The sequence below is a fragment of the Somniosus microcephalus genome, unplaced genomic scaffold, assembly GCF_052327205.1.
Source record: "Somniosus microcephalus isolate GS21.2 unplaced genomic scaffold, FLI_Smic_1.0 unresolved_chr1, whole genome shotgun sequence".
Taxonomy (NCBI): domain Eukaryota; kingdom Metazoa; phylum Chordata; class Chondrichthyes; order Squaliformes; family Somniosidae; genus Somniosus; species Somniosus microcephalus.
This window is the reverse complement of record NW_028225179.1, coordinates 91,562,470-91,671,946: the sequence shown is the minus strand read 5'-3', so window position 1 is coordinate 91,671,946 and position 109,477 is coordinate 91,562,470. Positions and strand designations below refer to the sequence as shown.

Genomic DNA, 109,477 nt, shown 5'->3' with positions numbered 1-109,477 from the left:
CGTATTCCTCTTTTTCAAATATCTATATTACAAATTTAGGTCTGCTGTTAGATATTCTCTCGAGTAAGCTGATCTCTCCTGTAAGCGGTCAGCGCCTTACATTTAGGACTGTGCCCTCACTGCCCGATGTCTAATTATACAATAGAGTAGCCCACAAGTGTAACATTAACACCCCCTTGTGGTCTGAACCAGATATCTGGGTCTTTTGTAGATGCCTCTCCAATCTTTCCACAGAGCTGCCACAAAAACACTTGGGAAAATGTAAATCGATAAACTGCATTAGTTCACAGCGAGTGAACATGCAGAGCAACAGTTCCAATGGGACTCCCTTCAATCAGTACAATGTGCCCACGTATTAACATCGAATAACCAACATGCTATGCTGCCCTACAGCAGTGGGTGTCTTGCGTGAGTTAAACCAAATTACTTAATTCCTAATCCTCTGAGTCTCAGTAAGAGCCCTCATAGTTCATAGAATCATAGAATGTTTGTCCAGGGGTTAGTTCGAGAACAGGAAGCTCACAGCAGCTCAATCAGCTTCGATGGAGAGATCAGAAAAGTTAATGTTTTGGGAGTTCCTGAAATGGCAGCTTTTCCATTCTCTCCACCCCACCGATGCTCAGTGACCTGTTGTGTTTCAACATTTTCTGTTCCTTGTTTGAAGCTTCTAAATCAAGGCTGCTGCTGGGCCACTCTCCATCCCTCCCCATTTGGAAACCAGCTGCATGTAAAGCTCCACAGGAAGGGCCGTTCCAACAAGGCATGGTGGGAATGTTTCTTTGGAGTCCCGAAGTTGAGATCATGGGGGGGATTTTAACTCAGGTGCAGGTTGCTGTCGTGTGATCCGAATTTCGTGTTTCCCACACGAATCTAAATGGATGTGGGAGATTGATGCAATTTTAACTGTGGGAAGCCTTTGCAAATGGGTTTTTCAAGACTGAAAGTCCCCTCTGATGATGTAATCATTGCTGCTGCATTTAAGGTCCACAGCAAGCCTTGCTTCTTCTGCAGGCTGCCAAGCTTCTTGACTGTGCAGTATGAGGGAGCTGCAGCAAATATGACAAGCGGGAGGGCCAGACAAGGGTGGAAGAGGCCTCCCACTCAGACCAAGGCAGTGTGGATGCAGGTGGCTGAGGAGGTCAACTCCTTGGGAGTCAACCGCAGAACCTGATACAGTGCAGGAAAATATTTCATGACCTTCAGCGCACTGGAAAAGTGAGTATGAATTTCCCATCAAACTCAATCTGATCCCCATTGCCTTTCCTCACCAGCACTCCGCTTTAGCAACCTCTTCCTCCACATCCCACTTGACACTGACATCCATGCACCCTTACCCATTCCCTCTCTCTCTATGCTCACATTCACATAACTATTCGACCATGCAGCTCTCACACTCCCTATCTCCCTGATGCTTTGAACACAACTGACAACACACAGGGAGGGCCCTTGGTCTTGCAACCTCACTACATCTTTGTCTCCTTCTAAGTATCTATGCTATGCAATCTCTACATTCATACCTTCATTCTCACTCAACCTCCACTTGTCTCACTCATTGCAGGGAGAGAGAGCTCACAACAAAAGAAAGCATGCCAGGGCACGAGGAGGGACAGCCTCAATAGGCCACCTGACTCCCTGGGAGGAGGCTGTTCTGGAAATTATGGGAATAAAGGATGAATCGCGTGTGTGGGACGGACAGATGGGTGTAACACAGCAAGCAGGTGAGAGAAAAGTTTCCCATCTCTCTCTTTGAAATTGCATGAGTCGCTGATAATGATTGTGAAGCTCTAACAGATGGATTTATGACCATCTGGAAAAAGCTATGTGCATGTAGCCCTAGCATCACCTCTCTGACTCTTTCCTTTACTCCCCCATGGGACCATCACAAGCATCCGTCCCCCCTAGCCAGGAGGAAGAGGCTGAGCAGCCGGACTACTCAGAGGAAGCTGCAACCTCTGAGGGCGCAGCGTCAGCAGAATTCAGTGCACCCAGCACTAGCACAGACACTCACGCCTCAGTGGGACTTTCGGGACATAGAGTGGTGTTGTCACAAGTGAGCATCAGCAGATTGTGAAGAAAGGGACAGCAGTAGTATGTCATAGTCGGAGGGCGCAGCACTCTGCCAGCTCGGATCAGCAGCATGTCGACCCTCTGCCTCTGGGTCCATCCATAAGATCAGAGGTGATGGAACTCCAGGCACAGATGCAGGAGTCTCTGGCAGGTTTTGTCTCTAGGGTCGCTGCGAGTGTGGAGTGAATGGAGGAGTCCATAGCAAACATGAGCAGAGCCTTTGTGAAGTCACTGGCGCATGAACGCAAGCTTTTCTCCTTCCTGTGTTTTGCTTCTATCCTTGTTTCCCTTTCCTCTGTCTCCCTGCCCAGGTATCCAATCCACTGCCATTTTAGTTTAAACCCTCCCCCACAGCACTAGTCATCTGCGAACGTACTGATCATAACTCCTACATTCATATCTAAATTATTAATGTACACTACAAACAGCAAGGGACCGAGCACCGATCCCTGCGGTACACCACTGGACACAGGCTTCCAGCCACAAAAACAACCTTCGACCATCACCCTCTGGCTCCTGCACTAAGCCAATGTTGGATCATATGTGCCAAGTTGCCCTGGATCCCATGAGCTCTTACCTTCTTGACCAGAATCCCATGCGGGACTTTGTCAAAAGCCTTACTGAAGTCCATGTAGGCTACATCAACTACACTACCCTCATCCACACACCTAGTCACCCCTCGAAAAATTCAATCAAATTGGTTAGACTTGATCTCCCCCTGACAAAGCCATGCTTACTATCCTTGATTAATCTTTGCCTCTCCAAGTGGAGACTAATTCTGTCCCTCAGAATGTTTTCCAATAATTTCCCCACACTGATGTTAGGCTCACTGGCTTGTAATTCCCTGGTTTATCCCTACTACCTTTCTTGAATAATGGTACTACGTTAGCTGTCCTCCAGTCCTCTGGCACCTCCCCTGTGGCAAGAGAGGTTCTGAAAATTTGTGTCCGAGCCCCTGCAATCTCCTCCCTTGCCTCACACAGCAGCTTGGGACACATCTCGTCTGGGCCTGGGGATTTATCCACTTTTAAGCCCGCTAAAACCACTAGTACCTCCTCCCTCTCAATGCTAATTAGTTCAAATATATCACAATCCCCCTGCCTGATTTCTAAGCCTACATCATCCTGTAGGCATACAAATCATAGAAATCTAACCTGCCGACCCCACAAAAACAGGCAAAAGAATTCACAGCTGCAACAAAAGTATAAATACACCCAACCAGTAGCTGAACGTCAGATTCAATACTGTTTTATACACACACACGTACTCACACACACTCACACACACATGACCCTTTTCAGCAGTATTTGGAGGCTAAAGAAGTACAAAGGTTTATTGTACTCTCATGAAAGAAGCTTGATTTTAGCAGATACAAGATCATTTACTACAGGGTGAAGTGAGGGCGGGGGACGGAGTGAGGGTTGGAGAGAGGGCCGGGCACTGTTGTCCCCAGACCAAGTCCACTAGTATAAGGTGTTGGGAGACAACTGCACATCATCACACCAAAAGAACCATTTTACAAAGAATCAGCTCCCGGGCAGTTTCCGACCAGCACAGTCTGTCTCTCTCCCCGCCCCCACTTCTCTCCATTCTTCTCCTGAAAGCACCGCTTTCCTGTGGACACCAGGGACACTGGGACCGGTCACCATCAGGGCAGTGGGATAACTTTTAAAATTAGATTGCTTGCCCGAAATCCCTGGGGAATCTGATGGAACAATGCTGGGTGAGGTGGGAGTTATCCTCATATTCCACAGGTCTCCGTTAGCTCCTCATGGAATTCAAATATCAGCGACAGCACCTTTCATCCTCAGAGACCCACTCCAACTTCCTTTTCCTCTCCAAAGTCCTTGAACGTATTGTCACCTCCCGAATCTGTGCCCATCTTTCCCGCAACTCCTTGTTTGAACCTTTCCAATCTGGTTTCCACCCCTGCCACAGATCCGAGACATCCCTAAACAGTGACAATGACATCCTCGGTTGCTGTGACCATAGTACATTATCCCTCCTTGCCCTCTCTGTAGCCTTTGACATGGTCAAGCACACCATCCTTCTTCAACACCTCTCCTCACTGTCCATCTCAGCGGGACAGCCCTCACTTAGTTCCATTCCTACCTGTACAGTCCTGGTGAGAGAGCCTCCTGCAATGGCTTCACTACTGGCCCTCACCATTACCTCAGGAGTTCCCGACTCGGCCTGTCGTCTTCCTCATCTACACGCTGCCCCTCGACAACATCATCCACAGACATGGAGTCAGGTTCCACATGTACGCTGATGACACCCAGCTCTACCTCAGCACCACATCCCTCCGCCACTCCACCATCTCTGAACTGTCAGACTGCTTGTCCCACATCCAGTCCCAGATGACACGCAATTTGTTCCAGTTAAATACAGGGAACATTCCCCCAATTTGTGGCCTAATATACTTCAGGCTCCACCCGCTTTGCCTGAAGTATTTCAGGGTGGGACTTGCTCGGTCCCAAATCCCGGGAACTTGGTCATCATCAGAAGAGGAGTGGGCGCCCGTGCCATTGATGTCACTCTCTGTTTTCCGCTAGTAGTAGGCCTAAATGTCGGAGCAGCATCTTTCTTCCCCTTCATGGGTCGGGGTTGGGGTTGGGGCAGAGGGGGGGGGCAGAGGCTGCCCATTTCGGCTAAATTATTTAACTTAAAACATTTCTGGGATGTCATCTGTGGCCCTTTCCTAACAGCTCTGCCATTGATTGCCGTTCAGAAACCAGAATTAGATCCCCAACTCCATCCTAGTCCATCTTGATCACTGCCCATCCATCACCTCAAACATCCACTCCCTCCACCACCGTGGCTGCAGTGTGTACTATCCACAGGATAAACTGCAGCAAATCGCAAAGGCTTCTTTCACAGCACCTCTCAAACCTGCGACCTCCACCACCAAGAAGGACAGGGCCAGCAGGTGAATGGGAACATCATCACCTCCAAGTTCTCCTCCCAATCACGCACCATCCCGAATTGGACATACATCGCCATTCCTTCATCATCGCTGGGTCAAAATCCTGTAACCCCCGTCCTAATCATATTGTGGGAGCACCTTTACCACATAGACTGCAGCGTTTCAAGAAGGCGGCTCACCACCACAATCTCAATGGCAACTAGCAATGGGCAATAAATGCCAGCCTTGCCAGTGTCGCTCACATCCCGAGAATGATTTTTTAAATATACACCCGCATCTGATAATGATCAACTGTTAGTCAACCTTCTTCCTTCTATGGTTCACAATGACATGCTTCGAATAAGCACGAGACACTTAGTGCTGGATGATACGGAGCAGATTTTTTCATATACAGCACAGGTGATCTTTCTATACTATGGTTAATGGACCCACTGCCTATGTTTATTACACTAGACACTAAAGTTATACTTTAATCACTCATGGTTAATGTCGTTCCCGTCACTTATTTCCTTGCACAAGCATTTCTCGTAGATAACACTCAGACACTAAAAGCACAAGGTAAGCCAGGCTTGTATCTGTCTATCTTGGAACGCCAGCTGTTCCAAGATATAAGGAAGTTTGATTATTAACCCTTAACTCTCCAGGATGTCCAACATACAACTCTCCAGGATGTTCGCCCGCTTCCTGCAGGTGTTGTTGTGTATGTACCTTTAAGGGGGAGAACTACTTTTTACAGCTCCTGTATCCTGCAGTACCGGCAATGACCACACCTGTATATAAACCCTGAGTAGTGCTCTGTACAGTCAGTTGCAGTTTGAACCCTCATTGAGTAAACACCTGTTGATCATTTCCTGCAGTCTTTGTCTGATTATTGAAGGACACCACATTAAGATACCCGGATATAGCTGGTGTACTTTCTCCGGGCCACAGTAAAGGTGGAACTGGTGGGATTTCTGGCAGGGGAGGGGTGGAGATGTCATTCCGCTAGTCTTTGAGGGACATCACCATGGAAGGGCTCTCAGCCCATATTCCAGCCCTCACCCAGACTTACATCCTCAATCCACGCCCCCAGGCCCAAGAATGTTGGTGCCTTTGTGTTTTATAAATTTGACATTGAAAGAAATAAAGATTTGCCAGAAAAAGTTTGCCTGATGACAGTGTCCCTTTAAGAGGACAGATTGTGAAGTGAGTTCACAATAAACTGGGAGAAATGAAACTGAAAGTAAAGTGAGCGACCGAATAAGGAGCAGCAACTGAGATGGCCGTCAGTAAACAGGTCTTCACCCTGACAAAGGATTTAACCTGCCCCATCTGCCTGTCTCTGTTTATTGAACCGGTGCGACTGGACGGTGAGCACAACTTCTGTAAATCCTGTATCCAGAAGTGTTGGGAAAACCAGGAGCAGTCCGTGTCCTGCTTAGAATGTCGGGTGGTTCTTCCCGGGAGAAGCTACACCAGTAATAGCGTGTTGGCCAATCTCTCCAAGAAAGCGCGGCAGCTGGAGCTGAACCAGAAGCTGGAGGAGGGCCGGTCTCATTGTGAGGAACACAGTGAGAAGCTGAACTGGGACACGGAGAAGGAGCGGTCTCACTGTGAGGAACACGGTGAGAAACTGAACCGGGACACGGAGAAGGAGCGGTCTCACTGTGAGGAACATGGTGAGAAGCTGAACCGGGACACGGAGAAGGGCCAGTCTCATGGTGAGGAACACGGTGAGAAGCTAAACCGGGACACGGAGAAGGGCCGGTCTCACGGTGAGAAGCTGAACCGGGAAACGGAGAAGGGCCGGTCTCACGGTGGGGAACACGGTGAGAAGCTGAACCGGGACACGGAGAACGGCCAGTCTCATGGTGAGGAACATGAGGAGAAGCTGAACCGGGACACGGAGAAGGAGCGGTCTCAATGTGAGGAACACGAGGAGAAGCTGAACCGGGATATGGAGAAGGGCTGGTCTCACTGAAAGGAACACGGTGAGAAGCTGAGGCTTTTCTGTGAGGAGGATGAGACTCTGATCTGTGCCAGTTGTGTAGATTCTCCCGCACAATTAAACCACAAGTTCCTGCTGGTCCGGGATGCAGTGAGACGGTACAAGGTAAGGGGACATGGGAGGGGATGTTCCTCAACTCTCACCCTGGAGGCTGTGGTGTGGACCGTGGGATAGAGGGAGTGGAGTGATGGGAATCAGTTTCATTACAATATTTAAATAAAATAACTACAGGGCAAGAGATTAATTACAATATTTACATTAAATAACAATAGGGAATCGGTTTCATTACAGTATTTAGCTTAAATAACTGAAGTTTTATGTCCGTGAATGATTGAGACACGGACCAGCAGGAGTGAAAACAAAACAAGTCTTTACTGGTGGAAGTCAATAGTGAACTAAAAAAACAGAGGCTCTCTAGCGCCTTTTATGCAGGGGTGGTCACTGCCGGTACTGCAGTCTGAGACCAGTTATTCTATTAAAGGTACATACACAACAATTCCTCCCCTTTTAGATAAACAGTACATAACATTCATTTAACAACTAAATTATAACTAATTACAATCACAGTTACTGTTGCTAGATACATTGGTTAAGTTTAAGCAATTATAAGTTCAGTCTTTGAGGAGGCTTCCGGATTCTGTCTGGATAACGCCTCTTTGGGGTATCAGGTTCTTCTGGCAATGTTGAGTCAGGATCAAGGTCGTTGTTTGGTGCATCTACTTCCAATATTACCGGTTCTGCGGTAGCTGCAATTGGAACGTCAATTTCATTAACGGTGTATCAGATCGTGGTGTGGAGTTGACTTTTTCCAGTGAGTCTAGAATCTGGTCAGCTTGGCGTCTTACAATGCTCTCCCCAACGTCCACGGTATACATGAGAGGTCCTTGTCATGTACAAATCGTTCCTGGCTGCCATTTCTCAGTGCGGTAGTCCCGGGCCAAAACTGGTTGACCTATCATAAAACTCCGGGTCGGCCTTTCATTCATGTTCTGAAACTGCCTGTTCTCCACATCTCTTCTGACGTTTGGCTTAACCAAATCCAAGCGGCATCGTAGTCTTCGATTGAAGAGCATCATGGCTGGCGTTTGGTTGGTAACCGCATGTGCCGCATTCTGGTAGGCAAACAAGAAGTTGTCCACCTTGTGTTGTAGGGGTATATCTTCATTACACATTGCCTTGATAGCCTTCTTGAAAGTTTGGACAAACCTCTCGGCCAATCCATTGGTGGCTGGATGATATGGGGCAGATGTGTAATGATTAACACCATTGTTCTTTAAGAACCTCCGGAACTCTTCAGACAAAAACTGTGGTCCATTGTCAGAGCAAATCTGTTCAGGCAGCCCATTCCTGGCGAATATGGCTCGTAAAACTGTGATAGTTTTTTCCGTGGTGGTTGAGGACATTTTAATTACCTCTGGCCACTTTGAATGTGCATCCACCGCAATTAAAAACATCGAGTCCATGAAGGGACCAGCAAAATCAATGTGCACCCTTTGCCATGGAGATGAGGGCCACTCCCATGGATGCAGAGGAGCTTGTGGTGGGGCGTTTTGGACCTTCTGGCATCCTGCACAGCTCTTGGTCATCTCTTCGATTTCTCTATTGATTCCCGGCCACCACACAAATTCTCTGGCTAAGTTCTTCATTTTTACCCCACCCAGATGACCCTCATGAAGCTCATTGAGCACTCTAACCGTCAACTTAGGTGGAATTACTACTCTGGATCCACACATCAAGGTTCCTCTGCACACTGACAGCTGTTCTCTTCTCGGCGAGAATGCTGGCAGCAGCGGTTCGCCATGTGCTGGCCATCCCTTCACCGTTAAATCATAGACCCGTGATAGTGTCGGGTCATTCCGTGTTTCCTTTTCTATGTTTGCATTCGTCACAGGGAGACATTCGACTATGGCCGAGTGGAATAACTCCATTGGATCCACTGCAAAGTCTTCTTCCACCGTCAGCAACGGTAGGCGTGACAATCCATCAGCATTCCCAGGCTGTTTAGTTCCTTTGTACTCGATGTCATATTGCTGTGCCCCTAGGAAAAGGGACCATCTCTGCAGCCGTTGTGCCGTCATTATCAGTACGCCCTTCTGAGGGTTGAAAATGGAGACAAGAGGTTGATGATCGGTTAGTAGAGTAAATTTTTGACCGTGCAGGTAGTGATTGAACTTCTTCACCCCCCACACTAGGCTGAGGGCCTCTCTGTCAATCTGAGTGTAGTTACGCTCGGCAGAAGTTAACGAGCGTGACGCAAAAGCTATCGGCCTCTCTAACCCATCAAGGAATTTATGTGACAGTACCGCCCCAATGCCGTAGGGAGACGCATCACACGCCAGTCTGATCGGCAGTGCTGGCTTGTAGTGAGCCAATACTTCCCTTGAAGTGATTAATTCCTTACTCTTCTGAAAAGCACGCTTACAATCATCACTCCATTTCCATGCTACCCCCGTTCGTAGCAGGGCGTTCAGTGGGTGCAAAACTGTCGACAAATTCGGCAAAAACTTACGATAGTAATTCACCAATCCGAGGAATCACCTCATTTGCGACACATTTTCAGGCGCTGGGGCCTTAACAACCGCTTCAATTTTGTCAGGGGACTTATGTAACCCCTCTTCATCAATCACGTGGCCATAATACGAAATCTGTTTCTTAAAAAATTCGCACTTGGGGCGGTTGGCTCGTAGCCCATGTTCCCGTAGTCTAGTGAGCACCTGTTCTAGGTTGTAAAGGTGTTCACTCTCATCTTCACCTGTCACAAGGATGTCGTCCAAGTAACACTGAGTCCCCGGAATCCCTTGCAGGACTTGTTCCATCGCTCTTTGCCATATTGCTGGAGCCGAAGCTACTCCGAATACCAATCGATGATACTGGTAAAGACCTTTGTGAGTGTTTATCGTGAGATACTTCCTAGAGGACTCTTCAACCTCCTTCTGCAAATATGCTTGTGCTAGGTCAATTTTTGTAAAACGCTTCCCTCCAGACAGTGAGGCGAAGATGTCTTCTATCCTTGGAAGAGGATATTGTACTGTGTGAAGGATTGGGTTCACCGTCACCTTGAAATCCCCACAGATGCAAATCTTCCTTGGCTCCCCGGACTTATTGCTTAACGTTTTTTTCACGACCTTAGACAAAACTCCCGCCTTTTCCAGATTCTCCAGCTCTGCCTCGACGGCTGGGCGAATTGCATATGGTACCGGTCTTGCTTTGAAAAACTTGGGAATTGCATTCTCTTCTATTTTTATCGAAGCGGTTATGCCTTTAAGCGTGCCCAGTTCTTGTTGAAATACTTCTTTGGCGTTAGCTAAGATTGTTGACAATCGTCCAGGAGTGACTTCTTCATCTTTTTTACCATCCACCGTCATTGCATGAATGGAGTGCCAATCTAAGTTTATCTTCCTGATCCATTCCCGTCCCAATAACGGTGGTCCACCATTTGGCAGTATGTAGAGATAGAATTTCCGTATTTTCTTGCCGTTGAATTCGACAGGCACCCTTATTTTTCCTCTGGGGTATACTTTTTGCCCCATATACGTCGTCAAGATGATGGATGTCTCTCTCAAGGGTATGTGTGAAAATAGCCGCTCGTATTCTCGTTGATTCATGACGGTTAGCGCTGATCCTGTATCCAATTCCACTTTTACTTGGGACCCTGCTATCGTGAGAGTGACCCAAATGGTTCGGTGATTCTCTTTTGCGATTACATTGTGAAGCTGGAGACAGCTTAGTCTCCTGTTCCCAGATTCACTTTCGCTCATCTGGTCTTCGGAACTACTGTCTGTCATCTTTTGTACTTTCTTGTACGGTTCCTTTTTGTAGTCGCTGGTCTTCTTCCCAGACTTGCAAACACGTGCAATGTGACCCATCTTCCCGCATTGCCTGCATATTTTGTCTTTGGACCAGCAGTCTTTCTGGTCATTGTTAGTTCTGCCGCAGGGATAACATTTTGCAAATCCCCGTGTCATTTCATTGGTGCCGTATTCCTGTGGTTTTTGTTGAATTTCTGCAGCTCCCCTGGCTGCGGCTTCATACGACACTGCCACGCTGAAAGCCTTATCTAGCGTCAGCTCTTTCTCTGAGAGTAACTTCTTCTGTGTTCCTTCACTCAGGAGTCCACAGACAAATTTGTCCCGTAGGGTATCTGCCAGTCCTGCTCCGAACTGGCAGTGCTTTGATAGCTTGCGTAGTTCCGTAAGATACTCAGCATTGCTCTCATCTTTGTGCTGAGTTCTCCTGTGGAATTTAAATCTTTCTGCTATCAACAGCGGTGCAGGGTTTAGGTGTTCCTGTAGGACAGCAACAATTTCGTTAAAACTCTTCGCTTTCGGTTTGGCTGGAGTAATCAGGTCCCGCAATAGGCCGTACGTTCTAGCGCCCATTAAGTTTAGCAATATCGATGCCTTTTTCCCCTCCACTATTTCGTTTGCCTCGAAATATACCTCGACTCTTTCCACATACGTGGTCCAGTCCTCTATTGTATTATCAAAAGCAGTGATGCAGCCAGTATTCGGTATATTGCAAATCTAAAATGGCGCCTCCCGCGCTTTGCCTTCTTCCCCGATTTAACAAAATGGCACCTCCCACACTTTGCCTTCTTCCCCGCTGTTGTTAGCGCTGCTTTCCACGGTTTCTAGCTCATTTAATATTAGTTTTTATTATTTTCCCGTCATGGAGCGGACCCTTTGGGACACTTCCCTCCCTCTTCTTAGGTCCGAATGCTGGCCGGCTGCGAAGCACCGGCCGCGACCTGTGTGCTCCACCCTCTCTCTCTCTCTCTGCCTCCCGACTCGCTGCCCAGCCCTGTTGCAGAGCCACCCGATCGAGCTCTAGCCCGCCGCAGCCCAGGAAGGATCAGTGCACTACCTGCCAAAAGCCCAATTAGCTGGGAAACCACAGACTGGGGAACTAAGCGTGGCTCTTGACAGTCTCTCCTGCAAGTTTTCAAACCGCTGATTGACGGTCGACGTCCGTTTCTCGAGTTTCTTTGGACTCTATTTTTTTTTTCTGGCTTCGACCTTCAACAACGTCATCTGAGGTGCTGGCGAGTTGCAGGTAAGTTCATTTCTTACTCGTCACCAGTGTAATGCCCGTGAATGATTGAGACACGGACCAGCAGGTGTGAAAACAAAACAAGTCTTTACTGGTGGAAGTCAATAGTGAACTAAAAAAACAGAAGCTCTCTAGCGCCTTTTATGCAGGGGTGATCACTGCCGGTACTGCAGTCTGCGACCAGTTATTCTCTTAAAGGTACATACACAACATGAAGGGAACCAGTTACATTACAATATTTGTTATATATAACTATGTGGGAATCATATTGCTGGCAGGTGCTCACACCATTCCCGGTATTCCCAGTGTCCTCTCACCCTATGGGAGCCAGACATTTTCCTCCCAGCCTCAGGAATCTCAGGGATTCGATCTGTAGTTCACACACTCGCCCTTACACACGCACATTCGTTGTTTAATAAAATACTCAATAAAAACTTCATAAGAACATAAGAAATAGGAGCAGGAGGCCATTTGGCCCTTCGAGCCTGCTCCGCCATTCAATAAGATCATGGCTGATCTTCTACCTCATCTCCACTTTCCTGCACTATCCCCATATCCCTTGATTCCCTTAATATCCAAAAATCTATCTATCGCTGTTTTGAATATACTCAACGACTGAGCCTCCACAGCCCTCTGGGGGAGAGAATTCCAAAGATTCACCTCCCTCTGAGTGAAGAAATTTCTCCACATCTCAGTTCTAAATGGACGACCCCTTATTCTGAGACTGTGACCCCTGGTTCTAGACTCCCCAGCCGGAGGAAACATCCTCCCAGCATCTACTATGTCAAGCCCTGTAAGAATTTTGTATGTTTCAATGAGATCACTTTTCATTCTTCTAAACTCGAGAGAATATAGGCCTAGTCTACTCAATCTGTCCTCATAGGACAATCCCCCCATCCCAGGAACCAGTCTGGTGAACATTCGATGCACTCCCTCTGTGGCAAGTATATCCTTCCTTAGGTAAGGAGACCAAAACTGTGCACCATACTCCAGGTGCAGTCTCACCAGGGCCCCATATAATTGCAGTCAGACTCATTCTCAAATCCTTGTGTAATAAAGGCCAACATACCACAAGCTTTCCTAATTGCTTGCTGTACCTGCATGTTAACTTTCAGTGATTTGTGTACAAATACACCCAAGTCCCTCTAAATACCAACATTTCCGAATCTCTCACCATTTAAAAAATACTCTGCTTTTCTATTATTCGTACCAAAGTGGATAACTTCACAGTTCTCCACATTATATTCCATTTGTCATGTTCTTGCCCACTCACTTAGCCTGTCTATCTCCCCTTGCAGCCTCCTTGCTTTCTGCTCACAACTTACATTCCCACTCAGTTATGTATCATCGGCAGACTTGGATATATTACATTTGGTCCCCTCATCCAAATCATTGATGTAGATTGTGAATAGCTGAGGCCCAACACTGATCCTTATGGTACTGCACTAGTTACAGCCTGTCAATCCGAAAATGACCCATTTATTCCTACTCTCGGTTTTCTGTCTGTTAACCAATTCTCAATCAATGCTAGTATATTACCCCCAATCCCATGAGCCTTAATTTGTTTAATATCCTCCTGTGTGGCATCTTATCGTAAGCCTTCTTAAAATCTAAATACACCACATCTACTGGTTCCTCCTTATCTATTCTGCTAGTTACAACCTCAAAAAACGCTAACAGTTTGCCAAACATGATTTGCCTTTCATAAATCCGTGTTATAAGAACATAAGAACATAAGAAGTACGAGCAGCAGTAGGCCAATCGGCCCCTCGAGCCTGCTCCGCCATTCAATAAGATCATGGCTGATCTGATCCTAACCGCCAATCTACTATCACAGAACCATGTCCTGAATCTAACAGAATTAGACACACGAAATAGGAGCAGGATCAGGCTACATGGCCCCTGGGCCCGCTCCGCTACCCACAGGGCCATGTACGATCTGAACCTAGATTCATGTCCAAATTCCTGCCCGCTCCCTGTAAACCTTAATTCCCTTTACTTCTAGGAAACTGTCTTTTTCTGTTTTAAATTTATGTAATGATGTAGCTTCTACAGCTTTTTGGGGCAGCATATTCCATGGACCTACCACCCTCTGAGTGAAGTAGTTCCTCAACATCTCAGTTTTGAAAGAGCAGCCCCTTATTCTAAGACTATGCCCCCTAGTTCTAGTTTCACCCATCATAGGGAACATCCTCCCTGCATCCACCCGATCCAACCCCTTCACAATATTATATGTTTCAATAAGATTGCCTCTCATTCTTCTGAACTCCAATGAGTAGCGTCCCAATCTACTCAACCTCTCCCCATATGTCCATCCCCTCATCCCCGGGATTATCCGAGTGAACCTTCTTTGTTCTGACTCGAGAGCAAGTATGTATTTTCTTAAGTATGGACACCAAAACTGTATGCAGTATTCCAGGTGCGGTCTCACCAATACCTTGTACAACTGAAGCAATACCTCCCTATTTTTATATTCTATCCCCCTAGCAATGAAAGCCAACATTCCATTGGCCTTCTTAATCACTTGCTGCACCTGCATACTAACCTTTTGAGTTTCGTGCACCAGGACCCCAAGATCCCTTTGTACTTCAGTACTTTAAATTTGTTGCTATTAAGATAATAACTTGCTCTACGATTTTTCCTGCCAAAGTCCATAACCTCACACTTTCCAGTATTGTATTCCATCTGCCAAATGTCTGCCCACTTACTTAGCCTGTCTATGTCCCCTTGCTGGTTTTTTATGTCCTCCTCACTCACTACTTTCCCTCCCATCTTAGTATCATCTGCAAACTTTGATATGTTACACTCGGCCCCCTCCTCCAAATCGTTAATACAGATTGTAAAGAGTTGGGGACCCAGCACTGACCCCTGCAGAACACCACTAGTTACTGATTGCCAGTCTGAGAATGAACCATTTATCCCAACTCTCTGCCTTCTGTTAGATAGCCAAACCTCTATCCATGCCAGAATATTACCCCCAATCCCGTGATTTTTTATCTTAAGCAATAATCTTTTGTGTGGCACCTGGTCAAATGCCTTTTGGAAGTCTAAATACACTACGTCCATTGGTGCCCCTTTATCCACCCTATATGTTACTTCCTCAAAGAACTCCAGCAAATTTGTCAAACATGACTTCCCCTTCATAAAACCACGCTGGCTTTGTCCTATTAAATTATGAATATCCAAATGTCCTGATACTGTCTCCTTAATAATGGACTCCAAAATTTTACCTACCACAGTTGTTAGGCTATAGTTTCCAGCCTTCTGTCCACTGCCCTTTTTAAATAAGGGTGTTACATTAGCAGTTTTCCAGTCTGCCGGGACCTTTGCTGAGTACAGGGAGTTTTGGAAAATTATTACCAATGTATCCACAATCCCTACCGCCACTTCCCTCAAGACCCTAGGATGTAAGCCATCGGGTCCAGGTGATTTATCCACCTTGAGTCCCATTACTTTACCGAGTACCACTTCCTTAGTGATTTTGATCGTGTTTAGCTCCTCCCCCCCTTTGGCCCCCTGTTTGTCCAGTGTTGGGATATTCTTAGTGTCCTCTACTGTAAAGACTGATACAAAATATTCATTCAGTGTTTTTGCCTTCTCCATATTTCCCACCATTAATTTCCCGGTCTCATCCTCTATGGGACCAACATTTACTTTGGCCACCCTTTTTCTTTTTATATATCTATAAAAACTCTTACTATCTGTTTTTATATTTTTTGCTAATTTACTTTCATAATCTATCTTCCCCTTCTTAATCAATCTTTTTGTTATTTTTTGCTGTTTTTTAAAGTTTTCCCAATCCTCTATCCTCCCATTAGGTTTGGCGACCTTATATGCCGTTGTTTTTAGTCGAAAACTATCCTTTATTTCTTTACTTAGCCACGGATGGCTGTCTTTTCTTTTACACCCTTTTCTTCTCAGTGGAATACATTTCTTTTGGAAGTTGTAAAATAACTCCTTAAATGTACACCACTGATCATGTATCGTCTTACCCTGTAATCTATTTTCCCAATCCACTCTACTCAATTCCGCTCTCATACCTTCATAGTCTCCTTTATTCAAGCTTAGCACGCTTGTTTGAGAGCCAACCTTCTCACCCTCTAATTGAATATGGAATTCAACCATGTTATGGTCACTCATTCCAAGGGGTTCCTTTACTGGGACATTTTTAATTACTCCTGTGTCGTTACACAGGACCAGATCTAAGGTTGCTTGCCCCCTGGTCGGTTCAGTTATATACTGCTCAAGAAATGCATCCCTAATGCACTCAATGAACTCATCCTCAAGGCAGCCCTGCCCAATTTGATTTGTCCAATTAATATGATATTTAAAATCCCCCATAATTATAGATGTTCCCTTATTACAAGCCTCAACTATTTCCTGAATGATACTCCATCCAACAGAGTTGCAACTGTTCGGAGGCCTATACACTACGCCCACTAGTGTTTTTTTCCCCTTATTATTCCTTACCTCCTCCCAAACTGTTTCATTATCCTGATCTTTTGACCCAATATCATTTATCTGCATTACAGTGATTCCTTCCTTTATTAACATAGCCACCCCACCTCCCCTTCCTTCCTGCCTGTCCTTCCTGATCGTGAAATAAACTAGTATGTTTAATTCCCGGGCATTGTCACCCTGCAGCCATTTTTCTGTAATGGCCACAAGATCTCACCCATATGTAGTTATTTGTGCCATTAACTCGTCTATTTTGTTACGTATGCTACGTGCATTCAGATAGAGAACTTTCAAATATGTTTTGTGACACTTAGTTCCTGCTTTTGCCCTTTTAATTACTTTACCTTTTACTCCATACCTTCTGCCTCTTCCTGACACGTTCTGGTTTTTAATTTCCCCACTGCTACCTAAGTCTATGACCTTCTCTGTTGTTATTTTTATTATTTGCTCTCTAGGAAACTCCCCCCCACTAGTTAGTTTAAAGCCCTCTCTACAGCCCTAGTTATATGATCCGCCAGGACTCTAGTCCCATCACTGGCAAAGTGAAGCCTGTCCCAATGGAACAGCTCCCTCCTGCCCCAGTACTGGTGCCAGTATCCCAGGAAGCAAAACCCATTTCTCCCACACCATTCTTTGAGCCACGCATTCAACTCTCTAATTTTATTTGTCCTAGCCAAATTCGCTCGTGGCTCAGGTAATAATTCATAGATTATTACCCTTGAGGTTCTGTTTTTTAATTTGACCCCTAGCTGCTCATACTCCTTTAACAGAAACGGCTTCCTAGTCCTATCTACGTTGTTTGTACCAACATGGACCACGACAACTGGATCCACCCCCTCCCACTGCAAGTTTCTTTGCAGCCCAGAGGAGATGTCCTTAACCCTGGCACTGGGTAGGCAACACAGCCTTCGGGACTCTCGCTCTCGGCTGCAGAGAACTCTATCTATCCCCCTAATAATACTATCCCCTACCACTACAACATTTCTATTTACTCCCCCCTCTTGAATGGCCCCCCGTTCCACGGTGCTGTGGACAGGTTGCTCATCCTCCCTGCAGTCCCTGCTCCTGTTCCCACAGGGAGTAAGAACCTCGAACCTGTTGGACAAGAGCAAGGGATGCGGCTTCTCCAGCTCTACCTCCTGGATCCCTGTACCTGCCTCACTCGTAGTCAAACCGTCCTGTCCCTGACCATGGGCTACATCTGAATTACTTAACTTCATAGGTGTGACCACCTCCTGATACACAGAGTCCAGGTACTTCTCCCCCTCCCTGATGTGTCGCAGTGTCTGAAGCTCAGACTCCAGCTCATCAACACAGAGCTGGAGTTCCTGTAGCAGCAGACACTTGTCACAGACGCAATCACTGTGAGCCTCAATGGGGTTCACCGGCTCCCACATGTCGCAACAGTAACACATCACCTGCTCCATTCTATGTAATTAATTAATTTTTTTATTGTTAGTTATGGACACCCTCTGCCCGATTTTAGATACTAGTATCCCCTTTAATTAATTGGATTTATATTAAATCATTCCCTCTAGTTACACCAGTTAAATGGTTTACCAACAGTCACTCTGCACCAGAAAGGCCTTATTAACTACAACCCACAGAGTTAAAGTTTGAAAAGAGCACCTAACACCCCACTTACCCTAACTCGCACTTACCCAAACTCACAGCACTCTTTGATGACTCACACTAGGACTGGTCTTTTTATACTGTTTGTTTGTTTACAGCCAAATGAGTCACCCCTGCTGATTGGTTAAAAAACTGGTTTCCACTGCCTGCTGTGCCAATTTACTCCAATTGACTCTGCTTAATCATATTCTTTTCTAAGTGCCCTGTAACCATTTCCTTAATAATAGATTCTAGCATTGTCCCTGCAACTGATGTCAGGCTAACTGGTCTGTAGTTTCCTCTTTTCTCTCTCCCGCCTTTCTTAAATAGTGGGGTTAAATTTGCTACATGCCAATCCATGGAAACCGTTCCAGAATCTATGGAATTTTGGAAAATGACAACCAATGCATCCACTATCTGTATAGGCACCTCTTTCAAAACCCTAGGATGTAGGCCATCAGGTCCAGGGGATTTTTTGGCTTTCACTCCTAATAATTTCTCCAGGACTATTTTTTTTTACTAATACTAATTTCTTTCAATTCCTCATTCTCGCCAGAGCCTTGGTTCTCCACTATTTCTGGGAAGTTTTTTTGCGTCTTCTTCTGTGAAAACAGACACAAAGTATTTGTTTAATTTCCCAGCCATTTCCTTATTCCCCATTATAATTTCTCCTGTTTCAGCCTGTAAGGGACCCACATTTATTTTTTGCTAACCTATACTTTTTTACATAACTATAGAAACTTTTACAGTCTGTTGTTATATCTCTCGCTAGTTTATTGTCATATTCTATTTTCCCTTTCTTTATCAATTTCTTGGTCCTCCTTTGCTGAATTCTAAAATCCTCCGAATCGTCAGGCATATTACTTTTTTGCAACATTATAAGCCTCTTCCTTTGATCTAATACTATCTTTAACTCCTCTTGTTAGACATGTTTGGACCACTTTTCCTGTGGGGTTATTGTGCCTTAAAGGAATGTATATTTGTTGTAATTTATGTATTAATTCTTTAAATGCTAGCCATTGTTTGTCTATCATCATACCTTTTAATGTAGTTTCCCAATCTACCGTAGCCACCTCGCCCCTCATACCTACATAGTTTGCCTTGCTTAGATTTAAGACGCTAGTTTCAAATTTAACAAAATCACTTTCAAACTCAATGTAAAATTCCATCATATTATAGTCACTCTTCCCTGAAGACCCCTTTAGCACAAGGTTATTAATTAACCCTTTCTCATTGCACAATACTAGATCTAAAATAGCCTGTTCCCTAGTTGGTACCTCAACATACTGATCTAGAAAACTATTTTGCATACATACCATGAATGCATCCTCCACACTATTACTGCAAATTTGGTTTGCCCAGTCTATATGTAGATTAAAGACCCCCATGATAACTGTATTACACTTGTTATATGAGCCTCTAATTTCCATTTTTTAAATTCATTCATGGGATCTGGGCATCGCTGGCAAGGCCAGCTTTTATTGCCCATCCCTAATTGCCCTTGAAGAGGTGGTGGTGAGCCGCCATCTGGAACTGCTGATTTATACTCTGCGCTACATTACAACTAATGTTTGGGGGGCATTAAACAACTCCCATCAATGTTTTCCGCCCCTTGCATTTGCTTAGCTCCAGCCAAACTGATTCTAATTCTTGATTGCCGGAGCTAAAATCCTTTCTCTCTACTTCTTTATCCCATCCTTCATTATCAGGGCTGCCCCTCCTCCTTTTCCATTTTGCCTATCTCTTCTAAAAGTGAAGTGTCTGGACTATTTAATTCCCAACCTTGGCCATTTTGTAACCAGGTCTCCGTTATGGCGATTAGATCAAACCTGTTAATTTCTATCTGCGCTATAAATGTATCTATTATGTTGCAAATGCTTCGCATATTCAGATACAGTGCCTTTAGCTTTGACTTATTTCTATTTTTCCCTGATGCCACCTTAGTCACTGATGCCTTATTACCTTTGTTACTCTCTCTCTCCCTCCCTGACCAACTCTGCTTATTTTTACCCAAAACTCTACTCTGCTCTAGAGCCTTGACATTTCTCTCGCTGCTTTTACATTTACTCTTTCCTAAATCCTCCCAGCACCCCTCCCCCACTTCATTAGTTTAAAGCCCTAGTTTACTGACCTTGATATTCAGTTCGCTAGGACACTGGTCCCAGCCCGGTTTTACTGTAGTCTGTCACATTGGAACAGCTCCCTCTTTCCCCAGTACTGGTGCCAGTGCCCCATCAACTGAAACCCCTTCCTCCCACACCACAGTTTGAGCCACGCATTTAAACGTCTGGTCTGTTTGTCCCTATGCCAATTTGCGCTTGGCTCAGGTAACAATCCAGAGATTATTACCTTTGAGGTTCTGCTTTTTAATCTGGATCCTAGCTCCTCAAACTCCCTCAGCAGAACCTCATTCCTAGTTCTACCTATGTCGTTGGTTCCTACGTGGACCACGACAACTGGATCCTCCCCCTCCCACTCCAAGTTCTTCTCCAGCCACGAGGAGATGTCTTTAACCCTGGCAACGGGCAGGCAACACAACCTCCGGAGCTCTCAGTCACGGCTGCAGAGAACAGTATCTATCCTCCTGACTATGCTGTCCCCTACCACAGCTACATTCCCTTTCACTCACCCCACTTTTCCCCGCACTTGAATGGCCTCCTGCACCGTGGTGCCATGGTGAGCTTGCTCATTTATCCTGCAGGCTATTCCCTCATCCACACAGGCAGCAAGAACCTCATACTTGTTGGACAAGGGCAAAGGCTGAGGCTCCTCCAGCATTGCACCTGGGGTCACCTTACTTGCCTGAGTTGCAGTCACACCCTTCTGTCCCTGACCACTAACCAGAACTGTACCAGTACCTAACATATGGTATGTGACTGAATCAAAGTGTCCAGGTAACTCTCCCCATCCCTGATGCCCCGCAATGTCTGCACCTCAGACTCCAGCTCAAAAATTCTGAGCTGAAGTGCCTCAAGATGCAGGCACTCACTGTAAACCTAGTTGTCCGGGATCAAAATGCTTTCCACACACTCCCACCTGCTGCAGTTGCAGCACACCACCTGCACTGCCATCCCGATATGACCTTGTTTTATTTAATTAAATTTGTAGTTAGATAAATTAGTTTACAGTGTAGTTTCTTTACTACTTACTTGATCCAGATTAAGTTAACTGTACTGAAATTAACTATCTACCTGCATCACATAGCAATACAAGTACTGTAGGCAAAAAGCAGCAACTCCTTCCCCACTCTTCTCCGAATTGCCACTCTTTCCAAATAAAACACTCTGTTCAAGTCCACTTGTTTTAATCCCGCTCTGTGCAGATCTTAATAAAGCCTCTGAAATTTCTCCTCTTGCTGTTCTTCAATTCATTTGGAAACGCAGCTAAGCAGAAACTGCTCGGAGCTGCAGAAAAATATTCCATCCATTGACCTGCCTGAGCGTTAGTGATGCTCGCTGTGAAACTGGGTTCACTGCGCTTGCGCAGACCGCACGATTTGCATTCAGCGAACAGAATCAAAGCTCCAGGCAAAAATATCAACTCCAGGCCCAGGCTTTTGGGAGAGGCTGAGGCCTTCAAATAAAAACGTTAATGAATGCATTTAAAGATTTAATAAAAGAGAAGTCAATGGATACATGTAACTATGTTATTGTGAACTTTTTTTTTTAAATTTGTTTTAAACCTAATTTTGGAAATGAGAAATTTCAGTTACTGAGGGGAATTTTGCAGCTAAACATTTTTTCAGAAAGCATTTTGAGTGAATTGCGGGGAATAAGATTACCAGCATCATGTGGGGCTTTAACATGAAGCCGTGCCAGGCCACTGTTTAGATAAACATTGGAAGTCCTACTAAAGTGTCACTAAGTGGCTTTTTAGAGTCCCGGCAGTAAGTGTGGTCCTTTTAAATATTGGAAATCCCACAGGAATTGTTTCTTTAGCAATTTTCAATGGACTGTGTGAGTCACAAGTAATTTAAAACACTACATAAACAATCGTGTCTGGTTAAATGCCTGAACAGCTGTCCCCACAGTTTGGGAATAAACAGCAGACATTGCAATGGGTTATGGTGAGATCTGGTTCCATTTTTAGGACCAGCTGAAATCGGCCTTGGATTCCATGGAGGAGGAAAAGAAAAGTAAAAGTGAATTAAAACGGCAGCAGGAGGGGAAGATTTCAGAACTGGTTGCGAGTATTACTGCTGTTACCTTTAAACACTGCCACCCTTTAACAACCCGCTGCTTAAATGATCTCTCTCATCATCTTAGCAACTCACAGGATCCTTGGAGCAAGACATCTCCACACAATTTGCCAAAATCCATCAATATCTTGAAGACAAAAAGAAACATTTAATCGAAGAGCTGAAGAGACAAAAGGAGGAAGATCTGCGACAAATGGAGAAAAACTTGGAAAGAATTGAAGAGGAACTGACGTCACTTGAGGAGAACAGACTGAACCTTTGTGTAGACATCGAGCAGTGAGACAGTATCTCTTTTCTCAAGGTGACCCTTTATAACCCATTCCCCAAGCTGTTGGTGTAAGTGTAAACAGCACTTTATAATCGGGCTCAAACCCCATCACAACAATGCACAATGTGCAGTATAGCTGAGGACAAACGGGTATCAGTCAGGATTGAGCTCTGAGTGTCGAGCAGACTGTCCCACACTGTCAGGACTTCACACTGGCTGCAGTGTAACTGGAACCAGAGTGAAGGCAACTTATTAAACCTCTTGCTGGTCCCCATCATGTTTCCAATGTTAGTAAAGAGCTGAGAGGACAGTCCACTCTTCGCGGATATTAAGCACTTCACTGACACTGAGAAGTCGACCAATATCTTTAAATACAGGAACACAGTCCTCGGCTTCCCCCAGCTTGACTGTGGTTTGCAGTCGGCAGTATAACTTAGAGCTGTGTTTACAGCTGTTACCAGGGTTACAGAAGATTACTGCTGAAAATCTCTCTGTGTTTCCCGGCACCAGGTTCTGAGAACCTGAGTGAGGGAGAGAAATTGATCTTCTCCTTGTCCTATCACTCTAACCTTTCACTGTTCACAGAATCACAGAATCACAGAAACCCCACAGTGCAGATAGAGGCCATTTCGGCCCATCGAGCCTGCACCGACACATATCCCACACGAACTCCGTAACCCCTACACCAACACATATCCCACCCTATCCCCGTAACCCCACGTATTTAATCCCCCTAATACTAAGGGTCAATTTGTCATAGCCAATCACATCGAGCAATATATCATCAATCGACTCACCATCCGAATATCTCCAATAGGTTACAGAATTATCTTTGCTCAGGAAAAATGTTCTCTCCTCTCAGATTTCTTCATTTCTCACTTGTGCCTCTATGAGTGACATGTTGGGGTTCAGTCCCATGGGTGCTGGCCCTGAGGGCAGTGACATGTTGGGGTTCAGTCCCATGGGTACTGGCCCTGAGAGCAGGGACATGTTGGGGTTCAGTCCCATGGGTGCTGGCCCTGAGAGCAGGGACATGTTGGGGTTCAGTCCCATGGGTGCTAGCACTGAGAGCAGGGACATGTTGGGGTTCAGTCCCATGGGTGCTGGCCCTGAGAGCAGTGACATGTTGTGGTTCAGTCCCATGGGTGCTGACCCTGAGAGCAGTGACATATTGGGGTTCAGTCCCATGGGTGCTGACCCTGAGAGCAGTGACATGTTGGGGTTCAGTCCTATGGGTGCTGGCCCTGAGAGCAGTGACACTTTGGGGTACAGTCACATGGGCACTGGCCCTGAGAGCTGTGACATGTTGGGGTTCAGTCCCATGGGTGATGGCCTTGAGAGCAGTGACATGTTCGGGTTCAGTCCCATGGTTGCTAGACTTGAGAGCAGTGACATGTTGGGGTTCAGTCCCATGGGTGCTGGCCCTGAGAGCAGTGACATGTTGGAAAGTATCAGTGAACCTTCAAAGTCTTCAGCAGCAGAGGAAACCCTGTCGAGTGTATTTCGGGGGTAACTGATGTGGTTTCACATCACTGGAGCCCGTCAGTGAAACTCCACTGAGATCCCTTCACATTTTACTAAAACCACTGATTATACATCATTAAACTGTACAATCTAAACAGTGCTGTATATTTATTAAAATGTTTCTGATTCTCTGTCCTGCAGGAACTGAAAAGATTGGTAGAAAGGTGAGTATCCAATCGAAACCCACACACCGTCTGACACTGTGACCAAAGTTTGTGTCCTGCACTGAGTGACTGAATCAATCCCATTCAAACAGGTACCTGGACAAAGGTGAGCAAGGTGAAGGTGCAGAGAGAGGTGAAGGTGAAGAGATCCTGGTGTCTGCATGTCTGAAATGCACAGTGTTTCCAGGCCTGTTACTCTACACAGTGTGGAAGGAAATGAAACAGATCATCGCTCCAGGTAAGAAACTCCACAGCTTTGTGTCCACTTTCTATAGTGTCCTGCTCTCTTCCCCCTCTCCTGAAGGTGCTGCCTGTTGCTGGGTACAGATCACTGGGACAGCAGCTCTGGGGCCTCACTCAAGGGGCTATTCTTTATGTGGGATCTTAGATTGAGCGATTCAAGCATGAGGACATCAGAACATCATTTTATTTGACATCCAGACGCTCTCACTTTCCAGTAGAGCTCACTGGACAGTGTTCAGACTGGGACCCCTGGCTGATTGTGTTCCTCTCTGACCCAGGACTCACTGGACAGTGATCAGACTGGGACTCCTGGCTGATTGTGTAGCTCGCTGACGCAGGACTCACTGGACAGTGATCAGACTGGGACCCCTCGCTGATTGTCCAGTGAGTCCTGTTTCAGAGGAACACAATCAGTGAGGGGATCCAGTCTGAACACTGTCCTGTGAGTCCTGGGTCAGAGAGGAACACAATCAGCCAGGAGTCCCAGTCTGATCACTGTCCAGTGAGTGCTAGGTCAGAGAGGAACACAATCAGCCAGGAATCCCAGTCTGATCACTGTCCAGTGAGCACTGGGTCAAAGAGGAACATAGTGATCAGACTGGGAGATCGAGCTGATGGTGTTAGAATCATAGAATGGTTCCAGCACAGTCGACCATTCAGCCTGTCACGCCCAAGCCAGCTCTCTGCAAGAGCACTTCAGCTAGTCCTACTCCCCCGCCCTTTCTCCATAGCCCTGCAACTTTTCCCTTCAGGTACTTATCTAATACCCTTTTGAAAGCCATGATTGAATCTGCCTCCACCACCCTTTCAGGCACTGCATTCCAGATCCTAACCGCTCGCTGCGTAAAAAAGTTTCCCCTCATGTCGCCTTTGGGCCTTCAGCCAGTCACTTTAATTCTGTGTCCTCTGGTTCTCGATCTTCTGCCAACGGGAACAGTATTTTCTATGAGGATTGGGAGAGTTTCAGAAACCAGCAAAGGGTGACCAAAAAACTGATGATAAGGAAAAAAATAGAATGTGAGAAAATTAGCAAGAAATATGAAAGCAGAATGTAAGAGCTTCTACAAGTATGTAAAAAGGAAGAGTGTAAGAAGTCACACGACACCAGGTTATAGTCCAACAGCTTTATTTGAAATCACAAGCTTTCGGAGCGCTGCTCCTTCTTCAGGTGAAGTGGAGAAATGCATAAAGACACAGCTTATATAGTCAGAGAATCATGTCAGATATTTACAGGTAACCTTTCCAACTGCCATTTATCACACCTCGGCAGAGAGATAATCACAGCAGTCAAAAGTGTGAATGGTGTCCAAACAGGTCAGTCAGGGAAACATTACATCAAAGAACAATGAGGTGGGGTCACAAGGGGTCAAATATTGCAGATGCTGCGGTCTGTATGAAAAACAAAAAAACAGTTTTTTTGGCTGGAAATCACAGCAGGTCCAGCCGCATCTGTGTAGAGAGAACAAGCCAATGTCGACTCGAGTCTGGATGACCCTGCATCAGGTGGGGTTACATGTAGCGTGACATGAACCCAAGATCTCGGTTAAGGCCGTCCTCATGGGTGCGGAGCTTGGCTATCAGTTTCTGCTCGACGATTTTGCGTTGTTGTGTGTCTCGAAGGCCACCTTGGAGAATGCTTACACGAAGATCGGAGTCTGAATGTCCTTGACTGCTGAAGTGTTCCCCGACTGGGAGGGAACACTCCTGCCTGGTGATTGTTGCGCTGTGTCCGTTCATCCGTTGTCGCAGTGTCTGCATGGTCTCGCTGATGTACCATGCTCCGGAGCATCCTTTCCTGCAACGTATGAGGTAGACAACGTTGGCCGAGTCACATGAGTATGTACCATGTACCTGGTGGGTGGTGTCCTCACGTGTGATGATGGTATCTGTGTTGATGATCTGGCATGTCTTGCAGAGGTTGCTGTGGCAGGGTTGTGTGGTGTCGTGGTCGCTGTTCTGCTGAAAGCTGGGTAATTTGCTGCGAACGATGGTCTGTTTGAGGTTAGGCGGCTGTTTGAATGCGAGTAGTGGAGGCGTGAGGATGACCTTAACGAGGTGTTCGTCATCATCGATGACATGTTGAAGACTGCGAAGAACATGGCGTAGTTTCTCCGCTCCGGGGAAGTACTGGACGACGAAGGGTACTCTGTTGGTTGTGTCCCGTGTTTGTCTTCTGAGGAGGTCTATGCGATTTTTCGCTGTGGCCCATCGGAACTGTCGATTGACGAGTCGAGCATCATATCCCGTTCTTACAAGGGCATCTTTCAGCGTCTGTAGGTGTCCATCGCGTTCCTCCTCGTCTGAGCAGATCCTGTGTATTCGCAGGGCTTGTCCATAGGGTATGGCTTCTTTAACGTGGTTAGAGTGGAAGCTGGAGAAGTGAAGCATCGTGAGGTTGGCCGTGGGCTTGCGGTAGAGTGAAGTGCTGAGGTGTCCGTCTTTGATGGAGATTCGTGTGTCCAGGAATGAGAATGATTCTGAGGAGTAGTCCATGGTCAGTTTGATGGTGGGATGGAACTTGTTGATGTTATCGTGTAGTCTTTTCAGTGATTCTTCGCCATGGGTCCATAGGAAGAAAATGTCGTCGATGTATCTGGTGTATAGCTTTGGTTGGAGATCCTGTGCAGCGAAGAAGTCTTGCTCGAACTTGTGCATGAAGATGTTTGCGTATTGCGGTGCGAATTTGGTCCCCATAGCTGTTCCGTGTGTTTGGGTAAAGAACTGGTTGTCGAAGGTGGCAACCCCTTATTCTAAGACTATGCCCCCTCGTTCTAGTTTCCCCCATCATCAGGAACATCCTCCCCGCATCCACCCGATCCAAACCCTTCACAATCTTATGTTTCAATAAGATCGCCTCTCATTCTTCTGAACTCCAATGAGTAGAGTCCCAATCTACTCAACCTCTCCTCATATGCCCATCCCCTCATCCCCGGGATTAACCGAGTGAACATTCTTTGTACTGACTCGAGAGCAAGTATGTCCTTTCTTAAGTATGGACACCAAAACTGTGCGCAGTATTCCAGGTGCGGTCTCACCAAACCTTGTACAACTGAAGAAATACCTCCCTATTTTTATATTCTATCCCCCTAGCAATGAAAGCCAACATTCCATTGGCCTTCTTAATCACTTGCTGCACCTGCATACGAACCTTTTGTGTTTCGTGCACCAGTACCCCCAGATCCCTTTGTACTTGAGTACTTTCCAGTTTCTTGCCATTAAGATAATAACTTGCTCTACGATTTTTCCTGCCGAAGTGCATAACCTCACACTTTCCAGTATTGTATTCCATCTGCCAAATCTCTGCCCACTTACTTAGCCTGTCTATGTCCTCTTGCAGGTTTTTTATGTCCTCCTCACTCACTACTTTCCCTCCCATCTTAGTGTCATCTGCAAACTTTGCTCAGTCCAGGGAGTTTTGGAAAATTATTACCAATGCATCCACAATCCCTACCGTCACTTCTCTCAAGACCCTAGGATGTAAGCCATCAGGTCCAGTTGATTTATCCGCCTTGAGACTAAATTGACTCGTTGAAGTGCTCTTGCAGAGAGCTGGCATTGTCTCGACGGGCCGAATGGACTCCTTCTGTGCTGTAACCAATCTTTCATTCTATGATTCTTTAAGGTTGATGGTGTTGTTGTTAGTGCTGTTGGTGTGCCTGGTACTGCTGATCTTGGGGCTCATCGTGGTCAGATTCTGAGGACCAAGGTGAGGCAGTATAAATGGCATCCATGCTGATGGAATAGATGGCAAGTGAAGTAGAGATGACAGAGCAATCTGTCAGTGATGAGAGAGGTTCTTCCAATGAGGTGACTTTACTGGAAAGACTGCAGCCTGCAGAATATGTGCTTGGAATGCAGTGAGAAACAACTTCAGCTGAGGAAAGTGAACATCGCTCAGGTGGGAGCTTTTTATAGTACATTTCATGCTGCCAACTGATCAGCTGGAGCAATGGCCACTGAACTTCTGCCTCAGGTTGACAGACGTGGTTCCTGAGCAGCGTGTTTCCGTGGCCATCCAGTTAAATTTAAAATGTAAGGTTAAAAGCGCTCTTCAGAGTCTGAGAACAATTACTGACACTTTAATCTGGGTCGCCCGCCTCTGTCGGCTGGGTCGGCTCCACGCTGACAGACGCGCCTCGGGGAAAGGCTCTTGGGTGCGGGATGACAGCAGGTTCCCGACCCACTCACAAAAATAACAACTGTTCCACCCGACTCGTCTCTGATTGCACCCGCTACCACCCCAGAAAATTCCGGCCTGCTTTCCCACTCCCATGCAATATTACTCTCCACTGAATTTAATGGAAAATAAAATTGGGCGCGGTGTAAAACCAGCGTTGCCCCCGATCCCATATGTTGTTCGGGCGGGTTGGGTTAAAATTGCCCCATGGAGTAAGAAAGGGTGTAATTGCCATGATATGAACTTCAGTCGTTCATGAATTGAGGTTCAAGAAGCTGAATAGTTTATGACTCGACTCTCTGCGGCAATGAGGGCGTTTCCTGCTAGATTCGGGCAATATATTCATTGTTATCAATTTTACAACATAACCCCGGAGCGATGTTTTAAACATATTTCTAAGCACCTGCCATGTGTTGTCCGTGGCCTCATGGCACAGGCCTTAGACTGTGAGTCAGTTTCGGTGCTTAAGAACAGAGCTTGGAAAATGCAAAAGGAGTGGATCGTAAGCGGAGTAGAACAATTTGGTGAGCGCAGGAATTCAGTGGAGAGGAGGGAGGCAGTGGAGACGCCTGACCGAAAAGGAGGAGTGGAGCCACAGACCCCAAGGTCATTAAGTTAATTGACACAAGAGTGGAACTGCGTGTGAGCGAGAGGAGCGGGTGCAGATAAAATTAGACCCGCGAGCCTGGAGCTCAGAGCCCGGAGGGAGCGCGAACATGAGGGAGCAAGGCAAGTGATATCAGCACAAGGGAAAGAGCTGATTGGTGAGTAGCTTTTTTTTTTGGTAAGCTAATTAATAGTCTATTAAGTAGACGAATGGCAGGGTATCTCAGTCCTGTGAAATGCACATCTTGTGCCACGTGGTCACTCCAGGATGCTTCCCGTGTCCTGGACAACCACATGTGCAGGAAGTGACGTCAGCTAGAGGAGCTCAAGCTCCGTGTTTCAGAGTCTGAGTGGCAGCTGGCGTCACAACGCAAAGCTGAGAGCTTCGTGGACAGCACCTTTCAGGAGCTGGTCACCCCGCAGCGTTAGAGTGTGCAGGCAGAGAGGGAGTGGGTGACCCTAGGTTAACGGGAAAGGGCTGGGGGTGGGGCTAGTTGAAGTGCTCTTGCAGAGAGCCGGCATGGGCTCAATGGGCCAAATGGCCTCCTTCTGTGCTGTAACCATTTTATTGTCTGCCATTCTGTGACTCTGTGCTCACGGTTCAGGGACAGCCTTGGACAATCAGTGATGGATCTTTACTGCGATTGGACGGTGAGATCCCGCACTGCCCACTTGTGAGTGAAGCAGGGCTCGGATCCATTCAAGGTGCTCAGTCTTGGTCTGCCACTAGGAGAGACGGCGGGTGGGCGGACGGACGGGACGGCATCTTTCTGTCACTTGTACTGAGTTTCTCCCGCCTACAAGCGGCCCTGTCTGGTGAACATAGAAGATAGGAGCAGGAGTAGGCCATTCGTCCCCTCGAGCAGCATTCCATCCACTCCCTGCCCCTCCCTCCACACACCCCCTCTCCTCCATGTCGTCTCTTTCCCTCCCCCTCCCCTCCACTCTCTCCACCTCCACCCCACTCCCTTCCCCTCAACTCTGCCCCCTCCCCATCCAGTCACTCTCCCTCCACCATCTCCCTCACCCCACTCTCTCTCTCCCTATCGACTCTCTTCCTCCACCCATTCTCCAACCATCCTCCCCTCCCCTACACTGCACTCTCTTTCCTCACCCTCCACTCTCTCCCTTACCTCGACTCTCCCCTTCCCTATCCCATACCTCCCACCCCTCTCCCATCCCCTCCACTCTCCCACCCCACCTCTCCACTTCTCACTCCATTCCCCACTCTCCCATCCCCTCCACTCTCCCACTCATCCTCTCCACTCTCCCCTCGACTCGCTCGTCCACTTCATTCTCCAATCAATGTCTCTGCTCTCCCCCTCCTCTCCTCTCTCTCCGTCCCCGCCACTCTCCCCCTCGAGTCTCTCCCATCCCTCCACTCTCTCCCTCCCTTCCAATCTCCACGTTGCATTCTGCAATTTCCCCTCCCTCCCTCCACTCTCTCCCAACTTCCACTCTCTTCCCTCCCCCTCCCTCTGCTCTCCATTCTGTCCCTCCCCTACCCTCCACTCTCTCACTCCCCCTCCCCTCCGCTCCCACTCTCCCTCCACTCTCTTCCCTCCCCCTCCCTCCGCTCTCCATTCTGTCCCTCCCCTACCCTCCACTCTCTCACTCACCCTCCCCTCCGCTCCCACTCTCCCTCCACTCTCTTACACCCCCTCCTGTGAGTCTGAAATATTTCAGGATACATTTCAATGAATACTAAATCAGAGAGACAACAGAGAGAGAGAGAGAGATGTGGGTACAAACAGAAAGAGAGAGAGAGGGAGAGCAAAAGATAGAGACAAAGAGAAAGAAAAAGATAGGGACTGGGATAGAAAGAAAGAAAGAAAGAAAGAGGGAAAGAGAGGGGGGTTGAAAGAGACACGGTGATGGAGAGCGAGACATTGACAGAGAGAGAGAGGGAGAGAGAAATAGGGACAGAGAAGGAGAGAGGTTGGTTCAGAGGCAGAGATAGAAAGATAAAATAATAGGGATAGACACAGAGAGAGAAAAGAGGGAGTGACAAAAGGGAACCGAAAAGACAAGGATAGAGACAGAAGGGTAAAGAGAGAGAGATAGAACGAGAAAAAAGGAATAGAGAGTGAGAGAAATAAATGGGGACAGTGAGAAAGAAACTGACAAAGGCGAGAGAAAGGTCAGAGCTTAAGGAGTCAAGGGACAAGTAGCAGAATGGATAACAAACTGGCTACAAAACAGAACACAGTTAATAGTGGTTAAAGGTAGTTAATCAGACTGGTGGAAGGTGGGAAGTGGTGATCCACTGGGATCGGTGCTGGGACCAATGCTGTTCACCATTTACATAAACGATTTGTACAATCTCTAAACTTGCGGATGACACTAAATTTGGGGCATAGTTATTACTGAGGAAGACCACGACATAAAACAAGAAGATGTTCATAAACTTGTAGATTGGGTGTGTAAATGGCAACTGAATTTTGATGTAGATAAGTGTAAGGCGGTCCATGTTGGTAGGAGAATAAGGAGGCGAGATTCTCTTTGGAAAATAAAAATCTAAATGGGTAGAGGAGCAAAGGGACATGGGGTAAACATTCCCAAATCATTAAAAGAGCAATGCAAGTTAATAAGGCCATAAAAATGAAAACAAAGCACTGGAGTTAATTTCTGGAGGAGTAGAATTGGAAAACAGGGAATTTATGTTATACTTGTACAGTACCGTTGGTTTGACCACACACAGAGTACTGTATACACTTCTGGTCTCCATATTACCGAAAGGATATAGAGGCACTGGAGAAGCTGCAAAAAAGATTGACAAGGATGGTACCAGAACTGAGAGGTTAATTCTATCAGGACAGACTGAACAGGCTGGGGATCTTTTCTTCAGAAAAGAGAAGGCTGAGAGGTGACCTGATAGAGGTCTTTAAAATTATGAAGGGGTTTGATGGGGTAGATGTAGAGAATATATTTCCACTTGTAGAGGAGTCCAAAACCAGGGCCCATAAATCTGAGAGAGTCACTAGTAAATCCAGGAAAGCATTCCCTTAAAATGGCGGCGCGCATGGACGCAGCGGCTTTGTCTCTCCCGAGACTGTGCATTTTTACCTTCTTCCTGTATCTCTTCTTGACTCTGCTCATGCGGGAATTGAGGGCAGACCTGCTGTACAGCCGGCAGACGCTCCTCGATATCGGGGTCGATTGCGTGTGGCTCACAATCGGCGCCGTCGATCTGCCTCCCGACATCGCTCGATCCCCGGGACCAGCGTGGTGTCCTTCCCAAGCCAGAAGTCGGCGCAGACCGTGCAAAGAGCGCAAACAGAAGCGGGGCAAGAGGGCCGGAATCCACAACAGAGTAGAGAGCGCCCCACACAAACCCTCCCTCCCAAGTATTTTCCTGGCCAACGTTATGTCACTGGAAAATAAAATGGATGAGATCAAACTTGATCTCTCTTCACAGAAAAGGACAAAGGACTGCTGTGCCATGATCTTCACAGAGACCTGGTTGAACAATGGCACCCCTGACACCACCATCCAGCTAGAAGAACGCACGGTCTTCCGCGCTGACAGAACTGCAGACTATGGTAAGAGCAAGGGAGGCGGTTTGTGCATTTACACTAACAATGCCTGGTGCACTAACATGGACATAATCGATAGATCCTGTTCTGCTGATTTGGAATTCCTCATGGTAAGGTGCAGACCCTTCTACCTGCCTCGGGAATTCACTGCTGTTATCATCACTGCAGTCTACATCCCACCACATGCTAATGCCAAACTAGCACTGAAGGACCTCTACAGGGCCATCAGCGAACAACAAACCGTGCACCCAGACGGAGCCTTCATTGTCGCGGGGGACTTCAATGACATAAACCTAAAGTCTGTACTCCCGAAATTCCACCAGAATGTTTCCTGCCCCACAAGAGGGGAGAACGCACTCGATCGTCTACACTAGCATTGTAGATGCTTATAAGGCCCTTTCCTGCCCCCACCTTGGGAAGTCTGACCACCTCTCCTTGTTTCTAGCCCCGGCATACAAACCACTCATCAAAAGAGTGAAAACATCAGTAAGATCAGTGAAAGTATGGCCAGAGAGGGCAGTCTCAGAGCTTCAGGATTGCTTCGAACGCACTGATTGGAGCACGTTTGCCCATACTGACATTGATGAATATGCATCCACAGTGCTATTCTAAATCAACAGTTGCGTCAAGGTCGTCACGACCCATAAAAATATCAGGACATATCCTAACCAGAAACCCTGGATGAACGGGGAGGTCCGCTCGCTGTTGAAAGCATGCGACGTAGCATTTAAATCTGGCGACGCAGCGGCTTACAGTGCAGCTAGGTCCAGCCTAAAAAGGGTATCAGGACTGCCAAAAGAAAACAGACACTGCGGATTGAGGATCATTTCCACAACATTTCGGACCCCCGGCGCATGTGGCAAGGCATCGAGTCTATCACCGACTATAAGAGTAAAAACGCCAGCCCCCCGGTTAGCGATGCCTCCCTTCCGGAGGAGCTTAACAACTTCTATGCTCGCTTTGACAGGGACAACAGGGAACCGGCTACCAAAGCCTTGCCACCGCTGGAAGACCAGGTGCTCACTCTGTCCACCTCCGACATAAGTGGTGTTCTACGCGGAGTGAACATACGTAAGGCTGCTGGGCCTGACAGCATCCCTGGACGGGTACTCAAAGAATGCACTGATCTAGGATCGTGCAGCACAGAAGACCATTCGGCCCATCCTGCCTGTGCTGGCTCTTTGAAAGAGCTCTCCAATTAGTCCCACTTCCCCCTGCTCTTTCCCCATATTCCTGCAGATTTTTCCCTTCAAGTATTCATCAAATTCCCTTTTGAAAGTTACTATTGAATCTGCTTCCACCGCCCTTTCAGGCAGCGCGTTCCAGATCACATCAACTCCCTGCGTAAAAGAAAATTGCTCCTCATCTTCCCCTGGCTTTTTTTGACAATTATCTTCAATTTGTGTCCTCTGGTTACCATAAGAACTTAAGAAATAGGAGCAGGAGTAGGCTATTCGGCCCTTCGAGCCTGCTCCGCCATTCAATGGGATCATGGCTGATCTTCTGCCTCAACTCCATTCACTGGCCCTATCGCCATATCCCTTGATGCCCTTACTAGTCAGAAATCTATCGACTTCTGTTTTGAATATACCAAATGACTGAGCCTCCACAGCCCTCTGGGGTAGCGAATTCCAAAGATTCACCACCGTCTGTGTGAAGAAATTTCTTCTCATCTCAGCCCTGAATGGCTGACCCTTTATCCTGCGGCTGTGGCCCCTGGTTCTAGACTCCCCAGCCAAGGGAAACATTCTCCCAGCATCCACCCTATCAAGCCCTGTAATAATTTTGTATGCTTCAATGAGATCCCCTCCCATTCTTCTGAATTCAAGAGAATACAGGCCTAGTTTACTCAATCGCTTCTCATATGACAGTCCCGCCATCCCAGGAATCAATCTCGTGAACCAAGCTCCCACATGGCAGCTGTCCTTCATTCTGCCAGGGCCATTCACACTTCATCCAGAGCCATCCTTTGTTCCTTGGATATCTCTTAATATCTCTCTGTCTCTTAATCTCTCCTGCTTTCTATCCTTTCACTGTCCTTCCCTTTTGTTCTTTCATCCCCTCCCCGCTTTTCCCAGCCCTCACTTGCTACAAAATCTATCCCTTTTCCTGCTTTTTTTCCAGTTCTGACAAAGGGTCTTTGACCTGAAACGTTAACTCTGTTTCTCTCTCCACGGATGCTGCCCTGGCCTGCTGAGTTTTCCAGCGTTTTCTGTTGTTACCTCATGAACCTTCGTTGCACTCCCTCTATGGCAAGTATAGCGACCCTCCTGCCAGTGGAAACAGTTTGTCCTTATCTACTCTATCAAAACCCCTCATCATTGTGAACATCTCTATGAAATCTTCCCTTAACCTTCTCTGCTCTAAACTGCAGTTGTTACAACAAGTTCATCCAGAAGTGTGCCACTTAATGGAGACCAATGGAGACCAATTTTGGAGATCAGCTGGCTGATGTCTTCACCGCCATCTTCAATCTCTCACTGGCCCAGGCAGTAGTCCCTACATGCTTCAAGACCGCCACCATTATTCCTGTGCCAAAGCAAACGGCTGTGATGTGTCTGAACGACTATCGACCTGTCACAATCACACCCATCATAATGAAGTTTTTGAGAGACTGATCCTGGCTCACATCAAAGCCAGTGTTCCCGCCTCTCTTGACCAACACCAGTTTGCCTATCGCGCAAACAGATCAACGGAGGATGCAATCACAACTGCTCTACATTCTGCATTGAAACACTTAGACGGTAAAGAGACCTACATCAGAATGCTTTTCATAGGCTACAGCTCAGCATTCAACACCATCGTCCCGAACAAGCTGGCCACCAAACTCCACACTCTTGGCCTGAACACTTCCCTTTGCAACTGAACCCTGGACTTCCTAACTAACAGACCCCAGTCTGTCAAATTAGGTAACCACGCCTCCCCCGCTGACCCTGAACACAGGGGCCCCACAAGGTTGTGTGCTAAGCCCCCTCCTCTACTCCCTCTTCACCCACGACTGTGTGGCTGTTCATGGTTCCAACACCATCATCAAGTTTGCGGATGATACCACAGTGGTAGGTAGATCACCAACAACGATGAGTCAGCCTACAGGGAGGAGGTCCAGTACCTCATGAAGTGGTGCGCCGATAACAACCTGGCCATTAACATCAAGAAAACGAAGGAAATCATTGTGGACTTCAGGAAGTCTAAAGGCGGAAGACACACCCCCGTCCACATCCAAGGGGCTGTGGTGGAAAGAGTGGGCAGCTTTAAGTTCCTCGGAGTCCACATCACGGAAAACATCTCCTGGTCCCTCAATACATCCTCTTTGGTGAAGAAGGCCCAGCAGCGCCTATATTTCCTAAGGAAGCTGAAGGGATGCAACCTGTCACCCCGGATCCTCTCTAACTTTTACTGCTGCACAATAGAGAGCATCCTGATGAACTGTATCACAGTGTGGTATAGCAGCTGTACCTCCTATGACTGGAAAGCCCTGCAGCGGGTAGTCAAAACTGCCCAACGCATTACCGGCACCCGGCTACCGACCATTGAGAACATCTAGCAGAAACGCTGTTTACGGAGGTCACTGACCATCATCAAAGACCCTACCCACCCCAGCCACAGTTTGTTCGCCCCCCTGCCATCTGGGAGATGCTACAGATGCATTCGCACCCGCACGACCAGATTTAGGAACAGCTTCTTTCCCAGGGCTGTCATCCTACTGAACTCTGCTAATAAACTCTAAAGCCTGCACATCTGTCAATGCACTTTATCATGTTTATGTTTATGTTACAAGCCAAATGTATGTTAAATGTCTTAATCAAAATGTACACTCTCGGGAGCCGCAAGCTTACATTTAGTTGTACTGCACTTGTGCACTAACAATGACAATAAAGTTGATTATTATTATTATTATTAGGAGAAACCTTTTTACCCAAAGAGTGGTTAGAATGTCAAACTTGCTGCCACGTGGAGTAGATGAGGCGAATAGATCTAGGGGAAGATAAATAAGCACATAGACGGGAATGGGAGGATATGCTGATGGGGGCAGATGAAGTCGCTATTTCTTTTTTCTAAGCACCTCACTTAATTCTTTATCTGTGAATTTCTGGGCGCAGTGTTCCACATTCTCACAATACTTTGTGTGAAAAAGTTGTTCCTGGATTCAAATGGAACTGGTTTTATCAAATTCTAAACCTGTAAGAATCAGAATGGAAATATAATTTAAATATTAGTTTATTTGGTTAAGCAAATGCAAACAATTCAACGTTTCTCTCAAGGAAATAGCACAGTGAGGTAAAGATTTCTAGGTACAAAGTCCAACTGGTTAATCAGTGACATTATGTGGGTCCTGATAAACAAAACCAATACATTGACTGAGAGCACTGTACCATATAATGTTTAACTGATTCGTGACTGATAAAAGTACTGTCTCCAATTAGATTTTATTGTGTTGTTTTGTAGATTTCCAGATGCCTCCCTGTAGAATCATATGCAGAAAATGGCCATAAATTGCAGTTATGAAATACAAATGTATGTATGCAGGAATAGTGAGTGTTACAATTTCTTTTTATCCCATGGTGCTCAGTTGACATCCAGTCTAAGTTAATGGGATGAAAGTCTCTTTGCTGTTGACTGCAGGAATCCCAATTTGTGTTCGCCCTGTTAAGGCCTTGTTAAACAGCAATTCTGCAAATTCTGCCTGAGCACATTTCTGAATAAAAGCTGGGGAAACTGCGTTTCCTATTCCTGCCCTGCTCAGGGACATAACTGTCCTCATCCTCCAAGAGACATAATCCAGCGTTATCCACAACATCACGCATGACCCTCAGTTCCTTTGGCCTCACCTGGCCATGTTCAGAGAACATTACAATCGGAGATATCATCTGCAACAATGGATTTCAACTGATATAGAAAGACCCTCCTCCACTCATCCAAGGGTACGATGAAGGATTTGCTGGAGTATATGTAGGGTAAGGTCATGGCTCAAAAACACACTGTGGCAAATTACACAAGGCCAAGATGACGTGAGCAGCCACCTTCTGATGAAGAATCTAAGGCTAGCTGGTAGTTCTTGCAGTGAACACCCATTTTTATTCTATAGAATTGCATTTTCAGTGAATATTTTGAAAGCTACGTCCAGGAATTTGTTATTAGGATACAGACTGATTGAGAATTTGGACTAATATGAGCTGATCAGGGAGAGCCAGCTTGGATTTGTAAATGGTAAGTCATATCTAATGAAACTCGTTGAATTTTGTGAGGAGGTAACTAACACGGTTGGTAAGGGATTGTATATGTATGTTATTTATATGGATTCCAGAAGGCATTCGACAAGGTTCCACAAAGGAGATTGGTAACAAAAATGAGAGTGTGCAGAATTGGAGGCAAACTATTGGGTTGATAGAGAATTGATTAGGAGGTAGGAGACGGAGACTAGAGATATTGGGTATGTACTCAGATTGGCAGGATGTGACTAGTGGGGCCTCAGATTTTCATTATAATTATAAATGACTTGGATGAAGGAATAGAGAGCCATATATCCATGCTTGCTGATGACACAGTAAATAGTGAAGATGAGAGCAGAAATTTGCAAAGGGACATTGATAGGTTAAGTTAGTGGAAAAAACTGTGGCAGGAGGACATCAATTTGGGGAAATGTGAGGTCATCCAACTTGGACATAAGTAAGAGAGGTCAGAGATCGAGAAGCTAGGGACTGTGGATGAGCAGAGAGACTTAGGGGTCCAAGAACTGAAATGACTACAAGCTAATGGACAAGTAGAAACAAATATTTTAAAAGCGAATGGAATGTTGGCATTTATCTCAACAGGATGGAATAGAAAGGGGTGGAAGTTATGTTACAGCTGTACAGAACTCTGGTTAGACGCCATCTGGAATATTGCGTTCACTGCTGGGCACCGCACCTCAGAAAGAATACCTTGGCCTTGGTGGGGATGCAATGCAGACTCTCCAGAATGATACCGAAGCAAAAAAGGATTACATTATGAGGACAGGTTGCATAGACTCGGTTTATGTTCCCTTGACTATAAAAGATTAACGGGTGATCTAACTGAGGTGTTTAAGATGATTAAATGATTTGACAGGGTAGATAGAGAGAAACTATTTTACCTGGTGGGAGTCCAGAACAAGGTGGCATAACGTTAAAATTAGAGCTAGACTTTTCAGGGGCGAAGTTCAGAGAGCACTTCTTCACATAAGGGTTAGTGGCAATCTGGAACTCTCGCCACAAAAATGCTGTTGAGGCTAGATCAATTGAAAATGACAAAACTGAGATTGATAGATTTTTGTTAGGCAATGTTATTAATGGTTATGGAACCAAGGCGGGTACGTCACTGAGAGGCTGCAGAACATTTTGAGCAGGGAAGGGGAACAGCCAGATGTAGTGGTCATGTGGGAACCAATGACACCTGAAGGAAAAAGGCTGAGGTCCTGCAGTCCGAGTTTCAGAGCTCAGAAGAAAATTAAAGAGCAGGAACTGAAAGGTAGTTATCTCTGGATTCCTGCAGTGACACAGTGCTAGTGACTATAGGAATAGTAGGATAAGACAGGTTAACACATGGCTTGAGAAATGCTGCTCGAGGGAGGACCTCAGATTTCTGGGGCAATTGAATCAGGTCTGAAGCAGGAGGAGACTATTTAAGGTGGACGGGTTGCATCTCACAGTGCTGGGATCAATGTCCTCGTGGGAAGGATAACTAGTTCTGTGGAAGAGGGTTTAAACTAAGTCGGCAGGAGGATGGGCACCTGGGGGAAACATTAGAGAGGAGAAACAAGGTGCACAGAGGACTGGGAGAGACTAATAACACTAGAGTAAAGGGTAATTCAGAAATAGGGGGTTAAGACAGGGCAAATGCGAAGCAGGCTAAGATGGGTTTGGAATGCATGTGCAAGAATAACCAAGGTGGTAAATAAAGTTGGTGAACTGCAGGCACAAGCCACCACATGGGATTCAGGAAAGATAGGGAAGGAAAAAAAGTAGGGGTGGTAGTATTGATCAAATAAACTATTGTAGCACTGGAGAGGTATGATGTAGTTGAGGGGTCAAAGACAGAATCTGTTGGGTTAGCGTTAAAGAAGATGACCTATTACGCTATTGGGTGTATATTATAGGCCACCAAGTAGTGGTAAGGAGGTTGAGGAGCAAATCTTCAGGCAAATTACAGAAAAATGGAAGAACTATAGAGTAGTGATAAAGGGCGACTTCAATCTTCCTAATACAGATTGGGATAGTAAAAGACAAATGGCAAAGAGGTGGTGGGAATTACTGAAATCAATACAAAGGAACTTTCTTAATCAGTGTGTTTCCAGTCCAACTAGGAAGAAAGCTGGATCTAGTTCTGGGGAATTAAGTGGGGCAAGTGGAGAATGTTTCAGTGGGGGAGTACTTGGGGAACAGTGATCATAATATCATTGGCTTTAGAGCAGTTATGGCAATGGAAAATGAACAATCTAGCATACAAATATTTAACTGGAGGAGGGGTAACTTCAGTGAGTTGAAAAGGAATCTCGCCCAGGTGTATTGGAATCAAAAATTTGCAGGCAAAACAGTAATTAACCATTGGGAGGCCTTCAAGGAGGGGATAGTTCCGGTACAGGTTCGACACATTCCAGAAAGGGAGAAAGAAGGGCATCCAAAGCTCGAGCTCCCTGGATGACTACAGATATAAAGATTAAAATGAGATATCAAAAGCAGCCGATGACAAATGTCAGGTTCATAATGCAGTAGGGAACCAAGCTGAATGCAAATAGTACACAGGAGATTTAAATAAGGAATAAGAAGGGCAAAGGGAGAGCATGAGAATAGATTAGCAGCTAACATAAAATGGAACCCAAAAGTATTTTCTAAAAATATAAAGATTCAAAGGGTAGTCAAAGGAAGGAACAGCAAAGGAGAGATTCTTCTGTAGGCAGTGACATAATTGAGATAATAAATGAATACTTTGCATCTCTCTTCACTAGAGAAGAGGATGCTGCTAATGTAGCAGTGAAGGAGGAGTCAGTAGTACTATTGGAAAAGATAAAACATAGTTAAAGAGGAGGTAAAGAGGAGAAAAAGCGGGGAATTATAGACCGGTAAGCCTGACATCGGTAGTGGGGAAAATGCTAGAGTCCATTATAAAAGATGTAATAGCAGAGCACTTGGAAAACAGTGACAGGATCGGACAAAGTCAACATGGATTTACAAAAGGTAAATCATGCTTGATTAACATACTGGAATATTCTGAAGATGTAACTGGTAGAGTTGATAAGGGAGAACCAGTGGATGTGGTGTATTTGGACTTTGAGAAGGCTTTCGATAAGGTCCCACATAAGAGAATAGCATGCAAAGTTAAAGCACATGGGATTGGGGGTACGATACTGGCTTGGATAGAAAACTGGTTGGCAGACAGGAAGCAAAGAGTTGGAATAAATGGGTATTGCTCCGAGTGGAAGGCAATGACTAGTGGGGTACTGCGGGGATCAGTGCTAGGACCCCAGTTATTCACAATATATATTAATGATGACCTGGACGAGGCAACTAGATGTAATATCTCCAAGCTTGCAGACGACACAAAGTTGGGTGGGCGTATGTGCTGTGAGGAGGATGCAGATAAACTCTAATATGATTTGGACAGGTTGGGCGACTGGGCAGATGCATGACAGATGCAGTATAATGTGGATAAATGCGAGGTTATCCACTTTGGTGGCAAAAACAGGAAGGCAGTTTATTATCTGAACGGCAATAGATTGGGAAATGGAGAAGTGCAACGAGATCTGGGTGTCCTTGTGCACCAGTCGCTGAAGGTAAGCATGCAGGTGCAGCAGGCGGTTAAGATGACAAATGGTCTGCCGGCCTTCATAGGGAGAGGATTTAAGTATAGGAGCAAGGATGTCTTGCTGGACTTGTACAGGGCCTTGGTGAGACCACACCTTGAGTATTGTGTGCAGTTTTGGTCGCCTTATCTGAGGAAGGATGTTCTTGCCATGGCGGGAGTGCAGCGAAGATTCACCAGACTGATACCTGGGATGGCGGGAATGATGTATGAAGAGAGATTGGGTCGATTAGGCTTATATTCACTAGAGTTTAGAAGAATGAGAGGGGATTTCATTGAAACTTATTAAATTCTAACAGGACTAGACAGACTAGATGCAGGGAGGCTGTTCCCGATAGCGGGGGGGTCCAGAACCAGGGGTCACAGTCTAAGGATAAGGGGTAAGCCATTTAGGACTGATATGAGGAGGAATTTCTTCACCCAGAGAGTGGTGAACCTGTGCAATTCTTTACCACAGAAGGCAGTTGAGGCCAATTCATTAAATATATTCAAGAAGGAGTTGGATATATTTCTTAAGGCTGAGGGGATCAAGGGATATGGGGAGAAAGCAGGGATAGGGTACTGAATTTGGATGATCAGCCATTATTGCATTGAATGGCGGAACAGGCTCCAGGGGCCGAATGGCTTACTCCTGCTCCTATCTTCTATGTTTCTATGTTTCTATGTAATGAAAAGGTTGGCAGTGCTTAAAGTAGAAAAGTCACCTGGTCCAGCTGGGATTCATCCTATGTTACTGAGGGAAGTAAGGGTGGAAATTGCGGAGGCCCTGGACACAATCATTAGGTATGGGGGTGGTGCTAGAGCAGTGCAGGATTGCAAATGTTACACCACTGTTGAAAAAGGGGGGGAGGATAAACCTGGCAACTAAAGGCCAGTCAGCCTAACGGTGGTGGGGAAACTTTTAGAGACAATAATCTGGGACACCATTAAATGGGATTTGGAAAAGTATGGGCTAATAAATGTAAGGCAGCACGGATTTTTTAGAGGCAACTCGTGTTTGACTAATTTGATTGAGTTCTTTGAGCAAATATTGGAGAGGGTTAATGAGGGTTGCTGTTGTGTATATGAAGTTTCTAAAGGTGTTTGACAAAATAGCTCATAATAGACTTTTTACCAAATTTAAAGTCCAGCATGGATTAGTCTAAGGGATATGAAGCAGAGTGGTGAATGGTTCCTTTTCAGACTGGAGGAAAGTATACAGTGGTGTCCCCCAGGGGACAGTATTAGGACCACTGTTCTTTTTTATGTATATTAATGAATTGGTTATACAGGGCAGAATTTCAAAGTTTGCAGATGACACGAAACTCGGAAATGTAGTGAACAATGAGGAGGATAGTAACAGATTTCGGGAGGACAGACACAGGCTGGTGAAATGGCCAGACACATGGCAGTTTAAATCTGAAGCACAGAAATGATTCATTTTGGTCGGAAGAATGAGGAGAGGCAATATAAACTAAATGGTACAATTTAAAGGGGCAGCAGAGACAGAGAACATGAGGTGTATGTACACACATCTTTGAAGGTGGCAGGACAAGTTGAGAATGTTGTTAAAAAGATGGGATCATTGGCTTTATTTATCGAGGAACAAAAGCAAGGAAGGTATGTGAAACATTTATAGAACACTGATTGCGCCTCAGCTGGAATATTGTTTTCAATTCTGGGCACCACACTTTAGGAAGAATGTCAGGGCCTTGGAGAGGGGGCAGAATAGCTTTACTAGAATGGTACCAGGGATGAGGGAATTTAGTTATGTTGGGAGACTGGAGAAGCTGGGTTTGTTCTCCTTAGAGCAGAAAAGTTTCAGAGGAGATTTGATAGAAGTGTTCAAAATCATGTACGGTGAATCAGGAGAAACTGTTTCCAGTGGCAGAAGGGTCAGTAACCAGAGGACACAGGTTTAAGGTGATTGGCAAAAGAACCAGTGTGAACATGAGGAAACACTATTTACAGCGAGTTGTTGTGATCTGGAATTCACTGAATGAAAGTGTGGTGGAAGCAGATTTAACAGGAACTTTGAAAATGCAATTGGATAAATACTTAGAGGGAAAACAAAATTACAGGGCTTTGGGGAAATAACAGGTGAGTGAGAATCATTGGCTCGTTCTACCAAACAGCCGACACAGGCACAATGGGCCGAATGGCCTCCGTCTGTGCTGTATCATTCCATGATTGGATGGAGTTAAAATACAGAACAGCCATGATCTAATGGAATGACGGGAAAAGGCTCGAGGGACTGAATGGCCTCCTCCTGTCCCTAAATCAATATTGGTGATGTTGGAGGTGAAATGCTTACCATATGGGTATAACATTCCTTTGCCTGTTATTTTAATGGTGCAGCCTGCTTAAAACAACTGGGATATCACCTGTTTTACAGCAGTGGACAATAACATGTCTCACTAATATTGCCAACAGTAATTTTAGGCAGAAAATGTACAGCAGTACAGCGAGTGATAAGAGTCAATGAACAAGTGTATTTGTAGCTTGGTCTGAAATTCCTCTTTTCACTATTTTAGCAGAGCCTCAATCTGTTCACAGCAGATAGAATAACACCGCCACTGAAAGGGAGGAGGGTTGAATTTTCAGATTGTGTAGCTTGTAAACTTTCTATCACCCAGCAGAAACACGGAAAGTGACCAGCCTGTGATTGGCTTTTCATTGACCTTAACAGGGCGAGGCTGTATTTGCCAGTGAGGTTTGCCCCTGTTCTGATAAGGTGCAAACACAGGATTAGAGATTGCTGCTGCTTTTAACAGCCAGCTCTATAATCGCTACCGATCAGGTTCAGTGGGAAATATTCTCGCTGGTACTTTCAATTTGTGTCCCAGTCTCCCTCCAGTTTCAAGTCTTTGCCATTGACCAGTGTGTTCTTTTCTAATCCAATTCCGCCCGCAGTTCCTAATGCTGGGAATAGAGCCAGAGACTCCCTCCCGAGTGACGGGAGGCGAGTTCTTTCTCATTGGATAGAATGAGTTTTACTGAACGAGATAAACAGAATAATGTGGGAGGAGTTCTGACATCTACAAAACCTTCCCGTCTCGCTGTGCAGTGTTTTAACTGAGCGACTCCCTGAAACATGTTCCTCTTTGCTTTACTGAGCCTTTACTTTTTTCAAAGGGTGGTTCCTGGTAAGTCAAATGACCGGACTTGTGCGGTTATATTCATTATTACACGACATGACCGCCATTGTGAACAACGTTCATTCCGGAATATTAATGACTTCCCCCGTGTTTAGTCCGGGATACACCGACTTCCCTCTTGTTTAGTCCGGGATACACTGACTGTCCCGTGTTTAGTCCGGGTGTACTGTTCTCTTGTATAGTCCGGGTTACACCGATTGCCTCTTGTTTATATCGGTTTACAGCGACTGCCCCGTGTTTAGTCCAGGATACACTGACTGCCCCGTGTTTAGTGCAGGATACACTGACTGCCCGTGTTTAGCCCAGGTTACATTGACTGCTCCTGTGTTTAGTTCGGGATTCACTAACTGTCCCGTGTTTAGTCCGGGATTCACTGACTGCCCCCATGTTTAGTCCGGGATTCACTAACAGCCCCGTGTTTAGTCCGGGATTCACTGACTGCCCTCTTGTTTAGTCCGGGTTACACTGACTGCCTCCGTGGTTAGTCGGGGTTACACTGAATGCCCCCGTGGTTAGTCGGGGTTACACTGAATGCCCCGTGTGTAGTCCGGGTTACACTGACTGCCTCGGACCTTGCGGATGCCCTGGGGGAGCTCCTGGGCTGGATGGAGTGGCAAGGTGACGATAGGGGCTCGTGTGGAGCTACACGCTTAAAAAACTTGCCATTGATTTACTGCAGGACTGAAGTAATGTCCCTCGATCGTAGATGGGGATTTGTGCGGCGAATCAGGCCGACGTGTTGGCAACTCTGGTTGTACCATTCCAGGAGCATTCATCACATAACCTCCAGCCCAGCCAACCCGCCTTTATTCCCCATCTCCAATATATTGTTATATAATTGCGACTTTTTTAATGTTATTGTTATCTTTCTCCCGGGTTTCTTGTAACGGTGTCTAGGAGATTAATCTTTAATTCCTGGAGACTCCAGGATTGTTCTGGTGGGTTGGCAAGCTATGCCCCGCCCATCCGATTGATAATGTTGGTGGGGACTGTATAATTTTCGTGACCCGGCTTCAGACACATGAAAGGAGCGCCAATTCTTTTGATTTAGCCTGCAGTCCTTTAAAGGGAGGGTGCACTTTTCAACGGTGGTTGGTGCAGTGCGACCTTACTGGAGCATCAGGCTGCATGACACGGTCAGGAGTCCTCCGATTCTCTGGGGCAGCCGTGGAAGTGCTTGTAGAGCAAGTTAGCACCGGTATTGAGGTCCTCGTCTCTTCTAATAGGCAATGATAGGCCCGTCAGCTTAGTCAGCAGTAACGGCGGGAGGTGGATGAGCAAGCCAGTGGCAGCAACAATGGCTATAAAGTGCATGGTACCCGAAAGCAGCTGAAGGCTCGCGACAGCCTGTTTTGGTCTATCGTTCAATTTTCTTTCCAATGACTTCAATCCAATAGAAATTCAGAAGGCGGGCAAAGCTGGCTGCTGATTCACTGTCGCCCGTTCTGCGCCGCCGCCCAAGACAAATTTATACTCCATTTTCCCATGAATTTGTCTGCATTGCAGGAAGAAACTTAATGACCTCACCAGGACTGCCATAGTCAGACTCAGCTTCACATCTCTTTCAGTCTGCACAGCCTCGTACCGCCTGAAGTTAGCTGCTGCACTACTAATCCTTTCCTCCCCATTTCCCATGGCTCTCCTCCAATCACAACAGACCCTTCACTACATTCCAGAGTGGAATTACCAGAAGTAGAATTAACAAGTCAAAATATTCAGCAGCCAGTACATGCATTTTAAACAGTCTAAGTAGTGAAATCCCACAACATAATAGAAGAAAAATGTCTCCCAAATATTCCAGGATTTTATTTGAGACCAACTGAGGGTCCCATTAATACCTGCCTTCCAATTGGTTCCACTTTTCGGGCAGGATCAGGAACTAGGGGTAACAATGTGGGCAGAGAGGGAAATGTTGTTGAGGGCCTTGATAACTTCCTTTAACCCCAATTTGCATATATTCAAGCTGCTTTTCCCTTCTTTCGCTCAGCAAATCTGAGGCCAATTTTGTTGTCACTACAAGCAGCGGGCTGGGAACAGATCACTGTACACACACCAGGGATGGATTCTGCATGGCCTAGTACCATAATTCTGGGTGAACTTCCTCACTAATTCACCAAAGAATCCCCAGGTCAGATGTGGGACTAAAATCTTAAATTTACGATTTACAAATGAGATGTAATAATGTAATTTATTCGAAACATAACATTTTTCATTTATTTCGAAATGGGAATATTCTTCTAAATGGATAAGATTTCATATTAAGGCTCATTTTGCCTTCTATGCAATGTTTTAACATGGGAGCGATCGCAAAATATTCAGTGATCTCGCATTTTTCTGAATACATTATTTTTTCCCAATTGTTTAGCAAACTGACATTTCTAATATTTGATATGCCAATTATTTTGTTATTATGTCCTAGAGTCTCACTCTCTGCTATATTACTACACCCTGAACCATGGGAGTACTGATCTGCCGGAGTTTAGTGTTCTGGGGCGTTTGGATGGCTGTGAGATAAACTATTATGACAAAAATATGAAAATAACTGTTCCAAGACAGCAATGGATGGCGGAAGCATTTGGCAAGAGTTACTGGGAAGGATACACAATCACTCAAGCTGGTTTCCACGGACTCATCAAGGGACAGGTTGATAAATGGTTGCAGCAGAACAACCAAACATCAAGTGAGTATATTCGTTTGAATGAATGCAGCGAATGACAGGGGTCATTTTCACTTGGGGGATAGTGTAGCATCAGCGATATTGACCCTTCCATTGACTTCAGTAGAAGGGAACATCAGGCGAGGTATATAATGGGCAACTAATTGGATATCGCCCATTTTATACCGTCTCTGGAAGGTAACATTAACCCAATGAACAATATCGGTGATACTGCGGGTGAAATTCAATATTGGTCGTGTCAAATGGGCAGTAGCAGCGAGGCTGCCGTTTATTCATGTTGCCTGATGTACCTTTCCATACCCTTCACTGTACAATGGGCCGGGGTATATAACAGGCGGCTTTTCTGCTCTCGCCCATTTAGCAACCCTGCTGAAGTTGAATTTGACTTTCATCGCCAGGTAAAATTCGGGCGCCTGTGAATCAGCTGTTGTTTATCACCTCAATCGATTTTCTGAAAATGGAACATGGTGTAAAGTGGGTGGCCGATTCACCATTGGCCACATATCACCTGGTGATAAAAGTTAAACCCCCCACCCCCAAAACCATCAGTGTTTATTGAATGACATTTGTATTATTACATTTAATTAATGGTATTAACAATATTGTATTTATTGAATGATTTTGCTGATTGTTTTACATGTAACGAATCATATTTATTTATTGGAGTAATTTTTAAATCTTCAGTCAAAAATGTAAAACAGTCAATATTGGACCGGCCACCCGTTCTAAACCTCGCTCGGATTCCCTTTCCATTGGGCGAGGTTTATAACCGGCCGCTGACCCGATATTACCCGCTTTACACTATGGTCACAATTTAAAATTACCCAACCAATTCATGGTAATATTACTTTTAGTGTATGATATTAGTAAAATATTTATTGAATGACTTTGGAAATATCACATTTATTGAATCATATTGGAAATATAATGTTTATTGAATTATATTGTCAATATTTAATTTAAGTTTTTATTCATATCATTGCATTTGTTGAATGATATTGGTGAGCACATATATATGTAATGTCGATGTGTAAGTTTGAGGCTCCAATGCCATCTTATATCCAGTAGGTGGTTTATCAGAAAGTCATACAGCCCGACCAGTAGTTTTCTATTCATTTGGAGTAACTTTGGTCCTTGTGCAATAGTGTAAAATGAGCAATATCGAGCTGACTGCCCAATATACACCTTGCCGGATATTGCCTTTCGTTGACCTCAATGGACATGAAAATCAGGCTGGGTGTGTAATGGGCTGCCGGTCCAATATCTCCCATTTTACACTCTCACCCAGAGTCAAAATTACCCGCATGGAGTCAAGTCCATTGTAACAAGGGCGGAGGACAGTGAATTTTAGCCCACACCATGGAAACATTTTTCAGGCCCTAATTGATACGAAAATAAAAACAGAAAATGCTGGAAATACTCAGCAGGTCAGGTAGCATCTGTGGAGAGAGAAACAGAGGTAACGTTTCAGGTCGATGACCCATCGTCAGAACCAGAGTTGTTTTATACATCGGAGTTTTCCGGAAGTACAGGCTGAAGATTGGGCAAATTAAGCTACAGCACCACCACCGGAGGGTGGGTGCAATTACAGGTCATCGACCTGAAACGTTATCTCTGTTTCTCTCTCCACAGATGCTGCCTGACCTGATGAGTATTTCCAGCATTTTCTGTTTTTAATTTAGATTTCAAGCACCCGCAGTATTTTGCTTTTGCCCCAATTTATACTTTTTGGCATGTTATATTATTTATAGCTAAGTAGCAAAGTTGATAGAAAACTGTGAAGGTGCGAAATTGAGTTGTTTTACACATCGGAGTTTTCCAGAAGTACAGGCTGAGGAGTTGGGCAACTTAAGCTGAGGCATTAAAGCGCCAACAACGGAGGGAGGCTGCAATTACAGCCTGCTAACTTTACATCGTCAATTCCCATTTTAAATGTTGGCAATTAGAATCATAAAATTATACAGCACAGAAAGAGGTAATTCGGCCCATCGTGCCTGTGCCAGGTCTTTTAAAGAGCTATCCAATGAGATCAACACCCCTGTCCTTTCCGCATAGCCCTTCAAATTTCACCCTTCAAATATTTATCCAATTCCCTTTTGAAAGTCACTATTGAATCTGCTTCCAGCGACCTTCAGGCAGGGCATTCCGGATCACAAGTTGTTGCATAAAAAAAATTCTCCTCATATCGCCTCTGGTTCTTTTTCCAATTACATTAACTCTTTGTCCTCTGGTTACCGACCTCTCTTCCACTGCAAACGGTTGCTCCTTATTCACTCTATTCAAGCCCTTTATGATTTTGAATATAAAGTCACATAGGGTTTCATAGGATATATGGGACAGAAACAGGTCATTCGGCCCAACCAGCTTATGCTCCATTGGAGCCTCCTCCCATCTTTCTTCATCTAAATCTATCAGCGTAACCCTTTATTCCTTTCTCCCTCATATGCTTGACCAGCCTCCCCTTAAATGCATCTATACTATTCGCTTCAACCACTCCCTGTGGTAGCAAGTTCCAACAATCTCGCCACTCTTTGGGTAAAGAGCTTTCTTCTTTATTCACTACAGGATTTCTTGATGACTATCTTATATTGATGGCCTCTAGTTATGCTCTTCCCCACAAGTGGAAAGATTGTCACTGCATCAATTCTATCATAACTGTTCATAACTTTAAAGACCACTATTAGGTCACCACTCAGCCTTCTTTTTTCAAGAACAAAGAGACCCCGCCTGTTCATCCTCTCCTGATATGTATACCCTCGCATTTCTGGTATCTTCCTTGGAAATCTTCTCTGCACCTTCTCCAGTGTCTCAATATCCTTTTTATGTTATGGCTACCAGAACTGCTCGCAGTACTATAAGTGTGGCGTAACCAAGGTTAACATAACTTCACTACTTTTCAATTCTATACCTCTAGAAAAAAAACCTAGTGTTTAGTTTTTTTTGGCCTTGCTAACCTGTGCCACAACTTATAGCGTTTTGAGTATTTGTACTCTGAGATCCCTTTGATCCTCTACCTCACCTAGACTCACACCTTCTAAGTAATAAGTGACCTCCCTATTCTGCCTACCAAAATGTAATACCTCACATTTATCTGTATTGAGCTACATTTGCCAAATATTTGCCTATTCTGCAACTTTGCTAAAGTCCTCCTGTAATTTGTTGTGGACCTCCTCAGTATTGACTATACCCCCACCCCAATTTGGTATATTCTTCAAATTTAGAAATTATGCTTTTGATTCCACAGTCTAAATCGTTAATGTAAATTGTGAACAGCAGTGGTCCCAGCACTGATCCTTGTGGAACACCACTATCCACCTTCTGTGAAAAGCTGCCCTTTACTCCATTTCTCTGTGTTCTGTATTGAAGCCAGCTATCAATCCATTCTGCTTCTAGTACCCTGACTCCGCATTCTCTGAGTTCAGGAGTTAGGCTCTAATTAAAACCCAGGACCTCGAGGGTAATAATTTCTGGATTATTGCCCGAGCCACATGCAAATTGTCATTGAAGCAGACAGATCCGGAGAATTAACACGGGACTATAGAGCTGGTGTTGGAAAGAGTGGTTCCTTTTCATGGACATTAGCACAAGTTCTGTGGCAGGAAGGAGCTACACCGATGGGATGGGCTCCACCTGAACCGGGATGGGACCAGTGTCCTAGCAGAAAGTGTAATAATGCGGGTGGCAAAGGCTTTAAACAAGTAAGAAGAGAGGAGGGATCTACCAGAAATGTAAACAGCCTAAATATAAACAAAACAGGAAAAGTGAGCATAGGAAAAAAATAAAGTAAGGGAGGACATAAGCGGGAAGGTAATAAATAGAGTTATAGAACAGGAGTCTAAAAAGATGGTTGAGCAAAAAGTGAGAGGAAATCTCATTGAAAATGGGTTAATCTCTCTGTACAGCAATGCACACAGTGTTTGTAATATAACAGGCGATTTGGAGGGACTGATGCGTTGGGATGAACCAGATATAGTAGGGATTACTGAGACATGGCTACAGAAAAATCAGGACTGGGAATTAAACATTGCAGGGTATGACATATTTAGAAAAGATTGAAAGGGAAAAGGGGGAGGTGGAGTTGCTGTACTCATAATGGATAACATAATGTCACTAGAAAAAAAGAGACCTAGCTTTCAGCAAGACAAAAATACAATTCACATTGTTAGAGATAAAAGAAAATAAAGGATCAATCACACTAATAGTCGTAGCCTACAGACCACCTAATAGTGGAAGGGAGGGGGCAGAAGAAATACAGAGACAAATCAGAGAAATGAGTTAAAAACATAGAATAATAACCATAGGGGATTTCAACTACCCCGATATTAATTGGGCATAAGCAGTGGGTAAAGGGGATAAGGGAATGGAGTTCCTACAATGTCTATAGGACTCCTTTCTAACCCAATATGTAAAAAGTCCAACAAGGGATGATTCATTATTGGATCTAGTTATGGGAAATGAGCCAGAGCAGATAAGAGAATTAAATAAGTGAACATATAGGCAATAGTGACCATAATATAATACGCTTTAAGATAATAATAGAGAAGGACATCAGTATGAGAATAAACAGTTCAGAGAAAAGCTGATTTTGAGGGGCTGAGAATAGAACTTGGGAAGAAAAAATGGGCAACAATATTGGCAAACAACAATGTAGAACGACAATGGGAAACATTTAAAATGGTGTTCAACAGAGTGCAGCAAAAATATATTCTGCTAAACGGAAAGAACAAACTAAACACTAATGCGACACCATGGATGAATAAAGACATAAGGAAACAATTGAGGGTAAGGAAAGATGTATATATTAAGTACATAGACAGCAGAGTAGTGCATGGTAAGAGAGAATATGAAGGGATTAGAGGGAAATCCAAAAAAAATTAGGGATGCAAAGAGGAATATAGAATTAAATAATCATGAACATAAAACAAAATAGCAATATATTTTACAGGCACATCAATAAAAAAGGAAAGTTGAGATGGGAATATGGCCATTAAGGGATAGACAGGACAATACCACAGGTAACGATAGGGAGACAGCAGAAATATTAAATAATTATTTCGCTTCGGTATTTAACAGGGAGATAGAAAAGGTGGACACGATATTGGATGATGAGCTGAGTGATGAGGTAAGTACATTTTAAATTAAAAAGGGGCTATATTAAATTAACTAATCAAACTCAAAGAGGATAAAACTCCTGGTCCGGGTGGATTGTATCCATACATTTTAAAAGAATCTAGGGAAGAGATAGCAGAAACATTACTCCACATATTTAATAATTCTTTAGAAAAAGGTATAGTTCCAGGGGGCTGGCGGATAGCGAAATTAATACCTATATTTAAGAACGTGGATAGAACATGTCCAAGGAATTATAGACCAGTCAGCTTAACATGGGTGGTCGGAAAAATAATGAAATCCCTACTAAAGGAGAGAATAGAAGAACATCTAGAAATGGAAAGCATGATAATGAACAGTCAGCATGGATTTCAACAAGGAAAACCTTGCTTGACCAAACTCATTGATTTTTTTGAAAAGGTACCAGAGAGAGTAGACAATGGTAATGCAATAGATGTAACTTTTCAAAAAGCCTTCGATAAGGTACCCCACAATAGACTAATTCATAGAGTCTGAGAATGTGGAGTCAGAGGACAAGTAGCAGAGAGGATCGCTGGCTGGCTTCAAGACAGAAAGCAGAGAGTGACGTAATAAAACTCACTACACACATGGTTTGAGCATAAAGCAAGGCTTTAATCAACTTGTTTCAGAACATGGCGGCCTAGTTGTACTTCACTAGTTCCTTGTCTTAGAAAATGTCCCTGAAGAGCTGGGGCCGACACCCAAGTATTTATACTCATTGGACGGTGCCACCAGCTGGCCGTTCAGCGTTATTTCATGAGTAGTTTCTTGATGAATGATGAGATTTATAACATTCTTCCTGCCTAAAAGATTTGGAAGTCCGACAACTTCCTCGTAACGGATTAGGCGGACCACAAATAGCTGCAGTCTTTTAGATTTTTATTTATGGCTAGAAGGCACGTCTCCGTGGACCATGTCTTGGTCCCTGGGCCAACTGATCTGTACCGGTGGATCAACAGGGCCCATGTTGCTCTGATTGACCTAAAGGGAGGCTGGGGAGATCGTGACTCCGGCTGCGGGTTCCCACAGGCGCAGAACTGACTTTATCCTGTTGGATAGCCGGGGATTGACCAGCGCCCTGGCCTCAAGTGGCCATCCCACAGGGAGCACTCAACTGGAAGCTGAAGAATCTCTCGTGAGTTGTGACATTGGTAGACGTAGAAAGGAGAGACCTGATGGAATGCAACATGTCAGGTAGCATAGTTTCCCACTGCAGGTCTGGTAGGTTGTGTGACCTCAGCGCAAGATGAACAGCATTCCAAATGATAGCATTTTATCTCTCAACCTGTCCGTTACCAATGGTATGGTACGGTGTTGTTAACTCCGTGAATTTTGATGTATGGTGTCCTTCAATCTATCAACAGAGACTGTAGAGGAACAATCAACAGGTGTTTACTGGATGAAGGTTACTCTAAATCTAAAGTACAGATCCCTACTCAGGGTTTATATACAGGTGTGGTCACTGCTGCTACTACAGTATACAGGAGCTGTAAAAGTAGTTCTCCCCTTAAAGGTACATACACTACAATTCCTCCCCTTTTAGATTAACAGTACCATAACATTCATTTAACAATTAACACTTTTAACATGCAACATTAACTGCAAATAGTACATTTATAAATTCAGTCTTCGGGGTGGTTTCCTGATCCTTTCTGGATAGCACCTTTCCTGAGTGTCTTGCTCTTGGTGCGGAGGCGATTCTGGCCCCCTGTCGTCGGTTGGTTCATCAGCTTCCGATGCTACTGTTTCTGGGGTAGATGCCACCTGTATGTCGGGTTCATCACCAGGTACGCAAGACCTGAGGTTGACTCGCTCCTGTGACTCTAAGATGTGGTCAACATGGCGTCTCACAATGTTCTCCCCAACATCCACTGTGTACATTAGTGGCCGCTGACGTGTGCATATCGTTCCTGGTTGCCATTTCTCTGTTCGGTAGTCGCGGGCCAAGACTGGTTGCCCTACATTGAAGCTCCTTTTCGGCTTCTCATTGATGTGCTGGAATTGCTTATTCTCAACATCTCTTCGTACATTTGGTCTGAGCAAATCCAGACGAGATCTCAACCTGCGGTTAAAGAACATCATAGCCGGGGTCTGGTTGGTGACTGCATGTGTCGCATTTCTGTGGGCTAACAGGAAATTGTCCACCTTATGCTGCAGTGGAAGGTCGTCATCGCACATGGCCCTTACTGCTTTTTTAAAGATTTGTACGAACCTCTCAGCCAATCCATTTGTTACTGGATGATACGCGGCGGATGTGTAATGCCTTACCCCATTCCTTTCCATAAATCTTCGAAACTCTTCGGACATAAACTGTGGTGCATTATCAGAGCAAATCTGCTTTGGCAAGCCGTTCCTGGCACATATGGTCCGTAGGACTGCAATAGTTTTCTCCGTGGTGATGGAGGACATTTTGATCACCTCAGGCCATTTCGAGTGCGCATCCACGGCTATTAAAAACATTGAGTCCATGAATGGACCAGCAAAATCAATATGCACCCATTGCCATGGAGATGAGGGCCACTCCCATGGGTGTAGAGGGGCATGTGGTGGTCCATTTTGGACCTTCTGCATCTTGAACAGCTCTTTGACAGGTCCTCGATTTGCTGATCGAACCCCGGCCACCACACATAAGCCCTCGCAAGGCTTTTCATTTTCACCCCTCCCAGATAGCCTTCGTGAAGCTCATTGAGCACTCTCTCCCTTAACTTGGGTGGAATTACCACTCGTGATTCACACATCAAGGTCCCCTGGCACACTGACAGCTGTGCTCTTCTGGATGAGAATGCTGGCAACAGTGAGACGCCATGTGCTGGCCATCCCTTCACCGTCAAATCATATACCCGAGACAGTGTTGGGTCATTTCGGGTCTCCTTCTGTATACCAGCGTTAGTTACTGGCAAGCATGCAATTATAGTCGAGTGAAATATTTCGACAGGATCCACTGCTGGTGCTTCCTCCGCATTAGGCAGTGGCAGGCGTGATAGCCTATCAGCGTTTCCATGCTGTTTCGTGCCCTTATATTCGATATCATATTGGTGCGCCCCTAGAAAAAGGGACCATCTTTGTAGCCATTGCGCAGTCATCATCGGAACACCCTTCTTTGGATTAAAGAGGAAGATAAGTGGTTGGTGGTCAGTCAGGAAGGTGAAATTCTGCCCGTGCAGATAGTGGTTGAACTTTTTCACTCCCCACACTAGGCTGAGGGCCTCCCTGTCAATCTGGGCGTAGTTACGCTCGGCTGAGGTTAGTGACCGAGACGCAAAGGCTATTGGCCTCTCCGAGCTGTCCGGGAATTTGTGCAACAGCACCGCTCCAATGACATAGGGTGATGCATCACACGCCAACCGAATTGATAGTGCTTGGTTGAAATGAGCCAACACCTCTTTTGATATGATCAATTCTTTGCACTTTTGGAAAGCTCGTTTACATTCGCCATTCCACTTCCATGGTACCCCCGTTTGCAGTAGGTTGTTCAGTGGGTGTAGTACTGTAGACAAATTCGGCAAGAACTTATGGTAGTAGTTAACCAACCCGAGGAACGACCTCAGTTGTGCCACATTTTCCGGTGCTGGAGCCTTGACTACTGCCTCAATCTTTTCAGGGGACTTATGTAACCCCTCTTCATCAGTAACATGGCCACAATATGAGATCTGTTTCTGGAAAAACTCACATTTGTCGTGATTAGCTCGGAGCCCATAATCCTTCAATCTAGTGAGCACCGGGTTGGCGAGGTGATCACAGTCATTTTCGCCCGTGACCAGGATGTCGTCCAAATAACACTGGGTCCCTGGAATCCCTTGCAGAACTTGATCCATTGCCCTTTGCCAAATAGCCGGAGCTGATGCTACCCCGAACACCAGCTGGTTGTATTGGTAGAGACTTTTATGAGTGTTGATCGTGAGGTACAGTTTCGAGGCTTCTTCTACCTCCATTTGCAGGTACGCCTGGGCCAGATCAATCTTAGTTAAGCATTTCCCTCCAGATAGTGAGGCAAAAATATCTTCAATCCGCGGAAGCGGATATTGTACAGTGAGAAGGACTGGGTTCACTGTCACCTTAAAGTCCCCACAGATGCGAACCTTCTTTGGTTCCCCAGGTGTATTACTCAATGACCTCTTCATTACAGAAATGATGGGTGCAGCCCACTCGCTCCAGTCCACTTTGGATAGTACTCCAGAACGTTCCAAACCTTCCAGCTCTGCTTTGACAGCTGGGCGGATCACATAAGCTACCGGTCTGGCCTTAAAAAACTTTGGGCTTGCATTTTCCTGTATTTTGATCGTCGCTGTTATGCCATTTAGTGTTCCGAGTCCCTCCTGGAACACTTCTTGTGCATCAGTTAGCATTTTTGACAGTCGTCCAGGTGTGACGTCATCATCCTTTTTGGCATCTGCAGTCAGTGCTTGTATGGAATACCAATCTAGCTGTATCTTCCGGATCCATTCACGCCCTAGTAGTGGTAGTCCTCCATCTGGCAATACATATAGGTCCATTTTTGGTGCTTCCTTGCCATTGTATATCACGTTCACCCTTATTTTTCCTTTGGGATAGGCCTTTTGCCCCGTGTACGTCTTCAAGACAATCTCTGTATCTCTCAAGGATATATGTGAGAATAGCCGCTTGTAGTCCCTTCAGTTTATGACTGTTAGCGCTGATCTTGTGTCCAATTCCATTTTCACTTGAACTCCATCTATCTTGAGCGTGACCCAGATAGTTTGGTGATCCTCCATTTTGATTACATTATGTAGTTTCAGATAACCCAGCTCCTTGCTTCCGGAGTGTGTATCACTTTTCTGTTCGTCTGAACTACTCTCCGTCACCTTATGTACTTTTTTGTACTTCTCCTGTGGAGATTTCTTGCTGCTGGTTTTCTTTCCCGACCTGCAGACACTTGCTATGTGTCCTACTTTTCCACACTGTCTGCACACTTGGTCCTTGAACCAACAATCCTTATGGTTGTGTGTTGTTCTGCCGCAGCGATAACACTTCACTGGTCCATATGACATTTCATTTGTGCCATATTCTTGCGGTCTCCATTGTATCTCTGCAGCGCCCCATGTGGCTGCTTTGTGTGATACTGCCATGCTGAAAGCCTTGTCCAGGTAAGATCCTTTTCTGATAGATGCCGTTTCTGGGTTCCTTCACTTTGAAGCCCACACGCTAACTTGTCCCTTAAAGTATCTGCTAGTCCCGTTCCAAACTGGCAGTGTTTCGATAGTTTGCGCAGTTCCATTAAATACTCAGCATTACTTTCGTCTTTATGCTGGTTCTTTTTGTGAAACGTCAATCTTTCTGCTATCAGCAGCGGTGTGGGATATAAGTGGTCCTGTAGTATTGCCACTATGCTTTCAAAATCCTTTTCCACTGGCTTCTCTGGGGTTACTAGGTTTCGCAGTAAGTCATAAGTTTTTGCACCCATGGAATACAACAATACCAGTGCTTTCCTGGCATCTGGCACTTCATTCGCCTTGCAGTACACTTCTACGTGTTCTATATATGCTGCCCAATCTTCGAATTCATTGTCGAACTCTGTGACACTGCCACTCTTTGGCATCCCTGGGTGTGGTTAGACTGGCTAAAAATGGCGTCTCCCACGCGCTCCCTTCTTCTCCGCTGGCTCAAAATGGCGTCTCCCCGCTTCCTTTCTTCCCCTGCAGATGCAGCTCAGCCCTTGAAACCCTGGCCACGCTCTGCGCTTTTTCCCCTCTCTCATTGACGCCGCTCGGTCTTCAACCCCGGCTGCGCCCTGTGCACTTTACCCTCTCTCTTACCCCATTGATGCTGCTCGGGCTTTTTCTGTGCCTTTGGTCGGCTCCAGCCGCCGCCGTCCGGGAAGGATCTGCACCGTACCTGCTGCCAGCCCGCTGCACTGGATCATCGTGACTGGGGAACCAAGCCCAGCTCTCCACAGCCTCCTCTGCGATGTTCAAGTCCTCTCTGGATGGTCGACGCCCGCACTGGTGGAATCGGCATTCTGCGACAGAGTTGCAGGTAGGTTCGAATCGACTCGTCATCAATGTTAAATCCGTGAATTTTGATGTATGGTGTCCTTCAATAAATTGGCACAGACTGCAGAGGAACAATCAACAGGTGGTTACTGGATGAAGGTTATTCTAAAGCTAAAGTACAGATCCCTACTCAGGGTTTATATACAGTTATGGTCACTGCCGGTACTACAGTGTACAGGAGCTGTAAAAAGTAGTTCTCACCTTAAAGGTACATACACTACAGGTGTCATATTACTTGTGGTGATTCCCCATTGGGAGAGGTAACTTTTGAGTTCACTTGACATGCAGGAGGGACTCCAATCAGTGCGGATGGAATTGGCAAAGGGAAAAGACTTGATCAAGGCATTTGATTACTGTGGAAGTAAGCATATTGGGACAGGGGAAAGCAAAGGGAAAGCGTGAATATTCATCCACCATAGTCAGTAAGTAGGTGTTTCACGTTGAGGAAGGCAACGGCCCTTTAAAGTCAATGCTGAGTCACTGCATAGGCTGCATAGTGTGTATGAGTGAGCAGTGCGATGGACGGAAGAATTGCGGTTTTAATTCCATACAAATTCTACAGGAGGAGCATTTTCTTTTCACATCTTCCGTAGAAAATGGGAGATTTTTAGATCGCACAAAGTGCAACATATGGGTAATGCCAGAATGGCATAAGTCAGTATGATGATCTGCCAGAGTCAAAGTTGACATACAAGAGCAGAATACCCGTGTTAGGGTATCCGGGGCCACATTCTCCTTGCCGGTTCGACAATGTATGGTGTATCCAAAGGCAACCAATCCCATCCTCCAGAGTTGTATTTTGTTATTCTTGATCTTAGTGCGTTTCCGGTTATCCAGCATAAAGGCCACAGAGCGTTGATCAGTTATAATGAGCGAGAAAATGACTTCATTTACGTACTACTTCGATGATGGCCGTAGCCTCCTTCTCGACAGGAGGATAATGGATCTCGCTACCCTGCCAAGTTCTGGACAGAAATGCAACGGGTCGACCACCGTGATTCAAGATAGCAGCGATCATCACATCTGATGCATCGCACTCGACCATGAAAGGAAGATTTTCATCAATGGAACGAAGCGTGGCTTTTTCCAGTTGTCGTTTGAGGAGGTTGAAAGCTGAAATAGCCGTTGCCTCCAATGGAAATGACTTTGTGTGAAGCAGGGGCTGGATCTTGTCGGAGAAGTGGGATATCCATTTCGCATAATAGGTGAACATGCCGAGTGCCCAACGAAGAGAGCCGATATTCTTATGGGGAGGGAGCTCCTGAAGCAGACGAAGTTGCTCCGGATCCAGTTTGATGACAACGTTGCCCACCCAGTAGCCAAGGATGTTGACTGATGGTACTGATTTCACAGGTTTGGACTCATTTAAAGTTAAGTTGTGAAGACGGAGAATGTCAAAACATTTCTGGAGTTTGGCATCATGCTCCTTCTGGTCATCATGCTCCTTCTGGTGATATGGAAAAGTGTCCATTAAGTTCTCCTGTTTGACTAGGCTATCCATTGCCCCTTGAAAGATGGCTACCCCATTGGTGACCCCAAAACAGGTAAAGCCGACCATTGGCCTCAAAGGCCGTATAAATTTTGTCACAGTCCTTCAATGGTACTTGATGATATGCGCTCTTTAAATCAAAAGTTGAAAATACCTTGTAGTTGGCAAGGTTATTGACCATGTCATCGATGCGTGGTAGTGGATAGGCATCCAGGTCGGTATACTGGTTAATAGTTTGCGAGTAATCAATGCAAAACATTTCTTGTGTTGCTTCAGAGGATTTTTAACAATGACGACTTGTGCCCGCCAGGAAGATGAACATGGATCAATGATACCGTCAGCTAGAAGGCCAGAGATTTCTGCCTCGATAAAGGATCGATAATCTTGGCTGAAACGTCGTGATCTAGTGACTATGGGCTTACATCGGGGGGGGAAAGATTGGCAAACAAGGAGGGCTCATTGAGCGAAGCCGCCAAAAGTGCACAAAATGGTACTTTGGAAATAGTAAGCTCCGGCTTTGACCCTCCAAACTCGAAAGTGAATCTTTTGTGTTGTTTCTGGAAATCCTCTCCCAGGAGCACATCACTGCATAGGTTCTTGAGTACCCCGAGCCGGGTGGAGAAATAAGTCCGGGCATTGAGAATAAGGTCGACAAGACAAAAGCTGGAAGAATTGCTGGTCAGTGTCATCAGAGCCATTGCAATTTCCCTGTCTGAGGGGTAAATATGCAGTTTCAACTTACGGACAGCCCGCTCACTAATGAAGCTGTCAGAGCTGCATGAATCAATTAGTGCACTCAAAATGTGTCCATTTACCGAAACCTTCGTGGCTGCATGGGACAGACTTTGGGGAACAACAGCTCTGATGGGAGGAGGGGCAGTTTTATTCTTGACAGCTGTAACCTTAATAGTGGTTCTTGGGGGAGGAGCAGTTTTGTAGATTGCAGCTGTAACCTTCGTAGTGGCTCTTGGGGGAGGAGCAGTTTTATAGATAGCAGCTGCAAAACTAACAGGAGGTTTCGACTGGTATACCTTAGAAAAGTGGCCTTTCCTACAAAAGCGGCTCTTGACTGGCATACCTTAGAAAAGTGACCTTTCTTGCTGCAATGACTGCAGGTTGCGTTACGAGCAGGACAAAATTTCCTATAATGGAACGCACCTCCACAGAAGAAACACTTCCTTCCAGATTGCCAGGAAGCCGCTAGGGTGGGGTCATCATCAGTGTAGGTTTCTAGGGTAGGGTTGTCATCAGCCAGGTTGGAGTCATCATCCGTGAGGGCTTCCGCCCGTGGCCTATCGAAGGAGTCACTAAAAGTGATAGCAGCAGCCCCTGCACGTGGTGAAAGATCGGTATCTGCATTCCTCTTTGCTAAGTCCAGAAAACATGCCTGGTCACAGGCAGCCTGTAACTTGAGGGTTTTATTCTCCAACAGACACTGACATATGAAGGGAGACGCAATCCCATTAATAAAGAATCAAGAATTAACTCCTCCTGGTACTGCTCGGCTGTAACAGCTTTAAGATTACAGTCCTTGCTGAGCCTGCGAAGTTTCTGAAGGAATTCGTCAAGTGATGCCACGGGTTGTTGTTGAGTTGTGGCCAGCAGATGCCGAGCAAACGTTTCATTTGGGGACTAGACATATAGCTGCTGTAGTACTTGGATAGCGGTGTCATAGTCTAAACAGTCTTTGATATAATCAAACACATGAGAGGATACATAATTAGCAAGTATCTCTAATTTATCAGGAACATTCTCACCACATACCCTGAGGAAGTTGCTGAAAGTACGATACCAGTGTTTCCATACCTTAGCGGCTGTAAGTGAATTCGGGTCCGGGTCGAGATGGGCGGATCTGAGTAGTTTCTCCATGACGGATCGATTACTTGTTTGAGTTCTCTTCTACGGTTCAAGTCGTAGCTGACTGTTCCTGAAATCACCCAAAGCGTGGAGTCGATATCAAGTTGATTAAATTGATGTATTAAAACTCACTACGCACTTGGTTTGAGCATAAAGCAAGGCTTTAATCAACTTGTTTCAGAACATGGAGGTCTAGTTGTACTTCACTAGTTCCTTGTCTTACAAAATGTCCCTTCAAGCTGGGCCCACGCCCGAGTATTTAGACTCCTTGGATGGCACCGCCAGCTAGCCATCCAGCATTATTTCATGAGTAGTTTCTTGATGAATGATGAGATTTATAACAGAGAATATAGGTAAAGGGTAGCTATTCATGGTGGCAGAAGGTGGGTAGTGGTGTTCCACAAGGATCAGTGCTGGGACCACAGCTGTTCACAATTTACATTAATAATTTAGAATTTGGAATCAGACAAACAATTTCTAAATTTGCGGATGATACCAAATTGGGGAGGGATAGTCAATACTGAGGAGGACTGCAAAGAATTACTGGAGGAGATTAATAAAGTTGCAGAATGGGCAAATAATTGGCAAATGAAGTTCAACACAGATAAATGTGAGGGATTGCATTTTGGTAGGAAGAATAGGGAGGTCACTTAACACTTGGAGGGTGCGAGTCTAGGTGGGGTAGAGGAACAATGGGATCTCGGAGTACAAATACACAAATCATTAAAAGTTTTGCCATATGCTAGCAAGGCCATTAAAATGCAAACCAAGCACTAGGATTTATTTCTAAAGGGATATAATTGAAAAGTAGGGAAGTTATGCTAAACCTGTATCGAACCATGGTTGGACCACACTTAGAGCACTTAGAATTGATAGGAATTGATAATGGACAAAATTGGTATAAAATGTGACAACAGCATGTAAGGCTGCCTGGACAGGCAATACAATGGCCTTCTAATAGATTTATAGTTAAACAGCAACATTTGTTCAATTTGGGAAGCAGAGCAGTAGAATAGGTTGGAGCACAGCAGTTTCCCTGGGAAATGCAAAGCTAAGTCGCACAGTGCCACCACCGGTGGGAGGGTGTAATTACAGCATGACCAGCTTGCGGTGGCAGCTTCCATTATAAAGGTGGTCACAGGAATTTATGAAGGGAAATGTTAGCAGAAATGTAACAGAAATATGACAACAGGAAGTATACTTTTGTGGACAGGAATTGCACACACATCTAACTTTGTTTAATTTTATACTCAATTTGCTGTGGGGTTGCATAGGTGAGGGTTATTTAACTTTTTGTGACAGTGTAAAATGAGCAATATTGCATCCGTCACCCATTACACATCCCTCCCAATCTTCCCTTCCATTGGGGCCATAGTAAATTGGCAGTCCATTTTACATCATTGCACCCATTTTTCTCTATTGACTTCAGTGTAAACCGGGCTGCTGACTCGCTCTGAGCCCCTTTATAGGGGCATTGTATGTAATATCACGGACTTGATGTTGATTTACAGACGACATTGGTTAGGACACTGTTGGAATTTTACAGGCAGTTCTGAGCAAATATTATAGCAAGAATATTAAAACCATGGAAAAGTGCTTCACTAGAACGAATGATTGTAATTATAAAGAAAGACTTGAAAATGGTGTATTTTCACAGAAATAGACAAGATTAGTGGTGGATGTGAGAGGTTTTCGCAGTTACGTAGGTATTTGAGAGAGTGAACAATGAATGATTGATCCCCTGGCTGGTGAATTGTTAATAAGGGGCTCACAGTCACTAGAAGAACAACGGTAAAAATTAGTATTTTCGCCATTAGAATATGCAATGTTACTGAGGCAGCTACAATAACATAATTAAAAGGGAACTCGATAAATATATGAAAAGGAGGATTATGGAAGGAAATGGGCATCGGCAGGGAAATGGGTTTAAAGCTAACAGCTACCGTTTAACTTTGGAGCCAACTGTTCTCTTTCTGTGCTGTGAATTCTATGTCCCTGTGTGATGATGCTTGTTTTAGACACTGAACTCCATTTCTACCCTTAGTAATGGAAAGAGTGACTGGATGTGAAGGGACTAAAAAATAACTGAAATTCTCAGACTTTGTGTGAATCGATGCGATAATTATGTAACTATTGATCGATTCAATTACTGTTCTAGGTACTCACTACATTCAAGGACTGTTTGGCTGTGAGCTGAATGATGCCAATCCTAGTGTCAGGGTTTTGAAGTTGGCTTTTGATGGAAGATACGCATTTAGTTTTGATAAAGACAAATTGGTTTGGACTGTACATGATCCAATAGCTCAGACCTTCAAAGTGAAATGGGATAAGGAAACAAAGATGAACCTTTATTTCAAGAGCTTGTTAGAAAAGGACTGTGTGGATTTATGGAGGACATACTATTCACTTGGAAACGCATCACTAACCAGAAAAGGTAAGTTCAGAACTACCATTGGGTAATTTTAAAGTTTGGCGACTGGTGATATTGGATCAGTTTCCGTTATACACTGTCCCCATTCTCCTTTCCAGGTGGCTGATCCGATATCACCTGTTTTACACTAGTGGCAAAAGTTAAAATGACTTCATTCATTCTATTGTGAAATGTGCGCCTTTTATTGAAGTTGAAAATAACTGTCATTCTATCATGTAGTTCCCCCTGAGGTCTCAGTTATTGCCAGGGCTGCTGATCGTTGGTTTCTCCACTGCATTGTGACTGGATTTTACCCGCAGTCCATCAGCGTGACCTGTTTGAAGAATGGGGAACATGCCCCCGAGACCAAATCTACTGGGTTATTACCCAATGAAGATGGGACGTATCAACAGACGACAACCCTTGAATTTGATCCGTATGATGGGAAACAATACTCCTGTCATATTGAACACAGCAGCTTGCCGGGTGGGAAGACTATCTCCTGGGGTAAGGACATGAGCAGTGATACTGAACAATCCATCTACAATAGCAACACTCACCCATACAGAGATAGAGAGCAGAAAGAGATCAATGAAATGAATGACTGAACCAAATTGCACATTACCCCCTGCTTTTCTATTCTATTCCACTAGAAATTAACCAGATACTCTGTCTTCCAGTAATGTGTGTTGGTTACTATTGGGTCTTCTGTGCTGTTGGTAATGGACAAGAACAGGAAAATTGAAATCGTTCACTCCCAGTAACTGTCTTTTCTTGGCCATCACTTTTCTCTGTCTTGCTCTTTCTCTCTGTTACTTTATACATCAGACCACACTTTTGTTATCTCTGTACTTCAGACTGTCTGTGACTGTTCCTCATTCTTTCGCTCTTTTAGTCCATTTCTATTATTTTCTGACTCTTCCATATTCTTCACCCCCACCCCTTGTGTGCTTCTCATACACTTGCTTTCTGTATATATCTTTCCCATTGCTCCTTGCTGTCTATCTCCACTCTGTACCCACACACCGCACAGTCTCAGAGTTAGATAGCCAATTAATCGCTGTTCACAGTCTATCTGGGTTAGAGAATGGATTAATCTACATTCACCACCCACTCTCGGACATCAGACTCTTAATTTGCGCGACTTGCTGTTGCTTCACTCTTTCTTTCTGCTTTCTCATTGTTGTTCCCTTTCACTGTGGTGATGGAGCTGCTCGATTTCTGAGCTTGAACCTTTGCTCTGTGCTGAGCTATTTCCCTCTCAGCTTCAGTGTGTTTTTTGCTTCACTTGTCTCTTTGCTCTGGTGGGGAATGTGGGGACGGGTCACTTTGGGATAACAGAGGAGGAGAGGGGAAGTGTTGTGAGGAAAGGTCATTTAAATGTAGGGCAGTGGGTGGAGGGGTGATAAAATAATGCGGCCTGGCGGCAAGGGTGAGTCTGAGGCTGGGCTCCCGAGGCGGGGATGGGCTAAAGGGCACTGGGAGCTGCAGGTTGGGAAGGTGGGGGGCGGTGGGCTTTGCCCAGAAAGCAAGAATCTGCAGCAAGAATGGAGGTTGGGACAGCTGGGGGGGCACCCCAGGAAATCAGACTAGAAATTGCTGTTGGTAATTAACAGGTTCACCAAATGTCTCCAGGGGAACCTCCTGCTATTGGTTTAGACACAGCGGGGTGCATTTCCAACCAGCTGTCCGTGTTTAAAACCGGAGTAGCCTCCAATGGGAATGAAAAGCGGGCAGTTTCTGTGACAGGCGGCTGATCCACAGCGGCAGGTTCACACCAGAGCGGCACGGTGAAAATCTACCACAAATTGTTTAATAGATAACGGTGCTGCTCATTCAGGTCTCTCTATGTAAAAGTGCCCCCCTCAGGGGAACAGGTCGGATGATCCTGATGATCTGGAAATGTATTTAACGGTATGTTTTATTGACTGCTTATACACAGCTTCATATAATCAGGTCTGTCTGTCTGAATGTTCGTTGAGGGCGGTCATGATTTCAAAGCTGCTGCACCAGCGATGAGCGTTGTCAACATAACGTAACATTACGTGACAGGTTGAAAATGATAGGGTGCTGCTTATTGTTAAACGACAGCTGCCCTTGCAGTGCACTGAGAATTAGCATTAAAGAAACGGCGTCTGAGTGCAGTTACAGACTCTGACCACTGAGTGTCATTGTGGAGCAGTCTGGGTTATGGAGACAGCAGCCATGTTGTTATCGATAATGAAAAGAAAGTAAACATCTAATTATCTGAATTAAATGTAAACGTTTATTTATATCGTTTATTTATTTACAATTCTCACGAGCTGCAACATTGAGCTCCGACCCAAGGACCTCCCATCACACGGAGCTGTGGGGACGGTCAGAAGCTCGATTCCCCAGCACTGGGAGCTGGCATTGTGACATCTTCTATTTAACTGCCATTACTTAGCCCTCATATTGGCCCATTCACCAGGCCCGCAGACAGAGGCCTCTGCCACTTTCCTACCTGGCTCCCCTCACCCAGCGATCCATGGGGCTAGCTTTCCCCCTGCCTCGCTGGGCACCACGACCAAAACTCTTTTCCATTGGCCTCCCAGCAGCACATTCTTATCGCTGGCCCAGCCCCGATCTGTCTAGAAAACGTGCTTCACTCTTCACAGCCATTGCTTCTACCCCCACCACCCCAGTCACCTTTACAGCCTGCCCACCTCTCGTTTACCAGAACCTGTGTTTATTCACAAAAAATGAACGTTGCAGCTTTAAAGAAACATGGTTCCACCTCAGTGAAATAATACGTTGTGCATTATATGGTGTGGGGATACTGTCCATATAAAACAGCACATCACCCTACTTTCCAGGAGCAGGGCCATAGGTTTCCACTGATTATATATATATAACCGTCAATCCGCACATACAATCCTTGCTCATATTTTTCAGATGGAAAAGTAGAGAAAGACAAGCATGTGGGGCTGATTGCCGTGTGTGTGCTGGTATCGCTGGCTATCGTTATAGTTTTAATCTATATGTGGAGGAGAAAACGGAAAGGTAAGGAGAGGGAATAATGTTACACTCCTGTTTGTAAAGGAATAACACAGCGGCTTTGCAGAAAATCCTTTGTCCTGCTCCAGGATTATATTTGAATTTTAAATATCTGTTATAAAGAAAGTAGAAGAAAAACTTGCGTTTATATCGCGCCTATCCCGACCTCAGGACATCCCAAAGCGCTTCACAGCCAATGAAGTAATTTCTTCAGAAGTGTAGTCACTGTTGTAATGTAGGAAATGCAGCAGCCAATTTGTGCACAGCAAGCTGCCACAAAGAGCCGTGTGATAATGACCAGATAATGTGATTTTAATTATGTTCAATGAGGGATAATTATTGGCCAGGAAACTGGAGAGATCTCCCCTGCTCTTCTTCGAGATAGTGTCATGGCATCTTTTACATCCACCTGAGAGGGCAGATGGGGCCTCGATTTAACATCTCATCTGAAAGACGGCACCTCCGACAGTGCGTCACTCCCTCAGTACTGCACTGGAGTGTCAATCTAGATTTTTGTGCTCAAGTCTCTGGAGTGGGATTAAATTGATTCATTTATTGACTTGTGTAAGAACAACTGGGGTTTTATAGAGGGAAAGTTTACGAATGGAATTCTAGGTTTAATCACAAGAGGTACAGAACATAAGAGCCAATAAGTAACTATGAGCCTCTATAAAACCTTAAAATGCCCTGAGTTAGAGCACTGTGGGCAGTATTGAATTTCACACAATATGGGGGATCTTGAGCTTTCGGGAAGCTACAAGGTGGATTCACTAGGATGCTGCTCGATAGAAGAAAACACAGATACAAGGAAAGACTTGGAAAACGCACATTTTTATTAGAAGAATGCATATTACGGGTGATATAATAGAAGTGTTTAAAATGATGAATGATGGCTCAGGGTAGATAGAAGCAGACTGTTTCCATTAGTTGAGGATCAATCATGAGGGGGTTTGATACCAGGGTAAATGGTAGAGAGTTAGAAAAGAGGGTAGGCGACGAATCTATTCACAGAGGGTTGTGAGGCTGCGGAATCTGCTTCCAGTGATAGAGGTTAAATAACCTTCCTGATTTTGCATCAGAGCATTTACTTTCTCTTCCAATAAGCCACATTCAAACTGCAGCCTTGGGATACCTGAGGGCTGGTTTGGCTTAACGCCGGATGTTTCGGTGTAAATCCAGACTCAGAACCCCACCTGACTACCAGGTGAAGTAGAGGCAGACTGCCTCCTCCAGAATATTCCCTCAAACCAAATCTAAGTTTGTGATGTAAATGGTTTCCGAGTGGCATTAAGGTAAAAGGTGGAAATATAATCAGAAGATTACAAAGTGGACTAGAACTCCCAGGTGTTAAACACCTTCTGTAGATTTGAGTTCCCAGAATGCATCATTAGGGCAATTATTGCCCATGTCTACTGCGGTCATAGCACCATCATGGGGGCAAGACAGGGTGGAGAGTCTTTGCGAGTCAGTTTCAGATTTGGAGATAGTGTAGAACAGGCAGTATCGGATCAGCTGCCCGTTACACACCTCTCCCAACTTTCCTTTCCATTGACTTCATGGAAAGGACAATTTGGGAGGTGTAGAACAGATACCCGATCCGATATTCTGTTTACATTAACGCCAACAATCACATTGGCACCTATGGGGGTATAAATTTCTCATGGGTCATAGTTCAAATTCGCCGATAATGACGTGGCAGCCCGGCAGTACAAGCAAGTCTATTCGTTTCCATCGCCTGTGGCACTAATTGGAGCCTTCACAACATTAACGGGAGGATAAGGCTACCGGCCCCATTTGGAAGCCATTTACTCCGGGCGAAGGCAGTGAGAATCGACCGCCCTTTAGGCCCGCTACTCCTGTGTGCTAAACTAACTGCCACTGAGCTACATGTAAGGAGAAGAACCATGAAAAGTTAATTACCAAGTCACTGCATTCTCTGTTCTGAGCTCTGCACTGTCATCTCTAGATTTTCTAACATTTGTGTTTCACTCCCTAGATTACAATGTTGTTTAATCAGAACCTGAGAGTTTCAAACACGAGACTTGGATTGGATCCAAGAAGATGCTGGAATAATCATCGTGAATCAATTGTTTTATTACTGATGCAACTGTATTTGCATAAACATTTCACCCCTGACTTATGTTTCAGTCACTTTATTAGAAGATTACTAACTTGCTTAACATTGAAGGAACATTGTCAAATCTCATCTACAATTGCATAAGCTGGCGCTCTAGCCATTACCTAACAGCTGTGCGGAATAAAGGCATGCTAGGGACTTTAAAAAGAAGTTTTGTCAATATTGATACATTCCTAATTAGCACAAACTTGATTTTATTTGCAATTTTTTACCCTCATCTCCTGAAGGCTTGGCTCCGACATTGACCTCAGGTAAACAATCTCCACTTGTGAGCAGAAACAGTGATTATGGAAACACTGCTTAGTTACTGGAAACAACGCCAATCTGATCCTGTCCACACACTCACATTTCACCAGCAGCATCGACAATGTAGGGGTCCGGAGCTAATCCCGAGGCCACTTCTCCCTCTGTAAATGAAGGGAGCGAGGCCAATATAATGGCCCTGAAATTCGGGTTATGGGCTTCCCGCGGGTGTAAGCCCTCGACCTGCAGTTACCTGGCGCGCTGGCCGTTGAGCTGTGGGTCAGCATGGAATTCCGATCCGGGGTCTGCTCCATATGCCAGCGTGCAGCGCTTGCGTATCCCAGGGGCACAGTTAGTTCGATGCATCCCCTAGGATCATGTGGGCCATGAGGAGACAATCGGAGCAGGGAAATGCCCATTCATAAGTTTGGCAGGAAGATTTTAATTTTAATTAATTCACCACTTACCTTGTAAAAAGCAGGCCTTATGCCTGCTTTTTATATTTCTAAATTCTGCAGGCTTACGTTCCAGGGAAAACCTGTAAAAAAAACGAAGTTCGAAGCGCACGCGCAGCCTCCCCCGTGCACGCATTCGACCTCTGACCCTCTTCATTCAGAGGAACGGAAGTGCCGGTTTCCCGCGCTTGCGCAGTGCATGTAGGAAACCTGCACTTCCATCGGGCCTACGGGTGAGTACCCTGTGCGTACTCACCTGTGGAGACCTCATTTAAGAATCTGAGCGCCTTCCTGCTGTTGATCCCGCGCCCAGCGCCTCCGGCCCCTTCAAGGCACTCTGGCAGTTGTGCTTCCTGCAGCTCCAAAAGTGATGTCCCTCTTTAATTAGATTCGACCTTTTAAAATTGCATCAACACTATATGTCGCTCGATCCCAATAGCAGGGACCCAGTAAGGAGCTGCATTACCACACTAAATAATGTATCACCAATGAGGACTCCAGGAGGAAATTTCAGCGGGTTAGTGTTGTGAGTGCCGTGGGCGAGCGCCAGTGTTGCCTCCCTCCAACCTGCCAAAAAGAGGACTATTCAGCACAACATTGCAGGGGAATAAAATCTGTAGGAATGCTGATTTTGAAAGATCAGAGCAGATTAATTAAAAAAATATGTGGGAACATGAAAGCACGTTTGTCATCTATCTGATACCATTAAAATAACTATACAGCGAATAGATCAGAATGATCAGATGCCATCATCACATATACAGAAAGAGCAGTGGTGCAGTTAAACACTGGCAAAGATAAACAGTAATTGAGAATAGCGATTTACCAGGAACTTACCAAGCAGCGCGAGAATAGGGTAGTAAATTTCCTCTATCTGTGCAAGTGTGGGACGTCACATTTTCGATGAGAAGCAGCGTAGCTTGTTGGTATTAACGTCCCACAGACGAGATATATATCTGACAGAAGTCTGCTGAGATAATTACATCACACAGTAAGTGACATTAGTTACAGCTATTTGAATAAGCATAAGAATATGCCCTTCGTTCAATAGTGATTAGGCGATCCTTTGCATCCCAATGGTATTGCAAACATAGAAACATAGAAACATGGAAGATAGGAGCAGGAGTAGGCCATTCGGCCCTTCGAGCCTGCTCCGCCATTCAATGAGATCATGGCTGATCATCCAAATTCAGTACAGTGTCCCTGCCTTCTCCCCATATCTCTTGATCCCTTTAGCCTTAAGAAATATATCCAACTCTTTTTTGAATATATTTAATGAACTGGCCTCCACCGGCCTCTGTGGCAGAGAATTCCACAGGTTCACCACTCTCTGGGTGAAGAAATTCCTCCTCATTTCAGTCCTAAATGGCTTACCCCTTATCCTTAGACTATAACCCCTGGTTCTGGAATCCCCGGCCATCATAAACATCCTTCCTGCACCTACTCTGTCCAGGCCTGACAGAATTTTATAGTTTTCGATGAGATCCCCTCTCAATCTTCTAAACTCCAGTGAGTATAAGCCCAATCGACACAATCTCTCCTCATACGTCATTCCTGCCATCCCAGGTATCAGCCTGGTGAATCTTCGCTGCACTCCTTCCATGGCAAGAACGTCCTTTCATAGGTAAGGCGACCAAAACTGCACACAATACTCAAGGTGCGGTCTCACCAAGGCCCTGTGCAACTGTAGCAAGACATCATTGTTCCTGTACTCGAACCCTCTTGCTACGAAGGCCAACATACCATTTGCCTTCTTAACCACCTGCTGCACCTGCATGCTTACCTTCAGCGACTGGTGCACAAGAACACCCAGGTCTCTTTTCACTTCCCCTTCTCCCAATCTATTGCCATTCAAATATTAATCTGCCTTCCTGTTTTTGCCACCAAAGTGGATAACCTCACATTTATCCACATTATAGTGCATTTGCCATGTTTCTGCCCAATCACCCAATCTGTCCAAATTGTACTGGAGTTTCACAACATCCTCCTCAAAGCTTACCCTCCCACCCAGCTTTGTGTCGTCTGCAAATTTGGAGATATTACATCCAATTCCCTCGTCCAGATCATTAATATATATTGTGAACATCACAATAAAAACAGCTCGAAAGTCACGTTGACCATTTTTAGAATATAATTTCCGAAAGATCTAAATTAACTGTTGCAGATCCTTCTGGGACTTAAGCATTCACAGCTGTTGTTTGTGGTGCAGTAATAATTGGTGCCGTCAGCGTCGACTTCACATCAGACCAATAAACAGAGTAAACCTAAACTGGGCTTCACTTTACTAAACATTATAGCACAGAGTTTCTCTTATGGTATGTTTATTTTACTTTTTAATAAATACAAGCTTTGCCTTTTGTTTCATCCCATGAAAGTGACTGTTAAACCCATATTGGAAAAGAATGTGTTCGTTACAGTTTTCATGTTTTCTTCTTCGTAATCAAGGTGAGGGCTACTGGTGCTCGGGATTGGATCTCTTCTCATTTCACGCACCCATTGTCAGCCCAAATCACTCCCAGGTCAGGTTTGTGCAGAGGAAAGCATTGCATCACACACAGACCTCCACACAGGAGGGTATCCTGGCAGCACCAGTGTGGCAGTATCCCAATTCCAAGTCCAACCATCAGGTCACCTCTTTGAGTGGAATTGCCGATGAATTGGCTTCAACTTTCTGCTGTATTCGCGACCCCATGAGGAAACTGATGGATTCATTCCACATAGAACGCGTGCAGCCAGCACACATCAGAGAATTTCACCCCATTAGGCTGGGCTGATTAAAGCTAGGTTCCCGAGGTGACTGGCCAGTGTTAAACCACTGCAACTCCACCTGTTCCCGTTGTATTTTTTTTATCTTTGAGGCCGATAACCATCTTCCTGATGATTAAAATTGCAGCAGCCGCCTATAGATGCAGCAATGAAATTGTTCCTTCATATTAATATTGATTCTTTTTGTGAACGTACAGTATGAAATAGTGTAAATCAAATATGAATAATTGACGCTGTTTAATAATGAATTCATCATTGAGTGTTGTTCAGTAAATTGCGGACTTTAAAACCAAAAATCAACTTCAGTAATCTGCAATTTAGTTAAGCTGTCTTCATTTTCCTCAATTCTCTACCCTGTTAGTTCCCTACACTTTCTCCTTTTCTGATTCCTAAACATGGCAGGAACGTATGATTCTGCCTGCGACATAAGACATGAGTAAACTTGACAAGACCCTGCTGAACTCGCGCGGTCTCACACCCAACTGATGTAAAGAGCCCCGCAGACCAACAGGCGGCATTTACAGTCCGTGAACTGTGACCAACAGGAGATTGCCCGGCTGCTGAGAGGCCTCACCAGCGGAACTGGGTCTGGCACCACTTACTCCATCATTTATATCAAGCAGCAATGTCCAGTATTTCAATGACATCTGATTTTCAAGGAACATCATTTAGAGCTAATGTTCATAATATTCTTGCCAAATGAAACAGTATCTTCATCATGAACATGGACTGTTTGGAACAGATATGACTGAGAGTAATGCTCCCTCCATTATAACTGAATATTAAACTGGGCCTATAACAGCGGGTCGATATCATCTCACCCGTTTAGCGCTCGGCCTGAGATGAATTTCTGCCCGCATATGTACTGTCTATATCAGCGGTGGCTTAAAGCGGGCGGTAGCAGATCAGTCGCCCCCACCCCAACACCCAGTTTTCCGTTCCATTGACTTCAGCACCGGTTTGTAGAGGACATTTGCGCTCAAATTTTAGTTTTACATATTTAACAGTGGGGTGAACATATGGGACAGATTGCTAAAGGAGGTAATGGTATTCGGTTCAGTGGAGGAATGTCCCAAATTTGGAGCAATATCGGTGGGATAGGCAATTGATGGCCATTTGTTTCTTGAGGGAAGCCAGATGGACTGCATAGGGTTCAGTATTCAGGCCTACCACCCAGCTGACATAAGACAGTAAGAACCCCTAAAATGATGGGGAAAGACCCGCCAGCTCATTACCGCTGTCACTGTAGCCGTGCCAATGTTGCCCTGGGCCAACGCTGGATGGCCAGAGTGATCACTGAGTCAGGCGGTAGCCGCATTTAGAATGAACATTGCGGCCCTATGATGCACATGAGACCCGATTGCCATTGTTGGAGAGAACTAGTCCGAGATTTGGACGTGCACCTCCACCAGTTCTGCTAGTGTTGGAGTGGATGAGGTCCCGGAAAGGTACATTTCACATTGTGGAGAAAGTGCACTCCTCTGGGTTTAAGAAATGTACTGCCGGCCTGCAATGGCCCTCCTCAGCCTCACCTCCTCAAGCACTTCATAGGACCTACTTATGGCTACTGGTGTCGCAGCCAATGAACTGCTTCCCGAGGCAGCCGGTGGGATTCAAAACAGCCCAGCCTGAAAATGACAGTGGTCATTTGACTGCCTTTATGCAGGAATTAGTGCCTGATATTGGAGATACCCGTAAAAAGATGTGTTCCCACTCCCAGGGAACGTCGCAGGTGACTATGGGCAGTTACAGGCCTTGATTTTAACAGCCTGCTCTTGGTAGACTTAGAACTAAGTGAACATTGTTTCTGAGCTACTTTGGAAGCTTGGTTTGGACCGTGAGTTTGATGGCGACAATTGTTTTCTATCTCAGCTCCCACTGGAGTTTCCAGCTAGATATTGCATTCTTCGCGAGCATCTCCCTGCACTTGCTGGCAATGGGGTGAAGACCAGGAGCAGTAGGGAATAGAGGGTGGGTGCGGCTGCTCTGACAAAAGCCAATCTCCACCTGCCGGTGGCCAGACACTAGATGATACCGAACAAGTTGCCCCTTACAGACTCTGACCCGCAACAATGAGTTTAGAGCCTTGACTTCCCTAAAGAGACATTCCAAGTGGGTTGGTGTCTGTTCCCTGAGAACCTCCGCCTGACCTTCTGAACTCTCCCCACAGTTCCTGCAGCAGTGACAGGCATGATAGCGAGTATTTATAACGGCTCTCAATCATTCCAGGTCCCCATCGGCGACATTTGTGATGTTCTACATCCAGTTGCAAGTAGTTACGGCCGAGAAATAGATCCAGGTGCAGCAAATGGATCTTGTTGCGCGCATTTAACGGGCAAAATAAAGGTGCAACATGGCCCAGTCTCTGGAACTAACGGCCTGCGCCCCAAGGATGCCATTCCTGAAATTGAATCCGCTGTTTCTCAGGCCTCCTGTATGCTAAAGCAAGCTTTCGGCCCCTTACATATGCTAATGAGGGCCCAACGCCTGTTTTAGGACCATTCTGGGAAACTGGGCTGCCCTGAGCTGAGTGGGTGTCGGTTCTGTTTCTCTTCGGTTTTCTAGATGTGCATTCGGCCGAGTTGAAATCCGCCGTTGAGAACTTACATTTATTTACAAGAAGAAGCAGAAGATTTCCTTTTGCAGACCAACAAAAGCCTGATGTCAATGACTCCTCCACAGTCTGAAACATAACGGTCCAGAATTTGCGGTCAGCTGTGAAGCAAAGGCGTTCTCCGCTGGCGTGAGTACGGACGGGGTGCTCACGCGTGGGCCCGATGGAAGTGCCAGTTTTCAGCGTGCACAGCGCATGCGTGGAAAACCGTCATTTCCTGCCCTCTGAACCAAGGGGTTCGGAGGACGAATGTGTGTGTGCAGGAGCCTGCACGTGCGCGCTGAAATTCCTTTTTTTCCACAGGTTTGCCCGAGTGTATGGGCCTCTCCTTTTTACGAATGTAAAAAGGAGACGTAAGGACTTCATTCTTTAAGGTAAGTGGTCTATTACTTAAAATTATAACATTTTTTCCACAGCTTTATTGTTTTTAAGGACTTTACAGTAAGGTACGTGTAGTTTTAGACCCGATTTTAAAAAAATATATTTTTTCAAAATGTGATTAATTGTTTAAAATAGTTTTTTAAAGTCAATTATAGTTTATTTAATTATTGGGATGTTTTTTAAAATTTTATTTAAAGTTAAACTAGTCTTTTGGGCGCCCGTACTTTTCATGAGTTTGACAGTTCTTACCATCAAACTCATGAATGAAGCTTCCCCTACCCTGATTGGCTGCACAGTGCTCACCTGATCCCAGCCGGCACATCGAACTAACTACGCCACTGGATCAGGTAAGCACAGCACGCCGACATCTGAACCGGGCCAATGACAGGAATTCTGAGCAGGCCCAGGCTTCAGATGTCGGCGTGCCGGGTGAGTGCACATCGGGGGCTTGCACGCGCGGCAAGCCCCCGAACCTAATTTCTGGGCCATTATCACTTTGAAAGTGACCGCTGCTTCAGGATGTAACACATGCGCATCCTAATGCAGAAATTCTGAAGTTGCGATCAGTCATTTACTGGCTGCGCTGTGCCGTCAAATTGCACTATGGGATCCCCACTACACTAAACTGATCTCAATTGCAGGTCGAAAAAGCCAAACTTCTCGCCGCAGAGATAACTAGATCTTTGTGGGCAGCTTTCTTTGGAGGCAGAGCTGAGCGCATTTGCTTCACTGCTGACTCCAAATTCTGAGCCAATAAGTAACCTAATAAGGAATATCTTCTCTTAAAGTGCATCTGACATACCACTGAGACACTGACAGATATTTGACACTGTTTCTCCAATCAAGTGACACTTCCCTGCACTCTCTGCACTGTGCACACACAGCCCCCATTCGCCACGCTGTGCACATGTACAGTACCAATTAGTAACACTGACTGAAGCATCAGATTCCGGGAGATCTTCAAACATTGAGGCATGATTTGTCACGTTTACCGCCGGGGATAATGCACCATTTTTATACACCTCCCGAATTTAATTGCCTGTGAAAATTCACCCCATATTCTCTGAGCACAATAGTGAAGAAACAATCTGTTCTTTCCATTGGTGCCTGCAATTGCTTTTCTACTTGGCTAGAACCTCATTCTTCTTTCTAAAAGCCTGTTGAGCTCGAGGTGGCTGAATATGCATTCCAGATACTGGTGGCTTTGTCTGATGTGGCCTTCTCATCTGGTGACCTGCAACCTAACGAGGGCCATCCACAGACTACACCTGCAGTGCTGCACCTGCCATTTTACTGACCCGTGTATGGATTGACAGGGATGTTGTGATGCATAATTAAATTTTATATCATATTTTGTATTACCTAAAGTAATTGTTTTTTCATTTGTTTAATATAATTGTATGACCTAAATGGAGCTGCAAATTACAAGTAAATATGCTTGTGCTCTGTGTTAAATCATTTCGAATGGAATTACTTTCTCTTATGTTGTAAAGCATGCCAGTGTGGGAGACTACGGTCTCCCACGTAAAGAAATAGGCAACACAGTGAGCTACAAGAAATAGGTCTTTACTCCAACTCTCACAATACAGTACTGAATTCGTAAAGCCCACGAGCCTGTGATGACTCACGGATTGGTCACCTGCTGGAACCTGATTGGTTTTCCTTCTCTCAGCAGCAGGCAAGTCTGAACATGCCTTACTCCTCTCAGCTTGCAACTGTCTTGCGGGGGGAGGCGAATACAGCAGTTAAAAGGGGATTATACAGGTTTATCTACATACACACAGTGTTTCCCCAATGTGGCAACGCCACATACGCCCCTCCAGAATCCTCGTTTACTGTAAAATTCAGTCTCTGCGGAGGTTTGACCAAATGGCCGTAGCGGCTGTAGTAGCCATCTGGCGTGTGAGGAGGGCTGTCTGGGAGGTCGGCCGGTTGGTTCGTCGGCTGATCTGGTGGCTGGTCTGCCGATGGGCTGGCTGGACGGGCTGCCGGCGAAGGTGGGGCGGCGGCCGGCAAGTAAGGTTCTGGCGTGTCTTGGTCCTCTTGTGGGGCCGCCACCAATGCGGGAGGTCTGCCCCGCCGTGGGGGAAGAGCCGGACTAAAGGCGAAGCTGAGGTCCAGGTGCGCCGGTTTGAGGCGGTCTACTGAAATAAGGTCTGGCTTCCCGCCGACGTCGATAAGAAAAGCTTTGTCCCCCGTCTCCAATACTGAGAAGGGGCCGGTGTATGGTGCCTGCAGTGGGCCTCTGTGCGCGTCCCGGTGCACGAAGATGAACTCCACATGTCATAAGTCCCGAGGCACGTAGGACGGTTGCGGGCCGTGTTGCGAAGTGGGCAGCGGACGGAATTGCTGGGCCGCGTCCTGGTGCAGGGAATGCTGTCTGGCGGCCGACCACGGCTCCGTTGTCAGGGGGAGGAAGTTGCCTGGTACTCTGAGCTGTTGGCCATAGACCATCTCGGCCGCAGAGGCGTGGTGGTCCTCTTTGGGCGCGTTGCACAATCCCAGGAGGACCCAGGGTAGTTTGTTGATCCAGCTGGTGTCGACCAGGCTGGCACAGAGGGAGGCTTTCAAGGAACGATGAAAGCGCTCGCAGAGCCTGTTGGCCTGCAGGTGGTAGGCAGTTGCCCTGTGCAACTTGGTGCCGAGGCCGGCGGTGATGGCATTCCACAAGTGGGAGGTGAACTGGGGGCCTCTGTCCGAGGATATGTCGGTCGGCACGCCGAACCGGGCCACCCATGTCGAGATGAATGCTCGCGCGACGTCGGTCATGGTGTTGGAGGCGAGGGGAACTGCCTCGGGCCATCTGGTGGTGCGGTCGACGATCGTGAGCAGGTGTGTGAAACCGTGCGACGGCGGCAAGAGGTCTACCAGATCGACGTGGACGTGGTCGAAATGCCCCTCGGGCACCGGGAAACACTCCAATGGTGCCTTGGTCTGCTGCTGGACCTTAGCACGCTGACACACCACGCATGTGTTTGTCCAGTCTCTCAGATCCTTGTGGAGTCCAGGCCAGACGAACTTGGCAGACATGAGTTTCTGAGACGCACGCATCCCTGGATGTGAGAGGCCGTGGATGATGTCGAAAACTCACTTGCGCCAGGCGGATGGGACGACCGGCCTAGGCGAGGGGACTGAGACGTCGCACAGGAGGGTTGTGTCGGCTGCGTGGAAGTGGATGTCGGCCAGAGTGAGGCTGGTGGTTGACATCCTGAGGGCCTGGATCTCCGCGTCGGCGGCCTGGTCTCTCGCCATGCTGGCGTAGTCGATGCCCAGGTGCACTGCATGGAGCGAGGGTCTTGAGAGGCAGTCGGCCACCAAATTGTCCTTGCTGGCGACGTGGCGGATGTCTGTGGTGAACTCCGAGATGAAGTTGAGTTGGCGCTGTTGGCGCGCGGACCAGGGTTCGGTTACTTTGGCCATGGCGAAAGTGAGTGGCTTGTGGTCCACGAATGCGGTGAAAGGCCGGCCTTCCAGGAGGAAACGGAAGTGCCGGATTGCCAGGAACAGGGCCAGGAGCTCTCTGTCGAACGTGCTGTAGGCCTGCTCGTTCTTGCGCAGCTGTTGGCTGAAAAATGCCAGTGGCTGCCACGCGCCTTCGACCCACTGTTGCTGGACAGCGCCGACGGCGTAATCTGAGGCATCCGTGGTGAGGGCGGTCTTGGTGCCCGGGATGGGTTGGGCCAGTAGTGTGGCGTTGGCCAAGATGCTTTTGGTCTGGTGGAAGGCTGTCGCCATCTCGCTGGACCACGTGAGTTGCTCTTTGCCCGTTTTGCCCCTGGTGGCTTCATAGAGGGGGCGCATGAGTGAGGCGGCCTTGGGCACGAAACGGTGATAGAAATTGACCATCCCCAAAAATTCCTGCAGCGCCTTGACCGAGGTGGGCTGGGGAAAGTCCGCCACTGCCTGCACCATAGTAGGTAGGGGAATGGCTCCCCTTGGTGAGATTCTGTGGCCGAGAAAGTCAATTTGGGCTGCTCCGAACTGGCATTTGGCCGGGTTGACGATTAGCCCGTGTTGGCTGAGGTGCTGGAAAAGAGAGCACAAATGCGCGATGTGCTCGGCCTTGCTGGTGCTGGCCATGAGGATATGGTCCAGATAGACGAACAGGAAGCTCAGGTCCCGTAGGACGGAATCCATGAGCCGTTTGAAGGCCTGTGCGGCGTTCTTGAGCCCAAAGGGCATGCGCAGGAACTCAAACAGTCCGAAGGGGGTGATGACTGCCGCCTTCTGGACGTCTGCATGGTGGACGGGGACCTGATGGTAGCCGCGAATCAGGTCGACCTTGGAAAAGACGGACTTTCCTGCTAGGTGTGCCGAGAAGTCTTGGATGTGCAGAATGGTGTATCTATCGGGCGTGGTGGCATCGTTGAGCCGCCTGTAGTCGCCGCAGGGGCGCCAGCCACCGCCCGGCTTGGGCACAATGTGGAGGGGGGTCCAACCAGGGGCTGTTCGAGTGGCGGATGATGCCCAGTTTCTCCATCGTGGCGAATTCTTCCTTGGCCACCGCCATCTTGGCTGGGTCCAGGCGTCTGGCTTTGGGCGAACACTGGTGGTCCCGTAGTGGCGATGTGGTGCTCGACACCATGCTTGGCTGCCGTGGCTGAGAAGGTCGGTTGTGTGAGCCTCGGGAAATCTGCAAGTAGGCGGGCGTAGTCATCATCCGCCAGGGCAGAGCAGGACCTGATGAGGGCCGGGCTGTTGCTCTGCTTGCAGGCCAGTGAAGCAAAATTTGTTGCGTCGATCAGGCGCCTGTCGCAGACGTCGACCAGGAGTCCGTGGGCGCAAAGAAAATGGGCGCCAAGCAAGGGATGTGCCACCGAGGCCGTCACGAAATCCCACGTAAATCGCTGGCCGTTGAAACAAACCTCGGCCCGTCGCTTTCCAAAAGTAGCGATGGCTGCGCCATTTGCCACCATGAGGGGTTAACCACTGCAGCCTGCCTGGATGTCGAGCTGGGAAGCAGGAATTATGCTGCATTGGGCTCTGGTGTCGCAAAGGAATCTGTGCCCTGAAAGGGAGTTGGTTATGTACAGCAGTTTACCTGTGGTGCCGATGGCCATCGTGGCGGCGGGGGTGCGGTCGAGCGGGCCTAGACGGCACCGCGGGGCTGGCGCGTTGGGCCGGGCGGCCATCTTTGTTTGACCGAAAGTGCAGGGTGCTCTGCAGTGTTGGGCCTTGTGACCGAAACGCACGTGGTAGTAGCATACTTCTCTGGCCTGGCGTGGCGGCGGGCACTCGGTGGTGTCGGGGAGCCTCGCGGCTGCACAGCTGAGTTGGGCGACGGCGAAGACTTTGCCTGCGGTGGATGCCAGTTGTACGCAGTCCGTGATCGGGGACACCGCGAGGGCAGTCTGTACCTGCTGAGGAAGCAGGCTAAGGAAAAGGGCCCGAAACATGAAGCACTGCAGTTCAGAGCCCAGGAGCGCAAGCATCCAGCTCATCAACTGGGTCGGGGTAGAGTCGCCGAGGCCTGGTAGTGAAAGAAGCCTACGGGCTCACTCCTCCCCGGACAGGCCGTAAGCCTGCAGCAAACGGCCCTTAATGGTTGAGTACTTGCCGGTCTGTGGTGGGTTCCCCAGCAGGTCGAGAACTTCGGCGGCGGTGGAGCTTGCTAGTGCTGAGACTACATGGAGGTACCTTTCTTCATCGTCTTGAACCCGGCGAAGGGTGAATTGGGCCTCCGTGTGCACGAACCAAGCTGGTGCTTGGTGTTCCCAGAAGGTGTGGAGCTTCAAGGACGCGGCGCCGGCCGACATCAGGCTGCTGCTGGTTGCCGTCGGGTCATTGCTGGCCTCTGTAGGGCTACGTGAGTCGGGGGCTTCGGCCGCCGACATTCGGGGTCACCAATGTGGGAGACTACAGTCTCCCATGTAAAGAAGTAGGCAACACAGTGAGCTACAAGAAATAGGTCTTTACTCCAACTCTCACAATACAGCACTGAATTCGTAAAGCCCGCAAGCCTGTGATGACTCATGGATTGGTCACCTGCTGGAACCTGATTGGTTTTCCTTCTCTCAGCAGCAGGCAAGTCTGAACATGCCTTATTCCTCTCAGCTTGCAACTGTCTTGCGGGGGAGGGGAATACAGCAGTTAAAAGGGGATTATACAGGTTTATCTACATACACACAGTGTTTCCCCCATATCTCTGTACTTTCAGACAACAATCCATGAAAACTGGTAACTCTGAGACAAAACGCCTTTAGTGAAACATAGGCTTAGAAAACAAATAACATTGAAAGGTGCCGTGAATTCAATTAAAGGACTATTGACTAACAATGGAGATAGTTCACATCCGATTATTTAGGTAAAACTAATTCCCATTGTGGAAACTGAATATTACACGTAAAGTCTGTTCTACGGAAGAGCAAATCAATGACATTCAATTGTGATGGAATTTTATTCTAAAAGAATAAAACACGTAAGAAGAAAAGGCATGAATAGACAGTCATGGAGGCATAAATCTGTCGGAGACTAATCAATTGGCAGAAGCAGAGGAAAATAAGTGCTTAAAAAATGTTGACATTGTGATCTGCAGCACCGTGTCCTAACAGGGAGTCCTCCATCGCTGCTGGCCATTGGCTTCATTTTCAACAGCAACCCCTCTAGCAGTACGCCCACTGATACGCTGCCCATTAAACACACTCACTCGCCCTCCACACCTGTCCCCGAACCTGGACAGCATTCCGTCAGTCCTCCATGGTGATTCCACCTCATCAACAACCACGGGACCTCTGGCTTTAATTTGCTCTCTCCCTTATTGTCTCCTCTCTGTTCTCCATTTACAATCAGGACATTTCTATCCTAACCTTTGCCAGGCCCGTGTAACCTGAGTTTACTGGTGTCCATTATCCTGAGTATTTTGGTTGCTGCTCCGGCCCAGAGCCCATCATTTCTCCCTCCCGTTTTCCTTTCTCTTCACTCTATCTCTTGGACTCTCCTCTTCTGTCCCCTCCCTTTTTGTTACCTAGTCATGTCTCCTTTCATTTCTCCTCATCCGAGTACTTTTTCCATCACCCCCTAATCACTGCCCTCAGCCATCCCTATTCCTGGACCTTCCTACTCTCCTGCTGCCCCCCAGGATGGACACCATTTTGTCTAAGCCAAAAGCTTCCTACCTTGCCTCTCTCTACATTCTCTGAAGGGCCCATCGAAGCACTTGGTTCTGCCTCATGAGGACAACCCTAACTCCCCCATCCTCTTCTCTCTTCGATCCTCTCATTCAACATGTTGGTTGCTGGTTAATCTTCCCAACCTCCTTCCTGTCCCACTCACTGCTCGCAGTGCTGACACTGTGAACTCTGCCAGTGGATCAACTATCACCGACCCTCACTGCATCTCCCTACAGAATGTTAATCCACTTGAAAATAAGGCCCTTGATGTCCTTGACCTCATTGAGAATGATTGCATTGATATCATGACCTTGATGGAAACTTGGCTCAAAGTTGATGACATCTTCCCCCTTACTAAAGCATTCCAGCCTGGCTATACATTCCAATGCTGTCTCGCCCAAACCGCTATGGGCGGTGTGGTACTTCTCATTAAATCTCATCTTGATCTCTCCCCATATTCCTCTGGCACCATCTCCCCCTTTCAGCAGCTCAACTTGGTCCAGCCCTATCGCCTCTTTTTTTAAAGCCACCTTCTCTACCGCCCACACAAGCCCAGAATCATATTTCGATATCCTTATTGTTTTCCTCCCTCAGCATTGGCACCGAGTGACTTTTCATCCTTGCCCTCTCTCCCTGGTGCTCACTGCACTCCTGTCCTCCCCAAAGCTCTGCCTCCATTTAAACTCTCCTCTGCATATTCACGGCCACTTGCTCGAAATTTCCAACGCTCTATTCCTCTCATCTCAATCACAGACAATACCATCTCTGATCACTTCTTTGTCTAACTCACCACTCACATCCTCCTTCCCCTTCCAAGCGCACTTCCTTCTGTGTTCATCCCTGCGATAAACTGTCCCTCAAATCACTTACAACCGTGCTTTCAATCTACCCAATGTTGACAGATTGGACGCCTGCCCGGCATCCACCCGCTCAAATCCCTTAAAAATCTTATGCCTGGTAATGCGTAAGGCTTGCTTTTATCAGCATAAGAATTAATAAAATTAAAAAAACATTTTTTCATTCATTTTCAGTTTAAAAATAATTTAAAAAGCAATAAGTTTACTTTTAGCCGCGTAAAAAACTTTAATTGCTTTTATCAACAAAAAAAATTGTTTAAAATATTTAAATTAATGTAATTTTAACTCATTTAAAAAACGTCACTTTTTTATAATGATCGGGGGCTTCCCGCGGGTGTAAGCCCCTGATCTCCACTTACCTAGCTCGCCGGCACTTCCATCGGGCCTACGGGTGAGTACCTCGTGCGTACTCACCCGCGGAGACCCGAATTTCTGGGCCAAGACACCAGAAGATACCGAACAAATTGCCTCTTTCAGGCTATGTCCCGGCATAATGAGTTTAGAGCCTTCACTTCCCTAAAGAGACAATCCCAGTGGGTTGTTGTAAGTTCCCTGAGAACCTTCGCTTGAACTTCTGAACTCTCCCCACTGTTCCCGCAGCAGTGACAGTCATGATAGCGAGTATTTATAATGGCTCTGAATCATTGCATGTCTTCACCGGCGATATTTTTGATGTTTGACATCCAGTTGCCAATTGTTGCAGCCGCGAAATAGATCCAGAAGTAGCAATTGGAACCTGTGGCGCGCATTTAATGTCAAAACACAGGTGCATCATGACTCAATCTCAGGAACTAACGGCCTGCGCCCCAAGGATGTCATTCCTGCAATTGGATCCACTATTTCTCAGGCCTCCTATCTGTTAAACCAGGCGCTCGGCCGCTTAAATAGTCTAATGAGGGCCCGACACCTGTTTGAGGACCATTCTGGGAAACTGGGCTGCCCTGAGCTGAGTGGGTGCTGGTTCTGTGGTGGGTAGTTTGGCATCTTCGACGTTCAGTTGAGATCAGTGCAGTGTAGTGGGGAATTCATTGTGGGCTCTGCTGTGACGTCAACAAGCGGTTTAATCACAATGCAGAATTCTCACAGACAGGGAAATATGAAGTGAACAAGCTGCTTTCATTCTGATATTTTAATAATGTTATTACCCCTTTGAAACTGACCACAACTTTAGGAAGAAGCACATGCGCATCCTAACACAGAAGTACTGATGTTGCGGTCAGTCATTCACTGCTCTGACACCAGCTGTGCTATCGGCCCACCCTGCCCCCATAACCAGTAATCAGTGTAATCAGGGAAATCAGCGAAACTGCCGAAAACTTGAGCATTTCCACGGTAATATCGTGGTTATTTTTTGTATTTAACATAAGAAGTAGGATCATGGCTGATCCGAATCTAGACTCACGTCCACTTCCCTGCCCTTTCCCCGTAACCCCTAATTCCCTTATCTGCTAGGAAACTGTCTATCTCCGATTTAAATGTATTTAATGTTGCAGCTTCCACAGCTCTCTGGGGTAGCAAATTCCATAGATTTACTACCCTCTGAGTGAAGAAGTGTCTCCTCATCTCAGTTTTGAAAGGGCAGCCCCTTATTCTAAGATTATGCCCCCTAGTTCTAGTCTCGCCCATCAGTGGAAACATCTTCACTGCATCCACCTGATCAAGCCCCCTCATAATCTTATATGTTTCGATAAGTTCACCTCTCATTCTTCTGAACTCCAATGAGTAGAGGCTCAACCTACTCAACCTTTCCTCATACGTCAACCCCCTCATCTCCGGAATCAACCGAGTGAACCTTCTCTGAACCACCTCGAGAGCAAGTATATCTTTTCTTAAATATGGAAACCAAAATTGCACGCAGTATACCAGGTGAATCCTCACCAATACCTTATATAACTGCAGCAAGGGTTCTGGGTTGTGGGCTCCGCTGGCAAGGCCAGCATTTAATGCCCATCCCTAATTGCCCTTGAGAAGGTGTTGGTGAGCTGCCTTCTTCAACTGCTGCAGTCCGTGTGGTGAAGTTACTCCCACAGTGCTGTTAGGGAGGGAGTTCCAGGATTTTGACCCAGCGACGATGAAGGAATGGCGATATATTTCCAACAAAAGATATGAATTGGAGCAGAACTTGTACGTGATGGTTCCCATACGCCTGCTGCCCTTGTCCTTCTAGGTGGTAGAGGTCGCGGGTTTGGGAAGATCTGCCAAAGAAGCCTTTGTGAGTTGCTGCAGTGTATCTTGTAGATGGTACACACTGCAGCCACGGTACGTCAGTTGTGGAGGGAGTAAATGTTTATGGTGGTGGATGGGGTGCCAATCAAGTGGGTTGCTTTATCCTGGATGGTGTCGATCTTCTTGAGTGTTGTTGGAGCTGCATTCAGCTGGGCAAGTGGAGAGTATTCCATCATACTCCTGACTTGTGCCTTGTAGATGGTGGAAAGTCTATGGGGAGTCAGGAGGTGCGAGACTTGCCGCAGAACACCCTGCCTCTGACCTTATCTTGTTGCCACAGTATTTATGTGGCTGGTCCAGTTAAGTTTCCTGTCAATGGTAACTCCCAGGAAGTTAATTCGCCCTGCTGCCATCTGGGAGTCGCTACAGATGCATTCGCACCCGAACGACCAGATTTAGGAACAGGTTCTTTCCCAGGGCTGTCATCCTTCTGAACTCCACAAATAAACTCTAAAGCCAGCACATCTGCCAATGCACTTTATTATGTTTATGCTAATGTATTACAAGTCAAATGAATGTAGAATGTTTAAATGTCTTAATCTAAATGTACACTCTCGGGAGCCGCATGCCTACATTTCGTTGTAGTGCAATTGTGCACTAACAATGGTAATAAAGTTGATTATGATTATGATTATGATTATGATTGAATGTAAAGTAGACTTGTTGATGATAGTCATTGCCTGACACCGGTGGGGTGGGAGGTTGCTTGCCACTTACCAGCCCAAGTCTTGCTGCATGCAGGCATGGACAGCTTCATTCCATGATGAGGTGCGAATGGAACTGAACATTGTACAATCATCAGCGAGCATCCCCAGTTCTAGCTTTATGATGGAGGCAAGCTCATTGGTGATGCAGCTGAAGATGGCTGGGCCTCGGACACTGCCCTGTGGAACTCCTGAAGCGATGTCCTGGGTCTGAGATGATTGACCTCCAACAACCACTACCATCTTCCTTTGTGCTAGGTTTGATTCCAGCCAGCGGAGAGTTCTCTCCCTGATTCCCATTTGCTTGAATTTTACTAAAGTTCCTTAATGCCACACTCGATCAAATGCTGCCTTGATGTCAAGGGTAGTCACTCTCACCTCACCTCTGGAACTCTGCTCTTTTGTCCATGTTTAGACGAAGGCTGTAATGAGATCTGGAATGAGTGGTCCTAGCGGAACTTAAACTGAGCAGGTTATTGGTGAGTAAGTGCTGCTTGATGGCACTATTGACAACACCTTCCATCGCTTTTCTTGATGATTGAGAATAGGCTGACGGTGCGGTAATTGGCTGGATTGGATTTCTCCTGCTTTTTGTCGACAGGACATACCTGGGCAGTTTTCCACATTTTCGGCTGGATGCCAGTGTTGTAGCTGTACTGGAACAGCTTGGCTAAATGTGCGGATATTTCAGGAGCACAAGTCTTCAGCACGGTAGCCTGGATGATATTGGGACCCATAGCTTTTGCTGTATCCAGTGTGCTTTGCCGTTTCTTGCTTTCACGTGGAGTGAATCGAATTGGCTGAAGACTGGCATCTGTGATGGTTGGGACCTCAGGAGTAGGCCGACATGGATCCTCCACTCGGCACTTCCGGCTGAAGGTGGCTGCAATTGCTTCAGCCTTGTGTTTTGCACTCACGTGCTGGGCTCCACCATCATTGAGGATGGGGATATTCATGGAACCTCCTCCTCCTCCCGTTCGTTGTTTAATTGTCCTACACCATTCACGACTGGATGTGGCAGCACTGCAGAGCTTTGATCTGATCCACTGGCTGTGTGATCACTTAGCTCTGACTATAGCATGACGCTTCCGCTGTTTAGCATGTATGTAGTCCTGCGTTGCAGCTTCCCCAGGTTGGCACCTGAATTTTAGTTACACCTATTGCTGCACCTGGCATGCTCTTCTAAATTCCTCATTGAACCAGGGTTGGTGAATTTGTTTGATGGTAATGGTAGATTGAGGGATAGGCCAGGCCATGAGTTTACAGATTGAGGTGAAATATAATTCAGCTATTTGCTACCCCATATTAAGTTAGACCTTGTTGGATTAGGTGTAACTGGGGTTTTCACAGCGTATTGACTGTTAAACAAACGTTAGTGAGCTAAAAAAAACAATTTTAGTTTATGGAGCATCACATTTCTCCATTATACTAGCAACTACAATTTTTAAGAAACTTTTCAAAATGTATATTTTTTTTATAAGTTCGTTCATATTTATTTCAGGTTTACCTTTTCCACAGGAGAGAGCCCCAATCTTTGTTTTGCTCTCCATCACATTTTACAAAGTCAGAATGGAAGCAACTTGTTCACTTCCTCATTCCCAGTATGTGAGAAATCTGCATTGTGATTGGCTGCTTAGTCAGTTCCCACGACACTATACTGATCTCAATTGCATGTTGAAAAAATCAAACTTCTCACCGCAGAGATAGCGTGCTCATTGTGGCAGCTTTCTTCGGGGGCAGCGCTGAATGCCTTTGCTTCTTCACTGACGGCAGATTCCAGGCCAATAAGTAACCTAATAAGCAACATCTTTTTAAATGTATCTGAGGTACCACTGAGACATTGACAGATATTTAACACTGTTTCTCCAATTAACTGACCCTTCCCTGCATTCTCTACACTGTGCACACACAGTTCCTAATCACCAAGCTGTACACATGTACAGTAGCAATTAGTAACACTGCCTGAAACATAACCTGCCTAAAAATCTTCAAACATTTAGACATGATTTGTCACATTTACTGCCAGAGATATTTCACCTGTTTTATACATCTCCCGAATTTAATTTCCAGTGAAAAATCCAACCCTTAATATTTGAGCACAATATTGAAGAAACAACCTGATCTTGCCCTTGATGCCTCCAAGTGTTTTTCAACTTGGCTAGAACCTAATTCTTCTTTCTAAAAGCCTGTTGTGCTTGAGGTGGCTGAATACTCATTCCAAATAATGGTGGCTGTGTCTGATGTGGCCTTCTGATCTGGTGACCTGCATCCTAACACAGGCCATCCACAGGCTAAACCTGCAGTGCTGCACCTGTCATTTTACTGACACGTGTATGGATTGAGAGGGATGCTGTGATGCATAATTATATTTTGTATCATATTTTATATAGCCTAAATGGTTGTCTTGTGCATTTGTTTAATATAATTTTCTTACTTAAATGTAGCTGCAATTTACAAGTAAATATGCTCGTGCTTTATATTAGATCATGTGGAATGGAATGACTTTCACTTATGTTGTAAAGCATGCCAGTAATATCTCTGCACTGTCAGACAACAATTCTCGAAACTGGTGAAAAAAGCCTTTTGTAAAGCATAGGCTAAGAAAACAAAAAACCTTGAAAAGTGCCATAAATTCAATTAAAGGTCTATTCACTTACAATGGAGTTAAATCACTTCTGATTATTTAGGTAAAACTTAGTCCCATTGTGGAAACTTTGAATGTTAGACCTAAAGTCTGTTCTACGGAAGAACAAGTCAATTAAATTAAATTGTGATGGAATGTTATTATAGTAGATTAAAACACATAAGAAGAACAGTCATGAATAGAAGTTCATGGAGGTATAAATCTGCCGGTCTCTTTTTAGTCTATTGACAGAAGCAGAGCAAAATATCTGCTTTATAAAGTGACTTTTTGACCTGCAACATAAAGTACACCGTGCCCTGACAGGGAGTCCTCCAACGCTGCTGGCTATTGGCATCATGTTCCACAGCAACACCTCTAGCAGTGCGCCCACTGATACTCTGCCTGTTAAACACATTCACTCGCCCTCCACATCTGTCTCCGAACCCGGACATGAGTCCGTCAATCCCCCAAGGTGACTCCAGCCAATCAACAAGTCAACATCATCCCACCACGGGACCTCTGACTTTAACTTTGGACTCTCTCTTATTGTCTCCTCCCTATTCTCCATTTACAATCAGGACACATCTATCCTAACCTTGGCCAGGCCTATGTATCCTGAATTTACTGGTGTCCATTTGACTGAGTATTTTGCTGGCTGCTCCGGCCCAGAGCCCATCATTTCTATCTCCCGTTTTTCATTCTCTTCTCTCTATCTCTCGGATGCTTCTCTCCTGTCTCCTCTCTTTCTTGTTACCTAGTCATGTCTCCTTTCGTTTCTCCTCTTCTGGGTACTTTGTCCATCAATACCCCCGAATATCAGCCCCCATCCTTCCCTATTCCTCGACTTTACTACTCTCCTGCTGCCCCCCAGGCTTGACACCCTCTTGGACCAGCCGAAAGCTTCCCACTTTGCATCATTCTACTTTCTCTGAAGAGCCAATCGAGGCCTCATGAGCACAACCCCAACTCCCCCGTCCTCTTTTTTCTTTGATCGTCTCACACAGCATGCTGGCTCATGGAGAATGTTGCCAACCTCTTTCCTGTCCCACTCATTCCTCGCAACGCTGTGGACTCTGCCAGTGGATCAACTATCACCACCAATTTCAGCATCTCCCTCCAGAATGTCCATTCTCTTGCAATTAAGGCCGTTGATATCCTTGACCTTGCTGAGGATGATTCCATTGATATCATGACCTTGATGGAAACTTGGATCATATTTGATGACATTTTCCACCTTACTAAACTTTCATGTCTGGCTATGCATTCCAACACCTGTCTCGCCCAAACCGCTGTGGGTGGTGTGGTCCTTCTCATTAACTCTCACCTTGATCTGTCCCCATACTCCTCTGGCACCATCTCCCCCTTTCAGCAGCTCAGCTTGTTCCAGCCCTATCGCCTCTTTTTTTAAAGCCGCCTTCTGTACCGCCCACACAAGCCCAAAATCACATTTCGATATCCTTATTATTTTCCTCCCCCAGCATTAGCACCGAGCGACTTCTCATCCTTGGTGATTTCAAGCTCCATCTCAACTCACCTTGCCCTCTTTTCCTTGAGTTCACTGCGCTCCTGTCCTCCCTTAACCTCTGCTGAAATTTAAACCCTCCTATGCATATTCATGGCCACCCCCTCGAACTTTCCAACTCTCTATTCCTGTGATCTCATTCACAGACAAGGCCATCTCTAATCACTTCTTTGTATAACTCACCACTCACATCCTCCTTCCCCTTCGAACCACACTTCTTTCTGTGTTCATCGGGAATAAACTGTCACCCAAATCACTTACAACTGCACTTTCAATCTCCCCACTGGTTAGCCTTTGACCCTCTATGGATTGCGATGCTTCTGCAGCTACCAATCAACTCAGTCACACCTGTAGTGTACGTACCTTGAAGAAGGAAATATATTCTGCAGCCCCTGTAAACTGCAGTACCAGTAGTGACCACCCCTGTATATAAGCCTGTGCAGTAACTTTGTATAGTAGTTCCAGTTTCGTCTCCATTCAATAAACACCTGTTATAACCAACTTCTGCAGTCCGTGTCTCAATTACACATGGACATTACATTGGCGACGAACAGATCCGAACATACCTACAGTTCTGCATCACCTCACGGGGATCCATCCATGAAGCGAAGTTATTAGTGGTCGAAGCCAGAAGGAAGAAATCCAAAAAGAAAAAAAAACAGAAGAAACGGGCGTCGATCTTGGGCAACCGCCCTCTGATTCATCGAATTCGAAGATTTGCAGGAAAGGCTGTCGAGAGCTGTGCTTGGTTATCCAGTCTATGGTGTTCTAGATAATCGGGCTGGTGGCAGGTAGTACACTGATCCTTCCTGGTCTGCGATGGGCTAGAGCTCGATCGGGTGGCTTTTCAACGGGGCTGAGCAGCGTTGTCGTGAAGAGGAGAGAGAGAGAGAGGGTGGAGCACACAGGGCGCGGCCGGTGCTACGAAGCCGGGCAGCGTACAGACCCGAGAAGAGGGAGGGAAGTGGCCCATAGGGTCTGCTCTGATGACGGGAACAGTAATTAAATAAAAGAAAAATGAATTAGAAGCGCAGAAAGCCGCGAGGAGCTGCAGTTTGCCACGGGGACCGCGGAGAGTGGCGTTGGCAGCAGCGCGGGGGGAAGCACGCGAAGACCATAGGGCATCACCATCAAGGCATAAAAATGCCAGCAACAGCGCTAGCAGCAGCGGAAAAGGCAGAAAGCGCGGGAGGCGCCATCTTAATCCAGGGGGGCAGAAGGCAAAGCGCGGGAGGCACCATTTTGTTCAATCGGGGAAGAAGGCAAAGCACGGGAGGCACCATCTTAGATCTCCAAGATGCCAAAGACTGGCAATATCACTGCCTTCGATAATGCAATGGAAGACTGGACCACGTATGTGGAAAGAGTCAAATTAAATTGCAAGGAAAATGAAGTAGCCGATGAGAAAAAGACATCGGTACCACTAAACTTAATGGGTGCAAGAACGTACGGCCTATTGCGGAACCTGATCACTCCAGTCAAACCGATGGCGAAGAGTTTTAAAGAAATTGTTGATATCCTACAGGAACACATAAATCCTACACCGCTGCTGATAGCATAAATATTTAAATTCCACAAGAGAAAATCAGCATAAAGATGAGAGCAATGCTGATTGCCTTACGGAACTATGCAAGCTATCAAAGCACTGCCAGTTCAGAGCAGGATTGGCAGATACCCTACGGGACAAATTTGTCTGTGAACTCCTGAGTGAAGGAACCCAGAAGAGTTTACTCTCAGAGAAAGAGCTGACGCTAGATAAGGCTATCAGCGTGGCAGTATCCTAGGAAGCAGCAGCAAGGGGAGCTGCGGAAATACAGCTAAAGCCACAGGAATACGGCACCCATGAAATGATACGGGGATTTGAAAAATGTTATCGCTGTGGCAGAACAACCCATGACCAGAAGGACTGCTGGTCCAAGGACAAAACATGCAGGCAATGCAGAAAGATGGGACACATTGCACGAGTTTGCAGGTCCAGGAAGAAGACCAATGACAACAAACAGACTTCTAAGGAACAGTACAGGAAAGTACAAAAGATGACGGACAGTAGTTCCGAAGACTAGAAGAGCGATAGTGAATCCGGGAGCAAGAGACTAAGCTGTCTCAAACTACACAACGTAATCGCAAAAGAGGATCACCGAACCATTTGGGTCACCCTCACGATAGCAGGGTCCCAAGTCAAAAAGGAATTGGATACAGGATCAGCCCTGACCATCATGAATCGACGAGACTATGAGCGGCTATTCGCACACATACCCTTGAAAGATACATCCATTGTCTTGAAGACATATACGGGGCAGAAAGTATACCCCAGAGGGAAAATAAGGGTGCCTTTCGAATACAACGGCAAGAAAATACAGAAATTGCATCTGTACATACTGCAAGATGGTGGACGACCGTTATTGGGACGTGAATGGATTAGAAAGATAAGTTTAGACTGGCACTCCATTCAGGCACTGACTATGGCTGGTAAAAAGGATGACGACGTCACACCTGAACGATTGTCAAAAATCTTAGCTAACGCTAAAGAGGTATTTCAACAAGGACTGGAAACTCTTAAAGGTGTAACCGCCTCGATAAAAATAGAAGAGAATGCAATTCCCAAGTTTTGCAAAGCAAGACTGGCATCGTATGCAACTCGCCCAGCCGTCGAGGCAGAGCTGGAGAATCTGAAGAATGCAGGCGTGTTATCTAAGGTAGACTGGAGCGAGTGGGCAACACCCATCGTTCCTGTCATGAAGAAAACGTTAAACAATAAGTCTGAGGAGCCAAGGAAGGTTCGCATATGTGGGGACTTCAAGGTGACTGTGAACCCAGTCCTTCACACAGTACAGTAGCCTCTTCCGAGGATAGAAGATATTTTCGCCTCACTATCTGGAGGGAAACGTTTTACAAAAATTGACCTAGCGCAAGAATATTTGCAGATGGAGGTTGAAGAACCCTTTAGGAAATATCTCACGATAAACACTCACAAAGGTCTTTACCAGTATAATCGACTGGTATTCGGAGTAGCATCAGCTCCGGCTATATTGCAAAGAGGGATGGAACAAGTCCTGCAAGGGATTCCGGGGACTCAGTGTTACTTGGGCGACTTCCTAGTGACAGGTGAAAATGACAGTGAACATCTTGCCAACCTAGAGCAGATGCTCACAAGACTAAGAGAACATAGGCTACGAGTCAATCGCCCCAAGGGCGAGTTTTTTAAGAAACAAATATCGTATTGTGGCCACGTGATTGATGAAGAGGGGTTACATAAGTCCCCTGACAAAAATGAAGCGGTAGTTAAGGCTCCAGCGCCTGAAAATGTGTCGCAACTGAGGTCATTCCTCGGATTGGTGAATTACTACCATAAGTTTTTGCTGAATTTGTCCACAATTCTGCACCCACTGAATGCCCTGCTACAAACTGGAGTAGCATGGAAATGGAGAGATGAATGTAAGCAGGCCTTTCAGAAGTGTAAAGGCCTGATTATTTCAAGAGAAGTATTGGCTCACTACAACCCATCACTACCGATAAGACTGGCGTGTGATGCGTCTCCCTACGGCATTGGAGCGGAACTGTCACATATATCCCTTGATGGTTCAGAGAGGCCGATAGCTTTTGCGTCATGCTCGTTAACTGCAGCCGAGCGTAACTATGCCCAGATTGACAGAGAGGCCCTCAGCCTGGTGTGGGGCTGAAGAAGTTCAATCACTAACTGCACGGACAGAAATTTACTCTACTAACTGATCATCAACCTCTTGTCTCCATTTTCAACCCTAAGAATGGCGCCCCGAAAATGACAGCTCAACGTCTACAGAGGTGGTCCATTTTCATAGGGGCACACCAATATGACATCGAGTACAAAGGAACTAACCAGCATGGGAATGCTGATGGATTGTCGCGCCTACCATTGCTGATGGTGGGAGAAGCACCTGCAGTGGACACTGTGGAGATATTCCACTCGACCAATAGTCAAATGTCTACCTGTGACGAATGCAAACATAGAAAAGGAAACACGAAATGACCCGACACTCTCCAGGGTCTATGATTTAACGGTGAAGGGATGGCCAGCACATGGCAAACCACTGTTGCCAGCATTCTCGCCGAGAAGAAAACAGCTGTCAGTGTGCCGAGGAACCTTGATGTGTGGATCCAGAGTAGTAATTCCACTCAAATTGAAGGATAGAGTGCTCAGTGAGCTTCATGAGGGTCATCTGGGAGGGGTAAAAATGAAGAACTTAGCCAGAGCGTTTGTGTGATGGCCGGGAATCGATACAGAAATCGAAGAGATGACCAAGAGCTGTACAGGATGCCAGACGGTCCAAAACGCCCCACCACAAGCCCCTCTACATCCATGGGAGTGGCCCTCAACCCCATGGCAAAGGGTACACATTGATTTTGCTGGTCCATTTATGGGCTCGATGTTTTTAATTGTGGTGGATGCACATTCAAAGTGGCCAGAGGTAATAAAAATGTCCTCAACCACCACAGAAAAAACTATCACCGTCTTACGAACCATATTCGCCAGAAATGGGCTGCCTGAACAGATTTGCTCTGACAATGGACCACAGTTTGTGTCTGAAGAGTTCCGGAGGTACTTAAAGAACAATGGTGTTAAGCATTACAATCCGCCCCAAATCATCCAGCCACCAATGGATTGGCTGAGAGGTTCGTTCCAACATTCAAGAAGGCTATCAAGGCAATGTGTAATGAAGACATACCCCTACAACACAAGGTGTATAACTTCTTGTTTGCCTACCGGTATGTGACACATGCGGTTACCAACCAAACTCCAGCCATGATGTTCTTCAATCGAAGACTAAGATGACGCTTGGATTTGGTTAAGCCAAACATCAGTAGAGATGTGGAGAACAGGCAGTTTCAGAATATGAATGAAAGGCCAACCAGGAGTTTCAAGACAGGTCAACCAGTTTTGGCCCGGGACTTCCGCACAGAGAAATGGCAACCAGGAACGATCTGCATACGGCAAGGACCTGTAATGTATACCGTGGACGTTGGAGAGAGCATTGTAAGACGCCATGCTGACCAGATTCTAGAGTCACTGGAAAACGTCAAATCTGCACCACGATCCGATACACCTGGTGATGAAACCGAAGTACCAATTGCATCTACCTCAGAATCGGTGATATTGGAAACAGACGAACCAAACAACGACGTTGATCCCGAATCAACTTTGCCAGAAGAACCTGATACCCCAAAGAGGCGTTATCCGGACAGAATCAGGAAGCCTCCTCAAAGACTGAATTTATAATTGATTAACTTCAGTTAATGTATATAGCAACTGTAATTCTAAATATGTTATTTAATTATTAATCGAATGTTATGTACTGTTTAGCTAAAAGGGGAGGAATTGTAGTGTGTGTACCTTGAAGAAGGAACTATATTCTGCATTCCCTGTATACTGCAGTACCAGTAGTGACCACTCCTGTATATATGCCTGTGCAGTAACTTTGTATAGTAGTTCCAGTTTTGTCTCCATTCAGTAAACACCTGTTATAACCAACGTCTGCAGTCCATGTCTCAATTACACACGGACATTACAACACCCTTATAATCACCTTTAATGCTTTTGTCCCCATTAAAAGCCTTACTCTCTCCCTCCAAATCAGGCCTCTTGTGTATCCCCCGCTTCATCGGCTCCACCATTGGCGGCTGTGCCCTCAGCTATCGAGGCCCTAAGCTCTGTAATTTCTCCATAAACCTCTCCATCTCTCTCTCGCCCTTTAAGACACTCCTAAAAACCTACCTCTTTGACCAAGCTTTTAGTCACCCTCCCTAATATCCCGTTCTTTGACACAGTGTCAATTTTAGTTTGATTCCGCTCATGTGAAGTGCATTGTGACGTTTCCCTCCGTTAGAGGCGCTGCATCAATGCAAGTTGTTGTATTTATTTATACCGGGCAGGAACTTACAACTTGCAAGGCGTTACTGCACTAGAAGAGAGAGAGTCTTCAGATTATGGGTATTTCAGTGTACCGCTCCTCAAACTGGGCCAGTAAACAATAATCTGGCTGTGCAAAGCTCTGCTAGGGAGTGTAAATCATGACAAGGTCATTCATAGATTTCAAAAAACTGAAAGAAATATCGATGAGATTGCAATGGGTGTATTTATTCTTATGTCCATCATCAAACTCACAGCTTTAAAATCAGAAGCAACATTAAATGATGTTATGTTGTAAAATGCGTGCTTCATTCACTTTAATAAATTGTTTTCAACAATATATTTAATTAAATAACATTACATCATTCATTGGAAATTGCGTTGCTTGAAAGGGAAGATTTGATGGGGATGGGCTCAAGCAAGGAAATAGAATTAGACGAGATTGGTCAAATAGAGAATTAAAAAACTTGGTCATGTCTCAAATACATCATTTGATCCTTAATATTTCTTGTGAGACTGAATGAAATACACACCTCCTTATGAAGAATATGACGTTTACTGCGGCTGCTGGCGCAGTTTTACATCAGATTTGATACTGGAAAATTGAAAAACACCCGGACATTGCTTCACCACACCCGTTTCATTAGGTTTCATTGAAACGGTCAATTTGACTAAAATCGAACTATTACAGCTGGAACTATTATCACTGCTAAAGAACAGGCGGGGCTGACAAACAATTATAAGGTGATTATTGAAACACAAACAGAAAATACTGGAAATGCTTAGCAGCTCGATAACCTATCGTCAGACCTGAACTGTTAACTCTGCTTTTCTCTCTACAGATGCTGCCTGACCTGCTGAGTGTTTCCAGCATTTTCTGTTTTTATTTCAGATTTCCAGCATCCACAGTATTTTGCTGTTGAATTAGAAGGGGTCATTTTTTCTCAGTGCCTCAGTATAAGAGGTAGCCAGGGCGGGATTACTTGACATAAATTCAGCAGCTGCTCAGAATATCATAATTATTAATTTAAAATGGTTGAAAAAAATAAATACTTAAACTTTGAAATTATCCCGAAAGAAATTCACACCATTTCTGTTTATAAATCAGCTTAGTAGAACCGGTAGAACACTCAGCACTGGTTTAGAAGGCTGTGGGTTCAAACTTGGCCCAGGAGTTGAGCGGATGTTCCACTGAAGGAGCGCCACTTTGTCACGGGGTCAATTGATGGAGCGATACATTGACCCAGGAGCCATCTTTCTGATCCGGGTCACGTTAAAGTCTCTATGGAAGTATTCAAAGAGAGATGAGCTCTCTCCATTTCCTGGTCAAAACACGTCCCTAAATCAAAAGCACCAACGCAGCTTAACCGGTCCTTCATCACGTTGCTGTTATTGGGATTTTGCTGCACGCAGACTGGATCCATACTTAACTACTGAAGGAACGCAATTGCCAGACACAAAAGTCGGTCATCACGTCTAAGAGTCTCCAAGCCAACTTACTAAAATATCTATGCTTGCAGAACTTCTGATTGCTTGACAGAACCTACACAAAGTTTGCCCATGGGAACACACCCAACTTACCCATTTTCAGAAAAGTTAGGCACAGAGTGAACACAGCCATGGTTTAGGAGCCTTTCTGAGTTACTTCTGGAGTTTAACAAGTAAATCCGGGCATTTTGCCATGGCACCAAAGCAGCAATATTATTTCTGCCTGTCAGAGCATGACATCCTCCCCTGATAGGGCTTTATAATGCCAGGTGATCTGGAGCCAAGTGATGAACAATCGTGACTCCCAACAACACATCGATGCATCATGGGTCCACCAGTGATCCAGACAGGCTGACAAATCACCAACAGAGTACCAGAGCAGTGCACATCTGCCTGGTCCAGGTACCACTTTACTGACTTGATCACCGAGCAATAACGTGATCCTGAACCTCCACTCAGGCATGTCATCCTGGAGTTACCTGCTACCTCCCTTCCCCCTAAGGAAAGTCGGAAACAGTTGCTGATTGGAAAACCGATCGCTCGTTTGATCACTGAGTTGATGAAGAGCGTGTATCAGAAGATACATTGGAGCCAATTGGTGGACAGTGCAGTTCACTATCGCGCCACCATCCTCTTGCCCACATAAAGGACACACGGAGCTTCCATTTGAATGGAGGTTCCACCTGTTGCGGCCGTGGGGCGGCAGCAATATCTGCTCGCTCCGCTGCACTGGAATCAGGTAGGCCATGAATTTGGAGATATGGCCGAGAGCTTTAATACCCGAAATCCAGATACTGTCTTCAGCTGCAACCGCCCTGAAAGATACCTATCAGTAAATAAATTAGTACTGGGAGTGTGGCAGTGTTGTACTGTCACTGTCCGTTTCACCTGATGGTGATCCCTTGACAAATGCAAGGAGAGAGGTTATTTAAATTAAAATTGAGACAACAGGGTGTGGGCCCCACAGAGGCCGCATAATGGTGGAGTGGGATTGTTATTGGCCACTTGAGCCACAGATGGCAGAGATTCGAATGGTACCCTTTATTTCTGGGCCTGAGATATCGGCCTCCTGTCCAAACGAGGACTGGATGCTACTGGTCTTTTGAAATGTGGCACCTTCGGTACATTTGTTATCTTACATGAAAATATTCATAGAGGAGAAAGCAAGCGGGAAAGAAAAAGTACCATATCATTATGAATGGATTCAGAGTATATATTGTTATCTATGTTGGGTAATTTCTGACTGAGGTTTGATGACATTGAGTTTCAATTTTCTGAAGCCACTAACTTAACAGTTACTGTCAAGGGATATTTAAGGATATTCTTCAGTTCCTCTCTGAATTTAGCCTGAGCCATTGCATAAATAAATGTGTTTGTGCATGAATTCAAACACTGAAGCATATATCCAGTCTGCTCCATGATGGCGAATGGATCATTGTAATCTGTGCGCATAAAGCAAATGCCTACAAATTGTGTACAGATGAAATGTACAAAAGTTACCATCCATAGCAGTATGAAACAGCTCGAGGTTCCGTGCAGTAATAGGATCGATCTCCTTCGGTTCTCCATCTCTGGATCATTGTGATCCTCACTATCTTTATTCCCTGGAATCCCCTCCACACACTTTTGGTCCAGACAATGTGCCTGATGGTCAGGGCATTGAGCAGCACAATCAACACAAATGGTGTAAATGGAGTTACGATGATATCAAAAAAGAAGTATGCTAACCATATAGCTAAAGTAGAGAGGCTTGCTTTTACACTGCTGAACCACGCTACATTGTCAATAATTTCCAGGTGTTCATTTTCAAAGTAAATTGGAATGTTTTCTACAAAGCTCAGTCCAAACACAGTCGCTATTATTATGGTCGCAGTTCACTCAGTGCAAAATTTTCCTCTCAACTTCTGGCAACAAATGGTGACGAATCGATCAAAGGTGAAGGCAAGAGGACGGAGCAATCAATGGCTGCAAAAACCAGGCCGATATTGAGACTGCAAACGGGGGTGTAGTTCAAGAAAGAATTTGGGAAATAAATGTAATTAATCTCATAAAATATTTCATCAAATATTATCACCAGTAGATCTGCTGTTGCCATGGCCACCAGGTACGAGTGATACAGTTGGAAAGATCGCAATTCCCACGAGTGAGATTCAGAATCGCCACTAGATTACCAACATGTTGAAGAGAATACAATGGAAACATAATAATTGCACTCAATTCACATTAATAATCAGTTTGAGAATATGTTGCACGGTGGCATAGTGGTTAGCACTGTTGCCTCACAGCGCCAGGGACCCGGGTTCAAATCCGGCCTCGGGTGACTGTCTGTGTGGAGTTTGCACATTCTCCCCGTGTTTGCGTGGGTTTCCGCCGGGTGCTCCGGTTTCCTCCCACAGTCCAAAGATGTGCGGTTAGGTTGATTGGCCATGATAAAAAAAAAAAAATTGACCCTTAGTGTTAGGGGGGATTAAATACGCGGGGTTACGGGGATAGGGCTTGGGTGGGATGGCTGTCGGTGTAGTGACCGGGTGCTAGGGTTTGGATGATCAGCCATGATCTCGTTGAATGGCGGAGCAGGCTCGAAGGGCCGAATGGCCTACTCCTGCTCCTATCTTCTATGTTTCTATGTTTCTATGAAATTAACTCGGGATATTTTGTGCAGTCGCTTTACTCAGTAAAGGGATGAAATTGGTCTCGGGCGAGAGCGCCAAACCCGCTCACAGCGAATCAGCAACCAGTTTCACTCCGCACCCAGTTTATGTTACCTGAAAAATCAATAACTGCTGCAGAATGGAGTGACATTGCCCAGGTAACACGGCGTTCCACAGACAATGCGGTGATCAGACACAATTGTGCACCGTCAATACTATTACTGAGAACACACAAGAAGTGAGCTGAGATGACCAGGGGGTAGATCTTGACTCTGTGTAATAGTGCAAAGGGATGATAGCAAGCAGGCAACCCATTTTACACATTTCCAATTACCCTTTCCAAATAGAAATAATATTCGGGAGTGATGTAAAACTGAGGGATAGCGTAAAACAGGTGATATCGGATCAGCTGCCCATTATAATTCTCTCCCAATATTCATTTCCATTGAAGTCAAAGGAAGTATAAAAAGGGAGAGATGTTTAACAGGCGGTAGATCCGAAATCGCATTAAATAGAAATGTGAAACGACAGAAAATCATTGGGCCAGAAATTCGGGGAGGAGGCTTCCCGCGGGCGCAAGCCCCCGACCTGCACTTACATATCGCGCCTGCCATTTTGCTGGCATGGGATTCCGGTCCTGGGCCTTCTCCAGCTGCCGGTGTGCAGTGCTTGCGTATGCCAGCAGCGAAGTTAGTTCGCAGCATCCCCTGGGATCACGTGGGCCATGGGGAGCCAATCGGAGCAGGGAATCTCCATTCATAGATTTGACAGGAAGAATCGAGATCAGCCCCAAAACCTAAGTAAAACTTCAAAAAAAATTTTTTTAAAAATCACACGTTTAAAATAACTATAAATGACATAAATTAACTATTTTAAACAAAAATTTAAATTTTTGAAAAATTAAATTAAAGTTTTTAACGGGGCTAAAATAAACTTAAGTTTCTTTAAAATATTTTAAAATGATAAACCTGTGAAAAAAATGTTTTAATTTTACTTAATTAACCTCTTATCCTTTTAAAAGCAGGCCTTGCGACGGCTTTTTCACACGCAGTTCCTAGGGACTTACCTGCACGGTGAAACATGTAACAAAATCGGAAGTTCCAGGCGTACGCGCTGCCTCTCTGGTGCATGCATTTGACCTGTGAATCCCTTCCTTCAAGGGAATGGCAGTTCCGGTTTCCAGTGCATGCATGAAACTGGCACTTTCGTTGGCACTACATGTGAGTAGACAACGCGTACTCACCCGTGGGGACCCAAATTTTTGGCCCATTCTGTTCGTAACTTTGGAAAAGGAATTCCCGAAGATGTAACAGATGTGCACCATATAAAACATTATTTCAAAGTCTGTATTTGGAACATGGATGTTTTCAGCACTGTGGATGTTTTTCTACATTAAAGGCATTATATAAATGCAAACTGTTGACGTTGTAATAACCTGGCTTAACAAAACATAACTACAGATTGAAATGAAGTTGAGTTCTAATGCTGAATAACTTATACAACAATAGGTTTGTGGGACGACCATTTGCTCCTATGTGGCAGGTTTACTGAACGCTGTTTATTGACCCACACTGAGTGGCACCGGCTTCACATTAAACAAACTGCTATTTACATATATATCAGGCCATAGCGATTACTTTGTATTAAACTATTTCACTGACAGTAATTAGAACTGTACATCTGAACAGAAGACATTATTAGACCAGCACAAAGAGTAGTAATACAGTCACACTCTGGAAAACAAGGAATAACTTTATAGTAAATTACCAGGAACACCAACCAGTGCAAGAATCGGATAGTAAATTTCTTCTATTTTTGGAATTATAGATCGTTTCATTTTCTTAGAGGCGAAGTTAGCTCTTGTTGTGATTCTTACACTGGTGGGATTAATTTAAATGTAACCGAATTGTACTTTTGAGATAGCTCACGTGTGGCAATTAGATCAGGTAACAATTGATTTTAGTCACAATCATGTAAAACAATGATTAAACAGCTGATGTTTCTCCACTGCTCAGCTGGAATAGAACCTTGTTATTCACATTTCCAAGTGGTAATGAGGAACACGAACACGAGAATATTACTTTAATTATTTTGGATTTCTAGTTATTTTGAAAGATCCAGTTATGGAGTCATGGGTCATGTCAACCTAAGGGGAGGCTTTCATTCATATGTTTTCAAATTAACAATGACACATATGTGGTAATGATGATATACGGGTTTGTTTGTCGGTAGGACTGGCACTATCAATGTTTGTAGCTACCTGGTCCTGAATTTTCACCGGGCTAATGCTACAATCATGGTCGAAATCATCCCAGACTACAATGCGGCCTTAGGAAATTTGGGTGTAACCCAACTACACAGGCAGCAGAACTAGGCTGTAAATTACTCAGAGGACCCAATTGGGGCAGAAACTCCGACTGCCTCAAATAGGAAGGGATGCGCTGAAGGATGTGCGATGGAGGGAGACAATTCTCATGATGGGAGTCTCCTCACTCCTGACCTCTCTATCACTCAGACAGCTGGAGGCCGAATGAGCCTGGTGCACAGGTCAGCTCAGCAGTGGAACTGTGGTCCAGTTAGAGAAAGATACCCGTGGGCTGGACCCCCAGTGGGACTGTTAGTACCAACACTATTATCGGGGACTTACTGAAATTCCTCACACCAGCAGATCCAGCAAATGAATTTGCCCTCGAGAAACGTTCAAGATGTGACTATTGTGACGTGGGTTATCAGTGGTGGTATTTAAATGAGATGGCACCACCATCCATTAATACATCGTAAACATATAAGATAGGAGCAGGAGTAGGCCATTCGGCCCCTCGAGCCTGCTCCGCCATTCAATGACATCATGGCTGATCATCCAAATTCAGTACCCTGTCCCTGCCTTCTCCCCATATCCCTTGATCCCTTTAGCCTTAAGAAATATATCCAACTCCTCTTGAATATATTTAATGAACTGGCCTCCACCGCCCTCTGTGGCAGAGAATTCCACAGGTTCACCACTCTCTGGGTGAAGAAATTCCTCCTCATCTCAGTCCTAAATGGCTTACCCCTTATCCTTAGACGATGACCCTTGGTTCTGGACTCCCCGGCGATCAGAAACATCCTTCCTGCATCTAGTCTGTCCAGGCCTGACAGAATTTTATAGTTTTCGATGAGATGCCCTCTCAATCTTCTAAATTCCAGTGAGTATAAGCCCAGTCGACCCAATCTCTCCTCATACGTCATTCCCGCTATCCCAGTTATCAGCCTGGTGAATCTTCGCTGCACTCCTTCCATGGCAAGAACTTCCTTCCTCAGATAAGGCGACCAAAACTGCACACAATACTCAAGGTGCGGTCTCACCAAGGCCCTGTACAACTGTAGCAAGACATCCTTGTTCCTGTACTCGAACCCTCTTGCTACGAAGGACAACACACCAGTTGCCTTCTTAACCGCCTGCTGCACCTGCATGCTTACCTTCAGCGACTGGTGCACAAGAACACCCAGGTCTCTTTGCACTTCCCCTTCTCCCCATCTATTGCCATTCAAATAATAATCTGCCTTCCTGTTTTTGCCACCAAAGTGGATAAACTCACATTTATCCACATTATATTGCATTTGCCATGTTTCTGCCCAATCACCCAACCTGTCCAAATCATACTGGAGTTCACGACATTCTCCTCACAGCATAACCTCCCACCCAGCTTTGTGTCATCTGCAAATTTGGAGGTATTACATCCAATTCCCTCGTCCACATCATTAATATATATTGTGAACAGCTGGGGTCCTAGGACCGATCCTTGTGGTATCCCACTAGTCACTGCCTGCCACTCGGAAAATGACCTGTTTATTCCAACTCTTTGCTTTCTATCCGCCAACCAGTTCTCTATCCAAGTGAATACTTTGCCCCGAATCCCATGTGCCTTAATTTTGCATGCTAATCTCTTATGCGGGACATTATCGAAAGCCTTCTGAAATTCCAAATACACCACATCCACTGGTTCTCCCATTTTACCAGTTACATCCTCGCATGATAAGGAAGATAAGCTGAGGGACAGAATCCTCAAATTGGAACTATGCCATTCACCAGTGAAATCAGGATGTACATTTCACACAAAGGGTAGTGGAACTCTGGAACTCTTTCCCGCAAAAGTCTCTGGATACTGGGGGGTCAATTAACAATTGTAAGACTGAGATCGATATATTTTGTTGGATAAGGGTATCAAGGGATATGGAGCAAAGACAGATACATGGAGTTAATGTATGGATCAGCCACGATCTAACTGAAAGGCAGATCAGGGTTAAGGAGCTGAATGGCCGACTCCTGTTCTATGTCCCTATGTTGTTTTGTTCCTGTGAGATGAGGGGGATATTGCAGAGGTCCTAGACATTATACATCATGGCAACATTGAGTGTGGATATGAGCCCTTTGTTAGAAAGGACATAGAGATAATCCTTGTAATTACAAACCAGTTAGACTAACATCTGTGTTCGGGAGATTTTAGAATGTTTCCCTAAGGATGAAATTGTAAAGTATCTCGATAAAGGGACATAGTTAAAAGTAGACAGCAAGAAATTCAAAAGTGATGATTGTGCTTGACAAATCTCATTGAATAATTTGAGGAGGTAGCAGACATGGCACGGAGTGGGAATGTGGCCGATGTGGTATACTGTGAGTTTGAAACACAGAAACATAGAAGAATAGGAGCAGGAGTAAGCCATTTGGCCCTTCGAGCCTGCTCCGCTATTCAGTATGATCATAGCTGATCCTTTATCTCAATACCATATTCCTGCTCTCTCCCCATAACCCTTGACGCCTTTTGCATCTAGAAATCTATCTATCTCCTTCTTAAATATATTCAGTGACTTGGCCTCCACAGCCTTCTGTGGTAGAGAATTCCAGAGGTTCACCACCCTCTGAGTGAAGTCATTTCTCCTCATCTCAGTCCTAAATGTCTTACAGCGTATAATGAGACTGTGACCCTCATTCTAGATCCCCCCAGCCAGGGGAAACATCCTCCCTGCATCCAGTCTGTTTAGCCCTGTCAGAAATGTATACGTTTCAATGAGATCCCCTCTCATTCTTCTAAACTCTAGTGAATACAGGCCTAGTCGACACAATCTCTACTCATACGACAGTCTTGCCATCCCAGGAATCAGTCTGGTGAACCTTCGCTGCACTCCCTCTATGGCAAGTATATCCTTTCTCAGGTAAGGAGAACAAAACTGCACACAGCACCCCAGGTGTCGTCTCACCAAGGCCCTGTATAACTGTAGTAAGACATCCTTGCTCCTGTACTCAAATCTTCTTGCAATGAAGACAACATACCATTTGATTTCCAAACTGCATGCTGCACCTGCATGTTTGCTTTCAGTGACTGGTGTGCAAGGACAGCCAGGTCCATTTGTACATCAAAATTTCCCAATCTATCACCAGTTAAATAATACTCTGCCTTTCTGTTTTTCCTACCAAATTTGATAACTTCACATTTATCCACATTATACTGCATCTGTCATTTATTTGTCTACTCACACAACTTGTCTAAATCGCCTTGAAGCCTCTTTGCATCCTCCTCACAACGCAGAGTACCATTTAGTTTCGTGTCGTCAGCTAACTTGGAAATATTACATTTGGTTCCCTCATCCAAATCATTGATATATATTGTGAATAGCTGGGGCCCAAGCACTGATCCCTGTGGTATCCCACTAGTCACCGCCTGCCACCCCGAAAAAGACCCATTTATTCCTACTCTCTGTTCCCTGTCTGTTAACCAATTTTCAATCCATGGCAGTATATTACACCCAATCCCAGGTGCTTTAATTTTGCACACTAACCTCTTATGTGGGACTTTATCAAAGGCCCTCTGAAAATCCAAATACACCACATCCACTGGTTCTCCCTTATCTATTCTGCCAGTTACAACCTCAAAAATCTCCAGTAGGTTTGTCAAACACGATTTCCTTTTTCATAAATCCATGTTGACTTTGTCTAATCCCGTTGATATTTTCTAAGTGTCCTGTTATCACATCCTTTAAAATAGACTCTAGCATTTTCCATACTACTGATGTTAGGCTAAGTGGTCTGTAGTTTCCGGTTTTCTCTCTCCCTCCTTTTTAAATAGTGGGGTTATATTTGCCACCCTCCAATCTGCAGGAACTGTTCCATAATCTATAGACTTTTCGAAGATGACAACCAATGCATCCATTATGTCCATGGCTACCTCTTTTAGTAATCTGGGATGCAGATTATCAGTTCCTCGCGATTTATCAGCTTTCAGTCCCGTTAATTTCTACAGCACTATTTTTTACTACCAGTAATTTCCTTTAATTCCTCCTTCTCACTAGACCTTTGGTTCCTTAGCATTTCTGAGAACGTATTTGTGTCCTCCTCCGTGAAGACAGAAGCAAAGTATTTGTTTAATTGCCATGCCATTTCCTTGCTCCCCATTATAAATTCTCCCATTTCTGACCGTAAAGGGCCCAGATTTGTCTTCACTAATCCTTTTCTTTTAACCACTTGTAGAAGCTTTTGCAATCCTCTTTTATGTTCCGTGCAAGTTTAATCTCAAACTCTATTTTTCTCTTCATATCAATCTCTTGATCCTCTTTTGCTTAACTCTAAATGCTCCCAATCCTCAGGCTTGCTACTTTTTCGGGTAACTTTATATGACTCCTCTTTGGACCTAATACTATCCTTACTTTCTTTTATTAACCATGATTGGGCCGCTTTTCCTTTTGGGTTTTTGCGGTAGAAATCAATGTATAGCTGTTGAAATTCATGCATTCGTTCCTTAAATGTTAGCCATTGAGAAGGTCTTTGAGAAAATGCCATGTGGGAGATTACTAGAAAAGATTACCAGGCATTGAATTAGAGGACGGGTAGCAAACGGGATTAAATTCATTTTTTTATTCATTCCCGGGATGTGGCATCTCTAGCCAGGCTGGCAGTTATTGCCGATCCCTAGTTGCCCTTCAAAAGTTGGTGATCGGCCTTCTTAAAGCACTGCAGCCCAAGTGGTGCAGGTAATCCCACAATGCTGTTAGATAGGTAGTTCCAGGATTTTGACACAGCGACGATGTAAGAACAGCGATATGTTTCTAAGTCGTGATGGTGTGTGACTTGGAGGGGATCTTGGAGGTGATGGTTTTCCTATACAACCAATGCCCTTGTCGTTTTAAGTGGTAGAAGTCGGAAGTTTGGGATGTGCTTTCGAAGAGGTCTTGGTGAGTTTCTCAAGTGCATCCTGCAGTTAGCACACACAGCAACCATGGTGAGCTGGTGGTGGAGGGGTTGTTGTTTAAGGTGGTGAATGGGCTGTCTGTCAAGTGGACTGTGGAGTCCTGGATGGTTTCGGTCTTCTTAAGTGTTCTGGCAGCTGCACACATCCAGACAAGTGGAGAGTAGTCCATCAGAGTCCTGACTTTTGTCTTTCAGGTGGTGGAGGGGCTTTGGGGGTAAGGAGGTTACCTGTTCACTGCAGAATACCCAGCCCCTGAGCTGCTGCTGTAGCCACTAAATTTATATGACTGGTCCAGTTGAGTTTCTGGTCAATGGTGGCCCCCCATAAAGTTGATGGTGGAGGATGCGGTGATGGTAATGCCAGTGAATGTTATGGAGATTTGGTTACACTGTCTTGGTGGAGATGGTCGCTGCCTGGCACTTGTTTAGTGTTAAGGTTACTTGCCACATACCAGACTAAGCCTGGAGTTTGAGTTCTGCAAGGACCACGCTGCTCCAGGCCTCATTACAGCGTTATTCGAAACATGGATAAAAGGGCTGAATTCAGAGGTGAGGTGGGACTAACTGGCCTTGACATCAAGGCAGAATTTGAGCAAGAGTGGCCTCAAGGAGCCCTAGTAAAATTGAATTCAATGGGGATAAAGGGGGGAACTCCATTGGCTGCATCCATACCTGGCACAAAGGAAGATGGTTCGCGTCATAGGAGGCCATCCTCTCAGCTCAGGACATCACTACTGGTCTTGCTGCTTGCGGGCACAGACTGCTTCATTATCGGAGTAATTGAAGATGAAGCTGAACACTGTACAGTCATCAGCGAACAGCCCCAACTGCGGCTTTATGATGGAAGGAAGGTCATTGATGAAGCAGCTGAATATAATTGGACCTGGAACGGTTCCATAATGAATTCCTGAAGTGATGTTTGGACTAAGGCTGTAATGAGGTTTGGAGCAGCGTGGTCCTTGCGGAACTCAAACTGCGCATCGGTGAGCAAGTTTATGTTGATTCGACTGGGCTGGATGTATCTTTTTCATGACCAAAGCCGGTGCCGAGGTCGATGCCAGGTGGTGTGTCTTGTTTTATTCTTATTATTGTTACTCGTAGTGCCCCATTTTTCAGATGGCAGCAGTTAAAGAATCTGCTATTTTCATTTACACCTCTTCTACTCCCGTCTTTTGCTACTTTGCTTGTTCCATTACCATCGCCTTTTGCCTTGTACAATCATCCCATTTTAATTTAAT

The 109,477-nt window shown here is 45.7% G+C and overlaps 1 pseudogene across 1 annotated transcript; it reads left to right on the top strand.

The window, feature by feature from the left end:
* Positions 1-6,251: 6,251 nt before the first annotated feature.
* On the top strand, positions 6,252-69,557 carry LOC147095592 (zinc-binding protein A33-like; annotated as a pseudogene). The gene is made up of 11 exons (XR_015074574.1): positions 6,252-6,648; positions 6,961-7,085; positions 22,188-22,283; positions 22,364-22,597; positions 24,230-24,252; positions 24,345-24,490; positions 47,188-47,448; positions 64,088-64,363; positions 64,580-64,846; positions 67,256-67,363; positions 69,354-69,557. The product of XR_015074574.1 is annotated as a zinc-binding protein A33-like (transcript).
* The last annotated feature ends 39,920 nt before the right edge of the window (positions 69,558-109,477 follow it).